General features: G+C 45.0%; 19 protein-coding genes and 1 pseudogene across 38 annotated transcripts; 10 read left to right on the top strand and 10 right to left on the bottom strand.

Moving 5' to 3' along the window:
- Nucleotides 1-2,265: 2,265 nt before the first annotated feature.
- On the bottom strand, nt 2,266-6,023 carry LOC117858649 (uncharacterized). The gene is made up of 2 exons (XM_034741755.2): nt 3,170-6,023; nt 2,266-3,025 (listed from the first exon to the last, which is right to left on the bottom strand). Exons 1-2 carry the CDS (start codon nt 5,928-5,930, stop codon nt 2,604-2,606), a joined length of 3,183 nt encoding a protein of 1,060 aa, XP_034597646.1. The 5' UTR covers nt 5,931-6,023; the 3' UTR covers nt 2,266-2,603.
- Nucleotides 6,024-8,589: 2,566 nt separating this feature from the next.
- Nucleotides 8,590-11,012, bottom strand: LOC117858650 (putative pentatricopeptide repeat-containing protein At3g15200). Its single transcript, XM_034741756.2, has 2 exons — nt 10,599-11,012; nt 8,590-10,440 (listed from the first exon to the last, which is right to left on the bottom strand). Exons 1-2 carry the CDS (start codon nt 10,900-10,902, stop codon nt 8,885-8,887), a joined length of 1,860 nt encoding a protein of 619 aa, XP_034597647.1. The 5' UTR covers nt 10,903-11,012; the 3' UTR covers nt 8,590-8,884.
- An 86-nt stretch (nt 11,013-11,098) lies between these two features.
- LOC117856182 (uncharacterized) lies at nt 11,099-11,503 on the top strand. The gene has a single exon (XM_034738606.1). The coding sequence runs from the start codon at nt 11,099-11,101 to the stop codon at nt 11,501-11,503; it is 405 nt and encodes a 134-aa protein (XP_034594497.1).
- Nucleotides 11,504-11,782: 279 nt separating this feature from the next.
- LOC117858652 (short-chain dehydrogenase TIC 32 B, chloroplastic) lies at nt 11,783-16,878 on the bottom strand. Of its 3 annotated transcripts, none has more exons than XM_034741759.2 (9): nt 16,553-16,878; nt 16,259-16,425; nt 13,595-13,826; nt 13,342-13,421; nt 13,107-13,260; nt 12,951-13,029; nt 12,491-12,575; nt 12,338-12,384; nt 11,783-12,192 (listed from the first exon to the last, which is right to left on the bottom strand). In XM_034741759.2, the coding sequence occupies exons 2-9, from the start codon at nt 16,374-16,376 to the stop codon at nt 12,025-12,027; spliced, it is 963 nt and encodes a 320-aa protein (XP_034597650.1). In that variant the 5' UTR covers nt 16,377-16,425; nt 16,553-16,878; the 3' UTR covers nt 11,783-12,024. The 3 variants fall into 3 exon arrangements, with proteins under 3 accessions (XP_034597650.1, XP_034597649.1, XP_072149747.1); XM_034741758.2 differs by having other exon boundaries at nt 16,259-16,431; nt 16,553-16,877; XM_072293646.1 differs by having other exon boundaries at nt 16,259-16,877.
- Nucleotides 16,879-23,670: 6,792 nt separating this feature from the next.
- Nucleotides 23,671-28,218, bottom strand: LOC117859217 (uncharacterized). Of its 2 annotated transcripts, none has more exons than XM_034742422.2 (11): nt 28,029-28,218; nt 27,143-27,227; nt 26,158-26,354; nt 25,569-25,651; nt 25,379-25,424; nt 25,223-25,279; nt 25,070-25,124; nt 24,889-24,989; nt 24,732-24,795; nt 24,489-24,622; nt 23,671-24,041 (listed from the first exon to the last, which is right to left on the bottom strand). In XM_034742422.2, the coding sequence occupies exons 1-11, from the start codon at nt 28,095-28,097 to the stop codon at nt 23,853-23,855; spliced, it is 1,080 nt and encodes a 359-aa protein (XP_034598313.1). In that variant the 5' UTR covers nt 28,098-28,218; the 3' UTR covers nt 23,671-23,852. The 2 variants fall into 2 exon arrangements, with proteins under 2 accessions (XP_034598313.1, XP_072150285.1); XM_072294184.1 differs by having other exon boundaries at nt 27,162-27,227; nt 28,029-28,098.
- A 512-nt stretch (nt 28,219-28,730) lies between these two features.
- On the top strand, nt 28,731-30,069 carry LOC140222768 (uncharacterized). Its single transcript, XM_072293905.1, has 2 exons — nt 28,731-28,799; nt 28,969-30,069. The coding sequence occupies exons 1-2, from the start codon at nt 28,731-28,733 to the stop codon at nt 29,374-29,376; spliced, it is 477 nt and encodes a 158-aa protein (XP_072150006.1). The 3' UTR covers nt 29,377-30,069.
- A 1,424-nt stretch (nt 30,070-31,493) lies between these two features.
- On the bottom strand, nt 31,494-36,015 carry LOC117856693 (glutathione hydrolase 3). 2 transcript variants are annotated; one of them, XM_034739064.2, is made up of 7 exons: nt 35,375-36,015; nt 33,284-33,802; nt 32,956-33,191; nt 32,572-32,839; nt 32,342-32,479; nt 31,965-32,250; nt 31,494-31,857 (listed from the first exon to the last, which is right to left on the bottom strand). In XM_034739064.2, exons 1-6 carry the CDS (start codon nt 35,864-35,866, stop codon nt 32,002-32,004), a joined length of 1,902 nt encoding a protein of 633 aa, XP_034594955.1. In that variant the 5' UTR covers nt 35,867-36,015; the 3' UTR covers nt 31,494-31,857; nt 31,965-32,001. The 2 variants fall into 2 exon arrangements, with proteins under 2 accessions (XP_034594955.1, XP_034594956.1); XM_034739065.2 differs by having other exon boundaries at nt 31,494-31,854.
- Nucleotides 36,016-37,130: 1,115 nt separating this feature from the next.
- On the bottom strand, nt 37,131-42,185 carry LOC117856694 (inner membrane protein ALBINO3, chloroplastic). 3 transcript variants are annotated; one of them, XR_004640645.2, is made up of 12 exons: nt 41,662-42,185; nt 40,851-40,961; nt 40,685-40,759; nt 40,501-40,561; nt 40,230-40,303; nt 40,048-40,152; nt 39,515-39,622; nt 39,323-39,426; nt 38,289-38,432; nt 38,084-38,213; nt 37,777-37,941; nt 37,131-37,522 (listed from the first exon to the last, which is right to left on the bottom strand). XR_004640645.2 is itself a non-coding variant. In XM_034739067.2 (12 exons), the coding sequence occupies exons 1-11, from the start codon at nt 42,013-42,015 to the stop codon at nt 37,837-37,839; spliced, it is 1,371 nt and encodes a 456-aa protein (XP_034594958.1). In that variant the 5' UTR covers nt 42,016-42,185; the 3' UTR covers nt 37,131-37,535; nt 37,798-37,836. The 3 variants fall into 3 exon arrangements, 2 of the variants coding, with proteins under 2 accessions (XP_034594958.1, XP_034594957.1); XM_034739067.2 differs by having other exon boundaries at nt 37,131-37,535; nt 37,798-37,941; XM_034739066.2 differs by having other exon boundaries at nt 37,798-37,941; nt 41,662-42,184.
- Nucleotides 42,186-47,721: 5,536 nt separating this feature from the next.
- Nucleotides 47,722-50,443, bottom strand: LOC117857597 (uncharacterized). Its single transcript, XM_034740349.2, has 2 exons — nt 50,269-50,443; nt 47,722-49,921 (listed from the first exon to the last, which is right to left on the bottom strand). Exon 2 carries the CDS (start codon nt 49,641-49,643, stop codon nt 48,030-48,032), a length of 1,614 nt encoding a protein of 537 aa, XP_034596240.1. The 5' UTR covers nt 49,644-49,921; nt 50,269-50,443; the 3' UTR covers nt 47,722-48,029.
- Nucleotides 50,444-53,650: 3,207 nt separating this feature from the next.
- LOC117855552 (very-long-chain (3R)-3-hydroxyacyl-CoA dehydratase PASTICCINO 2A) lies at nt 53,651-57,366 on the bottom strand. 2 transcript variants are annotated; one of them, XM_034737934.2, is made up of 9 exons: nt 57,206-57,366; nt 56,978-57,089; nt 56,054-56,072; nt 55,163-55,251; nt 54,789-54,842; nt 54,413-54,493; nt 54,200-54,281; nt 54,065-54,113; nt 53,651-53,960 (listed from the first exon to the last, which is right to left on the bottom strand). In XM_034737934.2, the coding sequence occupies exons 1-9, from the start codon at nt 57,274-57,276 to the stop codon at nt 53,885-53,887; spliced, it is 633 nt and encodes a 210-aa protein (XP_034593825.2). In that variant the 5' UTR covers nt 57,277-57,366; the 3' UTR covers nt 53,651-53,884. The 2 variants fall into 2 exon arrangements, with proteins under 2 accessions (XP_034593825.2, XP_034593826.2); XM_034737935.2 differs by having other exon boundaries at nt 54,413-54,483.
- A 1,125-nt stretch (nt 57,367-58,491) lies between these two features.
- On the bottom strand, nt 58,492-66,661 carry LOC117856181 (geranylgeranyl transferase type-1 subunit beta). The gene is made up of 19 exons (XM_034738605.2): nt 66,222-66,661; nt 64,985-65,060; nt 64,859-64,917; nt 64,629-64,768; nt 64,039-64,094; nt 63,885-63,961; nt 63,740-63,785; nt 63,451-63,575; nt 63,156-63,223; nt 62,983-63,070; nt 62,736-62,877; nt 61,630-61,780; nt 61,389-61,500; nt 60,143-60,250; nt 59,614-59,667; nt 59,373-59,443; nt 59,168-59,249; nt 58,976-59,072; nt 58,492-58,874 (listed from the first exon to the last, which is right to left on the bottom strand). The coding sequence occupies exons 1-19, from the start codon at nt 66,375-66,377 to the stop codon at nt 58,804-58,806; spliced, it is 1,779 nt and encodes a 592-aa protein (XP_034594496.1). The 5' UTR covers nt 66,378-66,661; the 3' UTR covers nt 58,492-58,803.
- A 6,287-nt stretch (nt 66,662-72,948) lies between these two features.
- LOC117857367 (very-long-chain enoyl-CoA reductase) lies at nt 72,949-76,801 on the top strand. Its single transcript, XM_034740003.2, has 4 exons — nt 72,949-73,137; nt 73,287-73,326; nt 75,647-76,401; nt 76,486-76,801. The coding sequence occupies exons 1-4, from the start codon at nt 73,069-73,071 to the stop codon at nt 76,552-76,554; spliced, it is 933 nt and encodes a 310-aa protein (XP_034595894.1). The 5' UTR covers nt 72,949-73,068; the 3' UTR covers nt 76,555-76,801.
- A 3,348-nt stretch (nt 76,802-80,149) lies between these two features.
- On the top strand, nt 80,150-85,429 carry LOC117858219 (uncharacterized). Of its 4 annotated transcripts, none has more exons than XM_034741248.2 (5): nt 80,150-80,387; nt 82,029-82,283; nt 82,561-82,637; nt 83,039-84,257; nt 84,569-85,429. In XM_034741248.2, the coding sequence occupies exons 2-5, from the start codon at nt 82,127-82,129 to the stop codon at nt 85,189-85,191; spliced, it is 2,076 nt and encodes a 691-aa protein (XP_034597139.1). In that variant the 5' UTR covers nt 80,150-80,387; nt 82,029-82,126; the 3' UTR covers nt 85,192-85,429. The 4 variants fall into 4 exon arrangements, with proteins under 4 accessions (XP_034597139.1, XP_034597136.1, XP_034597138.1 ...); XM_034741245.2 differs by having other exon boundaries at nt 80,152-80,387; nt 83,039-84,404; XM_034741247.2 differs by having other exon boundaries at nt 80,152-80,387; nt 82,015-82,283; nt 83,039-84,404.
- A 2,957-nt stretch (nt 85,430-88,386) lies between these two features.
- Nucleotides 88,387-89,930, top strand: LOC117854692 (metallothionein-like protein 2A). The gene is made up of 3 exons (XM_034736916.2): nt 88,387-88,547; nt 88,882-88,965; nt 89,484-89,930. The coding sequence occupies exons 1-3, from the start codon at nt 88,483-88,485 to the stop codon at nt 89,590-89,592; spliced, it is 258 nt and encodes an 85-aa protein (XP_034592807.1). The 5' UTR covers nt 88,387-88,482; the 3' UTR covers nt 89,593-89,930.
- A 130-nt stretch (nt 89,931-90,060) lies between these two features.
- On the top strand, nt 90,061-95,559 carry LOC140222948 (putative disease resistance protein RGA3; annotated as a pseudogene).
- Nucleotides 94,482-109,173, bottom strand: LOC117854690 (E3 ubiquitin-protein ligase PRT6). Of its 7 annotated transcripts, XR_011898349.1 has the most exons (20): nt 108,681-109,173; nt 106,944-108,032; nt 105,283-106,520; nt 105,065-105,205; nt 103,946-104,189; nt 103,113-103,877; nt 102,598-102,792; nt 101,795-102,441; nt 101,204-101,255; nt 100,478-101,129; nt 98,941-99,149; nt 98,311-98,846; nt 98,096-98,200; nt 97,936-98,002; nt 97,746-97,823; nt 97,129-97,197; nt 96,916-97,025; nt 96,061-96,147; nt 95,890-95,939; nt 94,482-95,568 (listed from the first exon to the last, which is right to left on the bottom strand). XR_011898349.1 is itself a non-coding variant. In XM_034736915.2 (18 exons), the coding sequence occupies exons 1-17, from the start codon at nt 108,753-108,755 to the stop codon at nt 96,945-96,947; spliced, it is 6,243 nt and encodes a 2,080-aa protein (XP_034592806.1). In that variant the 5' UTR covers nt 108,756-109,173; the 3' UTR covers nt 94,482-95,568; nt 96,916-96,944. The 7 variants fall into 7 exon arrangements, 2 of the variants coding, with proteins under 2 accessions (XP_034592806.1, XP_034592805.1); XR_011898347.1 differs by having other exon boundaries at nt 95,728-96,147; XR_011898348.1 differs by having other exon boundaries at nt 95,890-96,147.
- Nucleotides 109,174-113,508: 4,335 nt separating this feature from the next.
- LOC117857273 (triosephosphate isomerase, cytosolic) lies at nt 113,509-116,855 on the top strand. Its single transcript, XM_034739858.2, has 9 exons — nt 113,509-113,669; nt 114,438-114,513; nt 114,624-114,747; nt 115,066-115,150; nt 115,377-115,509; nt 115,968-116,062; nt 116,197-116,275; nt 116,365-116,447; nt 116,580-116,855. Exons 1-9 carry the CDS (start codon nt 113,631-113,633, stop codon nt 116,625-116,627), a joined length of 762 nt encoding a protein of 253 aa, XP_034595749.1. The 5' UTR covers nt 113,509-113,630; the 3' UTR covers nt 116,628-116,855.
- Nucleotides 116,856-118,046: 1,191 nt separating this feature from the next.
- LOC117857272 (uncharacterized) lies at nt 118,047-122,374 on the top strand. Its single transcript, XM_034739856.2, has 9 exons — nt 118,047-118,667; nt 118,795-118,911; nt 120,025-120,316; nt 120,406-120,850; nt 120,947-121,046; nt 121,145-121,204; nt 121,302-121,385; nt 121,513-121,620; nt 121,725-122,374. Exons 1-9 carry the CDS (start codon nt 118,458-118,460, stop codon nt 122,070-122,072), a joined length of 1,764 nt encoding a protein of 587 aa, XP_034595747.1. The 5' UTR covers nt 118,047-118,457; the 3' UTR covers nt 122,073-122,374.
- A 4,712-nt stretch (nt 122,375-127,086) lies between these two features.
- On the top strand, nt 127,087-131,070 carry LOC117856770 (factor of DNA methylation 1). Its single transcript, XM_034739157.2, has 7 exons — nt 127,087-127,342; nt 127,456-128,590; nt 129,080-129,261; nt 129,699-129,788; nt 129,876-130,154; nt 130,274-130,486; nt 130,576-131,070. The coding sequence occupies exons 2-7, from the start codon at nt 127,489-127,491 to the stop codon at nt 130,807-130,809; spliced, it is 2,100 nt and encodes a 699-aa protein (XP_034595048.1). The 5' UTR covers nt 127,087-127,342; nt 127,456-127,488; the 3' UTR covers nt 130,810-131,070.
- A 420-nt stretch (nt 131,071-131,490) lies between these two features.
- LOC117856771 (uncharacterized) lies at nt 131,491-135,051 on the top strand. 4 transcript variants are annotated; one of them, XM_034739160.2, is made up of 9 exons: nt 131,540-131,676; nt 131,871-132,012; nt 132,386-132,472; nt 132,553-133,277; nt 133,414-133,626; nt 133,730-134,096; nt 134,204-134,259; nt 134,363-134,427; nt 134,610-135,051. In XM_034739160.2, the coding sequence occupies exons 3-6, from the start codon at nt 132,436-132,438 to the stop codon at nt 133,958-133,960; spliced, it is 1,206 nt and encodes a 401-aa protein (XP_034595051.1). In that variant the 5' UTR covers nt 131,540-131,676; nt 131,871-132,012; nt 132,386-132,435; the 3' UTR covers nt 133,961-134,096; nt 134,204-134,259; nt 134,363-134,427; nt 134,610-135,051. The 4 variants fall into 4 exon arrangements, with proteins under 4 accessions (XP_072150261.1, XP_034595050.1, XP_034595049.1 ...); XM_072294160.1 differs by lacking the exon at nt 131,871-132,012 and having other exon boundaries at nt 131,491-131,691; XM_034739159.2 differs by lacking the exon at nt 131,871-132,012 and having other exon boundaries at nt 131,492-131,676.
- Nucleotides 135,052-135,105: the final 54 nt, after the last annotated feature.

Raw genomic sequence — 135,105 nt, 5'->3', positions numbered from 1 at the left:
ATTGGATCCGTGCAACCAAGTCTAACCTGAGCACTTTAACATATCTAACCCTATGCTTTGACCTAATGGTGAGCACTAATCCAGTGTCTTGCAAATCTTCCTTGCTAGCCCCAATAACCTTCCGTTAATCGCGATTAGGCCCTGCAACCTTGTTTAACCCATAGACTCCTCGTTACAGCTCCGTTTATATCCGTTGTTGTTGAGTTAGGTTCGTGATAACACAAATTACACGTTAGTGCTGATCTTTCCATCATGCATGTTTTTAAAATAAATTTCATATTAATCTAATTAATGCATGTTAAACATGTCTTCTTTAATTAAAATGTTTATTCAATTTGTTTTCTAAATAAAAGCTACATAAGTTATATCTTGAGTTTTCATAATTATATGTTAATTTGATTTAATATAAATATAAATGTGTTTTTATTTATATTTGGTTAGTTCAACCTAAATCATAAAGCTATGCGCTTAGATGTTTACATATACTTTATTTTCAAATTAAATTTTTAATTTGCATAAATTGTACTTGAATGTTTATAAATAAAATTTGACTAAGTTCTACATTGTCTTTTCATACATAACTATAACATGCTAAGGATGTTTCTCTAAAATATCTTTACATTGTTTTATTAAAATATATGAAGCACATAGGCTTTTCTCTTTCTTTTATAATTCAAATCTCTCGATAACTTTGTCTTTTCAACCATAGTTTCGTTCCCAGCATTTCTTGCATTCGCGTGACCTTAGATTTTTTAAAGCTTTCCAATGATTGATGTATTGTTCTTAGTTGTGATTGTTGTTTGCTTGGTATGCTTGTGCCGATGATTGATGCAAGTAGAAGGAACATTGTTCGAGAGCTTTGAGGAACAAGAGCTGAAGATAATCTGAGCAGCTATTCTTTGGAGAAAGGCACGTGTGTCCTTATACTTTTATCCCAAAAACTATATTTAATCACTTTTGCATTGCTCTGCATTTAATATTGATGGGTCCTATTAAGGTTTACCTAGTTTTTATGATCATTCCTTGTCAACCTGGGTTTTACCTTTTTTTTTTAGGTAGATATGCTTAGTTGCAATACCTTGGATTGTGATGGTTTTAATGAACTCAATGATTAAACTTGTTTTATTTATGATATACCTTTTATTAATACAAGATCATCATGCTTAATTGGAACATGGAGCGACCACTCAGGAAAATAGTACAACCACAAGAACTACGTGGCTCTAGTCTTAGCTAATTAATTATAGACTCTAGTTTGGGGTAATCTTACCAAAAGGGCAAGAAGGGAGGCGTTGATAGGGCATAGGCTGGCCCTCAGACTGATCTGCTTTATGATAATTTTGCAGTTTTGAGAGAGATTTATGCTCTGCTTTGACATGAAACTTTAGCGGGTTACACACTTTCGTTGAGAGATTAAGAACAAAAAGATTCTTTAAGTTCCCCCAGCTTGCTGGAAATGAACCCTCCAAGTTGCTATCGTACGCATAGAGAGTTTTCAACTGTGTAAGCTTTCCTTGTGATGAAGGTATGATACCTGACAAGCTAGCGTAGTAAATGCCTAACATGTCAGCGTAGTAAATGCCTAACACGGACATGTCTTCTAGGCGACCAATGCTATCTGCAATCATTCCGGATATGAAAGTATTTGCCAACGTAAGCAGTTCTAGACCAAGCAAATTACCTATGCTGGATGGAATAAATCCCGAAATCCAATTGTATCGTATATAGAGTAATTGGTGTGTTGTCGATAGATTTGCAATTGAGCTAGGAAGTTCGCCGATGAATGAATTATTGTCAAAAGCCAGTTGATGAAGCTGGCTAAAGTTTGCCAGCATGGTGATGAATTCCAATCCGTCCTTATCATTCGATCCTAACTTATTGCCACTTAAGGACAGGTAAATGAACCTTGGCAATCTCCCTAAAGTTGGAGGCAGCTTTACTAAAACTGTTCCGTGCAAGTTCAAGACCCGCGAGAGCAGAAAGGTTGGAGAAAGGCCCGCGAGCGCATCGCCACCATATGCAATGGTTTCTTTTATTTGAGCGATCGATAGGCAGTAAATGGGGTTTTGGTGCTTGCTAATCCCTACTTATATCATGACTAATCTTATATCTTGACTAATCCCGGTGACGGGTACTCCTTTCGTCCCAAAATAAACACACATCTCGCTTCTCGATGAGTCAAATATTTTTAAATTTGACTAAGAATATAGAAAATAGTATCAACATTTGCATCTTCAAATAAATGTATTAGGAAAGTATACCCAATGCTCAATCTAATGATATTTATTATACATTATAAATAGTAGTACATTTTTTTTATAAATTTTAGTTAAACTTAGAAGTTTGACTGCTAAAGAAGCAAGATGTGCGTTTATTTTAGGACAGAGGAGTCCGTGCATAATCTATACGCATCCATACACAACAATCCTCGGTAGATTAGATAAGGCTCTCGGATACACGCAGTGGCTGTCACATTCTTTGTATAAAGCCTTGCACCGGCTGTTTTTCTTTTCATTAAGGGGCGCTTTTTCCACTCTGTTAGTTGCAGAGTTGCTAGTCCGGTGCTCCTTGGTGCGTCAAGAGACCGTAGCTCCGTCCACCATTCAACTGTCTGCACTTCCAAGGCCGGTGGTGCCGACTGCAGGCCAAGTCTCTGTTGCACATTGAACCAGGAAGGCATCTCTGATCGCACGCATCTCAGCGGCAGCATCCCGCATCGCCGTCCGCTCCCTTGGCAGCTGCTTTGAGCAGGACACGCCAAGCCCGACCACTGAAGCCAAGCACCTCTCGCTTCTGCTTCTCACCGTGGCCGGGTCTTCCCCCTTTGCTTCTTCATGAAGCCAGATTGCCGGGTCGGCTACCTCCAAGGCTCTGTTGGGAAGAGCGGCCTCGGCGAACTTATGAAGGTCCAAGGAGCCTTTGAACATGTCGTCAGTAGGGCTCATACCGGTGAATATCTCAAGCAACAGTATGCCGAGGCTGTAAACATCTCCAAGAGTTGAGACGGCGCGACCCTCGCCGTACTCTGCAGTCAATTCAGATTTCAGACACTATTTGGTCAGTGGATTCATGGCAAGCTACTTACGAACGATTCATGCCGAGATAACTGGACTTGGCAAAATGGAAGTTAAGAACTGAACATAGCAATATCAGTGTTAGTTTCTGTTACCTGGAGCGACATATCCAATGGAACCTCTTAGTCCAGTGAAGCTAACCGAATTCAGCATAATTTTGCTAGTGTCATCAGGAAGGATTTTTGATATGCCGAAATCTCCAACCCGAGCACTCATACTTTCGGCAAGGAGGATGTTACTTGGTTTGAGATCACAATGGATAATAGGCGGTTGACACTGATTGTGAAGATAATCCAAAGCATCCATGATATCTACCACAATGTCCAGTCTCTGAGCTAAGCTGAGCGTATTGCTCAGACTCTGTATTTTGGATGCTGGATGCAGCCAACCATTTAGGTTACCATTGGGCATGAACTCAAAAACCAGTGCCTTGAATTCTTGGCCTTGGTGATCAATGCTTAAGCAACAGGTGATGATCTTTATGAGACATCGGTGGCGCACCCTTCGCAGTGCCTCACATTCAGCTACAAAACTTCTAGTAGAACCAGATTGACATACGTTGAATACCTTTACAGCTGCGGTAATTCCCTTGTCACGTAAAGTGCACTTATAAACTGCACCATAGCTTCCTTGTCCGAGCAGATTAACCTCCGAAAAATGGTCAGTCCCATTTGCTAATGCTTGATATGAAACCCTTTCGTGCTGTTCATCAATTACTGTGGGAATGAGTTGATTTTCCTTTCCTTGTCCGAGCCTCTTGTGGATCAAATGGATAAGAAAAACTACTAAACCTAAGAATAGAAGTGCGCAGATTGACGCTACGGTGACCATAACTGACCTTGACATTCGCCTTCTGTTCTTCCCCGCAGCAGCTGTGGAGCACGGAGCTAAGTGAAGTTGAGGGTTTCCGCCACAAAGCTCACCATTTCCATCAATTGACAAGTGAGTTGCATTTGCAAAAGGACCCCCTTTTGGCACTTCGCCTTGCAGATCATTGAATGACAAATCCAGTTTTGCCAACAATGTCAAATTCTGTAGAACTTTGGGGATGGAACCTGACAAGTTGTTGTGTGCTAGATACAGTTGTTGCAGGTTGCCAATGCTAGCAAGGGCATCAGGAATACTACCAGATAGCTTGTTCATTGTTAGGTTCAGTAATGCAAGACCTTTTAAGTTCTTCAGAGATTGAGGTATGCTTCCTTCTAATAAGTTGTTATCGAGCAGCAGCCGTACCAACGATATACAGTTCCCAACACTAGCTGGTATGGTGCCTGACAACTTGTTTCCAGACAGAATCAGTTCGTTAAGATTCACCATGGTACCAACCTCAGTTGGAAGTGGCCCGGATAATGAATTATATGATAAGTCTAAGTACCAGGAAAGTCGAGGAAGTTTTAAAACCTCTATAGGAATTGAACCATTGAGTCGATTTGTTGAGAGATCAAAGGCAAACACATTCTTTAAGTTCCCCAAGTTTGATGGAATTGGCCCCTCTAAGTTTCCATAGTATAAATAAAGAAGATTCAACTGTGTAAGATTTCCTAGTGATGAAGGTATGAGGCCTGACAAGCTAGTGTTGTAAAGGCCTAACACACCCAAGTTTCTTAGCTGACCAATGCTCTCTGGAATCTGTCCAGATACAAAAGTATTATTTCCCATCTCAAATACTGTAAGACCAACCAAATTTCCGATGTTTATTGGAATATTCCCAGAAATCATATTGTCTCCCAAATAAAGACCTTGCAGAGTTGATGACAGGTTTGTGACTGAATTAGGCAGTTGCCCGCTGAAAGAGTTGTTGCCGAGAACAAGAAGCTGAAGTTGGGAGCTGTTTGCCAGTGAAGTGATGAATTCCCACCCTTGACTGTCGTTTGCTTCTAGCCTGTTGTCACCCAAGAAAAGGCCAGTAAGACTTTGCAACTTCCCCAAAGCAGAAGGCACAAATCCAATAAAATCATTTTCTTGAAGGACTAGTTTTGTGAGAGCAGAAAGGTTGGCGAGCGAAGGTGGGATAGCTCCACTGAATCGGTTGCTAGAATAGTCAAGAGCTTCCATACCGGGGAACCTATCGCCGATATCAGCAGGGATGGTTCCAGACAGCATGTTGTCTCCTACCCACAAGCTTTTCAGTGAGGACAGATTGTACAGGGAGTGTGGAAGCACACCGGAGAGTCTGTTCTCATCGAGTGCAAGGACCTGCAGGCCGCCCATGCTGCCAAGTTCATGTGGGATCGGACCCTCGAGGTGGTTTTTTGTCAGATCAAGGTAGTTCAGGGATGACAGGTTACCTAGTGATCCTGGTATGGCACCCGTCAAGCTGTTGTTGCCCAGTGAGAACTTCTGAAGACTTGTTAGCTTGTCTCCAAGCTCAACAGGGATACGCCCATGGAACCGGTTACTGCTGAGATCTAACAGCAGTAAGCTGACACAGGAACTGAGGTTGGAAGGAAGCGTACCAGAGAACGCATTGTAGCTCAGATCAAGCGTCTGCAGACGCGCTAGGCGGCCGATGCTTGCTGGGACCTCCCCCTGGAACCAGTTGGAACTCAGGTTCAGGGTCCGCAGGAAAGTGAGGTTCCCAATGGCCGGGGAGAGGGCTCCGGCGAACCCATAGGAGGGCAGGCTCAGTGCCACCACCTGGCCGCCGGTGCACGCCACGCCCTCCCAGCCGCAGACGCCAGCGGTGCCATTCCAGGATGCAAGCATGCCGGAGCCGCTGCCGGCGAGCTCAGCCTTGAAAGCAAGCAGCGCGCTGGCCTCGTCGCTGGCACCGCCGTGCGCTCCCCAGGAGGCCGCTGCGATCATCACGGCGATGGTGGCAGGAAGCAAGCTCATGACGCGTATTGCCAATGCCATGGTAGAGCTGGGCTGGAGCGTATTGAAGAGCTTGCTGCCAGACAGAGCTTGCTTTTCTTGGTCAGCAGGGGAGCTACTTGCTGAATTGTTTAATCCTAAGGGATGCGTGCTAATGATTAACATGCACATGCATCGCATCTGATTCGTGATCTGGTGAGACGTCGCTGTCTGCTTCTGTTTTTGACTTTGACATCCGCCAGCGGCCTTCCAAAGTTCCAATGGACTCTTTAGTTCCCCAAAATCCCAAAAAAAATTCTTCGTCACATCAAACTTGCTGTACATGCATGGAGTACTAAATGTTGACGAAATTAAAAACTAATTGTACAGTTTTGTTGTACTTTGCGAGACGAATCTTTTAAGCCTAATTAGTCAATATTTGAACAATAATTCACAAATACAAACGAAATACTACAATTGCGATACAGTAATTTTGGTTGTCCAAAGTTGGGCAACTAAACAAGGCATGGTAGGAACGCAGGTAGGAATTTTTGACTTTGACATTGGGCTTGACCATTGTCGCCAATTTCAGGGGATTTTTTAAACTAGTGTAGGAACGTGTTCTAGCTATGGAGCATTACCATTTTCTATTACTAGTCTGAGACAAAACTTTGATTCAATTATGTTCACAAATTACCCAATTCTGCTGTAACAATTGCAGCCTGACATGCAAAGCTGATTTAGTAAGTAAAGTTTTTTTTCCTCCTGTTGGATAAGCAAACAGAGGTCTGTTGGGATTCTAAACTCATCAAACATACAGATGCCACCAGTCTAAACTGCGTGGTTTATTCATTTATTTTGGTCGATTTGCACCGTTTTTTATAGCTGAGCAGTGTGGCATAAATGAAAGCGCAGTTGATAGCTCAATTCTCTGTAAGAATTGAGGGATTAAAAGTATAGTCTGCAGGTATCATCCTCATGACCACCTATTTCCTAGAATATATTGCAACTTCAGAGTTGATCGGTACAATTCTCTTAAAAGGAAACGCATCATTCCTTCTCATGAACACAATTGTTTAAAGGATGTAAACAGAATTATTATCTTTACTCAAGTACTTTTCACATAAGAATTCCTGATTATCAAAATAAGGCAGTCAAAAGACGGTGAACAAACAGCAAAGAGAAGTGGCAGGTAGTCCAGAGGCAGCAAATTAGCAACAGAAAATAGCTTACCTGAGAACAATTCAGGATCTGCAGTGTGGAAGTGGCCAAACATTCAAACAAAACTCTTTCTGTACTATATATGAGTTTCTGCGTAGCCAGGCACTGTATGATCTATATATTTAACAGAAACAAACGGAGGTGCAAGTTAAGGCAAAAAATGGAGTAATAAGTCAACTGTACCATCAGTTCGGTTTGTAATGGTTTGCCATTCGAAACCAGAAGTACTTACAGTGTTTTCCAAATTCTATGTAAGATATGAAAACATCCTTTTATCCGTAGTTTACGGGTCCATATGTTGGCAGCAACTAGACAGCACACATAACAGATAAACAAACAAATATGCATATATTTCACATATCCCTCAGAGTAAAAGCTGTAAAACAGTACTTGAGATTGAACTAATCAGGCAAACACATGATTCTTTACGGATGATTGTCTCTAACCCAAGATGAGGCCATCACGGACACTGACAGGCAAGATTTTTTTTTCTTCGATCCGCTGACCGGTTAACCACCTATGTGCCCAGCATCAGCTGTTCAGAATATGGAAGCAAGATCTGTCAGTGAACTATTTATGAATATGGGACAGTCTTGATCAAGGAATCAGTTTTAGATTCTTCCCTGCCATACTTGGAGACTATCTCCTGTGGCAGCCCCATCTTTCTAAATATTGTATCCCTGTCCTTTACACTCATTTTTCCCCACCCCCACCCCTGCGCATCGAATGGATACCCACCAGGTTCTCAATACCCTTTTATAAACATCAAAATGGCAGTAGCAGCATCGTGATTTTATCAATACAATAAGCCTTGAAGATAATAGAGTTTGACATCAATTGACCATGACACATTAATAGAATCAAAGGTGGATCAACGGTTCATATAATGTTCTTTTGACGACATAATATACACATAGATCCACATGTCATATTCACTGCATAGGGGTAACAATACCAGCCACGAAACAGTGGACAGGGCCATTGCTGTCCCTAGTAAGAGGTTGGCCTCCAACCGGCTAGGTGACACCGTGACAGTGTTCTTCCATAAGCCATATCAGAGTTGAGAACTCACCACCTACGCTGAACTACTTAGCATGCAACTCCCTGCTGCGTCAGTTGGCCGTGTATAAGAGTCTAAAACTGGCAAAAGAAGGGTTCTGGTCGTGCCATGTCATCCTACTGCAATCATATGCATGGGTGTACTGCATGCCGTTGACTAACCATACTATATAGATGGTAAAAGACAAACACGGAAGCAGTTCAAGGTTTCAATCGATCAGCGGATGCCCATTCCAGATCATGTATATAACCGGCCAGAACCCGGAGATGGTTGGTGCTACGAGTACAAAACTGCAGGCTGGCAAGACATGTCCTAAGCTTTCTGGGTCTAGACATAGCTATTCTGCCTGGGCCATCCTTCATTTGGGCTTCTGAGCGGCTGAAGCTACCTGCTGCTGCATATGGTGGCAACAAGCCAACAACTAGACAGTAGACACAGCCATGCATAACAGATGAATAAACAAACATCTGTCATATTTCACATAACCTTCATAATACGAGCGGTGTAATACAGTACTTGCAATTGATCCGTATCAGACATAAAAAACATACCCTGGCATTGAAAGTCTGAGCAAAACTTTCTGGGATACATAATGCCAATACACTTTGCTGATGATTTATTGTAGCCCAAGGTGTGGCCATTGTGATCTGGAGACTGGTAGAAGAGATTCTTTTGACACATAATACGTGCCCAGCAATCCTCTGTTCAGGTTATAGAAGTAAGATCTGACAGCAAACTATTTATGAACATGGAATAGTCTAGATCGTGGATCCAGTTTTAGATTCTTCCCTGTCATATTTGCAGACTGATCTTCTGTGACAGCCCCATCTTTCTTCATATGTATAGCTTTCACCAGTATCTTGGTCCTTGGTTCAGAGATCAACCCTCTTGACTTCATTGTTGTGTAATATTGCAGAGCCTCATCAAGCTTTCCTTGGGAATGAAGACCATGAACCATAATAGTAAATGATCGTTGATCTGGGCCTGATCCATTCCTCTCCATCTCATCCCATATTTGGTGCACCCCCTTCTCATATTTCCAATCGACATAAAGGTTCAATATTAAGTTATATGTATCAGAATCCAATTTGCAACCGGTTCGCTCCATCCTCTGCATCAAAGCAATGACATCTTTCGGTTTCTCTGTTGTCTTCAGAATATAGGAGTATGTCCTATTGTTTGGAGAGCAGCCCTTTGCTTCCATTTCGTCCAAAAGCTCGTAAACTTTCTCCATCCTCTTTATATTGCATAAGTATTTTATCAAAGTATTGTAGGTAGCCACATCTGCTTGACAACGACGATCATTCATCTCACCAAAAATCTCAAGTGCTTCTGGAATCCTTTTCTTGAAGCACAACTGGTCAATGATACAGTTGCAGATCGCCACATCAGGATTAATGCCTTTCTCCCACATGCTGTTGAACAGCTTCACTGCGGAACCAATTCTGCCATCTTTGGTCAGTGCTTTTATGAATGTGCCATAGGTGAACAGGTCCCGTTCAACCTTGGATGCAATGATATCATTCCAAATCCTTTGAGCATCTCTCATGCTTCCCTTGACACACCAACCATTAAGTATGATGTTCCAGCTCTTTATGACATGTGGGAACTCATCTTTCTTCTCGCGGAACAGAACCTCTGCCTCCTCAACATGCTTGTATCGGCACAGCGACATCAGGAGTATCTGGAACCCAACCAAGTCGAGCTCAAACCCATAGTCCTTCCTCAAGTAGAACACCTCTATTGCCTCCTGCACCTTGTGCGCACCCGCATACCTGTTCAACAGCACGGCAAACATCCTGTTGGTTACCACGACCTCCCACCGCTCATTGGGAATCTCATCAAACAGCTGCCTCATGAGCCTGACCTTCTTCATCCGCCCGAGAATGTCCAGCATCTCAGTGTAGGCCCTCGACCCATGGGTGTACCCGGGCAGCCCCGCCGCCCAGTTGAAGAACGCCAGCGCGGCCTGCCAGTTGGACCGCTGCTTCTGGAGAACCTTGAGGACAACGTCCTCATCCATGTTTTCAGCAAACTGACGGAGAGCACCACCGAGATCAGCATTGTCGCTGCTACCGGTGGACTTGAGAATTCTCAGGATTTCACTGGCATGGACCTCGCTGGAACTTTCCGAAGCGCTGGCATGGCAAAATCTCAGCGATCCAAGCACGTGCCCACGTGGAAGGGCACTCTGGTGAAGGCATGGTGGCAAGCCCAGGAATGGCAACATCTCTGAGGCATTGTGTCGAACAGCTGGTGTGCATGACCCAAAAACGCCCAGCGTATGACGAACTGCAACGGGCATCCGCAGCGCAGTCAGTCCCCTTCTTGAGAAATAAAAAAAAAAAGGGAAAGAAAAACGAATCCCGATAGAGGATTGCATCGAGTGGTGGGCTCATTGGAGAGAAGAGCACTCGGGCAATGAGAGGAGCTGAGGGCGTGATACTTACGGGCGATGGGCTTTCTGAACATGCAGGCGGCGGCGAGGATGGCGGACGCCAGCCGTGGCTGCGGCATCGTGCTGAAGCAGTAGCAGCGCTGCTGTGGCGTGGTCCAACTGAACAGCACGGTGCAGTCGTGGGAGGTGGAGGCAGGGGCCTCGGGGGTCCGCGGAGTTGGGCGGCGCTTGCGCTTCCCGTCCCTTCCCTCCCTCCGTCCAAACACACCCTCGGAGATCGTCGGGGTGGATGATGGGCTGTGTGCGGAATGCGCCGGGCTGTGCTGTTCATAATGGAATGGGCTCGGCCATGGCATGCGCAGTCGCCGTGGCCCAGCCCATTATCCTCGTTGCGGAGCAGCTCCAACCTCCAACTCGAACGCCCGCCCTGCTACGCGCGAGTGCCACCGGTCACCTGCTCTGCTCTCCCGCCAAACCAAATCCTCTTCACCCAAACCATCAGCATCAGCTTCCGCTATAAACCTCCAGCAAAGCCTCGCGCAACCGGCGACCATGGCGTTCCCGTTCCCCTCCCTCGGCGGCCTCCTCGCGCGCCGCCCGCTGCTCGTGTACGCGGCCACGTGGACGGCGGTGGCGGTCACGGCCGTGGCCGTGGCGGCGTTCGCGCCGGAGCTCGCCTTCGTCTGGGCGGTCGGGCCCGGGACGCCGCTGTCCAGGGCGTGCCAGGGCGGCGACGGGTTCAGCGTCGGCCTGCCGCTTGACGGGCCTCCATGGGACGTCGTCTGCGTGCCCGCCGGCATGTTCGGCCGGGCCAAGCCCGACGTCGTCGTCCCGCTCGTCTTCGCCGTCGTCGTCGTCACTGGAGCAGTCTGGTTCACCACGGCCGTCGGGGTGTGGGAGGATGATGATGATCACGACGAGGAGCCGGCGTCGCCGGCTTCTGTGGAGCATGTGTAGCCTCTGATGATTCTCAATCAATTTATTCCATGAAACAGAAATATTTGTGGTGTAAATACATTTGAATCTTGGATCTTTCCTTCTAGTTTCCGATGTTTCAGTTGCAACACGGTATAGAAGTTCAGAATGTATCTGAATTCAGACACCAATACAAAGAATCGAGAGTTTCAGACAAGTGGCAAACACAAAGAGCACAAAGAATCCAGATATATGTCATCAGAATTCAGACACCAAAGCAATAAAAAGAAACAGAATGAATCTTCCAGGCAAACACAAATCTGAACTTCAAACCAGAACTGAACTGCACATATATTGGACGAATATTAACAAGAGCACACATGTTGATCTTTGTCACACCAGAATAATCTAGGAAAGCATGCATGGAGATTTATTCCTGAACACCATGAGCTCCACCATTGCTCAGGTTCCTATAACCACTGCTACACATTAACCAGTCATCACTAGTAACGCCACATGCCAATCAGAATCGGAACACCTCTCTGATCTAGCTCTTCTGGCTCTCATTGCGCAGACTTGATCAGCTCCTCGCTGAAGTCCCAGAGTTGCTTTGCCAACTCATCGTTTCTCGACAGTTTGCTCGTCTTCTCCACGTTGCAGTCAGCAAAGTACTTTCCTGTCACTCCCCTCAGCTGTGGGTTCAGTCCTACATAACAAGTAGTTGCTGCTCCCTGAAATTTTAAAAAAAAAATCAGAACAGTATTTACAAAATAATATTATATTCAAATACTTTCACCCAGTGACAATGTTCTTTAATGTCGTCGCTATGAAAAAGAGTTGGTAAGAAACATGAATTGAGAAGATCTGGTTCCAAACCTGGGGCACATTTTTCCACAGAATGTAAGTTGCAACTTGAAGCACCTCTGCAAGAGAAAACAAGGTGTTTTATAACATTGTTGGAAGATAATCATTCCTAGTTAATACCAGAACATAGATTCTCTGTTAAAAGAAAAAAGAGAGAGAGCATACTCATGAGAACAAAGGAGTGCCTCATCAAATTGGTCATGATCAATCCAGGATGAACACTGTTAACTGTGATGTTTGCTCCTTCTTCCTGTTTAGTAACATAGAAGTAATGATGCATCAGAACAGGATAATGCACGGGATGGCGCACAATTTGAGAATCAGGATTTGCGAGTTTTAATTGGTGTCCACTGGTTGAGAATCACTAAGCTGATACAGACCAAGATCAAAGGGAGATAGCCTAAATAATCTCTGTAAGTCATAACAATATCTAACACGGTCCCTAAAGATTTGAAGTTAAGCTCCCAAAGTTTGCACCAAAAACTGCAGTGGCCCCTTATTATTAGAATTTCGCAATAGTGCACAGGCAAAAGCATCAGGGCCATGATGGGCATATTTGTCCTCAGGTTTCTATCCTTCCCGAAATTAAAGTAAAAGGGACAATACTAGGAGGACAAAATAATACCTTGAGCCGTCTAGAGAGCTCCTTCGCATGCAGTAAGTTTGCCAGCTTAGATTGTCCGTAAGCCATTTTATCATTGTATCTGCCAATAAAAGATCATTACTTGCAGTTCTATCAACAGTCAATCCCCACAAAGACCAATAAATTAAAGGCACATACATTTTCTCATCGTTGAGTTTGTCGAAGTCAATTCCCTTTGGGTATGTATGGTGGTGGGCAACTGATGACAAGTTCACAATGCGACCCTCAATACCCGTAGACTTGGCAGTGGCTTTCATATTATCAAGGAGGAGATTGGTAAGCAGAAAGTGCCCTGATAAAACAAATGTCAGTGCCAGAAAATGGGACAAATATTTTAGCTGCTTTTAAATAAGACATGGCAGTAAGAGAATACCGAGATGATTGGTGGCGAATTGCATCTCGACTCCATCTTTAGACAGTTGAAAAGGGCAGAACATTACACCTGCGTTATTTCTGCAGAACAGAGAAGGAAAATGTAATTCTTAATTCAGTGTAATATAGACGAGGAAAATGCTAAAATAGGTGTGCAAGTAATATACATACAACACTGAAAATAAATTTAACGGAAGCACAGGAATTTTTCATGTCAAAGAAAGGAAAACATAACAAGAGCTGTAGAGGGTTACATCAAGATGTTCAGAGGAAGTTTCATCGAGTTGAACTGGTCAGCAAAAGCCCTGACAGACTTGAGGGAGCTGAGGTCAAGCTTCAGAACATCAATACGTGCCATTGGGTTCTTCTCCATGATGGTCTTCCTTGCTTCTGATGCAGCCTCAGTGTTTCTCGCGGCAATGATGACATGGGCTCCTCTAAGGGCGAAGACTCTTGATGTCTCCAGACCAATGCCACTAGCTCCTCCTGGGAAACACCAAACATTACAGATTTCAATAAAATTAGGGCAGCAAAAGATCTTTGACAAATCAAAAATGTGTGTTGGCTGCGGTTAACTAAACTTTACTAACTAAATTGATGGAGGTGAAAACTGCACTCTACTCCTACTGAGGAACGGTTGCAATTAGAAATATAACCTAGAGTAAATTCCAAGTTTCATGAATAAGAAACATAAACCCATCATGGATAAGAAATATTAAATATCCCAATTACAGATTTTCGGACTCCTGATCCAATTGGACGACACTTAATAAGGAATCACAAACACTGCATAGAAAGATATTTAACATTTTGAAGTAAAATAAAGGCGCTAGTGAGTTAAAGCCTAGTGCCAAGCGGCAACTTGGAGCCAAAATTGTAAAACAAAACCACCAACAAGGAAAGAAGAGCTAAAGCTGCTAAAATAACACTATCAAACAGAAAATGGTGCAAAGGCTAAAATCTCAATTCAGCCTCCCCCTTGATATAACCTGGGACCTCCTGAGCACTCTGACACCCTTGACCTACTCCAGAATTATTCTCATTCCATGCATCCCAATACAAATGAACGGAAGTGGCGTCAAAATTACTGCCATCGAAGCTTTAACATACATCCCTAATATACCAACTTTATATATATTAGCAATTTCATCAGTAAACAAATTGCCAATCAGCAGCACATTAACCGAAAATCTTAAAACTTCTAGGCAAGCTTCTATATAAGGCTGAACCTGACTGGGATTTATTCTCAATAAATGAAAATAGTCAACATGCAACAAACCATAGAATAGGGACAAATTTCCTAACTTTTTGTGAAGTTAAGGGAACAACTAAGCCCCCAAAGTAGTATAGTGAAATGAAAAGGATAGAAGATGATAGGCATCTAACTAAAAGGATCCTGCATTGTTGACCTCTTACACTTGCCATGGCTTAAGAGTTGCATGGAACAACATTGCTGCAAGAAATTATGTGCTAGAAAAGGAGAGATGGAAATGTACCCCCAATTCGCAAATTGTGATCTCATCAGGTGCAGGGTTGTTGGTGCCCGAAATTGTCTTCGTACATGGATAAGCAGTTATATCTAAAAACATGGTACTTAAGACTTAAGAACTCCACAAAGTATTACAATATTATATAGGTGAGATATTACCACCGGTAAGACACTGGTGATTCTAGTTTAACAAAAAAAATGTTAATTTACCATGAAAACAGAAGATTCATCGCAACAAAAGAAGGCAGTCATCAGTTGGAAAAAGAACAAACAGCATTACACTATAGACAATTGATTCAAGGCCACACAGAAATAATTGCCCCAAAGGACCACATGGGCCCAAACCCAATCACTCCTTTTCCACACAAAAAGGGAAGCAATATCCAGCTATATAATCAATGAGAAAAACTAAAAATGAAAATCCATTAGCCCACTGTAACCTAACCACAATATTGAGTAGGAAAACATCATATAATACAAACATTGAATTTGATGCACAAAGTCCTTTACGGCTTGCACGTGAGTTTCTTGTGTAATTTTCAGTAAGATCCAGGTCACTGTAACAAGGAAAAGTTTGTAGTCACAGTTCGCAGGAAAACTTAACGTACATCTCATCTAGGACTAATGCAGTCGTAAGAAAACTATTGCCCATGACACATGTTACCTGTCAATTCATACACAAAGATATCTTCTTTTTTTTTTGCGAGGATACATACACAAAGATATCACAAATCCAGCTCTGAACCCATCTAACTGCACGATGACCAAAAAAGGTTCTTTTTAAGAAAAACAACTACCAACACACACACAAAAAAAAAGAAACAATGCAAAGATTCCTCTGACATTACAAACAAATATAACCACGGAACAAATACTCAGCTTTGCAAAATCTTGGGGATTACATAGCATGGTATTTTCAGGAACGAGTTCACAGCATCAGTAGATTCAGTAGAAATCTAAAAATCAGTAGATTTAGTAGAAATCTAAGCAACAGCGTTAAGCAGGGCATCATAACGTCGCGCTTCAGCAACAGAATTTGCACAGGCAAGATTCAGAGACGAGGCTGCATATGCACGTACGTCTCATTAACAACGACCAGTACAGTTGTGAGAAAAAAACCAGTGACAACAACACGTAGCCAGCAATTAAATCAGGGTGCACATCTGGCATACCACACAATTTAGTAGTAGCAGGTAGAGATCTACCCACACTCCTTATCAGACACCCCCAAAAGGGAAAGATCGAGAACACAAACCATCCCGATTACCGAGAGTAACCGACGATTTTTTTTACCAAAGAACATCAGAGCAGCAGCAAGCATCAGCAATTCAACAACGCAAGGCTCGGCGAGTTCGCATCAGCATTGGTTAAGCACCATTGTGAAAGAGGAATCTTGTTCGAGGAATCTACAGGCTGATTAACGGATTACCTGTGATGACGACGGTGAGGCGGCTGGCGTCGACGCCGTCGGTGACCTGCTCCGCCGTGGACGCCGACCCGAACCCGCTGGCGCCCGCCTTGCCGGTGATGAGCGAGAGGATACCCATCGCCGCCGACTCGACCCCTCAACTCCAAGAACACAGGAACTGAACCCAACTGAAACTGAACCAAATTGCAACCAAAACAAACAAACCCAAGAAAAGAAGTAGAAGGTGAGCCAAGAAAGCAGCACGGCCAAGAAACCGCAAGAATCACGGAAATCTCGGCAATGCCGCCGGCGCACCTCGCGACTTTGTTTAATGCGCCGGGAAATGGAGCGGAGGGCGGAAACGGAGGCGGGCGTGCATGGGAAGAGGATGCAGGGGGGAGAGTGGGGAGTTTATTTATGGTTGGGGGGCGCGGGTAGAAGTTTGGTTGGGGAGTAGAAGCGCAACAACGCCAACGCGGGACGGGGCCGGAAGCTAGGGAGACGAAGAGGAAGACGCACGGACCACGGAGTAAGAGGCCGGAAAGGGATTGGAGCCGGATCGTGCTGGTGCGGGCTTGTGATCTGATGCTACGTATACGCACGCACGCTTGCCTACCTGGGGAATTCTTGGACACCATGGGACAGAGTTCTCTAGAAACAGAGAAGAAGATAAATCCTCTTCAGTTTTCACAAAACAAAGAAAAAGAAAGGAGTATGGAGTGCAGTGCAGACAGAGACGAGTCCGTCGTTTCATGGAGCCTTTTCTTCTTACAATTGTTCAGGGCACGTACAACGGGCGTCGTCGGGTCGTCTGCAAGGATGGCCACGTAGGTTCGGAGCCGATGTGGAACCAAGTTAATACGGAGAGAGAAGGTTGTCGTCGTCTCGCGAGGCGACGACGCCGGCTGATGGCCCGATGCAAAAAAACAAAAAAAAAAAGACGACCGAGCAAGAGTTGTACGCTAGTCTCCAACCGGCGACGGCACGAGCGGATCCAGTGCGGCGGCAGACGAATTGGACAGGGGAAGAAGGAGAGATGGTGAGAATCCACCTATGAAGCTTGCCCGCAGCCAGCTCGCTGCTGCCGCCCGCGCGAAGCTTGCGGCCACCGTCCAGCTCGGCCGCTCGCTGTACGTTGCGGCCCAGGAAGCTGGCTGTCGTCGTGCTGCCCAGGAGGCTTGCCGCCGCCGCCCAGTGCTCCTCCGCCCGTCCGCTCGCCACGGCCCAGGAAGTTACTTATGTTCAAATGCTCATGGATTTTAGTTCAGAGTTTATGACAATGTAAACTTGGTATAGGAAACGGATTAGTGGCAGGCAATTTCTTTTTGTTTAGTTGTACACGTATTGCATCATATAGAAATAAAGAAGTTGCACACGGATTAAAACCTCAATCGGTTGCAACTTGCAACCACTTTTGCATTGGGTTTTCCTCAGCAGAACAATGTAGTGCCTGGAGTACGTGTGTGCTGTTCTTTGTTTTGGTGACCACAGTGAAAGTTATACACGAATTCATGGCACTGTGTTTTTTTCCCTCCCCACTGGGAGTTGATCGATTTTGTTAGTGATTTTTGACAAAGACACATCACATTGGAGATAACTCAGCAAATTTCCTCCACATCCCATTTTGAGTGGGCAAAAATCAGACCTAGTCTCTTTCTTTTCTTTTTTTTGAAACGAGACCTAGTCTCTTTCGATGCTGATGGTAACACATCAAACTGATTCCTTGCTAATAATCCAAAGGGATTGGGTGGGATCGAACCTTGAGTGCCCTTGTTTCCGCTTTATTCCCCTTTTGTCGTCAGTGTTGTCGTCATCCTAATAAGAGTCTGTCATGGTGTGCAATTCAGTCACCCGTGTTGCATGGCATCGCCCTGCTTAATTTCTGCCATTTGTGTGAACACTAGATCACTACAATACGATGCAAGTGCCATCTTCATCGTGACCAACAACTAGACGTAGCCTCCCATGTCACCGTTTGGCCGAGTCCGCATCAGAAGAGGAGGAGATTTAAGGGGTTCCGGACGAGCTCTACGTCGGTCGGTTCCATTGGCATTGGGAAATGCAGTAGTGAAACCCTTGGGGTTTCAACTCCCAACAACCAGGCCGCCCGCTTCTGCTGTCCCTGCAGCAGTCCTGCACCAGCAGCTTGATCGATCTACACGTACGGCTCATTGGCCTCACCTGCTGTCCGGCTGCGTTGCGTCCCATGGATCTCTGTGGTTAGCCCGTCAATGGCGTTGCACTGGCATGGAAGAAGAATGCTTGATGGCAAACGGAACCACATGCTGGCTGCTGGATCCTCTTCATCGTCGTCTCATCGATCGAGAACTCTCATCTGGGACGTAAGGAACGCCAGCGCCGGTACAGATAAAAAGTTGCACTGCAGTGAGATTAGTAAGGTTCAGAAGAGCATGTACGGTCAAGTCCTCGGATTAAAGGGGTGGGTTCGATCAGATGACAACAACCTCCTGTAACGTTTAACTGTCCTTGCCTGTGCATGCAAGATCCTTTCAATCACCACCTACCACGCACCCGAATTATGTATTGCACTGTACGAGCTTCGGTTCTTGCATTGGCAAATGGAGAGGCAGATATGCAACACAAGGGGCAAGAACAAGGAAGCAGCCAGCAGAGATGTGCTCGATCATATCACTAGCTATGTAGCTATAGTAAGCTAGGCTTGCCTCCATATGCATTTGATTGCTTTCCACAGGGTAGTAGGCCAAGGCAATCAACCCGTTGCATGTGCAGCTGCAGCACAGCGAGGCCAGCTCATATGGGGGCTCACGTACGCCCCCCATATGAGCTGAACCAAACTGTCCTCTTCAGTAACTGTATCCTGCCTTGCAGAGGCACCAAAATGCAGCATAGGAATGCTACAAGCATGGATGGCCAGCCGAATCATTGGAGACGACGAGGGCGACGGACCGCCCTTGTTTACTTCACCCCCAACTCCCAACTTTGGCACTATGCAAAAAGAAGATTCCCCATCACATCAAACTTGCAGTACATGCATGGAGTACTAAATGTAGATGAAATTAAAAACTAATTGTACAGTTTTGTTGTACTTTGCGAGACGAATCTTTTGAGCCTAATTAGTCAATGTTTGGACAATAATTCACAAATACAAACGAAACGCTACAGTGTGCTACAGTGCCGTCACAGTAATTTTAGCATTTCCAATTTTAACAACTAAACAAGACCTGCCATCTGTTTGCTGGTGTCTTCGATCGTACACTTGAGCAGCATGCATGCCTCTGCATTGGTGTGGACTCGGCTGTCAGTCAAGGACGTGCGTGCAGCGCTGCTGTCAGTGCTGCTGGTTGGAGAAAGTGGCCTATCATATAGTAGTAACTGACTAACTGTTCATCTAACCATGCAAAGCATACATCTATAGTAGTAACTTAATCATTATAAAGTCTTTTTGTACCACCAAAAAGTTTTTGATGGGCAATGTTTGACCTTATTTTCCACCTTTTTAGTTAATGCAAAGGCAGGTCCAGCTCCTATCATCTTTTCCCAAGGAAACGATCGAAAAGGTGCTTTGTGTTTCCTGTGGCCTGGTCTAGAACGAAAATGTGAGCCGCTGGTCCGTCCAACTGCACGATGGAATCTCCTTTCGGGTCGTTGGATGGATGTCAGTTAGAATGCGCTGCAGCAAGATCGTACTCAGTACTAGGATTCCAAGAGGAAGAACCTCCTGTAAACTTTTGTTTGACGTATAATTAATCACTTAGAAAACGGTCATGTCGTCAGTTTGCCATCTCACCTCCTGTAAACTTTTGATGCAGCTTGCCGCTCGGTAGTCGGCACCTCATCATGAACGGGATAGATGCACACACTTGGCAAGGGACGCAAGCACACAAGGGCAAAGACTAGAGGGAAACAAACAGATAATGTAGCTAGGCTCGCTGGAGTTATCATTCCGTCAGGGACAGAGGCCTTTCCAGATGCAGAATGGTTCCACAGGGTTGGCCAGTGCATTGAACACCACACCACAACACAAAGGCTCCATTTCCATGTGCAGCTGCTGCTGCACAGCAAGGCTCAACGCCTCATCTCATCTCAGGCCTTGTTTAGTTGGCCAAATTGGGAGGTGCCAAATTACTGTGCTGGCACTGTAGCACACTGTAGCGTTTCGTTTGTATTTGTGAATTATTGTCCAAACATTGACTAATTAGGCTCAAAAGATTCGTCTCGTAAAGTACAACAAAACTGTGCAATTAGTTTTAAATTTCATCTACATTTAGTACTCCATGCATGTACCGTAAGTTTGATATGATGGGGAATCTTCTTTTTGCACAATACTAAAGTTGGAAGTTGGGAGTGAAGTAAACAAGAGCTCAGTATGCATGCAGTAGGGACCTCGGAGTCCATGTCAAGGCTCACTCCAGAACTCGCCAAATCGCCAGGCACTTGTCAAGTTGTCCTTTGGGAATGGTAGGTCAGGCAGGCTGTGTTGGTTACTTGGTTGCAGCAGATGAACTGTTCAGGCTCATGACTCCGGCCTTTGATCAGGGTTTACGTGACTTGTGCCCATCATGAAAAAGCTTTTTTTTTCCTCTTTCAACTAATGCGAGGCAGAGCTCCTGTCATCTTTCACAAGAAGAAAAGAAGAACCTTTTCCTTTCCTGTTGCCTAGAAAAGCGAGCCACTATTTCGGGTACAAGATCAGGCACAAGATAGAACTATTGCCTCCAGGATTAGATCACGAACCCGCAAAAATGTTGAAAAAACCCAGCTGCAAGAGGAGCTAATGTTGCAACTTTTTCCCGAATCGCCACTTCCTGTGGACATACTGCTTAGACCTTTGCATCCTCCCAAAGTCCCAAAATCTTTCTATAGTTCATTACTAGTAGCAGCTAATGTGATCCTCATCAGAGCAGGGGCAGGTGCTCATGCCAATGCCAGCCATGGTGTCACTGTTGCAAGCAATAATGAGCCACCTATGACTGTGGATACTTGTGGACAATCTTAACATTGACCTCACCTAGATCTCGAACAACTACTAAATGGCTGAGAAATTTGGTGAGGATCGAGACGAACCTGAGTTTGGCTCACAGAACAGGAACATGCACCACTTGGACTTCTCTTGAGAGCGAAGGTACTTGCCATAAGAATGTTGTTCCAAAGACATTCACTTGAGCTGTGGCTTTTGGAAAAGTAGTTGTAAGCTGTGGGCTGTAAAAAATTAGCTGTGAGTTGTGGGCTGTGAAAAAATCATTTGGTGAAACAGCTGTGGCTTTTGGGAAATACTTACAAGCGGACCCACATGTCATTCATAGTCCACCCTACTCAACCCTCTCCCTCTTTCACTGACGAGCCCCTTCTTCTTCCTCCTGCTGCCATGAGCTCGTCGCCGGCCCAAATCCACCACCTCCCCGTCCCCGCCGCCATGGCTCCCCCACCAACCCCTCGCCGCATCACCGTGCTCCTCCTCGGCTTCCTTTGCTCCGCCGCCTCGCCGTCGCGTGGTACGTCCCGGCGGACAACCACCTCCTCGCGTGCGGCGCGGAGGCCCTAGCCCTCCTCCCCGATGGCCGCCACTTCGTCCCGGACTCCGGCTGCGCTTCCACCCGCCTCCGCTCCCCCTCCACGACCCCCACCTCCGCCGCTCGGCCCGGCTCCCCGTCGCCGCCTTCCCCTCTCTATGCCTCCGCGCGGGTCGCCGCCACCGCTGGCCGGCCGGGAGAGGAGGGCGGCCGCGGCTGGGAGAGGAGGAGGAGGGCTGTCGCCGCCGTCGGGAGAGGAGGAGGAGGGCCACCGCCGCAGGCTGGGAGAGGAGGAGGGGCGGCGCCACCGCTGGGGAGAGGAGGGCCGCCGCCGCCGGCCCACCGTCGCCCAGGAGAGGAGGAGGCGTCGAGGAGGACGGAGGAAAAAAATCGAACCGGTACGCTCATACGGATGGCATGGCGGGTAATTTCGTGGAAGTGTTGCCCCTCATAGCCGGTAAAAATAGGGGGGAGTGGCTGTGAGATTTGTATAGAGGAAAAAATAGGTTTTCTTTGAAGTCAAGTGTATGGGGTTACTCCTTTGGTTGGCTTTCAGTTTTTCTTGAAAGCCAAAGCACTTTGAAAGTCTAATCAAAGGGACCCTCAGATAGGCAGTTTACACCATCTGCAATGAGTATTAGCCTCAATTACGAGAATACGTGTACTCAATTATACTCCCTCCATTCACTTTTAATAGGTATATTTTCAAATCTGAAAAATTCGCTTTTGAGTCCAACTATCCATCTACTTAATGGTTATCTTGAATCTGATGTGTGACTCTTCATTCTTCCAACCGAGATCGGCTACATAGGCATCAAGAAGTCTATGCCTTAATGAATCGCAAGAACTAGTATGATTAAATAGATGATAAGTAGTATCGTTGATTTGTTGTCCTTGTCACTATGCTAAGAAGAGAACGGAGGGAGTACAAAGAACGGAGAGTCATACAACTTTTGTCCAGTAGCACAAGCAAAGCACTAAACAGGTAGATGGATGAAAAAAATGAGTGGATGAATAATTAAGGTTGGATCCTCCTAGAGAATGGAGCTAGATGAGATTCAGAGCTGTCAGCGGAGCTATCAAAACAAGCCGTTTCGCCAAGAAAATCTGGCTGGAGATTACGCTAAAAATACTTCGCCTTTGGGGATTGGATAATAGTAGAATGTCGAAGCTGAGGTGACCTGTCGAACCTGCACAAAGCGCACTGAATCTCGGGCGTGCATTTAGTGTGTGAGCGAGATTAGGTCAGGCACTCAGGCTGATCCCTAAAAGAGGGGCATGTGGGCCATCGGTACAGGAGTGAATTGAATCAACCTCTCCTTCCAGTAGTACTCCAACCATACCAGTCGTCTTATTCTTTTGAATCCAACATCTTTGGAGGAAAAATTATCACCATGTAGTATCAGAGATTAACCAAGAAATTGTACAGTATATACTGAACATGTAAACACTGTAAATTAAGTAATCGCATGAAGCATTCCACACTGAATGTAAACCTCATAACGCAAGAACCAGTAGCGCAAACACGAATGGAGAATTGAAGATGCCACCTTACCGTTGCGGCCCATTATCCAGAGAATGTGAATGGTGCAATGTATGAAACAATTTGTTGCTTCCCTTGGTACCAAGGTACACGCTGGGCAGCCAGCATCCTGATCAGACAATGATAATCATATGTCCTGCTAACCGTTGATGGAGATTTGTCATTTGTGCCTCCAGATCTTGACAGGCAATTAGAATAAACCCAACGCCGTCCAAAACAAATACAAAGCCAATGTTGTTTTTTTTCCGGCACATCACAAAGCAAAGTGGCACTAAACAAACCTTCTGGACTGACATAAAAAAAACCCCATCTTGATTTGCAGTCCAACATTGTGGGGATTTTGGGATTGATCATTGATGGTCGATGGGCACTGCAAATGAGTAAATACCCGAGAAACGAAGTCAGAAATGCACATGCTCTCCTTCATTACCTTTTGTTCCTCGTCCTATATAGACAGCTGAACAAACGTAGCAGTTTATACAGAACATGTTCTTTGCACAAACACAAAAGCTACTATATTTACTACACTGCTTGCACGAAAAACAGAAGAAAATGAACAAAACAACAACACAAGATGTCTTCACTCTTCGTGCGTTCTCCGGTGACTAGGCCGCCTCAGGCTCTCCCAGGTTGAGACGAGCAGGTTTAGGATGTAGTAGTAGACAGTCATGGCACAGGTCATCACGAAGTTCCAGCAAGAGGAAGGCCAGTACCATGGATACAGCAGCCGGAAGAACAGGCTTATCACATGCCTAGGGTAGCGACCAATCTGTAGCCAAGCAACAATCCCGTAAGCAACCAGGAAGGCATCTTATTATCATTTTACCAAATTATTGTGGAGAATGAAGAAATGAAGGAGGTGGTTCAATCTTAACAGTTTTATTGGCAACAGGGGAGACAATAACATAGAGTATGCAAGCCATGATTGGTTGATTGCTAGAGAACTCTGCCTATTCATCTATGATGATCCTAGCCTCAATCACAAGGTAACTAAATTTGTTTGGTATCACAAAAACACAGCATATCATCTAGACATCTACTTCAGCATTTTTGGTACATATGCAGACACTGTACTGGTACAGACAAAGGTATCACCAACATAGATGTATCAAATAACATCATATCATGCAGCATTACTTTCAAGGTACATTGCCAAAAGAACCACAGTACAGTGAATGCACAACTGTATTAAGATTGGAGAAAGAGTGGTACTCACAGGGAAAAGCAAATCCAGTGTATTCCAGGCTGCATGCCGCACCGCTCGTGTTGGGTATGTAGGACCACCAGGAGAAGTGAAGCTGTAGAGGCAGGCCTTTAATCTGGTGCTTGTACTCAACCTCAGTTCCAACCCTGCATGAATTAATTCATTGATTAAATAAAATTTGACCTTGCAGCAGCAGAATGGAGTCATAAAATTAGAGCATGCCTGACTTCTTAGGAAACTTATTCATGGCAGTACCTTGAAGTATGCTCATGCGGGAGAGGTAGTGCAGTAGCACTGGCTCAATTTTTAGCTTTTGAAGCTGCAGTAAAGAACAAAGCAGTAAGTTTCAGATGACGATACAACTCGCCTTCAGATGAACAAAATAGCACATCTGTTTCACAAAGAGATCAACCTGATCTGTGAGATCAATTACAAAGTAATCTGCTGGACCACCAACCAAGAAAGAATTTGGAAAAGTGGGAAAATGCTCTAGGAAACGAGAGAGCAAATGATCTGCATATCGAACATAGCAACAATTTAGTACCATACATAAAGCATTTTTGGCCTTAAAAAGATGCTGAAAGGAAACCTACCCTGATCATAGAAGAACATGAATCTAGAGAGCAGAAGGAAAAGGTCTCTACCAGCCTATGGAATAACAATTGTTAGGAGAAATGCGATAAAGTAGCCTTGACATTGTTAGGAGAGAAGAGGTACAGTAGAACTCAATGAAGAGAGAGAATAACCTGTAATGATATTTTATTAAGTCGGTCAGGGACTAGAGCAACATCTTCAAGGAGATACTGTTTAACAAAAAAAGAAAAGAAATGTAAGTGGTGTAAATACACATGGAGAGTAATTTTGAAATGAGACAAATCACGAGGAACCAAACCAACACTTACATGATACAAGGAGAGAAAATGTCTTGTATTTGTCTGTATGTCAATCCTATGGGAAAAATATTATTAGGTAATGACAGTTTCAGGGGGAAAAAAGGACAACCATGATATGTCCTCAACTACAACAGAAAACATATGAAGTAAAAAAAACATTAATAATAAGTAATGATGACTTTAATATTTGCAATCATACCAAAAAACATTTGTAGCACCTTGAACAAGAGCAGAGCTGTATCTTAGTGGTATTTCCTTTCCATCAAGAGGGGCTTCAAACAACTGCACAATGAACTTGTGATTACTAAAATAAGGTAAAGATGGTAGTGACAACAATTTTGAGAATACTATCTTGTCAGAAAGACAGAATAATCAATCGAGAGCAAGTCAGAATTTATCCCATCCTGAAATTAACTAGTTTGAATGATTGTTGGTGTTAATACGTCAACCTAAACTGTAGTCTAGTTACTTCAGTGTACACTTGGTAATGAATATGGTATCCTTTCTTTGGCCTTGAATAAACTTAAATATGTTACACATAGCATATAGTATTTTGAGGAACATAGATATTTCTATACTTGTGGGTTATGCGCATTAATGTATAGCAAGCACTAAAATTGTAAAAGAATGTGCCCTAATAAGTTACTGAAAGCAATACTTTTTCTTAAACCTTAAATGACTACTTTAAAGACATCAACCAAAAAAAGAAAACATGGTTTCTTTGTAATGGAATTTGACATGTACATTACATCCTATGACTATTTGTTAATTTGAGTAGCACAGCATACCCATTTGTGGAGAAGAAGGGAAAATATGTTGGACGCGAAGGACTGGCTCCAGAGTTGCACTATCAACTCAAGTATACGCCTCCCGCTTTCAGGCACTCTAACAAAATGATTAGCAAGAATTTCATAGAAGCACAGCCAACCATCTTCTCGTTCATCTAATGGAGCAATGCCATCATCATTCTCGCTCATAATCGCATCTGTTCAAAGTATAATGCAGTAACTTCTTATATAAGATTGAATATATTATTTCGCTAAAAATAGATCTAGTAAACTGCGTAGGAATTGTGCTTCAGTCTAAAAGAATAAATTCAGCAGTAACGTAGCCCTGATCATCTTGAATAATTTATCATAAGATGAAGTTGCAACCCAATAGAAAGGAATTATACAACAAAAAGAAAATCATTGTAGCCTAATGATTCATGGAATTCCAAATGCAAAAATACATTTCTGCTGTTCCAAATGAGAAATCGATTAGATTTCTTCCAACAACTGCTCATTCTATGTGCACTCTTATATTTATTTACTGATTAACATGTTTATAGAAACCATGGTGCAAACAATCTGAGGTCAACCACAGTAGCATCATATAAACTTAGCTAATGATAAAGGGTGTCACTTTCTGAGCCAAGTCCAAGCAACCAACGTGAGAACATCAGACAGGTGCAAAAAACTTCCTAACCCATCAAAAGAGCTACATTTGTCATGGAATGAAGCGCAGCTATCTCAATATAATTATTTGGAAATCCCAAATTAATGGCATGACATCTGGTCAAAAAAATCCGTTTCATTGTTTCCTTTTAACAACCTCATGGTCGTACTTGCAAACTGTATTATGCAGTAGCTAAATCTTTGCATTACTTCATCCACTACATGAAAAACAAGGAGGGTGCAGTAATTCCAATAACTGTATCAATATCAATCCCCTTTACTATTGGAAAGAAACGAGTAACGAAACTAGCAGCAGAAACTACAAAAGATATGGCACCTCGGGCACGATCATCCACCTTCAATGCAATATCTGCGAATAATTGCTGCAGTATCTGGGGACGCTGTGAGTTGGAGACCAGAGCCTGCATTCAAGCAGCAAAAATATGGTGACACAGGTGCACATCATGTTCTTAACCACTCAAACTCGGAGCACACATATGTGCTACAAATGTGTCATCCTTTCTATTGGAATTAGTATTTCTTAATTGCAGATATTGGCATCAGAGGATAACATTGTTGCTTTTTTGCCAATAAAATCATCATACAGCATAACAATCTATGCTATACAGATGGCTGCAACAGAAGAGAAGTCCTGATTTTTAAGGTAAGTTCAAGAAATTGACTAACATAGCTGTCGGTTTTTGAAAGGATAACCATCTATGCTATGCAGATGGCTGCAACAAAAGAGAAATCATGATTTTAAAGCTAACTTCGAAAAATTGACTTAACATAGCTGTCGTGATGTACAACTTGTGGTACTCAGCGAGAGTAGCACAAGAAGGAGGTCAGCACTCAGCAGGTCCATGTTCCTTTCCTCCTGTCTCGCCGCTGCCGCCGAACACAGCACGGCCTCACCACGGTGCATCCGCACGGGACCCTAACCGCCGCGCATCTCGCCTATCCCCACAGGCTACAGGCACCCCCGCTCCCCCTCCCCGCCACTCCTCTTCCTCCCGCCACCGCCCATGGATCCTCGTGAAGCCGCGAAAGCCCACGGTACGCGAGCCATTAAGCCTCAATCACCCGCGCCGAGCAAAAAATGACGGAAATTTCAGCGACCCTAACAGCCCCGGGGCACGAAACGGACATCGCAACAAATCAGAGCAGCGAGCGCCCCCCGAGCCCCGCGCAGGGATTTCCAAAAGGCGAGCCCCGGTCGGTACCTTCTGCAGCTTGCGCTCGATCTCGAGGGAGAGCGCCTCGAGGCGGTCGGAGGAGCCCCGGCTCCGCATGGCCGCGGCCGCCGGAGGTGATCGCCGGAGGGCGGGGAGGGGACGCGGTGGGCGGTGGCGCGGTCCTGCGAATTAAGCGGTGGAACTGGTCCAAAAAAAAAAACTGGATGGATATGGATAGCGGAAAGTGGACACGCACGGGACGGGGAGGCCCGGATCTGCTGCTGCTGCTGTCACGCTCGGGGACACGTGCCAGCCGTCGGATCCGCGGCGCCGGGTTGCTCTCGCCTTGCTGTCGGTCGCCGGTGATCGACTGATGAGCCGAACCATCCAGAACGGGGGCAGCCTCCGTCTGATGAGTGAGTTTTTCAAATTTGAACGAATTTGGGCGAGAATTTAGAGTCTGTTTGGGACATCCGCACGAAAATGTGATATGCAGTTTAGTGATTCTTGCCTCGCCCACAGGTTGGAGTTGGATTGCGCGAGGAGAAGCGCATCCGGCGACAAACCACTAATGAAATGAAATGAAATTTCGATTCGCTTTCTTTCAAGTAAAAAAAATGTTGAATCGCTTTTGGTTACTAGAGTCTGTGGCCCGTGGGCCGTACCATATACATGGCAAGAACGCGGCGGCCCGCGGTCCATGGATGACATCCGTTAGGCCCATACGTAAGATTGGGCGGCCCTATCTACATGGTTGATGCAGCTGGAACAGGCCTTGGGCCACGAGCCCACGAATGCATCTCCCTCCTGGACCACATTGTGTGGCCCAGTAAAAAATTCATAAAAAAGAAGTTCAGAGTATAAGAACACAGTCCCCATACTTTTGGGAAAGAGAGATCAAACTTGGAACCGACTCCATCGAGTTCGAACTAGTAGAATCATCAAAATTCTGTCATCTTTGGCTCATCTTTGGACAAGGGCAATGTAGTACTGCGTCCTTCGTCGGCGCCCGCCTCCGCTGCTCGCGGACCACTGCGTCCTCGACTCCCCCGACGGGCTCCTCCTCCTGCAGCGCGACGCGGACACCGCCGTCCGCCTCCTCCACCCCTTCACCGGCGACCTCCACGAGCTCCCGCCGCTGACGTCCCTGACCCCGCAGCTCGACCGCCGCACGGACCACCGGCCGCTGCTCGACGCCGACGAGCACAAGGTGCAGTCATTCCGCCGGATCTCCGCGGCCGTCTCCGTTGCCCCGACGGCGGGTACCGTCACGGTCTTGCTCGCGCTCGAGCACATCTGCCGCTTCGCCCACGCGTCCACCGGCGACCGGAGGTGGACGCTCACGAGCTGGAGCGAGAACCGCGTGGCCATGAGGAATCAAGCATTCTGCGCCTAGACCCGCCGCCGCCACTCGTTGACGACGGCGTGGAACTACTACCGCCGCGGACCATCGCCACGGTGCCATCCAACCTGATGATCTTGCCGCAGCTGGTGGAGTGTGACTCGGAGATCCTGGTGGCACCGACACATCTCCGTTCACACCTCGTGGTTGCCAGAGGCTCACTCACCGACCTCCTCTCTGGAGAGCCAGCCGCGCCAATGGCGAGCATCGGCGAGCACTGCCTCCTCTTCGGCATGCGCAGTCTGGCCGTCTCCTCCGGGGGACTGCCTTCGGTCGCCGGCAACTTCATTGTTCTCTGTGACCGCATACCAGATCGCCTGATGCAGTACAACCTCGGCGACGACACCTTGTCGCCGGCGTGCGACGGGGACATCGTTAAGAGCCCCCCGCCCAGTCCCCGCAGCATTGTCCACCACCTCGTCGCCTGCTGCTACCGCTACTTCTGGAACAAAGGCCTGATATATTGCTCCAGAACAAAGCCTTCATGGGGGACGAAACGCAAGTGGCGGTTGGGGGGCTTGAGCTCTCATCAGTCTTTGGTTGCTTGAAGCAGGAATACAAATGCTTCCTTGCTGCCATTTAGAAATTACAAAGTCTGTTCTGGAATCAAGGAAATTGACATGTTGATTCAGTTTACTTCTGATGTAGTACTGTGCTGTGTTTATAAATTGAGCATATGTATTTATTTTCACCAAAGAAACACAAAAATATTGGCTCCACATTGTGCTTGTTTCCTAGGACAATGTTGTATGACACCTCTGTCTTGCATCTAATTTCGAACAATCGAGCTCGAACAAGAATCGCCAAAATTCTTCATAACAACATCGGTGTGATTGACAACTGATACCCCATCTGGGCTCCTTTCATCGGTGCTTCATTCAGCCATGCCAACTTCACCAAGTGACCAAGAATACACGGTGTGCCACTGTCAACTGTCTGCTGTTCAAATCATCAGAAATCTGGGCATGGATGGACCAAAAGGAGCTAGCATTCAGTATCGTTGAGGGGTTGTTTGGATACGAGGTGCTAAACTTTAACAGTGTCACATCAGATGTTCGGATGCTAATTAGAAGAACTAAACATGAGCTAATTATAAAACTAATTGCAGAACTCCGTGCTAATTCGTGAAACGAATCTATTAAGCCTAATTAATTCATCATTAACAAATGGTTACTGTAGCACCACATTGTCAAATTATGGACTAATTAGGCTTAATAGATTCATCTCGCGAATTACACTCCATCTGTGCAATTAGTTTTGTAATTACTCTATATTTAATACTACTAATTAGCATCCAAACATCCAATGTGACGAGTGTTAAACTTTAACACCATGGAGCCAAAAAGGCCCTCAGGAAAAAAGGAAAAAGGAAACCATGCAGGGTGATCTGAATGATCACAAAATCATAACTACTCATCATAGCACTACTCATCATGCCTGGGCTAGCAGCCACCGTCGCCGGCCGCGATTGTCCCGGGGTGCTCGAGTCACTTCTTCGCTGAAGGGAGAGGGTGGCGGGGGAAGAAACGAATGAAATGCTCACCCCACTGCTCTCTGCAGCGATGGATCCACGGGCAGTTCTTCTGGTTGTTTGATTGATCACGAACCAAATCCATTCGATTGTCAGGTCCGGCAGACGGAGAAACAAACGTTTCATGGGATAGCTCAGATCCACCTCTCATGGCGCCATGGCGGAGGTAGCAGCCACCGTCGCAGCATCGGGACAGGTGCGCGGTTGCGGCGCAGGGTCCCACGAATAGAGACGACGGCCGCGCAGGCTGCCGTGTCCCGGAAGGCGACGACGCCACCGTGCCCGCCTGCGTGTGCTCACGCGCCCCCGGCTTCTCGCTCGGCGCCGATGGGCGCGACGATCTGCGCGCGCGTATTGCTGCCGGATGAGTGAGGAGTCGAGAGCTCGTGCTAGGGCTGCAGGGCCTGTTCGAGGGGTGGTTCTCTGCGCTTCCGGATGGAACAGGACGTGAGGAGGGCGGCGGCGGCGGCGGCGGGCGCCGGTGGACCGGCGGGCATCGAGCTGGCCCGAACGAATCAGGGGTCCTTTCAAAAATTATGCGTTCCGGAATTTTGCAAATGTACCCTCAATCGGATCGCGATTCAAATAAGGGGCATTTCGTAAATAATTAATCCTACAATTTACAAAAGGACCCCAATTTGGATCGTGACTATTAATCGCGATCCAAACAGGGGGTATTTTGAAAACAAATCCTGGGCGGCGCCGGAGCAGCTGACGAGGCCACGCTGCCGCCGGCCATCGGCGCTAACCCCGCGCAAGCCTTCGTCGATACTCTCTCGCCTACGCCTCGCCGTTCCCCCTGCTCCCCGCGCGCGCCGCTCGAATCCAAGCTCCTACGGATGTGCTGCCGGCGCGGCGGCAGCGGCGGCTCGGGGGGTCGGGAGCTGGAGGCGGCTAGCCTGGGCCATCTCTTGCTCTTTCGTTGCTTCAGAGGAGAGACGCTGCTGCGAAGAGATCGGCATTAACAGCGACTCAGAACCAGAACCAGCCTGTTGATCCTGATGACAGGATTCGTGTGAATAGACAAGAACAATGCACGATGCGGACGTACATGGAGGAGATCGACGGAACCAGCAGCTAGCACGGTCTCACAACCCCGCAGGGCTGCCGTCCTTCCTGGGGTCGCTGACGGCGGTGAGCCTCCCGCGGAACACGCCGCCGCCCGACGCGGGCGGCTCCGCCAGCTGGTGCACGATGAACTGGCACACAGCCCCCGAGTCCGTGCTCCGCAGCCGGTGCCCCCTCTGCTCCAGGAACGCCTTCGCCCCGTCGCTCAGCGCGATCACCTCGCCGTCGACCGCCGTCTCGTCCTCGTACGTCACCACGTTCGGGATCAGCTGTGCAGGAAGAACGCACAACGCTCAGGAACACACGATTGCATTTGTCACTCTCTCGTCGGAGCAGGGATCAAGATTCAAGAGGCTGTACCTTGTGGTAGACCCTGGGCTGCTGGACGGCGGCGAGAGGATCCATGCCGACGATGAAGTGGTTCAGGAAGACCTGGGTCACCGTGGCGATGATGTTCGTGCCGCCGCTGCCGCCCACGACGCCGGCGAGCTGACCGTTCTGCAGCGACACCACATGAGGTCCACAGCTTTCAGTATGGCATCGAGACGTGTCGGTGTCGGGATGTGTCCAAGCTAGATGGCACGCGATACCTTGAGAATGATCAGTGGTGTCATGGAGGACAGGGGCCGTTTGCCCGGCGCGATGAAGTTGGCCGGCGCCGGTGGGAGATGGTCAGGGGCGAGCTTCACGGCGGGGACGGAGAAGTCGTCCATCTCGTTGTTGAGCACGATGCCCGTCGACGGCGACAGGACCTTGCCGCCGAAGTAGTAGTTCACCGTCGTCGTCATCGCCACCGCGTTCCGGTCGCTGTCCACCACGCACAGGTGGCTCGTGCCGTGGTCATCCAGCTGCCTCCACCTGATCGCCGAGGCCATCAACCACAAGAGAATTGCATCAATCAGTGCTCTAAAGACCCTGGCAATCAGGACTCGGGAGATGTTGTGAAGGTGCAATTAAGAAGGACGCGTGCATACTTTGGGAGGTAGTAGCCGGGAGGGAACGTCGTGTTGTCGGCGATCCTCTGCCGGATCCTGTCGGCGAACGGCAGCGACAGCATCTCGGCGACGTCGCCGGTCACGTTCACGAAGTCGGGGTCGCCGAGGTCCATCCGGGTCGCCAGCATGTGCTTGATCGCTTCGATGAGCCGGTGGACGCCGAGGAACCCTTTCAAGAACTCGAGCGACTTGTACCCACCCAACACGTTCAGTATCTGCAACGACCCCAAGTGAGAAGAAATCTTGTAGACAACCAGTTGGAGGCCAAGATCAATTCGAGCTCTGCAAACAAGGGCACTGATCTGACCATCGCCATCCCGACAGTGCCGCTCGACGGCGGCGGCATGCCGAGGAAGGTGTACCCCATGGCGTCGGCGCGCATGGCGTCGCTCACCTCCACCCTGTACCCGCTCAGGTCCCCCGCCGTCACGATCCCGCCCGCCGCCCTGACGTCGCGGACGAACGCCTCCCCGACGGCGCCGCCGTAGAACGCCGCGGCGCCCTCCTCGGCGACGCGCTCCAGCGCCTCGGCCAGCGCCGGGTTGCGGCACGTCTCGCCGGCCGCCAGCACCCGCCCCGCCGGCGCGAACACGGCGCGCAGGCCGGGGTCGGCGAGTACGTCGGCCTCGCTGAGCTTGAGCGCGCGGGCCACGTACGCCACCACCTCGTAGCCGTCGCGGGCGAGGCGGATCGCCGGCGCGACGAGGTCCCGCCAGGGGAGCCGGCCGTACCGGGACCACGCCGCGTGGAGGCCCGCGAGCTCCCCCGGGACGCCCATGGCGAGCGCGCCCTTGTACTTCGTCGTCGGGTCCGCCGCGTACATGTCCTGGTGTTTGGCAAGCACAAGAGCAAGTTTTGCAGTTGCAGTAAGAACAAGTTGCGAAATTTCACTGCTGTTTGTTAAAATTTCGTTTCTTTCTCTTTTTTTTGGAATTTGTGAAAAATTTCAAACTGCTGAAAATTACTGAAAACGGTAATTTTACTGATAATTTCAAACAGAGCTTGTTCTTCAGTTGGAACAGCAAAATGATCGCAGTGGTCTAAAGCCGTCCGACAATATGATGGCAAACAAGACAGGCAACTGACTTGCCAATTGCCATCCTCCGATCTCTGAAATTCTGGTTGCTGGGCAGGGCAAATAATTTTGCAGAAAAGCTAGCACATGCGAAGCACTCCTGGAGATGTATAATAAAAAAATGCTAAAGCATTCCCCTGATCTCTGATCTCGCGTGCAACCTTCCATTCTGAATTTCTGATGGATTGCTTCAGACTGCGCTGCGCTGTTCGGATCTTGGGTCATGTTTAGTTCACTTCAAATTCCCAACTTTAACACTATGCAAAAAGAAGATTCCCCATCACATCAAACTTGTGATACATACATGGAGTACTGAATGTAGACGAAATCAAAAACTAATTGCACAGTTTTGTTGTACTTTGCGAGGCGAATCTTTTGAGCCTAATTAGTCAATATTTGAACAATAATTCACAAATACAAATGAAACGCTACAGTGTTGCTACAGTAATTTTGGTTGCCCAAAGTTGGGCAACTAAACAAGGTTTTGGACGTGCTTGGGACAGTTGAACCATGTGTGGTGTGGCTATAGTAGAAAAATTAAAAAAAAGGCAGATCACACTCGATGAGATCCTGATGGCCTACTGTCTGGATTAGTGCTCTGTTCGCTTCAGCTTATCAGCCGGCTTATCAGCTACCAAACATTAATTTTTCTCTCACAATAAATCAGCCGTTTCAGCTTTTCAGCCGGCTTATAAGTCCAGCCGAACATACCGTTGGTTTCAGATGAGATTTTGCGGCTAGTTTTTAAGTGATGGGATATAGGCTTTTATGAACTACTATTAACAATTCAATGATGCACTTATACCTGTATATACTAGATTATTATTTTCATGAGAAAATAAGTTTCCTCACCATCTTCTAAATACGTGGGAAAGCTATGTATAGGAAAAATATATAAAAATCGGAATAGCATCTATTAAATCTTAATGAAGTTTTTTTTGAAAAAAAAACAACCTGATACCTAGCTCTATTTGTCCATGATTAAGTTTCTTATAGTTTGATTCACTATGATTTTTAAAACTTTGCTTTTTAAGGCAATGCTGCGAAGCAAAAAAAAAACCTCATAGTAGTCATCTACCACTTGCGGGAGCACGGCTGGCCCACCAGACAGCGACGCGCGCACAACCAACCGTCCAACCCAATCGGACCCAACTAATGCTTGCCAGGTGTCACGCGGCCCCACATGTCATGGACTGGAGCAGTTCGAGCTCGCGGTCGCATCCTCTCCTTACCGGCGCGCTTGCTGCCGCTGCTGCTGATTGTAACAAGGACGAGTAGGACGGGGTCGTGATGCCGTGATGGTGATGGGGGGCTAGGACGTACCGGCGTGGCCGCGGCCGGCGCGGTCTCCCTGGCGTCGAAGGCAACGGCCTCGCCGGAGGCGGCGTCCCTGACGACGATGAAGGCGCCCCCGCCGACGCCGCTCGACATCGGGTGCACCACGCCGAGGCAGAGCGCGGCGGCCACGGCGGCGTCCACCGCGTGCCCGCCCGCCCGCAGCGCCGCCGCGCCCACCTCCGAGCACCGCGCGTCGTCCGCCGCCGCCGCGCCGACCCCGGATTCCACCTCGTGCCGGCTCCGCAACCGCGCGCCGGCGGCGACGGCCTTGGGACGACGGGCAGCAGCAGCGCCGGCGCCAGCGTCCCGGCCGGAGGAGCTCAGGAACAGCATCAGGACGCCGGCCAGGGCGAGGAGCGCCGCGGCGATGGCCAGCGCGGTCCACGTCCGGCTGCTCCGGCGGCCACGGGGAAGGTCCTGGGAGACCGTTCCGGTGGCCCCGAGCAGAGGGCCCTTCAGGCCGCCACGCGCGGCCATGGCCTGCTCACGCCTGGGAGATTCCGGCCGTTTTTCCTGGACAGGACGTGAGCGGGGGAGAGGGCAGGGATTGTGGGATTCTTGGATGGCGACTTGGCGAGAGGCGGAGCCGGAGAGCTCGGTCGTTTGTTCTTGGCGGGGGCGAGCTGCAAGCAATTATATAGACAGTCCGGCCAATGAGACGTCTCTGTTAGCGCCGATTTTTTATCTCTCCCTCTCACAGTCACACTCTCTGAAACGGCGCCGTTGAAGAAGAGGCTGATCAGTTTTTGTCCATAGTTCACCTCACCGATTAAATTAAACGCGCAATTTGTAAGTTGTATAAGAAGATGGATCGTGATGTGATCTTACCCCGTGCGATTAGCGCCTTTCAGCAGCGACAGACTGGCGCTAATAGAATAATAGGGCACATGCGAAGTAGTGTTAAGAACTGACCACAGGCTCTGTTTGCAAATTGCAACTCGAGAGGTGCACGTGCGGCTGGAGTAAGTTTTTATTTTACCTATAAGTAGTGTTTCAGAGCATCTTCTTCTTTTGCCTCCGAGAAGAGCTAATGCAGCCTGCAGGATAAAAACAGATGGAGAGCGAGTGGTGCCGCCTGCCCTGATGCGAGGAGCATCCGACCGTGGATGGATGAAACGAAAACGACCTGCAGCCGAACCTGCTCGGGCCTGCTCGATCGCCTTCCTTCCTTCATGGCATGACGTGATGCGAGGGACGAATGCGAATCATGAATTAGGCGTGCGGTGATGCTGGGATAACGTGTGTACAGTACATCCCACGGACGTGATGGAGTGCAGGCGCAATGCAAGTGGCCCATGCAAGTGGCCAATGCAAGTGGAATGCACTACAAATTTAAGGGCACCATGCGGGAAAACGATGCTATTATTTGTGCATCAAACGACATAAACAAATGCTCGAGTTGATGAAGCTGTCGTGCGACGGAGTTCAGGTGCGGCTGGATGGACTCGGTTACGACGGGACGGGAATGGAAGTCGTTGTTGCCTCGGTCAGGTCACGGTCCGGTCCGGGACGGGGTGACGGCACGGCACGGACTACGGTGAATCTTTCTTGCACGCCTCGCCGGCTCCTCCTATTCCCTTGAGCGCACCAACTCTTGGGGTCAGCCTTTCTTTCATTCAGCTACCTAATCGAGTCCATACTGTCGCTGCTATCGCGCGGCCAGAGATCAACACAACAACTACTTCACCAAAGCTCATTTCCACAAGTCCAGTTTTTTTTCCTCAAAATACAGTGCCAAAAGTTGTATTAAAACTCATTTAATTTGTATGACTGGATGGTTGTGAGCTTACGCAATATACCCCCCAAACAATGGTTTAATAGGTTACATGAGAAGAAAAGGAATGCATACCGATAGTCTGGACTATCCAGATTCGGCCCAATTTGGGAACCCAGCTTACAGCATACACAAGAGTATCTCTTATCTACTTCTACAGATCCTTTCTCTCTGCTTGTCCATATACTCGACTCCTGTTCTCCTGTCCATTACCCTCTCAAAGCCTAGCATATACTGAGCATATACGTGTGACCCCAGAAATGGCCTATTTGTCAGCACCTCAAATTTAGGCCTCCAAGAGACCATCAAAATTGTCTGCTGAGATCAACTGTGCCACTGAACTGGTCAACTGAATTAACCTGCAACAACGAACTATTATTAGATAAGACTTGGGGAGCCATCTTGCTCACTTTTCTAGCACCAAAAAAAAAATCAAAAGTACAACTGTCGGTTGTTTTTATATGATTTGGATGCGATCATTAAGTATTTAGTAAGAGCTCCAAGGAATTTTGAATTTACTGGAAAAAAGACCAGTAAGGAACTAGCTATCAATTTTGCAAAACGGGAAAGTTCAACCCTGGTTCTTTGTGACATGCTTCATTATGGGGACTACCTGAGGGTCAAGAGCAGTTACCAGTTGTAACAAAACTGACATCCAATTAGGTTGTAACGATTACTGCACCATGCGCTTCCTTTTCGATCTTTTGCCCTTCTTCCCTGAGTAACTCGGAAGTTTCTTGTCACTCCCAGTACTGGATGCTTTCTCCACAGGTCCTCCCTGTTGCAGGTTTACATGAGTAACACAGGAGGAACTTACATTTTTCAGGTGGTGTAATGGCAAGGAGGATTTTCCAATACAATTAGCCTCACAATGTCCTACTATGTAAAGATATATAAGTAACTGAAAAGGGTCAGAGTACCTCCTCTGTGGTCTCATCATCTGACTCTTCATCGTCTGAGTCATACGTTGATGCCGATGCTTTTGAATCTCCTGCAGCAAGTGCTTTGTTGAGTTTTCTCCTGTTCTCTTCTTCTTTTAGCTCCCTAAACCTGCTTGCCAGATTGTATGTGAAAAATGGAACCAAAACAGAAAAAGTCTAAGTATTAAAATGAAGTCCAGAGCACCTTTCCCCAGCTGGTTGAGCATTAGAGCGTTTTGCACGTCCCGCTGTAATTATTCCGCTACCTCCCTCACTGACTGCAGGCTTTGCTCCCCCCATTTTCCGTAACCACACCTGCTGGGCTGTGCTGAGGACATTGTTTGTAAACCTAATGAAAAAAATGGAAGTCAATACACGACGATAGCTGTGGATTCTATATACATACATATACTAAAGTTCCTAAATCTGGAGGCTCCTCATGCATCTTGGGCCCACGTGGGACCCACATATTGTTTAGGTGGGACCCATGTAGGACCCACACTCTTCAGGTGCGACCCACGTGAGACCCACATACAATTCAGTAGGACCCACACACTGTTTGGTGGGACCCACGGTAGTATTGAGTGGGTCCCATGACCTTTTCTTTAAAAATATATATATTAAATTTTAATCGCTGCAGTTACATTGTATTAAAAGTATAAAATATATTTAATTTTTACTATGTATAAAAACAATAACTAAACTTTGTATACTACATTCACTTATGGTAGTTCTACTACTTTTTGGACTTTGCTTTCAAATCATAAACATGCAAAATATGATTGAATCATTCATTCATTGCTAATTTTATTTTTATTTCTATCAAAACTAAGAATCAGTGTAACCTAGCACGTCAATCCGTTAGTCATATCTACTAACACCCAAAAGACAGTAAATTTCTATGAAAAAATTATACAGTGCTCGAATAACCATTATGATAAAAAAATGTTTCAATTTAACATTGGATGCGATCAATTTGATTTTAGATTATGTTTCTTTATTTGGTTCAATGCGATGCTGCTTTGAGCATAGTAAGATAACAATTCGCATTTCATCACTATTTCAGGTTAATCTCTTCCGTATAGGCACGCATCGCGCGCCAATCTAAATAGTTTAATTAATCTTTTAAGAATTAAGTGAATAGGGAAGGGGTCATGAAATTGTGGGAAGCAACCAGCGCTGTAACTTGAAATAAATACGAACACATATGAAACTAAAAAAGATGACTGATGCACATACCAATAAATGGACAATCCTGATGGCACTGATAAAGAGAAATATCCAATCATAAATGGAAGAAATTTCAAAACGAGCAGGCTGGTTTTCTGTGATGGGTCATCGCTCTGTAGCAGACCACAGATTGGAAGTTAAACCATAGCAGTGTACAATTGGCAATATGCACAATGAAAAAGTATATAGGGAAGCATTCACCTGGGGTGGCTTCATTATCTCCATAGAGACAAACTGAGAAGCAACAAGTAGCACAGGCAACACAAGATAACATATTGTGTCATGCCAACCTAATGGAGGATGACCGTCCTGCATAGTTTGTTTGTAAGGTTAGAACTAATTTTAGGATTTTAGCATATCTGCATGACCATTGCATTCAGGCTCTGAGATACGGGAATAATAAATTGATAGAATGTGATCCTATACTATCCAAACAAAAGTAGTTTGCTGCATGACACTATTTCTGTCACAGTATCAAAGAGGTAATGGAATCTGAATTAGGGAAATGCATATGTCAAAGCTTCCTGAGTTCCTGTTGCCTGAGTGCTATCCAATGTGTTCCCTATTTGGCTATGCAAATAAACATGCCACTGTTCCAACACATTCCTTTGACCTAAACCTGGCTAAATTTTGTGACATGGCATTATGATCAATCAAGTGCAATAGACCAGCCTTTTTCTCAGAACCAGGAATGAAATGACTAATTGGTATGTTAATAAGAGCAATTTCAATACCACAAATGGGAAGAGCCATGAAATTCCAGCACCACTTTGCCGAGCTGCAATTGTTGTAGGGCCTCCCAATGATGGAATCCAGAAAAATCCTTCTGTCAACAGCCCCTTCATGTCATATAAAAGACACTCAGTCCAAAAAGCCACTTAATCAAGCCAGCTTCAAGGAGTTGGACTTAACTTACCTCATTTGCTACATTTGAAAGGGCTTGGTAAAGACCAATCCAGACAGGTATTGTTGCCAATGTTGGAAAACATCCTGTCAGAGAAAGTGTAAGATCATGATACTATGTCATAAACGCATGGTTTTGTATGGCAGCAATGGATTCTATCAGAAAAACAATATGTAAAATACTCAAATGACATGATTCCTTTTCAGCAACCAAGTACAAAGTAAAATAGCAAAAAAAAAAAACTGTCAGAACAGTATGGTTTAGGAGGGAAAATTCAAGCAACCTGCTAACGGGTTGACTCCAGCTTGCCTATATAACCGAGCAGTCTCTAGCTGTATCCTTTCCTAATAAGAATTATATAGAAGCAGGAAATCAAAATACGCAAAGAATTAAGTCTGAAAACGTAAGGCTAAAAAAATTGTAAAAGAGCATAATCAATGATTCAAATTTGCAACAGCTATACAAACCTGGTTGCCTGCATATCTCTGCTGGATTGCCTTAATCTGCGGCTGCAAATTCTGCATCGCCAGAGTTGATTCCACCTGAAATAGACAAGTAACTCAGCAATCAATCCACGAATTTCGTAAGAACCAGACGTGGGGCGATTTTATTCAGATTGGTCAGAACATTCACCTGTTTTTTGGTTAGAGGCAACGTCGCAGCCTTAACAATGATGGTCAGCAGAATGATTGCAAACCCATAAGAGTACGGCACATGGACTGCTGACAGACCATCCTTGAGCACCTGTATGGTCAGGCTTAGATTGCATCAGCATTTCAATGCTTTCAGTATTGTGAACATTAATGTTCTAGTAAGTCCTAGTTAGTGAAAATAACAGTACAACACCACATAACACTTAAATTCTAGCATTTTGTGTCAAAAGCCTTAGGGGCTAAATGCCTACACATGCATGTGGAACTGCTTTCAGAAATCAGAATAATCACAGACCCGTATGGCACATGAACTGCTGACAGACCATCCTTCAGCACCTGAATGATGAGGCTCGGATAGCATCAGCATTCCAACGCTTTCAGTTCAATGAAACCTAGTATCCTAACTAGTGAATTGAGCATGGAACCACGTAAGTTTGAAATTCTAGCATTTCCTGTCAAAAGCCTTGCGCTAAATGCCTAAACAAGCATGTGGAACTGCACGGGCTTCCTGAACACCCATTTCCATGTCAAAGCAGCCCTAAACAATAAAACAACACCACAAACTGGTATGGGATTGGCAAGGTCCATAGACGACGAGAGCATGGAAGCGTAAAGAGCAGCGTACACACCCCCAGTCAACAGTCATCACTGTTACTAACTGTCCAGGCAGTTGCACTTCCATAACCCATACTGAAGTCATACCTCGGGCGCACTCAATTCTCCCAGAATCGCCGTCAACCGTGAGACTGGCAACAGGCGCAAAGGACCACCGCTGATTACGCAATCATTACCTTGAGCACGACCTCGAGGGCCTCGGAGATGAAGCCGAACCAGCCGCCGTTCTTCTGCACCGCCGTCACCGCCTCCCCGGCGTCCCCTCCTCCCGCCGCCGCGTCGGCCGCGACGACCGCGGCGTCGGCGAGCGTGTAGAGCGCGGCCTCGGCGCGCTCCAGCGCGGCCTGGAGGTGGGGTCCCGCGAGCGAGTCCAGCCCGTGGAGGCCCGCCCTCACCGCGCACGCCGCGGCGCGCCGGCGGCCCCCGCGCCGCAGCCGGAGCGGCGGGAGCAGGCTCGCGGCGCCGGCCCCGCCGGCGCGGGGCAGCGCGGGGAGCAGGGAGGAGGAGGAGGAGAGCAGCGCCTTGGCCATCGCGGAGGGGATGGCTCGGGGAGGATGAGGGGGTTTAGGGTTAGGGTTTCATGCACGGGGGAGGGGAAGCGCGTGGCCGGGAGAGGAGGTGCGGTGGCGGTGGAGGTGGAGGTGGAGGTGGGAAGGGAAGAGGAGCTGCTGAGGAGGTGGAGGTTGTCGTTGGAGGAGGAGAGGAGGTGGGGGACGTTTTATCCGCTTCGGTGCTCGTGGACTCGGCGCACCACAACTATCGGTTCGTTCAGAACTGATTTTTAGTTCAGTGGCATTGCTGTTCCTCTCTCCACTTTGCTCCCCACTCCATTTCTTCTTCTTTCTTTCTTTTTTATCACCGATGTAAATGCGGCAGCTTTATTTTTTCCCAAAACATTTCTTTCTGTGAAATAAATAAAGTCAAACCTTCTCAGTTAATCCGGTTCAATGTACTTCTTTAATCCCTCCAAAGTAGGGTGTTTGGATCCTCGGACTAAACTTTAGTCCTTGTCACATCGAATGTTTAGATACTAATTAGGAGTATTAAACATAGACTATTTACAAAACCCATTGCACAGATGGAGGCTAAACGGTGAGACAAATCTATTAAGCCTAATTAGTCCATGATTTGACAATGTGCTGCTACAGTAACCAGTTGCTAATGATGGATTAATTAGGCCTAATAGATTCGTCTCGCCGTTTAGCCTCCACCTGTGTAATTAGTTTTATAATTAACTCATATTTAGTCCTCCTAATTAGTCTAATCACCGTCCTACCAAACTTGCCTTTTAGCTTCAATGGTACCCTCTTATCATATAAAAGTCCTGATGCTTGGCGCCACTTCATCCACCCCGATTTGATTCTATGACTAACATCCTCATCAATATCCCTATCTCGTTGTAGTATTGATCCTAAATATTGAAATGTATCCTTTTTGGGCACTACTTGGCTTTCCAATCTGACATCTCCCACCTCATGTGTAGTAGTGCCAAAGTCACATTTTATTTTAGTTCTGCTGAGTTTAAAACCTTTTGACTCTAGGTCTCCCGCTACAACTGCAGTTTCCTATTTACTCTTACTCGACTTTCATCAACTAGCACTACATCATCCGTGAAGAGCATACACTAAGGGATATCCCCTTGAATGTCCCCTGTTACCTCATCCATCACCAAGTCAAATAGATAAGGGCTCAAAGCAAAACCTTGATGCAGTCCTATTCTAATCACAAAGTCATCTGTGTCGCCATCACTTGTTCAGGCTCTAGTTACAACATTGTTGTACATGTCATTAATAAGTTCAACGTACTTCGTTGGGACTTTATGTTTGTCCAAAGTCCACCACATAACATTCCTTGGTATTTTGTCACACGCTTTCTCCAAGTCAATGAAAACCATGTGTAGATTCTTCTTCTTCTCTCTATCCCGCTCCATAACTTGTCTTATTAAGAAAATAGCTTCCATGGTTGACCTTCCAAGCATGAAACCAAATCGGTTCATAGAGACCCATGTTATCTTTCTCAAATGATGCTCGATAACTCTCTCCCATAGCTTCATAGTATGGCTCAACAACTTAATTCATCGGTAATTAGTATAGCTTTGAATATCTCCCATATTCTTGTATATTGGTACCAGTATACTTCTCCTCCACTCTTCCGGCATCTTGTTCGACTGAAAAATATGGTTGAACAACTTGGTTAGCCATACTATGGCTATATTCCAAGGCATTTCCACACCTTAATTGGGATACCATCCGGACCCATTGCCTTACCACTTTTCATCCTTTTCAACGCCTCTCTCACCTTAGATTCTTGGATCTTCCGCACAAAATGCACGTTGGTGTCATCAAAAGAGTCATTCAACTGTAAGGTTGTGTTCTCATTCTTACCATTGAACAATTTGTCAAAATACTCTTGCCATCTATGTTTGATCTTATTCTCCTTTACCAAGATGTTCTCCATTTCATCCATAATGCACTTAACTTGGTTGAAGTCCCTCGTCTTTCTCTCATGAACCTTAGCCATCCTATAGATGTCGTTCTCTCCTTCCTTCGTACCTAATCGTTGGTAAAGATCCTCATACACCCTACCCTTTGCCACACTTACAGCTCGCTTTGCGATCTTCTTTGCCTCATTGTACTTCTCTATGTTGTCCACACTTCTATCATGGAACAAGTGCCTATAACATTCTTTCTTCTCCTTAATTGTCATTTGGACTTCCTCATTCCATCACCAAGTATCTTTATCTACGCTTCTACCCCCTGGTCACTCCAAGCACCTCCAAGGCCACCTTCTGAATGCAGTTTGCCATCTTCTCCCATATGTTGTTCGCGTCCTCTCCTTCCTTCCAAGGTTCCTTTTTTATTACTCTTTCCTTGAAGACCTCTGACATCTCCTCTTTCAGTTTCCACCACTTTATTCTTGCAATCTTAGCTTGTTTATCCCTGCGTACGCGCATCTGAAAACGAAAGTCCGTCACGACAAGCTTATGTTGAGAAACAACACATTCCCCTAGTACCACCTTGCACTCCAAGCATGCCTGCTTATCCTCTATTCTTGTGAGGATAACTACTAAAAGTCACTAAATGGGGTCATCTCTTCCTAAAGAAAGTGTTCGCTATCATCAAGTCAAAAGTTATTGCAAAGTCCAAGACTTCCTCTCCCTCCTGATTCCTACTACCATACCCAAAACCTCCATGAACCGTCTCGAATCCTGCACTTGTTGTACCTACATGCCCATTAAGATCTTCTTGCTATAAGGTACAGTTCTAACCAGACTATCTAAATCTTCCTAGAAAAATCTCTTAGTACTCTCATCGTGGCCTACTTGGGGGCATATGCACTAATTACGTTCAGGACCATATCACCAACGACAAGCCTAGTTAGGATAATCCTATCCCTTTGCCTTCTCACGTCCACCACTCTATCCTTGAGACTCTTAATCAAAACTCCCACTTTATTTCTATTTGCAAGTGTCCTTGTGTACCAAAGCTTGAAACCGGTATTGTCCACCTCCTTCGCCTTCTGGCCCTTCCATTTAGTCTCTTGAACGCATAAGATATTTACATGCCTCCTAGACACTACATCAACTAAGTCTCTTAACTTACCTATAAGAGACCCTACATTCCAACTACCTACACAAATCCTAGTTGGTTCGACTAGCTTCCTTGCCCTTCTCACCCGTCGAGAGAGATGTGAAGACACTCGGGCGCCGATGTAGCGCGCCACTAAGGAAATGACGACCCGATCCTTACTCACTTGACACCATACCCAAATCGTGACACGACACGTCACCAAGGGGGAGACGACCCGGCCCTTGCGCATTTAACACCATACCTGGGTTTCGATATGGCGCATCGCTAGAGTGTTACGCCCCAACAAATTTCTCTTGGGTTTCATCTCCATTAGAATGGCTAGGTTTAACGTTAGCTCGTCAAGCCTATCACAACCCTCGGGCTTGGGACCTGCTATGTTGAGACAACATAGGCGGAGTTATGCAATAGACACATGCGCAGTAAAAAAAATCAGCGCTATTACTTGTGGTTTTACTAGACAAGTTAAACCTCGCCTTCAAGGCTGTCGGGGATAGATCCCCAGTACCCGCAAGGAAGGAAGAAGACGGACTCCTACTAGGATTGCTCTGTAATCCTACTAGGACTCATACCATGTAATCCTATTAGGACTCATACCTTGTAACGGATTAGTAATCCGGCCCCCTGAAGTATATAAATGAGGGCAGGGGTACTTAGATCGGTAGACCAACAGAGGCGAAGACCTCAGAGAACCACAATAGAGGACGAAATCCTCAATACCAAACAACACCCAAGCGCAGGGCGTAATATACAACACCCAAAACAGGACGTAGGGTATTACGCTACTCTGGCGATCCGAATCTGTATAAATATGTGTCTTGTGTCCTCACTTTTACCATTGAGTTCCAGGTCCAGCGATTCCCCACCAACCAATCTATTACCTCGGGATACCCCTCGGTAGGTTGCCGAGTATAAAACACCGACAAAGGCTTCAACTTACCATTAGTCAAAATATATACACGTTTATTATGCTTTTACATAAATAGTTTCTACTCAAAATTGAAGTTTTTAAAGACTTCCTCACCTTCCATTGATGAACACGGGAAGTACATCTTTGCTTTTATTCTCATATTGATTAGTGCCAAACATTTTATAAGACTCCTCTTAGGACGTGTTTGGTGGAAATTTGGCTTTTAAAAACCACCTTTATAGGGTGCTGGAAAAGCTAGTTTTGTAAAAGTTGTATTTATGCATTAATGAAGTGTATACTACATATAGTACCCATCAAAATAGCATTATCTAAAATTTAGCAAAAAGCACATCCAAACCTGCTTTTGGCTTATATATAAATAAAGCTTTCGTTTCTCAAAAGCCAATTTAAAAAGCTAGTTGTTTGTTTCAACTTATAGCTTTTGGCTAGAAGCCAAAAGCTAAAAGCTAAAAGCTAAAAGAAATATGGCCTTAGTATTAAGGTGACTTTTCAAAAGTAATATTTTTCGAACACGCAAAAGCTTTGCATGTCAATTTTATACGAGAAAAGACCGCAGACGGATGGAGTACAAAGCGTTAAGGCTACCGCTAACATGCCGCTAAATTGAGGCTATTTTACACAGGATCAAAAGTACGCTTAAAGCTAGTTACAAGAATCTTCTTACAAGGCATGACTAGTAGAATTAATAAGAAACATATCGTGGCAAATTGGATTCCGTAGCGCATGGAGCGTGTCACAGCAAAAAAAAAAAAAAAAGCTTTCAATTCATCCACAAATATTAACTAAAGAGGGGGATTGTTATGAACTTGATACAGTAAACAGTTAATGATTACTTCAAATCATCAAATGTTTAACTGGAAAACCAAAATGTTTCAGGATGCCGAAAGACTCGGGTACTCTCAAAGCGACACGCATCTCCCTTCTGAGTCCTGAAGAATCTAATACTAATTGGCGCTGAGCAGAAAGGCATCTGTCTTTGCCAGGTTACACTTGCTCAGAATCTTGCTTCAGAGGTCGTAGGAGCTACAGTAGTTTGCTGCTGGCACTTGATAGTTCTTACTTTCAGCTCTGGCCTCTGGGCACAAAATCCAGTCCCAGAATCGGTGCCAACTCGGAGTTTCTGAATTCAGCAAAAGATGGTCGAATCTGACGCGCCGACTGGAAGCACAAACTAGGCCCGTTTCAGGCTCTCGATCTGCCATTCTGCCACCCGGGCATCCACTCGCCTCCGCGGAAGCTCCTGGCCACAGAGAACCACCAGCTGCGAGCATATTCGCCGTTGCTTTCTCCATGCCGGCACAAATCTCCCATGGGAAGAGGATCATTACATGGCTCTCTACTGGCCACACGAAAGCCTGAAAAATATCCTGCTTCTCAAGTAGAGAGAGATCTTTCTGCAGCACAGGTTAAGGCATCACAATTCACAGCATTCAGGTTGTCCACAAAATTACAGGTCGGGCTTACCTGAAAAAGGACGAGACCTGTTAACTGTTTGCAAAAGCACAAGTCTCTCACCAGCAGTTCAGTACCATGGTAACCAAGATTCAGTCGAAATGATGATGCACATATATGAGTGCATCAATCATGAATACATCAACACATCAGATACTGATTTGGTTTCGGATGAAAGCGAGACAGCCACATTAAAACGGTTAAGGCAATGATTACAGACAATTTGTCGAAATCGACTGCGCGATTCCAAACCTCAGAATCATAGGTAGTAGACATCAACATTATTATGGCCAGATCATCTCAATATACACAGAATCTTAACTAGCCGCCTTTCAGATAGTCAAGGAGATCACCAATATAGTGATGGGTAACAGAGGTACAGAGGGGAATTAACGGAGGTAAACTTTTGCCTAAATCACCAACTTTTATGGGGGGAAACAGAAGTTCATCAACTTATAACTACATGTTTAGCAGCAAAAGATGATGGATTTGACTGATCCATGGCACGACCTGTTACATTCTGGTATCTCATGGCAAGATACCAGAAGATCTATAGGCTAACTGTTCCTCTCTTCTATGATAAAACAAGATCGTTGTCGCCAAGGTGCGGGGGCCTCATGCACACCTGAACTTCATGCTCCTCTGGTCCAACCCGGTGCTTTGGAACCATGATTTCTAGTCCAGTTCCTGTCTCATCATAATACGCCTCAATCTTTGCATCTTCTGGAATCCGGGTGGCCAGAGGTATCTCCCTCACAAACTCGCCGGGAGGGCAGTGCTCGGGGAAAGGGTCTGTCAGCTTGAATGTCCTGTCATGCCTCTTGATAACGGGCATACGGGCGGTGCTCACGCATGTTATCTTCACAATGCCATGAGTCAGCGTGTTCCTCCAAGTCACCCTGACACTGTGTGGGTCGGAGAAGAGCATGCTCACCACGATTAAGTAACCTTCATCATCCTCATATATCGTCTTGGCAGCAGTGACAGGCCCGCTTGCATGTTTTGCAACACCAGTGAACTCATGCATCCAAGATGGCTCGCCAGTATGAGCTTCTACCTCTTGCTCTCTGTCAGAACACGAATTGTTTGCCATCACACAGTCCTCCTCCACACCATGGCCAAAGAAATCCTTGCGCCGTTTGGCACATTTGGGTGAAAGGTCCATCCCATCATCTGATGATGGTGGAGTTGATAGGTTGAGACCTGAACCATTCAGTCCCTTCTTGTGACTATGAGATCCATGTGCGGCACTCTTTGATGCCGGTGGATGTGGCCTGTCAAGTTCAAAATCAGTGCTCGGAAGATTCCTCCATGACTCAAAGTCACTGGCTTCAGATGGTATTGAGAAATTAAGTTCCCTGCCTGTAAGTTCAGCCCACCTCTTCAATTCGGCTTCAGGAACTGCTGATAAATTTGGTGAGACCACAATTTCAATCCCATGAAGGCACTGCGGGTTTGACAGCCCTCGGTAATGCTTTCTCTGCATGCGGTGTGACCTTGCAAAGCCCTTGTCAGCACTGAATGGGAAAGAGGGCTCCCCATGCTTGGAATGCCCATTCATGAAACTCCGGAGCTGCATCTTGCCAAGGGCATTGTCAGGCCGCTCCTTGAAAACCCACATGTACATGTTCTCCATGTCGTGCTGCACCAGGAAGACATCGAGGCGGAGGTCAGACTTGTCGAAGCCCGAGATGCACCCGGACGCGTCTCGTGTCACCTTGCCCTTTGGCTTCTCCACAAGCGCAGGCCTGAAGTAGTGATTGAAGAAGAACCATGCACCCCAAATGCTGTCTCCTCGCTTAGCACACTTCCTCGCGCCGACACCGACAGTGGCACTGCCATTGCCAGTCGACTTTGGAAGTGTAAGCACAACCTCAGATTCATAGTTATGTGTTCCAAGAGTGACATCAAGTATCTCGAACGCGTCAAGGCTCCACGATGGAGGTGGCTGGGAGGGATCTGCAGAAAGCGGGAGGTTGATGTCTGGCGCACCAGGGCGCGCCGACTCACGCAGAGGAATGACGAAGGGTTCCCTGTCACCACCACTACCAACCCCATTGGTGGCACCGCCGCCACCGGAGGACCCAGTGGAGGCCGGGTGCGAGCCTGCAGGGTCCATGGAGAGGCGCGTGCAGGGGTGGCTGTTGCTGTTCTCCATGGAGAGGGAGGTGAGGAGGGGCTCCCCCATGGAGAGCTCCCTCCTCTCCTTCTCCTTCGTCCTTCCTATTGTTGCCTACTTCTCAGCTACCCCTTCTTCTTGCTCTGTCACCTCCTGCTGGCTGCTGCCCCTTCTCGCCTGATGCGCCAATCAAGGTTCACCACGACCATGGGAGGCCCACGGGTTTTCCGCAGCCTCGTCTCATCAAAGATGGAGCTCTCTATCACCAGCAGATCGGGATTTGTGGTGAGAAACCCCTTCTTCGGAATAAAATTGAGATCTCTCAGGCCAATCTGATAGGAACAACCCTGAAAACGGATGGAATTGAAAATTAATTTTCACCCTCGTCAAATTAACACTGACAACTGCATAGGAATCAACATCTAAACCGCGGAAACGAAACGAAAATTTCCTCTTTCCTATCGTTAGCAACTCGGAGTTTCTGCCACAAGAACTCGATAACTATTTTTACCAAATTGAAACAAAGGAACAAAATTTCTCCAAACCACACCAGATAAGATCTCGAAAGCCCCACTATCCAACCAAAAATTTTCATGGGAGTACAAAAAGAAAGGAGAGGAAATAATAGATGGGAAAACAGAGCAGTAGGTGGGTCGGGGGGAGGAAGAAGGGAAGCCCTTTGCCCTGATCTAACCTTGGGGGAGGAAGAACCTTCCGGAAGCCCCTTGTTTCCCCGGGGAGAAGCTCTCCTGCGGGGGCTGCGGCGTCTCCGCCCGAGCTCTCGCCGGCGACGGGGAGGGAGAGGGGTAGGCCGGAAGGGGAGGAGGAGGAGAAAGGGGAGGACAGGTAGGGAGGGCCCAGAGAAGAAGAGGCAACAGGGGTCCGGGGTGTCAACGGGTTTCGGGTCCCGCAAGTCCGTTGCGGGTCGCAACCTGCAACCGCGTTTCCGTTTCGTCCCTTCTCCTCCAATCCAAGGAACGGTGCAGGTGGCCCTGGCTGGATCCTCGCTAAAATCCACGGGAAAGTCATCAACCCCTCGTAGATGCGAGCATCCAACTTTGGACAACTAAAATTACTGTAGCAGCACTGTAGCGTTTCGTTTGTATTTGTGAATTATTGTCCAAATATTGACTAATTAGGCTCAAAAGATTCGTCTCGCAAAGTACAACAAAACTGTGCAATTAATTTTTGATTTCGTCTACATTCAGTACTCCATGCATGTACCGCAAGTTTGATGTGATGGAGAATCTTCTTTTTGCATAGTGCTAAAGTTGGGATTTTGAGGGAACCTAGGTAAACATGGCCTAGGTGAACTCAAATCATGATCTTTAGCCACATGACGTGTTATCATTATCTTAAGACAAATGACGTATCATCGTTATCATATTTCGGTGTTTGGATCTACTTAGAGAGCGTGAAAAACTTGAAATTGTTGCTATTGAATGTTAATAGTCTATGATGCTGTTAGCTAAATGTCAATTAGCCCCTCTTCCGAATGCTGGGATAGGTGGATAATAATGGCAGGTAATTCCTCGAAAATTTCAATGAACAATGTGGTCTTTCGCGATGAACAAGCTGGTAAGAGTTTGCCGTAGGATTGTTAACAATCTAGGCTTAAAAGCTAAAATTTAAAACGCTGACATATTTATATTAGGTAGAGCCTTTTAAACTTACCATCCGATGATCTAAACTTAGTTTATTTTCAGATTTATTCGGTTATTGTTAAGCCTACCTAGTTGATAATAATTGTAAAATATACTTATGCTACCATCTACATTTGGAATTATAATGTATGAACTGTAGCATCTTTTGCATTTGACCATCCCTTCCGCATCCGAATTCTAAGAATGTTGGACCTTCATTAGGTTTAATCTAACGGCAGCTCTTCTTAATTATTTGTTCCTCTTTTTTCTTCTCCCGCCATAAACCTGGAGAGTAGCCCATCCATCCTCCTTCTCTTATCTTTGCTGCCATATCCATCACTGCTTTGGACGCATTGGAGCGAGTTGTACTCATCCAATGATGGAGGCAGAAACTTAAAATTTACCTTGTTAATTAGAAGCGCTAATAGTGTTAAAATTTAGACAAAATTTGAATTTCTTAGTGGAAATTTGCATGGCTTGGGGAGGGGGGCCTATGCCTCCACCACTGTACTCATCCTGACCCACTCCAGTACTATCATCTGCCACCCTGTCAAATGACATCCGCACCGCCCCACTGCCTACCCACCAAATGCCTTGGTTGCGGACACGACTTCCTCTCCCATCCTTAACTTTAAAGCCAACATCTTCAAACCCGTAACTATTACCAAAAGAGAAAGATAAGATAGGATGGATCTACTAGGATCATGGAGACGAGGGTAAAGTTCATATTTCGCCAGCGATGATGAATCATTGGGTGAACATGGGGAAGGAAAAAAAAACTAAACTACGATATGGAGGAGGAATGGCATATCCGACCATGGAATAGCATTTTGGATAATATATAATAACCAGATTTGGTGTCCATTTTATTCTTGTTAGTGTGAGGATTATCACTTTTGAATCTTCAAGTCCGGCTACGGTTCTTATTGATGTAACCATTAACTTTCGAACCCTAACATGGTTCTCTATTAAATATTAATCGGTGTACAACTTCGGTGCAAAGCATGATAATGGTTATAAAACTGACATGGATCATAGTTTTGGTTGATATGCAGAACTGTGGGCGGTGCAGCTAGCAAACAGATTACAAAATGTTAAGAGTCCATGTCAGGCAGACTTGACTAATAAAAATCCACGTAGACGAAAACCACTACCACATCAGCCAAAAAAGTCGAGGCATACTATTTAGGCCCCGTTTGGTAGAGCTTCGGCTTATCATAAAACGGCTTCGGCTTCGGCTTCTTCAGTGGAGTGGCTTTTTTAGTGAAGCTGAAGCCGTTTTGCAAAACGTTTGGTAAAACGGCTTCTCAATGTCAATATATATAATTTTATGATCACTTAATGCTTGGAGAGAGAGGAGAAGCCGGTGAAGCCACTTTTTTCGGCTTCTCCTCTCTAGTGTAAGCCGTTTTGCGGCTTCTCCTCGGCTTTGGTGGTGAAGCCGTTTTGAAATTGACCCTTTGGTAGGGCTTCATCAAAAACCGGTGGAGAAGCACTTTGAGAAGCCCTACCAAACGGGGCCTTAGTACGTAAAGAACTTTCTTGTTGTGGATTAATTAACAAATAATGAAACCGGAGCAAGACATGAAAAAACAAAGACTAAACAAACTGGGCTTCTTCCTATAGTACAAAGTTATTACATCATAGTTAATTTCTTAATTAGGCAGAGATATCCAAAGTCCCAGCCGTTGGTTTCCTACACCTGCATCAGGCAGGTTTCCTGAATTCTTTAACAGTTGATGTAGCATGCGGTCAAGTAGATGTAGCCGTTAGTACCATCTCATTGGGCATTCATACGGCTGACATACAATTCAATTTTTCCCATTTTGTTTTCTTATTTTTCTGCGATTTAATCGCACTGGTAAACGATCTCCTCCGCCAAAATTCTTCATTTCATTTCGTATCCCAGCTGAACAACTAAGCCGGCAGCTCAACATGGCACACTTAGCTTGGAAGTGTAAACAGAACACAAGATTTGAGTGGTGGTTAGGATTACGATGCTCACGCACTGCCACTTGAAAAGCATGGACAGGTTGTGACACCAGACGTACGGGCAGGACGATCTGGAAAAGCATGCGCAATTTGCATAAATAAACTGGAGAGCAAGTACACCGGGCGAAAAAGAAGTAGAGGCATGCACCACGTTTACGATTTTCCGGCATGCAACTGGACGACGGGAAGGTAGAGAGAAAGTACTGATCGGAAGGGCACATCACATCGTACCTACCAGCTGAAGAAAGATCTCCTTTCATCGGTCATCTCAATCTCTGATCTCTCTGCCTACCCTTACTTATCAGCTATAGATCCTCTCTTTTTACTTTCCAGGTGAGTGAGTAGCCACTGCATGTCTAGTTTGCCTAAAACGAATGGTGACTGTATCCTCTCTTGCTTCTTTCTATTGAGGTATATTTTTTTAAAGAAACAAAAGGAAAATTAGGCCTAATTCAAAAGCTTTTTAGAAGCAGTGTCCCCTTTTATGATTTTATTTCTGTTTAACAATGGAAAAGCTAATTGATATTCCTTGATACAGCCATGCTCTTAATATTCTAACACTCTACGGTCCATAAGGTTCCTCTTTTTCAGAAGAACTAACATGAGGTGTTGAGTGCATCCTCGAGATACACTGGTTATTGTGGGGCTGGCGAAGCTCGTGCGGAGTAGTGTTAGCTAGGTTATGCGGTTTTCGCCTTCGACAAGGCCTTCTTCCGCTGGGAGAGCATGTAACAGTACATGTAGGGGAATCCTGAGAGCAAACAAAAAAAAAATGAAACAACAGTGCCATGTCAGATCCTACTTTGCTAAAATGAAGATCACAGAATGGATGTCGGAAATAGTGAGGCAGGGTACCTGGAATGTAGAGAAAGGTTAAAGGAACCCATATTAATAGTAGACTTCCCTGTAAAGTTGTTGCCAAAGTAAGTCAACCTCGTTGCCAGATGAGCAACATGGGCTCCTGGTTTCCTTTAGGTACTCAAAGTTTACCTTCATGTGAGGCATGGCAGTGAAGATTAAGCCAACCTCGCTGATAAGCCCAATAGGGTAGAGCACCGTGAAAGTGGTGTACCTTTAACAAGATGGGAATTGAAAATAACAAGATGCAATCCACGTCAAAGACAAATTTGCAGAAACAAAAGGAAATCAGTTTCTCTGAAGTTTTCAGTGTAATAGTGGGATGGATTCGGAACCTGTACCTACCTGAGCCATAGGAGCCAGAAAGGTGTAATTCCAAATGCCTCCCTCAAACCAAAGAATGAATATCTGATGACCTGCATTCAACTAGCAAATTTCTATAAACTATACTCTAAAATGAAGAAAATACCAATTTCTTACACCAAGATCATCATGAGGATTTCTTCAAAAAACAGATCATCATAAGAAACTTCACGACCTCTTTAATTTTACTTTCGGGAACGAACTAAGGGTAACAGTAGGTGATATGATGAACATTTCTTTCTTTTTTGGGAGGGAATAACGGGAGAACTAGAGCCCCACTTGGACACTTGATTAATTGACACAGGGGTCAAAGGAGTGTACGAAGTTATGCTTAACATTTGTTGCAAGTAGTATGTACCTCAGTGATGGACCAGCTTAAGGCCAAGGAAGTAATGAGGATGTGAGAATGTGTCTGCAAGACAAACATGCACATTGACAACACATTATTACTGAGAAACTAACCAAATAAGTCTTTACTTAGAAACTGGGGGTACAACAAACAATAAGTTAAATGAAGAAAAAATAGCATTATCTTATATTTTTCTAAGATGCACTTGTGATGTCTACCGGCGGTTGTCCTATGATTAGAAGTTAAACATAATTGACAGTTTACTAGTTTAGAAGTTGACCAAATAACTATGTTTCCTTTATTCAGCACGTCCTTTCAAATCCAACTTGTCTAATGTTTATGGAATTTGAAAAGATCAAGAGCTAATGATGAGCCGATGATACCTCAGGATAGGTCCACACGATGGCCCAGGTAACTAAGGTTCTTGCACAAACTTGGGTAGAAGTTGCAATGACTGGAGATCTCACAAACCCTTTGAGCAGTTCATGTATCATTGCAGAATAAATACAAGAGTTAAGAGGAAAGAAATATTGTTTTTAAACATAATTGAAACTGACATGGCAATTTCTGAAATTTAATACTTGCCATAGATGTGTTCAAAATTTAAGCTGCTCCTTGTATCATATATTAGAGCATAGATCGAAAGTATAAGCTATCGAGAAAAAGCAATAACAGTTTATGCACTCACAACTTTTTGTTGTGCAGCATTTGAAAGGATCTCTTTACATATGAACGAATCTAGTATATGGACCAACTGCTATGCAAAATATTTATTTATTTTACTTTTTTATCTAATATTTAAATATTAGTTCTAGGTGGCTTATTATTAAATAAAATACATAAAATGTTATTTTTTAAAGAATATGGTACATCATAGGACTGAAGTATTTCCTAGCTACTAACTTTTTTCACCAAGCGCCAGGTGCATGTTTTTTTTTGAAACAAAGGTGCATGGCTTTCAAGACTCAATAAAAAAGATCTATTTATGCCTCTTTCTTTATGAAGGAAAAGGTTAAAAACAATTAAATACATGCAGTAACGAGTTCTAAGTTATGTTTTTACATTATATTTAAATTTATGTTTTTTTATATCCCGACTTATGTCTGGCCAACTTATTTTCCATTGATGATATACTTTCACGCAGAATTTCTTTTAGAGGCGCTATGTTCATACAGAAAGCCAGTTAATAAAGATTGCACGAAATAACCACAATTAAGATTAACAAAGGATAGTGAAAAAAAGACATAAATGGGAGAAAAGGAAAAGCCTCTTACCTAGAATAGAATGAAGAATCTGTACTACCAGCGACACCATCACCAGTCAAACACAAATTATTTAGTACACATGTGCAAACAAATATAAAAAACTGAGATAATCCATAATTAGAAGGCTTCAAGGAACTCTACAAAGTTTCTAGGGCCACAAAAGTATAAAAGATAACAATGAAGTTGAAAGATTGATAGAAACCCTCTCTTTTTATTGTTAGTAAAGAAATGGATAAAATGCTTCAATGGGAATTGTTCTCCGAATATTGGCATAAATACACACATAGATTCTACGGATACTATTGAATATCTTCGTCCCGTACAAAAAATTTGTGCACCTGTTTTACCAACTCATGCTTGGTCATTTTTTTTCACATATTAACTGCAATATTTCCTTTCCCGAAAATATGTCCCGGTGCTTGGTAATGATTGAAACAAATACATTCCAATGACCACTCAGTTGGGCAATCTTGCAGTACCAAAGTATGTAATTGATCCAGTAAGCCTTATAGAGGGCTTTTCTTGGATCTGGTCTGTGTTTAATATTTAGTGTTTAAATCCATTTTTTATGTGCGCCTGTTGGAAGAATACATATGTTTATTGTTGGGTCGTCATAGCAGTATACTATACTATACTATACTATACTATACAAAGAAGTTTGTCGTTGGAATATATCTGTCCAAGTGTTACCCTGCACTAGCACATATTTCAAACATGTTACATCGACCATGTGCTAAAGATGGCTGGTACCATATTGGTAAGCTTGATACAATTTTTTTTAATTAAGACTAAAAATTACTGAATCTGTTTACCAAATCTGTGTGGGTTTTTATGTCAATGACGGCAGAGTTTCAAATTCTAGATTTTACTTGTCACCTTATCTAGGATCGCATCAAGGTGTTGGATAAATTATATGACTACACTATGATTTACCTCTGTTAGCATTGCAGTTTGTGAGAACAGCAGCGGCAGCTTGACAGCAGCATAGACAGTCTCATGCCCACCGCCTAACAGTGCCAAGGTTGCATAGTATAGCACCTGCGCCCTGTAAAATTCAAATCCAACAAGAGGCCCATGTCCAATCCAACAGACCTGCCACCAATCAAAATGCAAGAAGCGAAAAACAGATTTGGAGCTTGAACAAGCAGAGGAGCAACTGACCATCCGAAGAAGCTAACCCAGTTGTACACGGAGAGGTAGAGCCGCTGAGCCGCTGACCTGCTTTCCGCCATTGAAGAGTTGCAGGGAGGAAGACGCTCAGATGGCCATGGCTTTATTGTGGTGGCTGTGAACTAATAACATACATGAATTACATGCTTCAAATAACTATCAGCAAGTGGCAATTATGTTTGCTGCTACTGATCACCAGCCACCACCCCTGCTAAATCCAAACATGTGACTAGCAAAATTCTTCCGAATAGCGGGTGGTTATCCTGTATTCTGAAATAAAATAAAACGTGCATAGATGCCAAGCCAGGAAGAATCAGTTGAAAAGCATGTGGCAGTGTCCTTGCACTAAGACCCTGTTGACATCAGTGGTCACGTCCTAAATAAGGATGTTTTTTTGTCATCCAGCAACTCGATTTAGAACGCATTCTCAGTTCAGACTTCAGAGGTTAGCCTGCCACAATGAACAGTAGAAGCTCTGCGGACAATGCCATGCATAAGAGAGGTAAAACACACAGATGCTAGGTTGGTGATCAGAGAGCTCAAGCAATGGCAATGGATACATACAGACGATCGTAGCTGAAGCAGCGGCGATCAGAGATTTGCGCAGCAAGGCCTACATACCTGTCGTTGTCGACCGATTCCTGGGCATTACTGCATTAGGGCGGCGCTTCCGCTGACGCGGCCGCTGCAGAACGGTGGTATGAGGAGTAGAAGCGTAGAAGAGGTGGTCTGAGGCCTTAGTGTTAATGCAAGTGCAATTCAGAAGGTGTTTGATACGAGGTGCTAAACTTTAGCAGGGTTAATCGGATGTTCGGATGCTAATTAGGAGAACTAAACATGAGCTAATTACAAAACTAATTGCACAGATGAAGTCTAATTCGCGAGACGAATCTATTAAGGCTAATTAATCCATCATTAGCAAATGGTTACTGTAGCACCACATTGTCAAATCCTAAACTAATTAGGCTTAATAGATTCGTCTCGCGAATTAGATGCAATTATTTTTGTAATTAGACTATATTTAATACTACTAATTAGTATCAAACATCCGATGTGACATCTGCTAAATTAACATTCGATGTGACATTTGCTAAAATTTAGCAGGGTGTTTCCGAACACCCCCTCATATCCATTCAAGTGTCACCGTCTCAAGACATAAAAATGTTTACTGAAAAGGCAGTGATACTACTGGCACAAGAAGGAAAAAGTTCGTGGACACTGGACAACCAATCATGTATTGTTGTCCAAATCCGAGCAACACAGTACAACAGCACATCTAGCAAGATATATGAGGGATAAGCATTAATCCAAACATAGGCACCAAATCACATGGAAATTCACCCTGTTATGGGCGATTTTGGATCAACAATAATTTAAGCATGCAACAGCTGATACATCATTGGGACAACACGTACTGATCAGGCAATTCATGGCGAAGTTCCATTCCAACAATCCCCCTCCCCCCCCCCCCCCCCCCCCCCCCCCCCCCCCCCCCCCAATCACTAACTTCTACCGAAAGAGTTGGAAACTCGAGCCATTAGGCACATTCTGACATCACACGAGCCCTTCTACAAAGCTCTTGAGCAGCATCACGCAGTCTTGGCCTTCGACAGGGCCTTCTTGCGCTGCGAGAGCATGTAGCCGAACATGTGCGGGCTTCCTGCAGCCATCCAAAGTGAAACAATATGCTTTCTTGTAAGACCCTAATTGCTTCTGAGTGTTGGTATCAAAACGGGCAGCAATTGAGGAGGGAAGGGTTACCTGGAATGTAGATCACGAGGGCAAGAATAGATGTGTAGAGATAATCGTACGAGAAATTCCACTTGTTAGGCATCCTAAAGCTGTATTTCTCTGTCGCCTGAAAATTAGTCACCCATAAAAAAGAAACAGTTAAGAGAGATGGTTATAAGATGATGAATATGGAGCTGTTCATTTTTTAGTTGTTTCCATTACCTGCATGTAAGGCAATGCGGTGTATATGAGGCCTACTTCACTAGAGATACCAGTAGGATACAGGAGCATAAAGGTGCTGTACCTGCAAGCAATCAGTGCCACAAAAATGAAACGAAACACTTTTGAAGGAAAAAGGTATTGATAAAACTCCTCTCTAAATTTGGAGCGAATTGTGAGATGCCTTTTCTGAAGGAGAAGTACTAACCTAAGCCACAGGAGCCATGAAGGTGCAGATCCAAATGCCTCCTTCATCCCAAAGAAGGAGTATCTGATGATCTGCAGTAAACAACAGTTTCTCATAAGGTTACTTTGAAATGCAGAAAATGGTGAAAATAAGATGCTACTATTTAGGTTTTAGCATCATGTGCTTAAGCACTTCATTTTGAGTTGTGAGTTATAGGAATTTCGAGCGAGTATTTTGGAGAATCGCGTCAAGTAATAAGTACCTCAGTGATCGACCAGCTGATGACCAGTGTGGAAACAAGGATGTGGGACTGGGTCTGCAAAACAAGGTCCATATTGTCAAGAAACCAAGTGGGTGTTTACTTTCCATGAAACAAAATTGGAAAAAAGGGATGCAAAAGATAAGAGCACTATTGATCGTTTTCTAATATGCTTGCATATCAGCTCTATCAGGTTAGTCACCAGTACAATGCTCACTCATAGTTACACATTCCATTATATCAGACATAAAACCTACAGAATTGGCTAATGTCGAACTACTTGTCCTAAATGTCACAACATCATCAAGTACATGTGTTCTCTATTTCTAGCAAATGCTCTCAAACCTAGATAGACCATGTCATAATTCAAGGTCCCAGCAAAACAGCCATGCTTCGAAACAGGTATCTAACTTACTGTTCAAAGTTACAAATAGAAGCTGTGAAGTTCATGAACGAAATAATACATGTCTTTATATTTCTACAGAATGGATACATCATATAAGAAACACGAACACTTGCTAGTGGACATTACCTCGGGAAAACTCCACAACACACCCCATGTCAGGAACAACCTGGATCCAATTTGAGGAAGGGTTGCAGAGACTGGAGACCTCACCAGCCCTACAAGGCCGTGCAGAATCTGTCCCACCATTATTGTTGCAACAAGAGAAACATAGAGAGTTAAGTACCTCAAAATCTCCATGTTGCAAGAAATTAAGAAAAAGAACACTGAATATTGAACTATGGCACTAGAAGAAATTTCAGAGTTCATCTAGCACAGAAAAAGCATATCAGTGAAGTGGAATCACCGCGGTATTTTGCTACAGCCCTGAGTACATCTATGTTAGTATGCATAAAAGTTCGATGGATTTGAAGTTCTTTCTGCTCAGAACCACAAGAAGAGAATTTTGTTTGTATCCTTACCCAAACTTCGCAGCGGTAAAATCCTACTAGGGTAGACCCTGACTACAACTAATGAGCTGAACAAAAATTCGCAATTGTGCCAAGTTTATAGCTTTACTGTGTCAGAGCAAGAACTGAAGCGCACAATTATATGAAAATGAACACTAAATCATGAACTATGGCACTAGAAGAAATTTCATACAGAGTTCATCTAGCACAGCGAAACCAAATGGCAGAACATGAATCACCACAGTATTTTGCTACGGTCCTAAGTAACATCTCTGTTAACATACATATCATTTTGTTGATTTGCAGTTCTTTCTGCCTAGAACCCCAATATAATTTTGCTTGTATCCTTACCCCAAACTTCACAGCAGTAATCATGGTAGACCCAGACTAGAGACTACAACTAATGAGCTGAATAAAAATCTACAATTGCGCCAAGTTTATAGCTTTACTGTATCAGATCAAGAACTGAAGTGCATAATTAAATGAAAATGAACACTGAATCTTGAACTACGGTACTAGAAGAAATTTCACAGAGTTCATCTAGTCCATCAAAGCCAAATCACTGAAGTTGAATACCGCGGTGGTTTGCTACAGCCCCAAGTAACATCTCTTTTAACATACATATCAGTTTTTTTTATTTGCAGACTTGCAGTTCTTTCTGCCTACAACCCCAAGAAAATTTTGCCTATATGGCTGTATCCTTAGTTCCTTACCCAAACTTCACAGCAGTAATCATGGGTAGACCCAGACTACAACTAATGAGCTGAAAAAAAAATACCCAATTGCGCCAAGTTTACAGCTTTACCGTGACAAAGCAAGAACTGAAGTGCAACACTAAATGCAAATGGAGGAAGAAAAATGCAGACCTCCATGATGGCGGCGGTCTGCGCGAACTGCAGCGGGCGCTCGACGGCGGCGTAGACGGCCTCGTGCCCGCTCTCCCGCAGCGCCAGGACCGCGTAGTACAGCACCTGCGCCCTGCAAGACCCCGAGATCCAAGAAACGCCCCATATCAGACCAAGAAACGGCCAACGAAGCAAAGACGCGAAAGATCCATCAAGAACCCCAAGAACAGCAGGAGCAGGCGGCGGGGGTAAGGTAACGGACCATCCGAAGAAGACGACCCAGTTGTACACGGAGAGGTAGAGCCGCCGCAGCGCCGAGCCGACGCCCGCCATCGCCGGAGCCGCAGTGAGGAGTGGAGGAACAAGACGCCGCGACGGGGATGTCCTTGGCTGCTCCGACAGGGGTGCAGGTGCTCACCTCGCTATAGTAGCACGCCGCACGCACCAGAACGGGTGGCGTAAAATAAGCTTGGGCGTCTTGGCGGTGAGCTGCACGGACGACCGGACGGGGGAGTTCGATTCGATCTGGCAGCGGCGGGCCAACCACTGGTCGGATCGGATTGAATTTGGAATTGAATTGGGGATCGGATCGGGGCCGATGGAGGACAGGTGAGCCGGTGGGCAGCGGGGGAGTTATTGCCGCTGCAGCTGCGTAACTGCCCGCCCGCCGCCCGCGCCAATCCCGTCCGTGTGAACCAGCAATCCTCTGTCACACAGTGCAATGAACATGCCCTTTCTATTTTCTTCCTCTTTTCAGCAGCTCTCCAAGAAAAATTACATCTTTTTTTTATTATCCTCCATGAGCAGTCATCAATCTTTATATTCAATGTCATGGTAATTCTGTGATCAAAACAGTAGTTAATTTTATCCAGAGCTCCAGATGTTTCTTTTTTTACCGGAATTCTGAAAGAAAAGTGAAGAGTGCAAGTGTAACTGAAACATAAAGTAGTGATGAACTATGCTACATGAAGCTGTTCACGTCAGTACTCGAAAGTTATATAGTTATGCCAAACAGATGCAAAAGAAACATCGAACATTCGTGTAGCTTTCCAAGTGATAATAAAACCGTTCAGCTAACTCAACTGTCAACAATTAGCTCAACCAACTGGGACGATGACAGTTCGGTTAGCATGTCCATTGCACTCCTTTACAGCCAAACTATCACATATCTTTAGAACACCCAAAACTATTGTTATATGATCTGCCCATCCAAAGAAGCACACTGATAAAAAACAGACCAACTTACTCCATCTGTAAATTACTTCCTCGGCTTTCAGCTGTATAGCCTGTATATGGTACTACATTACAAGACTTGACTTTCAAAAACACTGTATAGACTAATCAGATTCGCTAGAAATGCAAATTTCTACAATGCAGCGGAGAGGATCCCCAGTTCAACGCAGAGGGGTTCGAGCCCTTCCTCTTCCAACAAGGCAAGGGCGGCCAGGCCGTAGTAAGAATGGTAGATGTCTGGGATCCGAATGTGCGGAAATTTTGTAAAGCCTCCATACTGTTGTGCCATCAAACAAAGACCAAGTAAGGAAAAAAAAAAAGAGCAAACTGACCAATCTGAGAATGCAACTTATAGTTGGCAGAAGTGGTCTTAGGTTATTACAGGTGACTGGCAGGTCAGCAAAAATTCCCGAAGAGCACAACGATCAATCAAATGGTAAGCGCCAATGATCTTCAGTACACCACCAACCCTGTCAAGTGAAATGGAAGCAAGAACGTTAGCCAGAGTTCTTGTTGCTTGTCAGGCAACTACACAGATGGGTGAAATATACTTGCCAAAAAGCATAGCAGGTATCACTGGGCTTGTTTCTTCTCCCTTGGAATCCTCCATCAGTCACTTGTCTCTGCACAATAATAGCACAATCACTTTGTAAGGTTCAACAGTGGTAAAGGCGATTAACCTTTCATCGCTTTCTTTTCCATTACTCGTTTTCAATTTCTTTCTCCACCATGGGTAAAAAAGGGCATATTTACACATAGTGGATAAGAAATATCTTATATTGCTATAAATCAGATAAGAGGGCAATTTTTGACAGATAATTGCAGAGATGTGATTGAGCCCAAGTTTAACCTGTAGACACCACTCAAGGAGCATGCGTATGTCAATAGAGGCAGAATCTCGTAAGTTAGATGCCAAATCTTCTTGCAGAAAGCCCATTAGATGAAGAGCTGCAACAGCACAAAAAGTTCCTCCACCTGACTCACTAACGCAAAGACAAATGATTAGAACCAAAAATCCATTGCAAAGTAGCAAGAAAATATTAAACAAACTCAGCTGCCACATAATCAAATGATAACTTCCAAATGTCAATGACAAACAAAGTAGGTAAAGCAAAAAAGGTCAAATGAAAATTCCTTACCATGAGATTCGGAGTCAGGAACCATGCCAAAGCCTCCATCATATGACTGCATATGATAGCAACAAGAATTAGGCATTGCAGCTGTATGTATGGCCTTTGCTATCTGAATGCAAAATGCGGTACGTTTTACATTTTCAAAATCAACCTGGCAGTTAAGAATGTATTCCTTTGCCTTTAACTTGTCCATTCCTGTCCAGTCACCTAGCATTGAGCAGATTGCAGCTGAAAAGACAGATCATATACGCTAAGTTACAACAAAAAGATTCAAACTAACGTGAACAAAGGGCAGTGATCCTCACCTGCACAGTACACAAAGCGCAGGTCCGTTTCTGCACCAATATGAATAGGCATGAAGCTACAAAAGGTGCTTGTCAAGTAAGCCAAGTATTAAGCAAGACATGTTGTTCATAAAACGAAGCCCTCCTAGCTGACTAACAACCAATCAAAAGCTCACTGATAAGCAAGATCATATGCACAGACAAGAACCACCTAGAATGCATGCATCACTCAGATCATAGCATCCTAATATTCTGTCGTGTGGCATCAACTAATGTGAAGTAATAAGAGTCAAGAGAACATAAATTGGGAGCAGAGAAAAAGTTTTTTTTTTGAGCGGATTGGCAGGGGGCTAGCCCCCTACCTATTTTTTTCAGGGCGCAGAGAAAAAGTTGAGTGCAGCATATGAAAAAGGTAGCAAACATATATATTCCTGAACCTCAAATACAATCAGGGATGTGAACCAACTGCAGGACATCACAAAAATCATAAAAGAGAATGTAGGTAGGTGAAGCTATTCTCTTGATAATGTGAGCAGATGTTGGAGCATAGATACTTCCAGGGCCAATGTACAAGTCTAGTAATCATGAGATGGGAGACTGAATCTACCTACCTTCCATCTGGTTGCTGGAGCTTTTTCATAGATGATAGAAGTGCCTTGCTATCAATATTTGCTAGATCATAGCCTACAATCTTCAGGATAGCGAGGGCAGAATAAGTGCTTGCAAGATGACTACCACTGTGGCAAGGTTCCTGTAACAGAGAATGCTTTTAAGATATTTTTTGGGGGAAAAAACTATCGAAACACAAATGTGAAAATCTAGAAGCATTTGCCACCCATACCTTCACATTAGGCAAAGGAAACTTAGTTGATCCAGAACCACAGAATCCATAAAACAGCCCTAGAAACATATGAATTGTTACATAATGACCATATTGCAGCTGGAAATAATTATCAAGGAAACTTACCATTGTCCTCATCACCATGTGCCTCAGGATGAACTTGAAAAGACAAAACCCATTTGGCTATTTCATCCTTGTTAACCTAAAGCAAAAAAAAGCAGATACACAACTTCTCAATTAATCAGTTTATCACATTACTTCTTACTGAAGAATCAAGGTATCGAAAGAGTACTGTAGGCTACATTTCACTCCTTCAGCTGACTATGCTGAATCTGAGGTTATCATACTTCACATAAGCAATCAAAATTGACTAGGATAGACTTAGTCAGTAACCATATAGGCAGCAACCAACTGCACAAAGCATTCAGGCAACTGATGCTGCCTAAACAGAGACAGGGAAAATTTAGACTACAAGATCGGCATTAAGGGCAATCGCGGCTTGCGCCGCTTTGCTGCTATAGAGTCAACATCACATGGGCTCCATTTGTCCAACATGTATTTCCCATGAATCAAATCACGGTGAACATAGTTCTGACATGTACATGTCAAGAAGAGGTAAACAGTATCCTCTAGTGATCTAGTCTCAGTCACTTGTAACTTGTAAGGCCATAACCACCACGAATAGACTAATTAACTAACAGGTCAGATGATAACATCACTCATAGAAGCCTTCGGAAACATTGAGAAGTCCACCCGGCCATCCATCCGTCCATATAAGTGGTATTCCGCTATCTCCATACTTGCAACCTCCTGCATTTATCGCTATCTTCATATTTGCAACCTCCTACATTTATCATTACGAATGCTACTTGTGCTACCAGTATGAATTCTTCAACTAATTTATTTAATACTACTTGTACCCATTGTCCCAATTTAATGACATTTAATAAAATTGCAAAGAGATCTATAATTCTTTCATCTTTCTTTCTGTCACAAGCTTTGGATGTTCCTCTTCTACCTCCTTGTCCTAGGTACCACCTTCTAACCAGCCTACCATCTAAAAGCTACTTTCCAAGAAAATTATTAATTGCTCGGGAGGAGAATGTTATACAGCCATATCCTCATTTCCAAAGGCACAGATCTGCTGCCGCCTGGATCTATGTTACGGAGTATTTTGCATATAAGCTACACTAACTGCGATCAAAACAACCGCCGGACGCCCTACCAAGTACAATCAAGATCCAATTTTTTGCAAGCAGGCGCATCCACTGGAAGAATAAAATTACGAAACATATAAACTTTCGCGTAAATGTTCAAGCGGAACGATAGAAGGCGCGTCGCGGCGGAGCAGGCGGGATCTTACCCGGTCGAGCTCCCGAAGGAGCGAGAGGCCGCCAACGGCGAAGTAACCGAGTGTGAGGTGGTTGACCTCCTGCGAGGCGTAGTCGTCGGGGAGCTCGGTGGCCATGGCATCGAAAAACGCCACGTGGTGCGCGCGCGCAAAATCCCGCATCCCCATCTCCGGCTCCTCGTCGCCGCCGCCGCCGGCGCTGCTTCCAAGATCCTGTTTGACCAACGTCCTCGCTTCTCCAGACCCCCGCTGGAGTCGGAGCCGCCGCGGCCGGATCCGCTGCCTGACTGCCTCGGTCCGCGATGGACCGATGGTGCCAAGAACCGGGGACCAGCGCCCGGCCGTGCGCGAACTGTTTCGTTAGGACTTGAACTCACCGCTTCACCGGTCGAACTTGAGTGGTAATTGGGTTGGGTTGAATTCAGGGAAATTTTGCATGCTTCCTAATCCTAACTCACTCAGAGTTTGAAGCAAACATGAGTATAATTTGGATTATTATGCTTCGAGTTTGAAGCGGACACAAACAAACTAGCGGAAGCGTCTTTTCCTACGCTACGTATTTATTCATCAGAAAATCGAATACGCGCCCGGCCTTTGTGTTGAATCCACCCTCAGGTATTTTTAAGAGATTGCCGGTAAAGACTCATTTTCTACATCAAATATTTTCAGATTATATGTGATCCATATGAGGCATAGAGGTGCATCATTGTGCATCATTGTATGTCTAGTTGACAACAAAAGTCTAATAAAAGTGTACGAGGTCCATACGATTTAGAGGAATTAATCACTTGAATATTAGTTACTAAAGTAGCAAAACTAACCGCAGACCTGCTTGGCGGCCACGATTGTTGGCTGCTGAAGGCAATAAGCTGAACCAAAACAACTCAGGGCCTGTTTAGTTATGGATGCTTATTTATAAGTTGCTTATTTGCTTATTGTAGTTGCTTATTTATAAGTCTTAGGTGTTTGGTTTGGGTTGCTTATTTGCAATAAATGAGACTGCTATTGACACATTTGCCCCTGTCATCCTATTTCCCTCTACCCCTAGTAATTACCAGCTCCTAGTCCTTGGCACATTTGCCCCTGCCTTCACCACCATGTTCGACCGTGTCGAAGCCGGCCTCAAGGCGTCTGGCTCCGACGAGTTCAACAAGCACAACGACCGCCAGATGCTCGACTTCACCTGCGCCACCCTGTTCGGCGGTGCGCCACCGTCCACCCGCTCGCGAGCAAGGCCATCAAGCCGTGGCCGCTCGAGGACTTGCTCCTCCATACCTTCCGCTTCCCTCCGTTCCTCGTGCGCCGCGACTACGCCGAGCTCACGGCGTACTTCACCGACGTCGCCGCCGGAGTCCTCGAGGATGCCGAGAAGTCCTGGCACCATCCCGCGTGATGAGCTCCTCCACAACCTCGTCTTCCTCGGCCCGAGCGGCGGCAGGTGGGAGCGGCGGCGGGTGGGAGCGGCGGCGGGCGGCGGGCGCGAGCGGCGGCGGGTGGGAGCAGCGGCGGCGGGTGCGCGCGGGAGCGGCGGCGGGCGCGAGCGGGAGCGGCGGCGGCGGGCAGGAGGGGCGGCGGGCGGCGGGCGGCGGGCACGAGCGGCGGCGGGTGGCGGGCGGGAGCGAGCGGCGGCGGCGGGCGGCGGCGGGGAGGGACCGGCGGGCAGACACCAGGCGCGGCGGCGGGGTGGGAGCGTCGGGCCGGGGGAGAGAAGGAGAGAGAGAAGGGGATCTGGGGAAAGGAGAAAAGTGGGAGGAGAGAGAGAAAAGTGGGAAGGGTAGGGGGTAAAGAGCACCTCATAAGCAAAATAAGCAGCTCTTCACTTGCTTATTTGCTTATGCATAAGCAACTTATAAGCAACTCTATAAGCAAGAGTGTTTGGGTTATAAGCAACTTATTTGCTTATTTTTAAGTTGCTTATGAATAAGCAACCATAACCAAACAGGCCCTGATTCTCCTGTCTAAGGGTGTGTTTAGATGACTTCTAAACTTGTTTGATCGCAGTACGCCATGGTACTTTCTTAGACCTTTGTTTGTTTTGTAATCTGAGGCTTTGGAATCCCATGCAATTGCGAGCTTCTTAACTAGAATTATAATACATTTCTTTTTATACCGGAGTATGTGGGGAGACTTGTTGGTGTTTTAGTTAGACCCGAGCATTTTGAGCCCAGCCCGACCTGACCTGAGCCTGGTGGGTTTTGGCCTACCCATGCTAGCTACCGGGCCGAACGTGGTCAACGAAAATCAAGCTCGAAGAAAAAGTCGGGCCAACTCAAAACCGCCCAATCAATTAATTCCATTTATTTTTTGAAAAAAAGAAAAGGAAGCTCGAGCCTAGCTCGAAAATTTAACATGATAATGCCCATGAGGCTATGTGGACATAAATTTTCGGCTCGAAATAAACACTTTTTTCAGTCCAGACTGAGCCTGACCTTTCGTGCAGCCTTTCCCGCCTGGAGCACGGCGAACGAACGAATCATTTGCCACAAAGTGCCTCGCAACCGAAAGCTTAGAGCAACTCTAGCAAGGATCCTACACAAAGCCCCTACTCAAGAAGTAAGGACCGAGGGCAAAAAAACCCACTTCAGCAGGGTCTCTACTCGGGTCCCTAGAGTAGGAAAACACCCAAATCCCCCACTCCAGCCCCTTCTCCCACGGGTGGGTAGGGAGGCCCCTACTCGGTCGTTTCTTCAGTTTGACCCGCATACCTTCATTTTCGTTTCCCCCGCTCGCTTCTACCTCGAGCGCCGCCAGCCTCCAACCTCCACCACGGGCTCCGGCCAGCCCCCTCTGGCCTCTACAACAACGGATCTGTTGCCACCGCATCCAATTTACTTGTCAGCAGATCGATTCCACCCCCATGCGCACCCCAATAGCCCTCTGCCCTCACACATTGTTGGAGCTCGGGGTCCTCCCTCCGCTGCCGGTGACACGACGTCGCCCAGCTGCAAGCGCTGCTCATCGCGCAGCTGCAAGAGCAGCCCGTCGTGCAGCTGCAACTTGTCGTCGGGCCCCGAGCGCTTCTACCCCACGCACTGCCGGTCATCCCTTTGCCGTCAATAACCCGGCCTCGAGCGTTGCTTGATTCTTCCCCACGGGCTGCCAGCCTTGAGCTCCTCATCCATCCCACGCGACACTGGTGCCGAGCCCCTCACAAGCCGACCCTGATTTGTCCCAAGGTAGTTTTTCTCTCTCTCTTTTTCTTCTATTTTTCAGTACCATTTGTATGTATGGATGAAAACTTCTATTAACGAGCATATGTGAATTTGAACTGTGAACGCATGAGCTTCTGAATGTGAATGCAATTTGTCCATAAATTTTATTTGCAATGCACCTCATCTCTTCTGATATATCTTAGCAATAGACCAATAGCAATTATGTATTATTTGTTCAGTTTTTTCCCATCTATAAGTTTAGTAGAACCATGCTACTCTGTGTCAGGCAGAAACGAGTACTTTAGTTTCCTTTGTAGCCACTGAAGTGACTGAACTGAACATCCCAACCAAAAATTATTGGTCAGTTGTTGAACGTACCTGCTAGGTTCAGTTTGGTGAGATTGAAATGGAAGTAGCCATAACTGCACTTTCAGTTTATCTCCACCATGAGCATCATTTCTGTTGAGCTTAAGAGTAGTACATGCACCCATTCAGTTTTGCTTATTCAATGCATAACTTCTTCTCATCACCTGAGAAAGACAGCCAGTACTTGTTGGCAGTAACAAAATATTTACTCCTATTGTCAATTTACCTACTATGTTTTCCTGTTGCATATACCATTGAATAATTGAGTGCTTTGTTCAGTAAGTGCCTTGTCAAGTTATAATTCTTAAATTTGCTGAAACTAATGACATTTTCGGATCTGCAATTTTCAAAGAATTGTGAAGATAGTGTTATCCGACGATGATGATCTCATAGATCAATTTTGGGAGGAAGAGGATGAATATGAGTCCGAATCTGAGTCTGACCATGATGACAATGATGACCTCATTGCAATTCTTATGCTTGCCGACATAGACCATGAGAGGCGCAAGAGGAAGCGTCGAGGTTTAGTCTCTGGATGCTAGGTAGTTCTTAGGGACATATCTAGTGGCAATTTGCGCATAGTGGCTGATTATTTCCCAGGCCCTCCAGTATACAATGTCAAATTCTTTCGAAGGAGGTTTAGGATGTCGAAAGACCTTTTCTTACGCATAGTGGAGGGTGTAAAGGCACACGATGACTACTTCAAACAAAAACCAAAATGCATTAGGTCTTCTTGGTGCAGCTGCATTACAAAAGGTGTTTGGATCATTCCGCATGCTTGCATATGATGTTCCAGCTGATTCAATGGATGAAGTTGTGAGGATTGCAGAGAGCACCATGGTAGAGGCTTTTCACCACTTGTGCGGGCTGTGGTTGAGGTGTTTGGGGAGTAGTACTTGAGGCCACCTACTATTGAGGACATTGTAAGGTTGATGGCTATGAACACTAAGAGGGGATAGCCTGACATGCTTGGTTACATCGACTGTATGCATTGGAGATGGAAGAATTGCCCAACGGCATGGAAAGGGCAATATTTAGGACATGTGGATGGGCCAACGATGATCCTTGAAGTTGTTGCATCTAAAGATTTGTGGATTTGACATACCTTCTTTGGTCTTTCGAGCTCTCTAAATGATATCAATGTCTTACAAAGGTCACCAATATTTCAGAGGCTAAAATTAGGGACATCACCACCTGTGAGTGCATGATCAATGGTAACAAGTACACCATGGGATACTACCTTATAGATGGGATCTACCCTACTTGGGCAACTTTTGTGAAGAGCTATAACAATCCTCAAGGGAACAAGAGAGTACAGTTTACAAAAGCTCAAGAAGCGGTGAGAAAGGATGTGGAGAGAGCATTTGGTGTCCTTCAAGCACGATTTGCCATGGTGAGGGGTCCTACTAGATTTTGGGATAAGGACACTCTATGGTACATAATGATCATTAAGAATGAGCGAGACGAAGAAGTGGATTACGACTATAATCAAGATGGTGGTGAAGTGCTGAGGCCAGAGGAATACCAACATCGCCATCCACTTGTAATTGAGGACTTCCTAATGATACATCTTGAGATTGAGGACAAGGAGACTCATGTGAAGCTACGAGATGATCTCGTGGAACATTTGTGGGCACGTCATGGTGCTAGCTAGTGTGATCCTAATTTTTTGTGCACCATGTTGCGAGATGATCCTAATTCTATATAACTATGTGTTTTTATGTTTGGAAAAAATAAATTTGAATTTCAATCGTGGTGTTTGAAATTATGAATTTAAATATGGTTCATTTGTATTCATTATAAATATTTTATTTGAATCGTTGTTGTATAAAATAAAGATTATGTGTAGAGTGTGTATGGAAATAGAAGAGAAAAATAAGTAGGGGTCGAGAAGTAGAGGCCCTTGAAGTTGTGTGCAAAAAGTAGGCTTCAGAAAAGTAGTAAGGGGGTGTTTGGAAGGCAGGGGCTAAATTTTAGCCCCTGTCACATCGTATGTTTGGACACTAATTAGGAGTATTAAACGTAGTGTAATTACAAAACTAATTGCACAACCCCTAGGCTAAATCGTGAGACGAATCTATTAAGCCTAATTAGTCCATGATTTGACAATGTGGTGCTACAGTAACCATTCGCTAATGATGGATTAATTAGGCTTAATAGATTCGTCTCGCGATTTAGCCTAGGGGTTCTGCTATTAGTTTTATAATTAGCTCATGTTTAATCCTCCTAATTAGCATCCGAACATCCGACGTGACAGGGCTAAAGTTTAGCCCTTAGTATCCAAACATCCCCTAAGAGTCCCTACTCAGAAAGTAGAGGTTCTGGAGTAGAGATTATTGTTGAAGTTGCTCTTAGCATGGACTGACGGGCAGGACCAAATTTTAGCTCGCATGAAGCGTTGGTCGTCTATGCTGGCCCTCCACTCACACCCTCGGAGTGCTTTGTGAACCAGCCAGATCAGAGCCCTGGCTTGCCAAGGACTCGGGTCAAGCGTGCGTCGGAGACTGATTATGGCATCATTAATTAATTTACCATGTCATCGTATATGCTGAGTATAAAATTTGAACTGGGATTAGTCTAAGTACAGCAGACGTGCAGGTGTGTTGGTGCCCCATCCGGCACCAAGGACCGCGGCCGGCCGGCAAGGACACGGGATCGATGGAGCGGCACGGCAAGAGCGTGCGCGCGCGGGGTCAGTCGAGGTTGGAAGACCGTTGGGCCGCCCGCTCTACTCCCCAACCAACCAACTTGCCAAGCAGCAGCAGTCAGTCTCCCTCCCTGCGGGCCTCTTTACTCCGCTCGCCGCCGATGATGCCCTGCTCCCGTGCACGTGCACCCGGTCCACCATGCACCGGCTGACAATGATGCATTGCATGCTCTTCCGTACTCCTAGTTCCGTTCCAACAAAAACATCAGTCTACGGTTCAACTACAACGGTGTTGCACGATTCGACCGATCTTTTTACGAGGCGAATGCTAGCATTTGACCTGGATCATCAGCAGAGCAGCTTGAATTTGAGCAACAAGTTCACTGTTCACAAGCTTCGCAACTTGTAGACCGAGTTTTATACAACTGTACACTGCTCAGGGACGCCCATGGACCTGGTCCACACCAAGAAGTTGAGCCACATAACTCCGGTGGGTCCAACGCCCCCCACCTGCACGCGGGCCCACCCAGCCCCCGCGCCCCGCCGCGCAGCGGGATCAAATACGCCACCTCCCTCCGTCCACTCCCCCTCGCCGCCCCGTCTGTCTCCACCTCCTCTCCACACCTCCTCCTCGGCCACACCGCCACGCCTTGCCTCGCTACTGCTGCTGCTTCCACCAGCGGGAGTGGGCGGGATGAAGGTCACCGTCGTGTCCCGGAGCGGCCGGGAGGTCGTCAAGGGCGGCATCGACCTCAAGGACTCGGTACGTGCTCCCGCCGCCGGCTCTTGATTCCGGCCGGGGGTTGGGTTCCTTTGCCCTGCCTTCCTGGGGGGAGGTTTTGTTTCCTCGTTGGGGTTTAAGATCTCGCGGAAAGGTTTGAATTTTGATTGCCTTCTCGGCCCCGTTTGCAGGCCAAGGTCGCGGATCTGCAGGAGGCCATCCATGCCAGGAGTAAGTGGACTCGCTTGCTAAAATCTAACCTCTTGCTCGCGCTTTCTGCAGTTTCTGTATTCCATTTATGCGTTGCTGTGTTTCATTATGACTTGTGAGGAACAACTCTGTGTGTTCTGGAGTTATGAACGAACTTGAGCTGCTTGCTGTGTGCCAGTGTCGTTGCCAAGTAAGAATCTGTGGGCACTTCCTGCTCTAGTTGCGGCTAGTAATCTTTGCAGGGGTCACGTACAAGTACCTTTTATGCTCTTCCAATAGACCAATAGTTTAGTGCTGCTGTGTTGATTCTTGAAAATATGGGAAGGAAATGATCAAGTTAGCTGCTTTGCTAACAATTCAATCTGTAGCCTAATAGCCTTCTATTCTAGAGGCTTCATGTTACTATAAACCGCATCATTGCCTTTAAAAAAAAATCCTGTGCGTTCAATTTGCAAACTGTTTTTTTAGCAAATTCTAAGCTTCAGTGATTGCCTGATCTGATGCCCAGTTAAGTGCAGATGCTTCTGTGAGATGGCAGGTTTATCCTGCTCTCTGTAATTTTCTGTGTTTTGGGCACAATAGTGCTTAGGGGTGACTTGGTATGCAGTTTGTGTGTTAATCTTTCATTCCAGTCTTGCAAGGAAACAGGAAAAGTGAGGGAAGCTGTAGTGGATCCATGATGCTTTGCACTAGCATTCATAGGGTTGAAGAGGCTAACTTAGCAAACAACTCGTTCAATACTATGCTGCAGCCATATCCAGCTTGTGATTCAATCCACACGACCACATGTCAACAACTCTAGTTAACCTTGGATCTTTTTAAGTGCTTGCTCTCCTTAGTTGCCCAGTTTGGTATGGATTCTTTTTGGGATTTTGGTTCTACAGGTCGTTAGGATCTGTTTAGGTAGGAGGGAGTTGGCCATCAGCATCAACTCACAACCTTTGGCTTTTATTTTTCTTCTCTAAAAAATTGCACACACTTTTGTAACTCGTGAGCTGTGGAAAAAGAAATCTTAAGGGACAAATTAGATGGGAAGAAGTGTAGCTGAGCCGTATTGTTGAAGTTGGTTTTGGGACATGTTCTTGGGTTTTCAACTGTATTTGGAAATAGCTTCCGTACTGCATTCTATCAACGTTCATAATGTTCAGCACTGTTTAATTCAAAGTATGTAAGCATAGCTGTTTATGTCAAAAACACATTTAATAGGAAAAGTATGTACTCTGCAGTTTGCACAAATGCTCTCCTTAATATGGTTGTTCCTCTGGGGTTAATGTAACCTTCTTGCTATTGGTTGACAGAACCAGAAAGTATTTTTAAGATCTACATTCCTTCTTTATACGTTGTTTTCTGTTTTTTCAAGCCCAAGTGCTGTCAGGATTATAATTTCTGTATGTTAAATTGTTAACCTTCTGGAGCATTGTCGATGAGCATAGCCATGTTTACTTCTTGAAATATCACATCTTAGCCTCAGATGTGATAAAAGTTTAAGATGCATCTTGTGTCCTTATGGTTTTATTGTCACATTTATAGGCACCACCTTCTCAGTTGTACACTCTGCATAGTGTAGTAGATCTGCATGTTAGTCTATTTACTTACCATAATATTATCCTGAGGGTGGTGTGCACAAGCACTTATTGTTCATGTTGGACCACTAAAGAAGGTTTCCTGGCATGCACCATGTGGTTGGGTGAGACTAGAGTATATCATCATGTGTGGTTATGCAGTGCAGTTTAAATGCTTCAAATGCTACTAACATGGATTGCTGAGCTGCAATATGGCAACTTGCAGTGGTGTGATTATCTGCCCTCAACTTCTAAACCTGAATCATAGGGCTAATTTACTTCCAGATTTGGTTGAATGTGTCGGAATAACAAACACTTCCTAAACTGGCATGCAAATTTGCAGCTTGTATACATATTCTAAAGTAGCTTCATGATGCTCTACCAAAGGTATATGAACCAGAAAAGGTGACTGAGAAGGGAGAACTGGTATCTTTCTAAGTGGGTCTAGTAAGCATTACAAGATTTCTAAAATTAGGAGTCAGGTTACTGCAAAGCTAAGTAAGTGTAGTTTGTTTTATTGGATGCAACCGGATACTGTTTTAACTTCAAGCTTGTACCACTCATTGGTAATATTGAGAATAATGTTATAGTTTGCATCTACTAAAATGTTCTGTGTCAATCTGGTTGGATGAAAGTATGAAACTGTGTCTGGGTTGGATGAAAATATTTGATCATGTATTAGTCTCGTTTTGCTGTCTCCTGGCACACATTCCTCCTAATGTACAGTTTTTCTCTTTATGATGTACGGTTTGCTAACTGCTTGTCTCTGCACAATGCAGCTAAGAAGTATTATCCTGCTAGACAGCGGCTCACCCTCCCTCTTCAACCTGGAAAAGGTGGAAAGCCAGTTGTCCTCAATCCAAAAGCCAGCCTATCAGAATACTGTGAGAAGGGTTCCGGGTCACTGACTGTAGTCTTCAAAGATTTAGGCCCACAAGTCTACTACAGCACACTCTTCTTCTTTGAGTACTTGGGTCCTCTTATCATCTACCCCATGTTCTATTATCTGCCTGTCTACAAATTCTTCGGGTACGAGGGGGAACGGGTCATCCACCCTGTCCAGACCTATGCCATGTACTACTGGTGCTTCCACTACTTCAAGAGGATCATGGAGACATTCTTCGTGCACCGTTTCAGCCACGCGACATCACCTCTGTCAAACGTCTTCAGGAACTGTGCCTACTACTGGACTTTCGGCGCTTACATCGCTTACTACTGCAACCACCCGCTCTACACCCCAGTGAGTGAACTGCAGATGAAGATTGGGTTTGGCTTCGGGATCATCTGCCAGATTGCAAACTTCTACTGCCACATCCTGCTGAGAAACCTCAGAAGCCCAAGTGGTAGCGGTGGTTACCAGATCCCTCGTGGTTTCTTGTTCAACATTGTGACCTGCGCCAACTACACCACCGAGATCTACCAGTGGGTTGGGTTCAACATTGCCACTCAGACTGTAGCAGGCTACATCTTCCTCGTGGTGGCTGCAAGCATCATGACCAACTGGGCGCTAGGCAAGCACAGCCGCTTGAAGAAGGCAAGTTGTGCTTCCCCTGATATAGCTTTACTGACCAATTACTACGCATGTTTCATATCTTTACTGACAATGCTTCTTCTGCAGCTGTTTGATGGCAAGGACGGGAGGCCGAAGTATCCTCGCCGCTGGGTGATTCTCCCTCCATTCCTGTGAAGAGGTGATGATTGCGATTGCTGCTGGCCTGTCACGAATGCAATACCTACTGCGTTCCAGTGTTCAGAAGAAGTTCCAAGTCATGAATACCATGCAAACATTTGTACTAAATCACGCCTTGTACCAGTGGAACTTCGATTCCGGAGTCTGAAATTTCTAATCCGAAAGATGGATGCTAAATTTTTCTTCGATATTCTGTTGTGTTCCTGTCGATATAGTAATACATTGGAAGGTTCATCTGATGTTAGCTTCTTTTCGCCCCCATTTGTCCAAGCAGAAGTAAATGCAAACATAACTTCATTTTGATGCTTGCCATTGCTGTCCTATGATCCTGCATATCTCATCTGAAACTTGCATATCCTGATGCTTGACATTGTTGCCGTCAATTTGATTGCACGGCATACAGGGCAGCTTCATGGCGAATGATTTCTTGCTGATTTTTGCGGTTCCGGTGATGTTGGATTCCTAGATGGCACAGCTATCATGTTGAGTACCAACGACATCTACTTTTGAGCTTGCCATCCTCGTCACCAAGACCAAGCACATAGAATTCTTTCGCAACTGCACATGTGGACGTTCTGCAGGCCCCATTTAGTTTTGCTTCAAGTATGGGCCTCCATGTCCATGGGGTCAATTACTACCAGATCTCACCATGATGAATGAATTGTGTGTCACACAGCTCTCTTTTCAAGGAAAAAATGTTTATTTTTGTGACATTAAGCATTCTTTTACGACATTGTTTTGGTACAGATCAATATTAGAATTATATTATGTTCTATGAAGGAATCCCCTATCCCCATACAAACGAATTGCGTAAGACCTAAGACGTTTGGTGGCAGTACACCAATTAGACCGGAAACTTTCTTGCTGACCATCACTTTCGTTCACGGCGTGCTCCCTTGTAGCCGGTCTCTTGCGACCACTGACCCGTACTGCTTGTATTGTCAGCTACGGCTGCAAAGCGACAAGGTAGGAGAGCAGTGACCAGTCAATTGCAGTGTCGTCTCTAACGGCAGCCTTTCAGCTCCGACATCTGTACTGGAAGTTTTCCATGCTCCATTTGACGCTTCAGGTCATCTCAAAGAATCCACAGCCACAAGATCTTAGGATTTTTTTTTTCTTTTCTTATTTTTTGTTTTTCTTTAGGTTATCGGATGATGAAGGATTGTCGGAGTTTGACCGGGTTGACCGGTTGATCCGGTCATTTGCTCTGAAACTTCTTTGTGATCGGTACACTGAAAAGGTCAGCTTGAGCAAGATATGACCCTAGAATGTCTGTAGCGATTCCAAGGTTGACTTTATCACATTATATTTCCGTTATGCTCCATCACTGGTAGTAGCAGTCGGAGCCCAAAAAAGATGCTCAAGCATCAGCATGCCCATTACAAGTTAGTCATGGGTAAGTGAGAACTCTTTATGACATCACTAGCTGTGGCAGCGATCTCGAAGCTGACTTCACACGAGAATTTCACATGAGAATTGAGAGTTAGACACATACTTGGTTCACGCCTTTCATGGTCGTTGGGAGTTCAGTTGTTGTGCAAAAAGGACTGAAGCTTTCTCATCCGTTTCACAAAACACAAGTAGGGATTCCACAAGAATTTTTGGATGATTTCACTAGAAGTTGGTTGATGAAGGTACCTTGTTTTTTATTTTTTGCGAGGTAATCGTACCTTGATTTCATGTTAACCCTGTTTTATTTTTTTATTTTTGCAAGGTAATTGTACCTCAATTTCATATTTGACATGAAATTTTTGCGGAAGATATATAGGGCCAAGCTGCAAATTGACAAATTCTAGAGAGCCCGGAATATAATGCAATTTATATGGAGGAAGCATGGGATATTGAAAAGGTCAGCACAAGACTGCCCAACTTCATCCTTTCCTACCATTTTCTTTTATCTCTTTTATTTCATGATGAAGACCTACCTTTGACACTCCAATGATAGCTTCGCAGCCAATAAGAATCAGCCAAAAATCATGCCAAGTCTGATTGGCACTGCTGCAGGCATTGACTAGGTATTTTTACCCTTCACTTCTTCTTCTGAAATCATTACTCGCTGATTTTTTAATTGGGAAAAAAATCTCTTGGGAGGGGTCAAATTCACACAAACATTTTCCTCTGGCCCACCACGATGCCAACGAGTAGTACGCACGGTGAAGTCTACGAAAAGGGGTCTGAATTCAAGGAGGAACATGAGGCTTTGGAACACAAAAGCAAATGGTTTTATCACTCCAAAAGCCAGGCAATAAAGCCCGTTTGGCTGGACGACAACGCGGTTCTATGTACTTTCACCATACCTTGCCTTGCTTTATGCGTTTGTTGGTGTCCTTAGTTTGCTCGCTATGCAGTTGACAATGATAGCCACCATCCCATATATCATCGTCTTTTGGATTTAGTTCTCAGGACAAGCGTAAGTTTAATCACCTAAGCTAAGATGATGCTAGAGCAAATAGATACAGAAAGAGACAAATTTCAATCATAGACCCTCATGAGTTCTTGTTTAAAAAGAAGAATTCGTGAGTTCAGATTAATTTCTATTATAACTTGTTAGATAATTTTAAAAGAAACTATATAAAGTTATTTCCTTTCGATTTCTATGCATAATTCATGCACGTATACGTGAACAAGCCGGAACATATGCTGACATGCAGTTTAGTGACCTTAAGATGATGCTATTATTCAAGGGATTGAAAATAACCTTTTTCATGGGGATAAAAGAACACTTCTTATATTAGATTCTGATCAGACGGTGGGTTCTCTTTCTTCTTCATCTAGCTCGTCCGCTGTGTCTTCTTCTCCCCCCGCCATTGCCTCCTGCCTTAAGCGGTACACCACAATCGTCACCCTCCACGGAGCGAAGGCCTCTCCACTTGCCGCCCCTAGCACCACGTGTGCAAGGCTCCTGTACCCTCACCTCACCGTTGGAAACGCTCTCTACAATCCTGTCAGTGTTTAAATTCGGCAAGGGTTGCTTAAGGTAGTGTTTTGGTTAACTCAAAGGTAAACGCAGATACACGATTTAGACAGGTTCGAGTCGCTAGATTGCGTAATACTCTACGTCATGTGTATTGGTTGGATTGAATTGCTTTGGAGGGGGTCCCCACTTCATCTTATATTGCTGGGAGTAGGGTTACAAGTCGGTTGGTTACAATTACAACGAGTATTTTACTAATCCTCGACTAGTTCCTGTCTTTCCATGTAGACTACGTCATCCTACGTCATGATCTTCATGTCAAATGCGTTTCGGTATCTAATCTCATATTTAAGATTGTCAAATATTCTGTTGGATCCATAGACGAGTAAGACACACCGCCACTATTCCTAATCACGATCTTCTTCCCACGGCTGATTTATAAAAATCATTCATACGATGATATACGATGTCAAATCACCATACGATATCAAATCACCATTAACGTACAAAGAAGATCAAACCGAAAAGAATCCATATTTTCACCGCCGAATTTGTCACAATTATTCTAGAGAGAATAACACAGGATTAACCTATATAACAGAAACAACAACAAAATAAACTAATCCTCGTAAAAAGAAATAAAAACCTAACTGTCCAAGCGGCGGAAGTTTTCAACTACCAACACCCGCCATCCAGGCATCCGGGCAGGGGCCGCCACGGACCAGAATTTAACGGAAACCCCCCTCTCATTTCCTCTTCCTCGCTTCCCGGATCCATCCGTTTCTTTCCATACTCAATTCATTCCCGTTTCGTTCCTCACCAACTCCTCCCTTCCAGAATCCAGAGTCTCCGATCCTCGGTTCAAAACCTACCAGATTTGCGTCTGCAGGCGGCGCCGTCGTCGTATGAACCCAAGGTCAGTTTCGGAGGAGAAAAAGCGAATCTTTGGGCCCTTTTTTGCTGCGTGTTTCGCGAATTCTGGGTGGCTGGGTTCCATGGCGGCGCTGCTTTGCGTGCGCGTTTAATCTGTTCGTGGAAAGGCGTCCATACGTTTCTGCTGGTTTCATCGACCAACAGGAGTCGGAGTGCTGCGAACGCTGTCAGCTCACGAGTCTGGAGGTGATTTTGTTTTTCCATCCGTGTTCTTCAGGACGCGTTTTTATTCATCCGTGCTTTGGTTGCGTTTCGTTCCGCGCTGATTTTGCTGGGAAGAGAAGAGATGCCTTTTCTCTTCGTCGTTTTTGTTTGGATCGTAGAGAGCATGTTTAGAGATGTCACGTTTAGGCACTGCCGACTGAAATTTGTTTACTGCTTTTCATTTCTGTTTGTATGCCCATCAGGATTATTCCCTGCTGCTTATGAATTATGATTGTTTTCGAGTCCTAAGCCTGACGGGTCAGTAACCACTAATTCATAAATCTTGTCACGTTTTTTGGATCCTGTTGGAGACATGGGGCTGAAAGGTGATTTATTTTTATTTTTTTTACCTTTTCATGGTTCGAGGTACATGTGGATTGTAGAGTCATGTATTTGCTCCTCTGAAGTATTTTCTCGCTCTTGGAAAGCATTGAGAAATCATCCTGGTGCCTTTTTTTTCTCCCCCTTGAACTTGTTGAAGATGGATTTCTGGCACTTCATGATTTGATTGATTGAGGAAGTGGTGATTATATTAGGCTATTAGCCAGTACAGTTACAAAAGGTTGCCCTTTAATTCACAGCGGGAAATTTCCCTTAGACGTTGAAAGAAATTATGTAGCTTAGCACTGTTTCAATGGACTTAGTTCTTTATTTGAAGGGTTGTGATGCTATAGTATAGGTTCACATTTCTGCTTTGCTTTCTTTTGCCCCTCAATTTTCAATTGTTAGTAATGTTTAGGTAGACATTTTTATTGTTAACTCATGAGAAATTTACCCACTTCCGTTTGTTGTTTCTTGTGCGTGTTCATTTTCCCCTTTTTGTTGTACTGAGGATGTTTGTCCATGAATTTTAGTATACTGTTAAAAAAGGACTTACAATCACTATTTTCTTCTTTATCTCGGTGGCATATACCTTTCATTCCTCTATAATCACCTAGTTATTCATTAGCAATGGAGACGCTAATCTGAGTATTCATTAGCAAGGGATACACTAACTAACACGGATATGGAAAGATATCTTATATTTGGTCTGTCTTAATAAATGCCTCCATTGCAGTTGGTGGATTTCTGCCTGCGTGTTTCTGGGAAGAGGAGTGTTGCGTCAGCATCTTTCGTTCATTAGTCTAGGAAAAGGTCGAAAAGCCCTGTTAAGATGGCTTTATTTGCACGTTCATAGATTATGGTGCAAATGATTTTTTTATGCTACTTTGTGCATTTTGTCAGCATTATTATCTTACTTTAGCTTGTTAATTTTGTGGGTTTGGTACTTTGGTTGGAGACCATCTTTTCCTGTATTAAATTTGTCTGGTGCATATACGCCTTTCAATATGGTCTGGAGGCAATGATTTATTCAGGTTGGAAAGGCATTAGGTGTGTTATCTGCGAGGTTGTTAATCAGCGGACAGTCTGTTCATGACAGGTGGGCAAGTTGAGCAAAGCTGAAGGCCTGTCCCTTATTTTGCAAGGGTGGTGCTCATAAGGAACCACCCCTCTTCTTTGCTGGCGAGCAAACACCAAATGGCCCAGCTGTTGCACCACCAGGATTCCGCGTTCTATGGCAAGGAATTACATGGGTGCCGATGGGGCATTCTTCAGTTCTTTGGATTTCGGGGTCGCCTGCGGTCCATGAAGATGCTAGCTGACAAGAAACATGGTCAGCGGAAAAGCAGTGGTGGTAAGTTCTCGAGTCCTTCATTGTTTGATACTTGTGAAATGGACTTGGATATTAGCATAAGGTAGTGGAGTGCAATTGAGAATTCATATATTGGAAGCTGTTTATGTTTGATCATCAAGACAACCTGTACAGATAATGATGCAATGTAAATATAACTGGTTACTATTTCGCTTTTTCAGTGCTGGTATTTTTTTGTCATTATGTGGACTTAACCAAAACTGTACTTTGAATTCGTGTGAACAAATAATAATTATAGAAATTATGCTCATCAATGTAGGAGGTAGACGCAGAAGCTGCTATGCGCCATTGAAAAACGAAGACAGTGGCACCATGGATGATGAGAAAAATACTGAAGTATGTTGAATAACCCATCCTTACTTTAAAATCGTTTTTTCCTTGAATAATACTTATTTTTATTTTTCTATGATCTCCTGGTCTGTCATCAATAAACCATCTTCACTTCCTATTTGCTGCTTGATGGTTAAGCACTTAAAAATGCATTGCCGCGCCCTCCGTTTTTTCCCTTTTAGTTCAAATGAGTACTATTTTTTCTGAAACTGTCTGCTTACTATTTCTACACATTTATTGCGGAGCTGTAAGGTTGGCATTAGTATACACATATATTCTTTGGATACATGCATGTAGTGTTTAATACAAGCAGTATATAGAAGTGCCTTCTAAAACTACACAGTCCTAAACAGACAACTGAACCATTTGAAGTTTAACTTAATTTATTCCTTTCATTTCTATTCCAGATTAGAAAAAAACAGAAGGCCTCAAAAAAGAATTCTGGTAAAGCTAGTTTGAGGTCCTTTATTCTAAAGAAATTATATGGAAAGGAAGGTCAGAAAGAAAAGATGCTTCCTGTTGCACCAAAGCTATTGCGCACCATTTCGATACACTATTTGGAAAGCAACGAATATGTTATTGATGGTGAATCCGCTTCCAGTGGTGATGGCTCTTCACATAGTACTAAATTGTCACTACAAAATGCTACCGACACAAACTTGCGCCATTCTACATCTAGCATCCCAGATGGTTGTGTTAGTGATTTAAGTTCTTCACTGCTCCTAAAAAGAGATGACAGTCGTGTGAAGCGAAAGAGCCACCGTAGCATTTCGATGGATGGAGTTCTTCATAAGGTCCCTTATGGAAAGAAGGTGTGCGGAGATATAATCAGTGAAGGTCTCCCCCGATCAGCCTCTGCCACGTATGATAGGGATGGTCTGAAACCTTATATTGGTACTGCTGCAAAGAGGCATGTAAATCAAGGTTTTCGGCGTTCACGTTCACTCAATGAATCTTTGGAAGATTACTCTCGTTTACTTGATGCCATTTCAAGTAGTGAATCCAAAAGAATACTGACTAGCTCTAAGTCTACTCGGGATCATTCTCTGGACGCCCCTGGTGTCATGACTTCATTGCAAAGAGCTTCTGAAGTTGAACTCGGATCACAAGGTTTGGGTAGACTAGATGAAAATCCTGTAACTGCAGAAGATGCCTTGGCACCGCATGTTCAAGAGAAAACTGATGCTGATGGAGATGCTGAAGTTACTATGGATGACAGTTCTGGTGATGTAGTTGCTGGTGACCCTGAAAAACCTGCTTTTCTTGAAGAACACATGAATGAGGAAAAGGGTGATGTTGCTGTTTCAGCTCAAGAAGATTCTTATATTGTTCCTTCACCTTCAGAAGTCGTTGATACTTCAGAAGAACAGGCAGCAACCTGTGATAATAATGATCAGGTTCCCTCATCAGCTGAATTCGAGTTGTGTGCTGCCCATTCAATGTCAGAAGAAGTTGGCATCCTAGAAGAGCATGTAGAAACCTGTCATGATGCTCAGATCCACTCTTCAGTACAAGCAGATTCATGCACTACTCTTCTTTCAGAGTACACCAACATTGCAGAAGAACAAACACCAACTTCTCAAGACAACCAAATGCACGCGTTCCAGATTCAAAAATCAATAAAAGGTACTTCTTGTGTTCCTGATCCCAGTCACGAATTCGAAGCTGACATAAGTCTAAGTTGCAAGCAAGAATCTGAAAGTCCAATATCTGTTCTTGACGTGGCCTTCTCAGATGATCCTGCTAGTCCGATGAAATATACACTGCTGGATGGTGAGATTTATATTTAGTATTCATGGCCCAGTTATTAAACTAGTGTAAAAAATCACCAGTGACAGTAACACTTCTAGATCTTGAATTTACTTTTGCGCTACTCTTGTTGCAAGCACTAGTTACAATTCTTTTATTTACATTTTCTTTGTTTTTGCCTCTTGCAGATACATCACTGAAGCCAAGAATTCTCCATTTAAATGATGCTGATGTTTCAGTTGACACTGATATTGTGCAAGAAAGTGACTTTGGCAACCTGAATGGCTTCGAAGTAGATCCAATCCACGAAGCAGAGTTCAACTATGTGAAGGATATATTCAAGAAGTCGAGCTTCAGCAATGAAATACTACTTGATGAATGGTACGCACAGAATATCGGAGCTCTCCAAGAAGAGGATTGCCAACACTACGAAGCTGCTGCAGCAGCATGTGACTTCACTGATATGTCTACTGATCAGTTGCTTCTGTTTGATTTGACAAACGAAGCGTTGCTCGACATCTACAAGAAATATTCTGTTTCCAAGTCCAGATTCTCCTGGTTCTCATCTTCCGGTAGACCAAAACCCGTGGGACACCGTGGCCTCAAGGAGTTGTGGTCTAGAGTGAGCTGTCGTATAGATGAACGACCATGGTCAAGCATCGAAGTCGACAGTATTTTGTCGAAGGACCTAGCAAAGAGCGACCACTGGATGAATTTTGAGAAAGATGCTGATGATATGGGGAACAAGGTGGCAGACTTTGTGTTTGACAAGCTTCTGACAGAGCTCGTTCTTCAGCTTGCAGAGTTTTGAGTCTAGCTAGTTATTTTTTGTCCCGTTACATTTTTGGGGGGGTTAGGAATTCTATATTGAGCAAAGGCTTGGAATCATTCTGATGTACATACTACAGATTCTTTTTTCATCGGTGGAGGAAAACATAATCTGGGGATTGGGGAGTACTGTTGTTAGGTGTTAGGAATTCAATTCATGTGCTAGAAAGTTTTGCATGCTGGTTACTATAAATGAATGGAGGAAATGTTTTTAAGTACTATTTGTATGTATAATCTTGATAAATATGATTATTTGTCACTTTGTCAGGTAGGCAAAGGCAAAAAGAAATGGCAGTTCGTGAATCGGTTCTAAAAAAAAAAGCGCTTACAAAGCTCTACTCTGCTCAAACCACTGGTGATTTTGTGGCTGCATATTGCTGAGTTTGCTTCCACTGATCGGATCCATTCTCCTGAGATCGTCTGATACTCTGATGCCATGAACGTGACGCCAAAGAGACTTGAGCCATGTGGGCTTTTCTGGGCTGATATACTGAGCCGGTCCATGACGATGGTTCAAACTTCAAAGCCTGATGGGCCCTAGTCATCAGACTGCGATTGTTCCTGCTCGGGGCGGGGTGCTCCTGGATTAGGCCCAGATAATAAGCTTGGAGATCCCCAAAGGTAAAAACCCCGATGCTCTAGCTTTTCTTTTTCTTTTATTTTTTTTTAAAAAAAGGCGTTGCGGTAGTGGTGTACACATATCGCTGGTTTTGCTGCAGTAAGTCTGTGTATGTAGTTGGGTGACTCACCGTACATTCATACGTGGTATGATCTGAAGCGAAGAGAAGCATCCCGGGAGATCCACCTCTCTGATGAAGTCTGAACACTTGGCCAGTCTGAACTCGAAACCTGTTTGACAAACGAGTCCTTTCCGTATCTCGAACTTTCTTCAGTTATCCTGTGCACATCTCCAGATCTCTCTCCAATTCTCCGAATTTCGTAGGAAACAATGAACAAAAGGTATAATTCAAAATTTTTATTCTCTTCCACGCATGAGTGCATGACATTGACACCAGATATTTTCTGCACCATGCATCAGGATGGTTCCAGAGCCTTCAATCATGGTGCCCAAGAAGGTGCAGTACCTGACGCCCACACACGCACTGCAGAGACGGCACACATGGGACATGATCTACTCGTAGAAGCGTTAGAAGACTTTTTCGCCACCTCCTGTACGAAACGATTCGTAGCGAAAATCTTATCCACGAGCAGGCCCGTTTGACATGATTTCTTCCTCCTTTGCTGAAACACAGCACAGCACAAACAGAGAAAAGATAGCAAATGGATGGATAAGAGGTAAAGCCCGTGATGGGAATATGGTAGGCACATGCCTACCCAGCAGCACGGTGCAGTAGCAGCCGAATGGCAATGGCCGGCCTGTTGCTTTTTTTTCCTTTTTGTTCCTTTTCAAGACAGTGACGTTTCATTCGTGGGGCACCAAAAATTTGTGACCAAACTGAGAATCATATGATCAATTGTTGTAGGAGAGGAGAGCACTGGTGTAAGCGTTTCTTTTCGTTTGTTTTTTGGTCTTCTACGAGACCACACAAATACACAATGCATGCAAATGCAATGCAATGCAACCGTTGTTGTTTTTACGAGGCCAGGAAAAAAAATTCCCAGCAAGTCACTGATGCGTGCATGGTAGGGCAGGACTGGTTTTTAACCTGTTGCCACCCGACAGCGACATGCTTGCGTGCAGTTCAGGGCATGTGCATGCACGCCACCTCAAGAAGGCTCTAGTCTAATCAAACATTTTTTACAGCTACACACACAGTGCCGTAAAAAAAGTATAATCTGCTGCTATTACTCTAATGGTCATGTAATTTTACTGCGAGACACAGGCGGGGGTGGCGTCCCTGTCCAAAAATAAAGGGGCCCGGCCACGTCGTGCACCGAGCAGAGATATTTTATGGACCTCAAGTTTACACGCGTTTTTCCTTCAAAAAAAAAAGTTTACACGCGTTTCATCCCAACTGAATGGGATGGATGCAAAGTGAATTTGGAGCTTCTCCAGCTTTTCGGCCTTTGGGCCGGTAACTGCGTGACACAGAAAGGTTTGTTGTTCCCTGGCCTGCTTTACTGATTCGTGTCACTGTCCTCACCAACAACACTGATGATATTATCCGATCCGCATATTTGTATTTGTATCGTGTAAGGATCCAAACATTGCAGCTCTTGTGGCATGCCATTCACACCGTTTTTAAAAAAGGGAACTGAGAAGGAAACTGCTTTGTTAGATGAACGAATACCATAAAAAAAAGCACAGTGAGGAAGACTGTAAATCTTGTTTTCCTGAAAAAAAAAACAGAAACATAACATGATGTGGCGTGACACGCTATTTCTCGGGTGTGTAATGGTAAGCTCACAAGAAATAGCAAAAGGTAAGGAGCCTTTTTCATAGATGCTGCTGCACATGAGCATGCGTACGTTATCCATCCATGCACACTGGCCTTATCGTGCTGCCGGTTTTTCGGGTCCATTTTGCCAATGCCGACTCCTCCTCCCCGAGGTGGATAGGACCAGCCCAAAACATCACCAGTCGGTATTCCGATTCTTCTCTTTCGTGAAAGCACCTGGTGCTTCGATCGGCCGCACCACCAACATCGTCGTTTTGAAAGCAACAATTCGCACCGTTCTCTTCTTCTCTTGAACGGACGGCAAGAGTTTTGCCGAATTTTTATTAGAGGAGGGAAAGATTTCTGGCACAAGAATGGTTTTTGTTGCCATAACCACCGAGAAATAAACATCTCTTGAGAAATCACCATCATGCTAAGAAACACATGGCATTCACCAGTCACAAACAATGAGATCAATGGGTCATCAACAAGTCAATTTCGCATTTATTTATTTATCTACTGGTAACTTTCACGAATGGCTAAGCTGTGTTAACTGCAGGGAGAAGACGAATCTATTCTTTCTACTCTGCCAGTAAAAATGCAACGCTAGAGGCCACACCGAAATTCTGGATCATACCGTACGTGTGCTCCGAACCGCCTTTGTCGGCGTCCCACGGACGGCCGGCCATCCGCCACCGAGAGCCGTGCACTCAATCGACAACCGGACCCGCAGGCCGAGGCGGCGGCCCCACGTCACGGGCGGGTCAGGACGGCCCGCGCCGCGTGGACGGCCAGATGGCCGCCCGCCGGGCCTTTAAATGCGGCCTCCCCGTCGGGGCAGGGGGAAGGCATACTGCATCTCGTTGTTGTTCAGTGACTCATTGCCAAGAACGCCGCTCTCTGCTTGTGTTCGTCTCTGAATCGATCTCGCGAGGATGTCGTGCTGCGGAGGCAACTGCGGGTGCGGGTCCGGCTGCAAGTGCGGCAGCGGCTGCGGAGGGTAAGCCCCACGACGCCACGCTCCTCAGATCTCTGATAGTCTGATGCGTGTCTATCATGTGTCAATACCCATATGAATGCATGTATTCGGTTGTTCTTGTGTTCTTGCTGGACCTTTGTGGATGGATCTTTGAGTATAGGATATGTAGAGCTGGGAGATCAAGCTCCCCTTTTTTATTTTAGAAAAAAAACAGAGAGGTTTTCTCATGTTGCTGCGCATGTGAATTCCTGTCTGATGAACTTCGTTTCTCTGAAACGATGTGCATGCTGTAGTTGTGCTCCTTCAACAAGGGAAATTTCTGATGATGCTGATCTGCCGCTTGCATGATCTGCAGGTGCAAGATGTTCCCGGACATGGCTGAGCAGGGCACCACCACCACCCAGACCGTCATCACGGGCGTTGCGCCTTCCAACAAGGGGTATGTTCATCCATCCCTTTTCCCATCTACTGATCTACATCATGCTCATAGATCATTCCGGTGTTGTGTTGATCTGAATGATCCACCATCCACACCTTTGCTAATAATAGCAGTCAGTTTCTGTGGTGCAGAATTACTAGCTGTACTATTTTTACTGTCTTTTGCCTTGTGTTGTGGGGGTAGATCGATCGATCGTGTAGGGAGCAGTACCAACTTCTGTTAGCATGCGTAGCTGTGGTATTTGTCCGCATAGTGGTAGTACAAATTTCAGTCGCCATCAGCAACGAGCAGGGAGCAGTAAGCTACGACGAAAGCAGTTTTTGGCAATCATGAAACAAACAAACTGCTGGCCCAAAAACAGAAAGAAAAAAAAAAGAACTTTAATTTGTCCTGAACTGAGAAGTCTGGGACGTCATGCACTCGTATGTAGCTGCTGGTAGCGAACATGCCAAAAATGCTCTGTATGCATGTATGAGCCAGGCCACTGACTCTGTCATATCTTGGCTTTCTCTGCGCAGGCACGCCGACGGCGGGTTCGAGGGCGGCGCGGCGTCCGCCGGAGCCGAGAACGGCGGGTGCCAGTGCGGCCCCAACTGCACCTGCAACCCCTGCACCTGCGGCAAGTGATGAGCTCATGGCGCGGCCCCTGGCCGGTGGAGGCGATCGGAAGGACACCCTAGTATAGCAGTGTTGTGTCCTAAGTGTGTGTGTGGCATGCTTAATAACAGTGTTGCGCATGCTGCTAGTAATCGTACTGATGGAGAAGAATAATGGTACTGAGATGCGAGTCGCCGTCGTCGCCGTGTCCTTCCTCGCAGGCAGGTCGCTTGTGGGGCTCATCTGTAGCAGTGTCAGTGTGTGTAGCAAGCAGGCAATGCTCTGCTCCGTGTTGTATGTGCTGCCTGCTTACTGTCTTCAGTGTCTCGTGTAACCATCCATCTATATGCATCTACCATCTTTGTGTACTCTCGATGTCGTGTGACTTGATTTTTTTTTGCCCCCCTTTCACTGGGAGCTTTTCTTGCAACGGCGAAAATGTCTTCTTGCAAGGGAGAGGAAGCGGATAGTTAATAAATTGCCACATTGGTGAAAAAGAAAAATCGATTCATCATCTCAATCGCAGACCTTCGGCCTATCGCCTATTCGATCAGCATGTGTTTGTACGGTCCTGGACTCCTGGTTTTGGTTTGATTTGAGGGCCACCAAGGTTGGGCTGTTCATCATAGTTTGCTGGACCCGGGGGCGGTCCGGGCGGCGTGACACGAACAGAGAGAGAGAGAGGGCCCGGCCTGTGTTGTACTAACGTGTCGCTGGGCTGGGCTGTGCGCCTGGGCCCGATAAACATGTGGAGCCCCTGGATGGCAGGCTTCTTCTCCGGCGGTGGGCGGCGCTGCCGGCCGACGAGCTGTGGCTATCGCCGCGGCCGGTAGTCGGCGTCGCCAACCAATCAATGCAGTGGACAACCGCAGCGCGCGCTTCTCATGCAGGTCTCTCTGTGTATCTGCGAAAAAGCCTACAAATCTAATGGAAGTTTCGGGCTGATTTGTTTCTGGTGATGTTAGTAGACGGCCTGTTTTGATCGCTCTCTCTCTGTACGTAGATTGGCGAAAACGATGGAGCAGCTATCGCAAATTCTTCTCTCTCGATTTTTTTTTATAAACAAGAAACTTAGTCTACGGAGAGTTGGAGACCAACGATTGAACGCATATGGACTGTTCGAGGAAATGCACGAATGTCTGCCGTCAAACAAATATTTTCTGGTGGCGACTCTTTCCCTCCCGTCAGCAAGTCTGCAACAATAGTCCTTTGTTTTTTGAGATATATGTTCTTACCTGTGTTGAAAAGATTGGAAGCAAATGGGAATGCCCAAGACATTAGGTGTCTATGATTAGGTCGGGTCTTTACAGTGATGGGAACTTATAACAGCTCACTTGTGCATTGGCCTCTCCAATTCCATCAAACTGCACTCCCTCTATTTCAACATCTCCTACCCTTTCCAATCTCGAATGAGCTGCGGTTAACTGAGATATATCATATACAATCTGAAGCTTGAGGGCAAGTGAGATCCGGTGACAATCCATAGGTCTAGCTGTTTGAGCAGTATGGGTGCATTTTTGGATGCTCTCACTTCAAAATTCCTGGCAAAGCTTAGTCAGATTATCCAGGATGAAGTTGCAATGACATTGAGTGTGAAAAGGGATATCAAGAGGCTCAAGAAAAATCTGGAACATTTTGGCGCTGTTGGTGAGGATGCTGAAGCAAGATAGGGGGGCAGAGTCATGGTGGAAGAACATGACTGACGTTATGTTTGATGTGGATGATGTCATAGATCACTTCATGGTTCACTCACAGAAGCTATTGCTGCCACCTAGAATGGAATGTTGCAACCAGTCCCTTTTGTCCTTTATCGCGAAACTTTCATTTGATCACAGGGTTGCTAAAAGAATCAAGGATATAAACAGAAAGCTAGATGAAATTCAAAAGAACAGAAACATGTTCATCAGCTTGGAGAGGACCAGTAGTCAACAGTATCAAGTACCTGTTGTGGATAGAAGTCAGACATCACCCATAGATGAACTAGAGGTTTTTGGAAGAGATATCAGACAGGCGACTGATGACATGGTCAAAATGATTCTTAGTAATTTTCATGAAGACAAATCAACTGTTTTTGGTATTCAAGGGATGGGAGGCATTGGTAAGACAACATTAGCTCAGAAGATATATAATGAGCAGAGGATAAGGGAGAAATTCCAAGTTCATATATGGTTGTGCGTTTCTCAGAGCTACACAGAGATTGGTTTGCCAAGGCAGGCAATACGAATGGCTGGAGCAACATGTGGTCAGCTTGAGACCAAGACCGAACTTCTTTTCCATCTGATGGACACTATCAGAGGAAAGAGTGTATTTCTTGTTTTAGATGATGCGTGGAAATCTGATGTCTGGATTGATCTTCTCCGATCGCCTTTCAAGAGATGCTCGAATGCAAATATCCTTGTCACCACAAGAAACCTGGATGTTTTGGCAGGAATGCACGCAACATATACTCACCAAGTAAACAAAATGAATGATTATGATGGCCTGGAACTTCTAATGAAGAAGTCTTTCCGACCATATATGTGCAACTAAATGAATTTAGTGATGTTGGGTGTCAAATAGTAAGAAAATGTGATGGTCTTCCTCTAGCCATCGCGGTTGTTGCGGGTGTTCTATCTACTAAAAGAACAAGGGCAGAATGGGAGAGCATCCGAGATAGCAACTGGTCTATCCACGGACTTCCCAAAGAACTAGGAGGCCCCCTATATATGAGTTATAGCAACTTAACCCCTCAACTTAAGAGTGTGCTTTGTTGCCTCCAAATTTTGCAATCGAGCGTAATGCTGTTGCTTACTGGTGGGTTGCTGAAGGTTTTGTGAGGAAAGATCACAAGTGCTCGATTCATGCAATTGCTGAAGAATACTATTATGAGCTAATTACGAGGAATCTTCTGCAACCAAAACCAGAATTCGTGGACAAAGGTATTTCAACAATGCACGATCTATTGAGGTCACTTGGGCAGTATTTGACAAGGTATCATTCCTTATTCATGAATGCAGAAAATAATGAAGTTCCGCCTAATCTGCGGTGCTTAAGTATCAGCAGTTCTGTAGAAGAAATACCTGCTATAGGAGAGTATAAATGCATGAGGAGCCTCCTAATTTTCAATAACAAGAACTTCAAGTCAGTTAACACGAATATTTTCCGAAAGCTTGAGCACATCCGTGTCTTAGTTCTAAGTGGATCGGGCATCCTAATCATTCCAGAGTCAGTGGGAAACCTGGTGTTGTTGAGGTTGCTAGATCTAAGTTATACAGAGATCAGCAAACTTCCAGATTCGATTGGAAGGCTTACCAGCCTTGAATCTCTCTCATTGCGTGGTTGCCATAAGTTGGATAGTCTGACAGTTTGTTTAATGAGACTATCACAGATAAGTTTTCTTAAACTTGAAAAGACTGCTATTGATCATGTTCCAAAAGGAATTGCCAGTTCCAGCAGCTCTACTACCTCAGAGGTGTCTTTGAAAGTGAGACTGGGTTCAGATTGGATGAATTAAAATGTCTCACCAATATCCAACGCCTCTGGGTTGAGAAGCTTGAAAAGGCAATACCAAGCCAGAGAACTGGGGTTGTGCTGCACAGTGGGCATGAATATTCATGATAAAACTCATTACCAAGCCAGTGAGATTGAGAAAATTCAGCAAGTCTATGAGATGCTTATTCCATCACCAAGCCTATTATACATTTTCTTTGTTGGGTTCCCTGGTGTAAGGTTCCCAGAATGGCTATGTTCAGAGCCAGAGTATAAGCTTCCAAATTTGTCTCACATGCAGCTCAATGAGTGCATATCATGTTTACAACTACCACCAGTAGGCCAGATGCCAGAACTACTAGTTCTTCAGATTAGAGGTGCAGGTGCAGTAGTGACTATGGGTGCAGAATTCCTGGGGAGAGGTGTGACTAAAGCAGCAGCTGTTTTCCCAAAGCTCGAATTGCTTCACATCATTCGCATGCGCAATTTGGAAAGTTGGTCCCTCAAAACAAGAAGCTTGTGTAATAACATGGAGACCAAATCTCAACAGCTCGTTCTGATGCCTTGCCTTAAGCGCCTGTTGCTCCTTGATTGTCCTAAACTAAGAGCTCTCCCTGAAGATTTGCATAGAGCTGTTAATTTAAAAAGGATTCACATTGAAGGTGCTCACAAGCTTCAACAAGTTGTAAACCTTCCTGAAGTTTTGTGGCTCACGGTCAAGAACAATAAATCTTTGAGGAGAATCTCCAATCTTCACTGAAGTGCTTGTACATGGTTGACTGCCTGAACGGACAGCAGTTCAGGAATTGTCTCCTGAAAGAAGAACAAGACATCTGAGTACATGTTGCAACAGTTGGTGCGGATGGCCGAGATATATTTCCAGATGAATCTCTCTATCATTAGAAAGGTGAGCAAACTAGCTTAGTAAAGTGTATGGCTTCATTTCTAATGTGATATACTGATATGTTGTTATCAACATTTAGGCTTTGCTACTGTTTCAGCAATTTCTCAGCTTATATTCTCCTTTTGTGATTGGCAATGTTCTTTACTGATACTCTGAAACGTCATTCGTCCTTGTAAATTGTTCCGGTATCATGGTTACTAGCCGTCCATCAACACCAGACATTGTTCATGTGATCAGCAGGTCCGCCGACGGTGGATTGCAGTGTGCACCTTGGACTGTGGTATGATGTCTGGCTATGGGCCAAAATCCTCGACAATTTGATATGCTCTTCAGAATGGCACAGTACCTGGTGGCTGGTGCAAAACACCTTGGACCGTTGGAAGCTGAAGTAGTGGGCAACCACCGCAACTGCAAGTCCGCAAGGCACAACTGGGCGGCAAAGTTTTGAAGCCAAGCCATTCAACAGTAGACTTGCACCCGAACGGAATAAAATTTGAACACATTACCATCCATTGTCGCCAAAGATGGATGCTGCGCAAAAAGGAACTGATATAACTGTAGCAATAGTTTTCTACTGCGAACTTTTATTTGGTTAGTTTGGAACAACTTTTGTTTTGTTCTTATAGTACATTATTCATAAAGAAAACACGTATAATGCTCACTCCAGTTCCAAATAAGCAGTACCCAGTCTTCAAAACACAACTTTGACCAAGTCAAATCTCTTGCGTGTTCGATACAAAAAAATTGTAGTCGAATCGGAAATTTTGTTGATTGATAGCTGTAAATCACCTCTTCAGTGGCGCCTTCTGTCTTTTTTGCAGTGTGCTTATATGATCGCTTAAGGCGTTTTTGTATTGTTTGAGCGTGCTGAATCTCCTGCCCTCGCTTTTCAATGTCTTGTTTGAGGAATTTGAGCTGAATGTAATGTTCATAAAATTGTGGAGGCCTGCTCACTGAGCACAGTAGGCATGTGCAATCAGAACACAATCGGAGACTCCCCCAACCAGGTGATACTGATGCCTCTCCTCAAGCGTCTGTCGCTACTGCATTGTCCAAAATTGAGGGCACTCCCTCAAGATCTGCACAGGGCTGCAAACTTGTCGAAGGTGCGCATAGCCTACATGAGATTTGTGGACCTTCCCGCTGTTGTGTGGCTCAAGGTGAAGCACAACCGAAGCCTTACGAGGATCGCCAATCTTTCCAAGCTTGAGGATTTGTTCGTGCAGGACTGTCCAGCCCTGGACCAGGCAGAGAATCTAGGCAAGCTGAAACGTCTGGAGATGGTTGGCTGCGCCAAAGCAGAGCAATTCAGGAGGTGCCTCCTCGAAGAAGAACCAAGCAACATGGTCCATCGCCGGATGTTCAGCCTCTATCTTCAAGCTGAACGAAGTTGGTTGATGAGTACTCCCGCAGATGACTTTTGTATACACCTGGTACAGCCACTGTGTTTCCAAGGCTTGAAGCCTTGGACTCGTCGAGTTTTTTTTAATTACCGTTACACCTTTTATGCGATATGCGGACTTGAATACTCATTTCTTTCATGCGACTTCTCATTGCTTTTCTACCCAACCTTCGAAGCAAAGCACACCGTACGTAGGTTGCAACAAGGGACGCTCCCAAGCTGAGTGTTAGTGCTGCAACGAAACAATGTGTTAGTGCCTATGCAGAGCACTCTGACCTCGCTTCAACACAAGAACTTGCATGAAAAAAGAAACAAGAACTCGAAAGATTCAGCAGACAAATGACAAAGCAACATGGTACACAAAAGCACATGATGACCAAATGGCACTTGCCTGCCTTTTTCATACTAACTACACCGATCCAATGTAATACACTGTACAGACAGATCAAGCAGTCGATCGTCAAATATTCCAGGTCGCCACTAGGCCTACCTATCATCCACTTTGGGAAGCACCGGCCATGAACAATGAAAAGAAGCATGAAAACAACCGTACATTCAGCAAGAGAGGACGGCAGGGCCCCCAAGCACGACCGGTGGCAAAGCCTGCAGGATCCACGCCATCCGGAAGATCGACAAGTAATCAGAAGCGAAAACAATGGCACAGGCATGTCACAGCATTTTGCACTTAAACGCCCATTAGCAAAAGAAGCTTGTAGATGTAAACCTTGGGAGAGGTAACACTTGTTACCGCTGGAAAATATGAACACCAAGTTGCACTAGAGTTCCCAAAAATATGCACATCCACAAGACCCTGACAAGGCAGCAAATGATAAATTAACAATAACCCTAGTATCACACTGCAATGTAAAATTTGTCCTGCTAAAGGTGTGAGCGGTGATGATTCGACAGAGATTATCATGTACTCCCTCTTCCCAAAAAAAAAGTCATTCTAGGGTTCAAGATTTGTCCCAAAAAACAAGTCATTCTACCCTATTTGGTATGTGCATATGCATAATGCTGTCCATTTGTGCTAAATATGGCTAATAAATAGGGGTAAACAAGGTCATTTTACCTCCTTATTAGTATGTCTTAAACTTCCTATAATGACTTTTTTTTTTGGGACGGAGGGAGTACTGCTGTTGCAGTTCAAGACAATTGCAAAGCTTCTCTAAGGCCAAGGGTAAGCAATGCCCTATGTCACCACTTAATTGTTATCTAATCCACTCTCTTATTGGCCCCCTCTCATTCCATTGGCAAGCTCTTTCATAGAACTGTACATGACAAAACTTGTTTGTGGCTGGGTGACCTGCCAGCAGCATAATTGCTCTGGTGGGTCTAATACACATGTTAAGATTACTCCGTCTTCTTTCTATATTCAATGTTTAGATTTGTGCACGCCTACTAAGAGAAGTAAATAGTGACCACATACCATAGTACAAATATGCCCTTGCTAACTAATCAAATTCCGTTTGTCACCTAAACCAACCATTATGACCAATGAACAAGCATTTGGGAAAACAAAGCTGCCAATCCTTCCATTCTCTAAATCCAACATGCCAAACATAAACATAATCCAAACCTTTCAACATTGTTCCATGGAAATTGCATTTAATCAGATCCAGATCCATAAAAGCTGATAGTCGTTTGCCGAAGGACTTCAGAAGTTCGATCAAGGCTATGAGATGCCACCTATCACATAAAAAAGGGCATGCATCCCATTTATAAAAAATGGTGCAAATTCCTAATAGCATTAAGTCGAGAAAGCAAAGAGGAAAGGGTGTCAGCCTATTACCAGATAGGTCAAGGCTGTGTATCTTTCTTGACTTAGATACAAAGGCTTTCCTCTCTGCATTTCATGATCCTGCATTCAAACAGAAAGCCAGAAGGGAAGGGGAATAAGCTCACATCTAGACATGTAAAAAAAAATCCCCCTTTACCTCATTGCAAAATTTTGTATGTAGGCATTTGTCTAATGACCTTGCAGTATGAATGCAACTATGCAAGGACAAATCTCAACTACCCCCACTTAACAGTGCATTTGCCTTGCAAGCTAGGCATAAACTACCACCCATATTAACCTTAAATAATCAATGTTTATCCACAGAAAACAGAAAGTGAAGAGGATCAATACGCCATCAGACCTACAGCAGTATGTCTGATGTATCAAAAGATTCAGATGATTAGGCACAGCATTGATCTATAAAAGGTCTCAGATGATTAGGCACGGCATCAAGCCATCATAAATCACTTTGTATTGCTATTGTAAGAGATGCTTCATGGAGAAGCACGAGGATAACATCAAAAAGAAAAAAGCTCCCATTTGAGACCTGGGAGGAAAATTTAGTGGGGATCGTAACAAACAGGCTTAAGTCCATAAACAACAACAAAGCATACGAAATTATTCAATACCTCCTCCCCAAACGTGTCAAGGTAAGGAGATGGCCAAAAGGCAAGACGAGCAGATCGCTGCAACAGGATCGTTGTTTTCTGCACAGCACATCCGTCAAAATAGGAAAGGAGCTTGGTCTCAGAAAGAACAAAGGAAAGTACACTGGCCATAATAATTTGGTGTGATGGCAAATAATAAGCTAATACATACCCTCACTAAAAGAAATATGCCAACACCGGCACCACATTGTGATGCATGATTCAGGCATTTACCAGTCCTACAAAGAATAAACAATAATTAGGATTTAGCATTAATTACAGTAGAACCAAAACAAGGCTACTTGGAACTGTAAAAAGCAAAGTGCTATCACCTGCAGCATGGTTTCCAGCTAGGTGAACATAGTTTGCCACAAAGCAAACACAATGCCGGTTCATCAGGCACTGAGCCACAATCGGGGCATTGCATCTTGATATATCTGATCCAAAAAATGACAAGCCATTAGCTCCAGAAATGTGGGAAAAGCTTAGCCCATCAAGGCACAGCCCATGCAAAACATCATCTCAGCTTAGAAGATTCAGACCAAACCTTTCAAGGAGAACTTGGTAGACAGGTGGTAGTTGCATCAGCCTAAATGGAACTGCAGGGGTAGAAAAGAGAGAGCCTCTATATTTGCGAGAACTGTAATCTTCACAGAAATGTTGAGACCATTTTAAGGCCAGCACATGTACAGATTCATCTCGGAGAATCAGGTCCAGTGACTGAATCTGGAACAGCTTTTCCAATTCGCTTATTCCATTTAGCTCCATTGCCAGTGAAGAACTTCCATCTTGTGTGCTATTGCTCAGGTAAAGATGTGATCCTTCCCAAATATTGGAATTGTCATATAAGGGTGATGTGGCAGACGATCTTAGCAGCTCCCAAAGCAATGCACATCTCCGAAGATAAGGATACGTCAATCTACGGACCATATCTTTTGGATGACAATACGGGTCGATATATTTGGATACAAAATACTCTCTGGCAATATCATATCCTGACATTGTCTTGCAAACATCATTAAGAAGGCAGTCACTGAAGCTAGATCGGTCAAAAGTTTCCGATCCGTAGCATGTTATCAGGGCCTACAGGAAAATTCATGTAATAACATGCTTTAAATCAAATAAAACTAACATATAAACTGCAAATCTCAAGAGAAAGCAACACCAAACAGCATACCTGAATGGCACAAACAACATAAAACAGATGGACAAAAGGGATGAAGAATTCAGCAGATGATACAAACTGAACAGGTAGACAGAAAAGTGTTGACATCAAAGAAGAAAATGGATCTTGAGCAAGGACTGGATCAGCACACTGTTTCCAAAATTGGACGTCAGGGAAGAGGGGACCCTCCTCACCTGGATCAACCATAGGTGGCAAAGAGCCTGTTGAAGATGAAAAAGGTGAGAATTGATACCTAAATATATATTCCATACTCCCTCCATTCCAAATTGGCATTTCTAGGTTCATAGTTTTTGCTATGCATCTAGATACATATTAAAACATATTAAAAGCTATGAATCTAGAAATGCCAAAACGACCTACAATTTGGAACGGAGGGAGTAAGTGATTTGGAGACATGATGTGCACAAGAGATAGAATAATTCAAGTTCCATCCAGGCCAGCAACACAAATTTTAGAAATGCAATTCGCAAGTTGCCGGGCTATGATCATTAGAACCAAATACTACCTCTTGATATTTTTCTTGTACATCAGACATCTAATGTTAGCATATTATGATGACCAAATCAGTTCTACAAGAAAATTGACTTTCGTTTAGGTCAACTTCTACTTTGACATGTAATGGAGCCTTCTTGAAAGGCACAGAACCTACAACAACTGGTCCGCGCCCTTTTGATTTAGTTTCTTTAACGAGCACTGGATAATGAATGCTTAGGTCTTTGCAAAGAAAAAATCAATTTCTTTACTCAGGCACTTTGTTGAAAGGCACAGAACCTACAACAACTGGTCCGCGCCCTTTTGATTTAGTTTCTTTAACGAGCACTGGATAATGAATGCTTAGGTCTTTGCAAAGAAAAAATCAATTTCTTTACTCAGGCACTTTGTTACTAATACATCAAGTTGGAAGGTTTATTTATTACTTCAAAATCAATGCAAGTATATCTAGACAAGAATTCTTCACTATGCAAGTACTATCAACTCAAAATTCAGTTAGATACAAATTATAAAACTAACAATCACCAATACAAAGATGCAGGATATACAACACTTAGGGCTTTCAAGAGGAAAGCAAAATAGGATCATAAATAAGATAAAAACTTAAAATGGTTCATAGCATATAAATCAGGACAATAATAAAGCAAAGGCAATAGTGACACTCCACAAAAAATTGTACATCTGATCTAAGACAGAAACAATAACAATTAATCAGCACAACATAGTCAGCACAACAGAGAAAACAACAAGATAATAGTAGCACTGCCAAAAAAAAAAAGAATCAACCCGTTCTACAAACACTAACAATTAAGAACCAACATATCAATCATCAAATCACTAACATATAAGAATCCATGAATTTGAATATATTGTATTAATTGTAAATATTGTAAATTCCAAACTGAATGAAATAGAAAAGTCATGATTTGTGATAGAACTGGGATTAATAGGACACTTCAAAACAAAGGAAAAGAGTACCATCTAACATGCAGGTAAATACATTAAAAAAAGTAATGGGAAAGGGTGCACTATATACCTTTTCGCTTAGTAGCATTAAGAACGTCTTTATAACCAGAAATGCAAGAGCAAATAGACCCCGCTAATAGTTGGATACCTTCAAACCTTAAAAGAACCTCAAGACGATTCAAATTTCGTGCAGAGTGAGCAACACGGAATAATAGGGACAATATGAATCCACTTGATGAATTCAGTTCACCACGCAAAGATTCCAAGCAGGACTTTGACTCAGCAGACTGGTTTAACATCCTACCACGAGAAGCAATTTCTGTAGATACCACAGAGTACCTTAGTGTATCCCAGAGAAACAAGGATGGATTGAGCCTTTTCCTTTCAGATGCTGAAAAACCGCTGGGACCACGATGATAGTAAAGCATGGCTAATCTTCGAAGAGAAGGTTCTAGGGATGACTCTGTAGTATCATTAAGCTTCCCTGATAAAGCTTTTAGAAACTTGCTTTGTCCAACAGTTTTTCCAGCACTTTCAAGAAGTGATAGTGCTCGAGGAAACTGTAAGTGACTTGTATTTAGATGTGACGTAGTTGTAATAACAACTTCACGGGTCAAGGTTTCAACAAATGGTTTCCCCTTCAATGTTTTACTAGAGAAATCAGTTGATGCTGGAAGAATGGAATTCGCAAATCTGCGACATACTGGACAAAGCAACTCTCCCTGCACATAGCAATGTGTAAGCACAGGATCAACAAAAACAAAAAAAAGACAAGTTTCAAACACAATATACATACCAGATCAGGATCGACAATATGACCACCTTCAAAACCAAGTCTCCGGACATATCTGTAAGGGAAAATAAGTTACAAATTTCTGCAAGCATCAATCAACAGGAGGTGTGCAGCCAGTGTTATATATTAATTCAAGTAGGCTCCTAAACAGCAAGTTGTATAGAGTACTGAAAGATCATTGAAGAATAAATCCAAAATCTACCATAGGAGAAGATTCTAGTTCATGATTTGCCATCAAACAAGTCCAATTTCCATACCATCATGATTTTAAAATTAAAAGAAAAATCACACCAAGCCATCCGGCAATGGCATGCAGTGAAGAAATTTAGAATACAGATGCTGGCGCGAAACCTGACTTGCTCGATGGCAAATCATAGACTGGAACTTATTTGATGGCCAAATAATTAATTGCCCATAAATTAAATGCATCATCCAAAGGTTATAAGTCAACCATCGTGTGCATCTGTACTCATATAACTGATGGATCACCATTCAAACACAACACCTACCCAAAGGGCACAAGTGTAAAATATTTATTTCCTGCCTATAGTTACAGTTGAACAAAAGGGATTTGAAGGAGAAAACCCAGCATACCTTTGTTTCAAGGAGAACAAATACCGATCATGGCATTCCTGATGTACAGCATGTCCACAAGAAGAAATGTGGATGCCATCACAATGAAGCGGACCAAACTTGTTTCTTGTACTAACAGAGGCAGAAGATTTGGAAGCTACATCATAGAGTGAAGAATGGCGGTGTTTTGCTGATAGACAACTAACATATGTTCCCAGCACAGAACGCTTGGGGCTTCTGGTTTTCTTGGAATCAACTGTGATACTTGAAGCAGATGATGGCGACGTTTGCTCAGCATTCTGAATGTGTGCATTACTGGATCCAAATACATCATTTAAAATAGAGTTGTAAATATCAGCCTCAATTGCCTCAAGCGAGACAGTGTCATCTGCATTGCCATTGCAATGTCCACTTGGGAAAGACGATATATATCGAATTAGTGGATGCTGCTCATTTGAAAAATCAAGAAAGGCATCAACTTCCATGCTGTCTAAATCAAAAGATGGCTCTACTGTCGTGTCATCGACAAGTTCCTCGGAAGTTGAAGAACCAGAGACCAAGGAATCAGTTGAATCTTCCTTCTTGACTGATCCAGACGTCTTGTTTGCTTGAGTTGGATTATCCCAGGATGGATGACCCATCTCAACAAAAGTTGCAAGCCGAGATTTCTGAATTGTAGGACACATAAGAAAGCTTAAGTCACATCAACATGCTATTCAAACACTAGTCAGAAAACATTACACGCCAAAATGATGCAGAAAGGACAGTTGCTACTTTAAGACCTATCAGGTATCACCAGATAATGTCAAGTCAACAATGATTACCTGAAGAAGAATCAAATAGCATAGAGGGCTTTTGGAGTCCGAGTCCCGGCACAAGGAGCAAACTGGTAGTGACTCCTCAGAGACCGCACCAGTTGAACTGGACACATCTGTCTCTAACATTGGAACATCATGCCCCTCGTTTTCTGATGACTTCATACTTTCAGCAAATTTGGACTGCTCTGCCCTCATCTTCGCCTAAAATAAATAGGGTCCAATAGAAGAAAATTGTGCTTAATGCCTTAATGTAACTTAGAAAAAGGTCAAAACCACTAACTTCACAACCTAAGCATGTGCAAAATAAGTGTAGACATTACAAGCCGTAAAAACAAAATTAACACCAAACCAAGGAAACTGCAGAACTAGTACATATACAAAGAAAATTGATAAAGTTGTCTATTTTTGGTAAGCTCATTCAACAAAGACAACTCGCATTCAAATAAGGCTGGTAATTGGTTATCTGAGACATGTCTAATGTGTAACTAAATATATATGAATTTTGTAATTAAACATCTTACCATAATTGCAGCTTGGTGTTGACGTGCTTTTGCTTTCTTTTCCATGGGATCTGATGAAGTTCCTAGGCTTTCTTTGATACTGGAACTGTCTGGTGTAGATGGGACTACATGTGGCGCCATTTGTCTTAATGTAAACATGCACTTCTTACTTAACTTGGCAAATTTCTTCAATAAGCTCTCAATTAGGGATGGAATATTACAGTACTTGGATCCAGAAAAGGTGGCATCATTCTCTTCTTTGTATTTGTGCATTAGCAACACAAGTAGGGTTAACATGCTTTCTTTCTTTACATTGTCAGACTCCGGGGAAACTACTTCAGTAGAGTAAGTCAATATGGGAAAAGCCTCTTCTGTGTACGATGACAGAACAACCCATGATTCATCATCATGCTGCACCACATCCATGCCATACTGGTCGGCATGTACTTGTCTTTCTGATTCACAAATATCAAGTGCCAACCAAAGCAGATGTAAACCCGTCACGAGAACATTATCAGGGGCGCGTGATGCTGATGATGCTTCACTGTAAACAGCATAAAAGAGAACAGCACGAACAATCTGAAGGACAGCCTTTGAGGTTGCAACGTTAGAAATACTTCTCAGTGGGCTAAAAACGTGAGTCCACCGAGGTAGCTGAGCATTAAGAGCAGAAGTTTTGCAGAAACGGTAATATCTCTCCTCCGCAATTTGCAATTCCCTAGAATTCCAGCGGGGGTGATACAAGTCCAATTCGTTCCAGCACGATTTGCGAAGTACATACTTACCCTGCGATAAAGTTTTACATTAATCTTGCATTTTAAGGGAATGTGTTACATAAACCGAAGGACTAATACCTGCTTCATGCCGCATGGATTAGAATAAACTGCCAGTGAATCCAGAACATTTTGAAGTTGGTCACTTGATGAAAGATCGCGAGGAAGAGACTTCACAATCTGGCTATGAGTGGCATCTCCAATAGCTAACTTATAAATCAATTCCCTCTTCAAGTTGTCTGCTGTGGAAAGCCCACAAAAACGGCGTTCTTTAACCAATTGTATAAGAAAAGTTAGCATTTCCTGCATTAGAACTGACTCATACCTGAAAGCAACATACTGTCAGAACCTACATGTGGCATAAAATAATTCTTAAATTTTGTGAGAAAATTTTCAGTAAGAAATTAGTCTGAATAACTGTGAAAACAGTGAAGGGACGATAGAGAAGGCAAAAGGCAAGCATGCAAACAATATTTCCCTAGGCCATGACTGGATCTCATGGATTATGGAGCTCAAATTGAACAAAGCTAGTTTTGACCAAATACTTAAAACTTTGTTGTCTTTGATAAATTTGGATAGAACTAAATGCTCTCTCCTTTCTTTTTATGAATCACACTTTTTTACTTCTTGGTTCTTGCGGTATCGGACACATGACTTTGACTGCTACTTCCCTAACTTCGTCAATTGATACTAATAACGTTATAATTTTGTGAAAGCGTTTTGATATAGTGTGGTTTTAAACAAATTGGCAATTGAACTTTAGAAAGTCTGATGGCACAGATTCTATGACTTCATACAAGAAGGGAGTAGCTGCTATAAATGGACCTATAATATTGGGCTTTCACAGAAACTGGGACTTATTTATAACAGAACGGAGTGAATGGCACCTTACTTTCTTGCCAAGCAAAGGCACAAAGAAATGAAAATGGCTATTTTTTTTCCTTATTTGTGATGACAGATAAAATCTACTGATGGGAACCAAAAGATGAGCAATACGTAGTCAGAGAAGTAATGCTGGAAGGTGGGAAGAATCATTTTAACTTTTGTCACCATTGTAACTTTTATTGGTAGATACCGGTGGAAACAAAAAAGTGACTGCGCCAAACCCACAAAGCTACATATATAGGTAAGGTAGTGCAAGAAATTGAAGAAGCAATACTAGAAAGAAACAGAAGTTGACAAGCATATATTAGGGCTTACTCATTCTGTTCCGCAAGATCCAAAGATGTATAACTGGACAAACCAAATCGCTCTTGAATTGTTCGTACAAAGAACTCTGGAGAAGATAGTGCAGCACAGCATTGAAGAAGAAACAGATCTGACTCCAGACCTTGTTCAAGCCTGGAAATAGGGGTAACAAGATAACCTTAGCACCATTATTTGAACAGTGAATCAACATGAGATCAGTATGAAATTACCATTGCACAGAGCGGTACCACTCAGCACTCAGTATAGCTGCATCACCATTCTTACGCCACATTCCAGCACGCACTTGTGCACAAAATACTCTGACTCTCAGTGGATGCTCCATCACAATCGAAGCAAACCCATAAGGCTCACAACCTCTAAGTACCTGAGAAAAGAACTCACAGGATTGCACAACTGAATGTTCATCTGGCCTGGCATCCTCTCCAAAACATTTCTTCATCGCCTTCCGCAACAGCAATGAAAGCATACGGTGCAAAGGGATATGGAAAGAAGTTTCTTGTGAACTGACGTCAAAGATAACATGAGGCCAACCTCTTGTGTTGAGTATTCCTAGTTCCTCGATTCTTGAATCAGGATGAGCGTGCAAAAGGCTACCGTCAGTCAGAGTATAAGTAATGGCATTCTCAGGGTGCAACTCTATATCTGTAGTGTTGCTGCTGTCATGCATCTTCCCTTTGCCTGTCCTGTTACTAGCTGAAGGTATCTCTTCTTGGTCAATCTGCATCCTGTCGCAATTACCATGAACAGGAGAACTAGATACATCACGATAATCTGCAGTACCATCTGGTTGTGATCCTTCATTTATCTTGACACCCATCACGCCTATATTTGTATTTGAACTGGTTCCCTTATCAGAAGTCCGATCTTCAGGCGAAGCCATAAAATTACGAGAATCGCTGCTGCTAGGATCAAGGGATGACAGCTTGCTCCTCAGAGCTATGTCAGGTTCCAACCAACTTTCAATAGCTTTCAGGCATTGAAGAATTAACCAGGCAGCAGGTGACGGCAAACCACAACTCAAAGAACTGTCTCGGATGCTTAAATTGGATACTGAGCTCTCCTGGGAGACCCTTCCAACTTTTGCATGCCGTTGATTTTCAGCACTCTCCATGCCGTTTATCGCAGAGGAGCAAACAGTAACATCAGTTGATTCATGTTGATCAGGAGGAGAAAATGCACCCTTTATCAGAAGGTTCTGGACAATTCCAAAATAGTGCCCCAGCACGAAAGGTGCAGATAGATGTTCATTTTCATCTTCAGCATGAATACTTGTCACTCTCTTCTGAGGATCCATACCTTGCACAAGTGATAAGAGCTTAATCCATGACCTTGTTAGATCAGGCCTCTCATAAGCAACATACTTAGAAACTTCCTCATGACTCAAGACATAGCGTGTATCATCCAATAATCGAACAGAAGCGTCAAATAAGTTTCCCCATTTGTTTGTCTGCAAATAACAAGGTGAAAAGGGTCTCCCGTAACCATATGAAAGTAAAGTGGCATTGTATGTGTATGCACTGAGTTGATATATACAATGGCATAAGACTACCAGTCAATCAGTATTATCTATAAATATTTTCGCACTTCAATGCCACTTCTCAAAAAAAAATTAACAGAAACCAACAAGGGTATTGTCCAGAAATGTTTATCATTCATCCATTCCCAGATATCAAAGTGGCAATTCTACTAGTCTTTTTTTTCTGTGCAATTTAAGATACTAGGCATCCAGATGACATATCGTTATAACAACATTGATAGACTCCTGGCGTAAGGTCTTATGGTCAGCCTAACATTTACATCCATTATACCAGAAAATAGTTCAGCATAAACATCAAACTCTTCAAATCATAAAAAGAAGACATGAGCATACCTGTAAACGACCATCCTCACCAATGCAAGAAAGAAACAGATCTGTCAAGCATCCAAGAAGAACACCCAACAAATTAACCTCATGCACAAGCCTTGTAGTTAGTGTAGGTACTGTGAATATTTGCACAGAGAAAGTTGGCATCAGTGGATACTCCTCCAGTAGCGAATCATTGCACCCTTTGATAACTTCACCAAATGTGACAGGGTAGTAGCGTATAAAAACCTTGGCAAACTCATACTTAAAAGCAGGATCGCTGATAAGTTTCAATAGCAACTCATGCAATTTTTTAGCAACCTTCTTGTCAAGCAACCTTTCTGACCTTATTAATGCATCCAACAGATCTTGGCACTCACGGATCCTTAGGGACAGAAAACTAAGAAGGCTTTCACTGCAAGTGCAGAACTGAAGCATCATGTTAGTAATTGACATTGTCAACTCTTCAGCAACCCTCTTGCATGAGCTACTACCATCACCCTTTGCAGGGGGTGGTTCCACCAGGCATATCCACTCCTTCCAGAACTGCAAAAGCACATCCAGCACAGGTCCTACAGAATGTGCAAGCTCCTCTGGAAGAGGCTTAATCTGCTCGGCCCCTTTATGCTTTGAGCAGAACCCTTCACGCTTCCAGGCGGTAGCATCTCCACAGTCACAACATCCACCCCCTGTATACATGATGGAGTAATCATGATCCTTGTGATTGCCATTCTGGAAGCATGGGACACAAATTGCACACGTGGGGTCATTTTCACAGGTCCGGCAGCGATACGCAAGATCACTCTGTCCCCAGACTGACCCACAAACAGCACGATCTCCTGCAGAGGAACGATCCAGGTCTTGAAGCATCGCTTCTGGCTCATGGTTGAACATCAACCACTGCAACCAAGACAAACTCTCACTGTACGCATCGCCACTGCTGCTGCTACTTGATTCCTTCTTTGAGGGCTTTCGGGCCTCCAGAATATCAGTACCTACTGACAAGATCAGCCTCACTATATCAGGTATCTGCTCTTTGTGCTTCTCTATGTACATGAGTAAGCCTTCTTGGTGTTCTTGCAGTTGCTCTTCGGGTACTCCATAGAGAATGAGCTTCTGCAGGGTGAGGGCAATGCCAAATAATTAGCAAATTACAAAAGACCCTGCTGGATCATTTAAATTTATCATGAAGTGAAACTCATATCACTGCAACTGCAACAAGACAACTGATTATCTTCAACACAGTCGAGAAACACACCCAGTTCTGAAGGAATCTCCCATCCCTATCTTAGGGATCAACTAAAAAATAGACAAATTCTTCAAAGGTACTAATAAGGAAATAGAACTAGAGTGAAGTTACGCGGAGTATGAAAAATTGACACATTTTTAAAAGGCCTGTTCTCAAATTCTCCCAATATGCGTCACCCTAAAAAACAGGACCTACCCCCAAACTCCCTACACCAGTCAGTTCCTGTCACAGGCTCACAGCAAACACACCAATCATCGCACCATCGAAGGGAATCGCAAATCGCAAGCACCACCACCACCGCCAACGGACAGCAACGAGTCCCACGGCGCCCATCGACCGGTAAAATCTCAAATCACCCGCCGAACCGATTCCAACCAATCACGAGACCAGGAACCAGAGGGGCGACGGCACCCGGCAAGCAGCCACCGCCGCACGGGGTCGATGATGGGGTGAGGATCACACACGAGGGAGGGAGGGAGGGAAGGAAGGGGGCCCCAGGCGGACACGCGACGCACCTGCTCGATGCGCTGCTCCGGCGACATCTCCGGCGGCGCGGCGGCCGCCCCCTCCCCGGCGTCGATCCCGGCCATGGCCCGCAACCAGTGGGTGCAGCTCCAGTGGCCCGATCGCCCGCCCCCGCGCCCCAGCCTCTCGCCCGAATCGGCCAACCGGGAACCCGGCGCCGCCCGCCAAAACCCCACCTCCCGAATCACACCGTCAACTCCTGCGCGGCAGATCCCGCGCCGCGAAGCCTCCCGCGGAGACCTCGAACCGATTCGGCCTGCTGCCCTGCTCGTCCGGCGATTCGCGAGAAGCGAAGAAAGAAAATCCTCAACCCTAGCCCCGATGGGGGTTATTTATAACTTCACCCGAGAGGCTCGAGACGATTCGTGTAAGCTGGTGTTTTTCCTTTCTGTTTTTTTTTCTTTCTTTCTTCCACCTCTCTCCTGCCTATTGCGTGACGGGGTGGTGCAGGGCTAATGGCGGATGGCGGCTTCGTGGTGGATTGGATTGCCGTGCTTATCGTCGCGGCAAGCTGAGAGAGAGAGAGGGAGGGGTGGTTCGACCGCTGGGCGGTGGGTCCCACGCGCGGGTTCGTTCGGTGTGCGGTCACTGAAAGCGGGGCCCGCTAGCAGCGATCGTGATGTGCGGGCGTGTGGCTCACTGCGCCGCGAGCCTGCGACTGGGGGAAAAGGGGCACTGCGGTAACTTTAGCCAAAAATGGCGCGCCCGGCCCGGCCCGTCGGAAGAATTTTAGGGAAAAAAGAGATACGACAGGAAATTTGGCAAAAAGTTTTTTAGACGCGGCTGAATTTTATTTTTTTAGACGAAGCCCACAGATTAATTTAGAGAATATGAAATAAAAGAACAACAATTACAAGTCATCAGAATCAACCATTAGCCCACACCCACACGACAACCATAAACCACCACAAGGAAGAAACTGCAGCCACTACACTTGCAGTTGACAGCCAACTCACACAAAACAGGTAACTAACTTAGGGAAAGGGTAACAACGATGATGCCTCCAGCAAGGAAACAACATCCGCAAGCACTGTCAACGCCGACCGAAAGCTGGCACAAGGTCTTTCAACCCAAACTCCTCTTAAGATGGAAGAGAAGGCATCACGACAAATGTCCCCGACAAGAAATAAACCTCATTAAGAAGTTGAGTAGAGCGTCAGCCTAAAAAGCACATTCCAGACCATCTCACGCGAGGTTGACGTGGCAACACAAATTACTTTGCCAACATTTATAGTGCAGTTTTCAATGTTTAGCCAACCTAGTTGCGTTTCCGAATCAAGTTCAAATCGGATCTATCATTATATAGTTGCGCCAACGATTTTATCCACCGTGGAACAAGTTGCAACAGTAAAAAAAAGAACAGGTCGGGGTTTAAGCAAATTTTATGCTAGACGATGAATCGAGAACCTTAATTTTGACACTTAAGTTTGATGGTTGTTCCAAATTATAGGTCATTTTGACTTTTCTAGTTTTATAGATATTATTATGCATCTAGATATAGTGTATATAGTGTACGTATACATGTGGAGTAAGCTACGTTGATCAAGCTCAGTCCGTGTATTTATTACCATACCACTCGCGGTCGTCAAATTTCCGGATGCAACATCATCCCCAAACCTTACTCATGGATGCGTGAGATCTTTGAACGATTGTAGAATGTCAGATAAGATGTGTGGCAGACAGAATCACCAGACGTCAACGGGAGAGGCGCGAGAGCTCTACCGTCACCAATCAAAGGACGCGATGAACCTTCGTTGGCCGGACATGTGGTCTGTTCCTCGGTGAAGAAAAATAGCCTAGCAGCTGATGAAAAAATGGTCGGTGACTCGTGTAGGCCTGAGTGCCCGACTCTGACTGACATGAAAAAGGAAGAAACACGACGTCGTGTCTGAAAATCCTGAGATCTCTGAAACATCGCCTGTTTCATGACTAGCAGCAACCAGAGAGATCGCACTGCGTGCCACGGAGGGCGATGACTCGTCCCGGCATGGAGAACCTTCTCCTTAAGGCTTCATTCAGGTCACGGTCGATGATATTAACCTTTCTGTAAATAACATGTGGATGTGGACCACCGGGTGACCTTAGTTTGGTGGAAGGCTGGTATAGCTGCTCACGTGATAACTAAGGCCCGTTTGAATAAGCACCTATCCCATCGGGTATTTTGGATGCTAATTAGAAGTATTAAATGTAGGCTAATTACAAAACTAATTGCACGGATGGAGTCTAATTCACGAGACGAATCTATTAAGCCTAATTAGTCCATGATTTGACAATGTGGTGCTACAGTAACCATTTGCTAATGATGGATTAATTAGGCTTAATAGATTCGTCTCGCAAATTAGCACAGGGGTTCTGCAGTTAGTTTTATAATTAGCTCATGTTTAGTACTCCTAATTAGCATCCGAACATCCGATGTGACGCTGCTAAAGTTTAGCACCTAGTATCCAAACACCCCCTAAGGACAACCACCACGGCATCACTCATCAAAACACCCCGCAACCGCCACGGCATCACTCATCGCATGATGGTCAAAAGCCAGTAAAAAAGAAGAAGCAACTTTTGATTATAGGCGTGTTTAATGGACGAAAGTTAACCTCTTTATGCATTAGCCTATCCAAACTTTAGCCCATCTTCAAAAAATTGCAAAAGCATTAACGGGTGGGGAGAAGCTAATGGGTGTTAATAGCTTGTGAAAAAACAAAAAGGGAGAGAGAAAGGGAGGAGGTGAGTAGATAAAAGGGCAAAAGTGACTTTTCATGAACTTTAGCTCCATCCATTAGCCATGTCTTCGAACGGGAGTACTAATGGATGAAAATACTAAACTTTAGCAATAACACATCCAAACAGACCCTACTGCAACCATGCGAATTACATTGCATAACTAGTGTTGACAGGATGGTTTAATGGAAAAAAAAGCGGTAAGCAAAACCCATTGAATCTTGGAAGTGATGAAATACCGGTAGTTATTGATGGAGCTACCAATTAATAAAGCATATATAAAAACATGCTATTCACGTGGTAACTAATTAAGGACGGAGCTACGCAGCCGGTCTTGCCAACCTTGACGAAAAGCTAGCTGCTACTAACTCCTTTCCTGCGGACAACAAAACAATGACAAGAGGATTGCTCACCCGCGTCCAGTCGTCTTTAAAATTTCGTGGTTACGGTAGGACGGCGAGGCACACGTCCTATCATATCATCAGTTTTTAAGACCAATTGCCATTGAGTTCTAGAAGGAAACGTCGACAAAGCTAAGAGATGCCTAAATCATGGTAGCGAGTGCGGATGTAACCATCATCATAACGAACGCTACCTGGAAAGAAAGGCGAAGGCGCCAATGGCAAAGAGAGTTGGTGGTCAGCGATGAGTTGTTGTGCTCACTCCTGCTATTTCTTCTACAAGTTTTAAAGCACGCAGCCCCTCTCTTTATTTTCCTATCAACCAGTTGACCATTGCGTAGCAAAGATGTTAATCATTCATTATTAGTTTGACCAATCTCAATGCATAGTTTCATAGCACACCATTAATTTTTTTTATTTATTTGACTATTAATCTTTTCTACAAATAGTTATGCAAATAGATGAATTTATAAGTTAAATCTACATTTTTTTTATAATAGGCATTGTGGTACTTACTTTGCTTTATTAAACTAATTCATTAAATAAATATTGTTGTTCAAAGTTTGTTTAAAAAGTCAATGATGCTATAATCTTTTTTATATAAGTTTGAAGTGAGATAAAAAAATATTATAAAGAAATCGATGTGATATATAGCAGCAAGATGGTGTAGGCCCATGTGCCGTAGAAATTTGTACCGCGTTGAACCGAATTCTATGTCAAATCGTCCATCTTGTAGTCTTAGGAGGGGTGTGATTTATAAATCTCGCACCTTCACCGTGAGAATTTTACAAATTTTGCCGGGCAACTTTCTCGATTAAAATAGAAACTTACTCCGTACTTCATCAATCATACTTAATATTAACGAATCATTTTGCTGGGTCTCTAAAACGGGCCGAATCTGCTGAGATGGGACCTGCCGACCTGTGGCCCGTTCCGGAGCGAGTGGGCCTATATTGAAGGCGAGGAACCAAAAGGAGGAGGAGGAGGAGGAGGCAGCACGGGCAAAAGCCGGAAAGCGGAATCACCGAGGCGGAGATGCGCATCGATTCAGCAGCAGCCACGTATGACGCACGCACGAGCGCGATGCCATGCCATCCGCATCCGCCGCTGCTTCGCCGCCCCTTGTTCCGCGCTGCTGTGCCAGGTGCCCACAATACCACCCGCAACCGTGGGATCGTCTGCAGCCGCGTCCCCTGTGGCCAACCTAGCTAAGGCCACCGCCAGAATTCGTTTATGCGCGCAGCAGATGAGCATACGAACATGACGTTTTTTTACTTTCTTTTTTTTGAAATAAAACGTTTCTACTTTATACTAACCTCTTACAAGCTTTAACAATGTGCTAAACTATAGTTTGGTTTAATTTATTCCAAGCTGCATAGGAACTTGGAGAACTTTTGATATGTTTGCCTTATATAAAAAAGATGGTGGCGAATTAGGATACTTCCAGCTATTTTTAGAGATATTGTAACATCAGCTTGGAGCTTGAGGCAATCATACGAGCCATCCATAAGCAAAGATTCGAGTAAGCTTCCTTGGTACACGTAACAATTTAGCTTTTGCCTAAAGATACCAAGACATTTTTTTAGGGGGAAAAAGCTCTAGAAAAACTCGATGGTGGCTGCGGGGTCCACATGTCATCGTGAGTCCTGGCCGGCCGGCCTCATGTGATCACATCAGAGGCCACACACCTCGCCCCGCCTTATATTATCCATCCATCCTGTCTCTTCCGGTCTTCCTCCACAAGAAGCAAAATCCAACCTAGAAGCTCCCCAAGTCCCCATCCAGCCATCCTCTTCCTTCCGAACCCAACACCTCGTCGAGATGGGCCGCAAGTTCTTCGTCGGTGGCAACTGGAAATGCGTAATCGCTCTTCCCCTCCTACCTGCCTGTTTTTCTCGTCGTGGATCGGGTGGGAAGCTTTTGGATTTCTTTTCTGATCCCTTTTCGCGTTCTGTTTGCGGTTGAGCTAGTGATTTTGGGGGATTCGAGGGCGGAAATTGCTAGTGAATTCTACCCATCTCGATTTAGATCGACGTATGGATATTTTTTTTTGTTCTGTCTTGTTTGGGAAGACTGGATGTGTTGCTCCAGGTGCTATCTCTTAAGATCCGGCCAGGAATACAACTGATTTAGTCATTCTCGTACGGAATCAGACAACGTGATGTTGATGGTCTTTGTATGTTTGGACCTAGCTGAAAAGTGCCTGCGTGATTCTTGCAACCCGCCTGTGCTTCGTGCTCAGAACAAACCGTTAAAACCTTGTGTGATGCATGTTTCCAGGAGCGGTTAGAAGTTCGATCTGCCAACTTCTGGAGATCCATATTCATCTGCCACGCAGATCAGCCCCCAATTTACATACTATTCCTCACTGTATCGTTATAAGATCGTGCAATGCTTGTTATAGATATAGCGACTTGAACCTTTATTGTTTTTGTGATGGAGCTCGTAAATTATGGATTTTCTTGTGATGAAACTCGGTAAATTTGAGCTTAGATTGGAGCTTCTTTTGCAAATCGGTTGGTAGTGAAAGAGCCTGTTGCTTTGCCAAATTTCTCATACAAATGACATGCATATCTAGTGAATTGCTTGTTAACTGATTATTGACATGGTCGATCTTCATGCTTGCAGAATGGAACCGCCGATCAGGTTGACAAGATTGTCAAAACTCTGAATGAAGGGCAGGTTCCCCCTCCAGATGTTGTTGGTATGGACTCTTCCCTTTTAGGGGTGACCTTGAACATCGCAGATTTGTGGTACTTCTGAGAAATTTTACTTGTATGATGTACTTAGCTATTTGGAATTGTTGCATTGCAGAGGTTGTTGTCAGCCCTCCTTATGTGTTCCTTCCTGTGGTCAAGAGTCAGCTCCGCCCAGAGTTCCAAGTTGCTGCTCAGAACTGCTGGGTGAAGAAGGGAGGTGCTTTCACTGGTGAAGTCAGGTTAGTCTCTAATTCTCTCCTGGCTGTCCACCCCATATGTTGTATAGCCCTTGTGAGGAAGGATTAATGTTGAATCTGAAATGCAAATTCATGCAGCGTTTACACAAGCACAAGGCTCATGTTCCTTTGACCATTAATGCATGGAGTCTTTTGAATTCACCTTTCAGGCTTTCACTCAATTTTAGTTATTTTCATACTGCTGATGCCATGTTAAGCAGTTTGCATATATAACCTTATTAAGCTGTTTGTACATTGCGCTTCGGTGCATTCCTCATTCAATTTTTGTGTTGGTTGATAAGCAAGCCATTATTGATGCAGTGCTGAGATGCTCGTCAACCTTGGCGTTCCCTGGGTCATTCTTGGACACTCTGAAAGGAGAGCTCTGTTGGGAGAATCAAATGAGGTATGCTCCAGTTCAAATTCAGCATGTCTTTCGTGTCATTTGCATTGTGGTTGTGCTGTTATGCATATTGCCAATCGGACTATGTTACAGTTACTGAGCTGAGACTTGTTCAGTTATTCTTCTTTAATCCTTCCCTTAGACATGAATCTGCGATATATTTGATTATTGATGCACCTGTTCTAAGAATGTTCACATCTAATGGTTCAATCTTCTGCTTGGATGCCAGTTTGTTGGAGACAAAGTCGCCTATGCACTCTCTCAGGGACTAAAGGTCATTGCATGTGTTGGTGAGACCCTTGAGCAGAGGGAAGCTGGATCGACCATGGATGTTGTTGCTGCACAAACAAAAGCAATTGCTGGTACTTCACATTTACATTCAGTCCTGTGATTGTGCATACTCTCTTTTTTATGTATTCACTGTTAGTGTTTTTCATGTGGATTGTTGATTGATTATATCCAAATACTTTTATGTCTATCTCCCAGGCATATAGAACTTCAAAATTATAAAAAAGGTAGCCATACATCTTATGATAAACACTTCGTTTCTAATCTTGTTTTACGCTAATTAGATCCCGGCGTTCAGTTTGGTTAGAAAATGTACTCTTCTAGTTCAGGCATTACTGTTTTTCTCTAGCAGCTGTAGTTCAGAAATTGGTTCCTGTGCCCCCCTGTTGATTGGAAGGATTACGTGTTTATTTTTGCCTGGATTGTTTATTTCATGTTAACTTTGTGCCTTATCTTCAATTTGCCAAGTTAAAAATATTGGTGCCATGTGGAAATTCAGGCTGAAAGGATGTAATGCTTGTTTGTTTTACAGAGAAGATCAAGGACTGGAGCAACGTGGTTGTTGCCTACGAGCCAGTCTGGGCCATTGGAACTGGTAAAGTTGCCACCCCTGATCAGGCTCAGGAAGTAAGTCTCTCTTAACTCTCACAACTCTCTACTGGTTCATACATTTTTCAACATTGGGCTATGCTCTTGCAATTATAAATATCTTCATCTACTACAACGTCGCACAAACACTCAGATTTGCATTATCTTTGCAGGTGCACGCATCCCTGAGAGATTGGCTAAAGATCAACGTCAGCCCTGAGGTGTCCGAATCTACCAGGATCATCTACGGAGGTATACACTTCTCGAGCAGTTGCCTTACAAATGTGCACCAGCTGCTAAATCTTTTTGGTACATGATTATTTGTGCTCTTCTTCCTACAGGCTCTGTGACTGCTGCAAACTGCAAAGAGCTGGCAGCAAAGCCCGATGTTGACGGTTTCCTCGTCGGTGGTGCTTCTTTGAAGGTAACGAAAAATCCTGGAAGACAGCTGATGTCCTGTTAATTTGTAAACCAAAGACTGCAACAAAATGATGGTGTCTGGCCTTATCAACATCCTCTGTTACTGACTGTTTCTTATCCCCTATCTTGTCTGCAGCCTGAGTTCATCGACATCATCAACTCGGCCACCGTGAAGTCCGCCTAAGATGTGTCCCCGACCCTTCCACCCCTGACGCGGAGATCCGCTGAACAGGAACAGAATTGTTTTCTGTGCTATGTAGCTTTTTCTGAGGCCACAGCTTGAGCTTGCTAATAATGTTTACTACCTCTGGACATATCAATAATGGTTTTTTTTTGTTAGCCCCCTTTTGTGGTGAGTCACATTACACCAGATTCGATGCTGTTTTTCTACATGGACCTTTAGGTTGCTGAATCGTTAGGCTTGTTTTGATTGCATTATCCTAATGTTGTTGGGTGGATGCCGGCTATCCAGCCAAATGCTCTGGCCACGTTAGTAGTGACTCCGTTTGGAACTTTGCATTATCTGTGTCTTTTGTGTTTAATGAGGGCGGATTAGCCGGGCCTGTGAATGCAACGGGTCAGCTAATCTTTGCACGGAGGCAGCAAAGCAGTTGTATGGCACGCTCATCGTTTCACTAAGGCCACGCTCATCGTTTCACCAGCCTTAAAGGTTAGTTTCAGTGGGGTTTTATGGTATTAAATTCTAGGTTTCATGGGCATTAAATCTGTTATATCAGCAATTTTGCTGACTTGGCAATTTGTCAATCTAATTATGAGGAGAGATGGCAATGAGAGATGAAAGGGGAGTTTTATCCTCATGAAACCGTCCAAATCTGTTATATCAGCCGTTTTGCTGACTTGGCAATCTAATTATGAGGAGAGATGAAAGGGGAGTTTTATCCTTATGAAACTAGAATGTTATAGTTTCATCGCTCGCAGGTTATCTATGAAACTGTGTTCTGAAAGTGATAATTTGATTTCATTGATGACATAACAGTATTGGTATGAAACCCTACACTGTCCTAGGACTAGGATTCTTTTCCACGCCTGCGATGATTGGGACGCAGCGTCAGAATTGTACCATGATGGAATGATGCGTTCATTATTGGCCGATCAAACAAAACATTTTGTAGGCACATCTAAGGGGATTAGCGATGCTGCCCTAGCCAATGCACTTTCGGAGAAATGAAAGAGTATCTGTACCTTGAGCTGATTGGCAGGATCAGATTAGGGTGATGATGCATGAAGCCTTACATTTGACGGGGGAAGTGCTAGCTTTTTTGAATTTTTGAACCTATACTATGTTTTGCAATCTTTTCCACAATACAATTCAACAATCTGAAAAGGAAACTGACCCTGGGAATTGTTGGGTTAAAAAAAAAGAAAGAAAGAGTGCCGGTCACTTCAGAATTATCATGTTTTTAACGAATGAAATAGGAAACCAAACCATATTATTCAAGGTTCAAATTTTGCCTAAAATATTGGTACAGTAAAATATTGGTACAGTAAGACCAGTCTCGATGGGAAGTTTTATGGCATTAAATTTAATATCACATCAGCAAAATTGCTGACTTGGTAAGATAATTAATAGAGGAAGTTTCATCAAACGAGGAAGGAGTTCTAGTAAAATTTATATAGCACAGTTACGTAGTTCAGGTAAATGTGCAATGAAATTGTGCTGTGACTGGCCTAACAAATCGAGAGAGAAAATGTGAGAGGAGAGGAGAGACCCCTCATCAAAGTCTCCTCGGTAACAGATCCCGTCACGGGCATAAATTCTCAGCCCCTCGGTAAGCAAGCAAACTCCTCCCCGAGCGAGCGTTGGCGTCAACCGCTGGTGAATTTAAGCCGGTCATGCGTCGCATGGGCCAGAGATTTCCGTTGCCCGCACGGGAAGCGTGACGCGCGCGACGCCGACGCCGACGCGTCCCCCCGGCTTCACCGCCACCGTTGCCTACCGCGCGCGCCTCCATCCCACCAGCCTCCTCCTTTTTCTTGACGGGGAGACGCATAAATGAGCTCGCCGACGCCATTACGCCCCACCGCCGCCGCCGGCGGCGCCAGGAGTTACCCCACCTCGCTCCAGCACCGGCGGCGGGGGAGGCCGGGCGCGGGCGCCGCGGGTTTAAGAAGGCCGCGGGTGCGCCGGTGCAAGATGAAGCTCATGTACTTCCTCATGGACCGGGAGGAGCAGCGCGAGAAGCGCCTCGAGCTCGAGTTCGAGGTCGGTCAGGCCGGCTGCTGCAGAGCACTGACACTGACATGCGCGTGCACGCGCGATGGATGATCGGCGAGCGCCGCCGCTCGACGTTTCAGAGCTGATGAACGCTGTGGGCCTTTGCTGTGTGCAGGTGTCGGAGCTGGAGACGGTGCTGGAGAAGGAGCAGCGGCTGGGCAGGGTCCTCCAGTGCTCGCTGCAGGGGCGCGTCGTCTGCCATTGCTGCCTCTCCACACTCGTTCCCACCAATGTGAGTACCTCTCTGCTCACCTTCCGATCGTCCGATCATCTCTGTTTGATGGGCTGCTAAATGTTCAGTTCCGTCAGTCTAAGTATCTGACACTCAGTGTAAGCTCATGGATTATTGCCATCCCCCATCCGTAGATTGAACTGATGTCCGCACGAGTACCATTCGAGCAAATTCTGCCTTGCAGCTTCCGATATGTTCTTCTTTCATGTTACCTTATTACCGTTGGTAGCTTACATTATCTGTAAACGATACTACAATAGGATACACTTGATAGTTCAGATTATGTAGCAATACTACAATAGGGCACACTTTGCATATGTCTGGAGCTGTGCTTAAAAAGTTGAAGCTGTTCAGTCTGAAGTCTGGACGACGACGAACAAGCATGATTGCCAGCGTACCATCACTGCAGCCGCAGCAGCAGAGGAATTGCCATCATAGCATGCATTTCACTTCACCGCAGCATCTGAACTGAAAGATCACACACGTGACGCTGTCACCCTCGTACAGATGTCTGCAAATCCTGCACCCAATAAGATCACCTACGGTAACATCACGCACGCAGTAGTAGTAACAGTAACAGAGAGCACGGCCATTTTCCTGATCTCCATTCCACGGGCCCAAGATCTCATCAGGGTCCCCGTACCCCGGGTGTGAGAGCAACGCCAGGTGCGGGTACAGTATGTCCTTTGGATTCCTGCCTCCGTTCCTGTCTCATCCGATGTCACCTGGCTCTGACCTCTGAACGAAGGACGCGGAAGTACTGTGTCCGATCTGGAGCGTCGCCGTTTCGAGTCGCCTGCGGACAATCGCTGCCTCCTACCTCTTATCTACCAGATCTGCTGGTTTCCTTGGATCCTGCATTATTGTACCTCCATTAGCTGACCAATGATCAGTGCCTTCCATGGCATGGTATCAGTACGATCGATCTCACGAAGTATTTAACCATGTCAGCATCAGCTGTAAAATTCTTCTTCTGTCGGTAACTCTGTGCTTCTGTGTGCTCATCATGCCAATGGCTGGAAGCCTGGAACCTGACCAAAATGCCTGTCTGCTGAACGTGTTCGCTGACTGACATGAATTTTTCACTTGCTTTGTTCGCACTGGTGTATGTAGGTTAGGGGCCTGCTTGGGGAGCTGGCGATGGTGGAGGACGAGATATTCTACCTGGAGAAGAAGGTCGAGGACCTGCGGCTGCGCCTGCGCCGGGAGCAGAGGTGGACGGACCAGTGCATCCAGCAGCAGCAGCAGCAGAGCTGGCCGCAGAGCCGCCAGCCCCGGCACTCCGTGTCCAGGAGAGAGCTCCAGCTCCAGGGTGCCCAGCAGCTGCCGAAGCTGCCCTGCCCAAGCAGCGACGAAGCTCTCGAATGCGAGAGCAAGGCTTCTGTTGGATCCGCCTCCGCCAAAGGTATGAAATGTTCAGCAAAAACACGTGCGAGTTCAGAGTTCATATGTTCTTTTTTTGTTGCTGCTTGATCATCATGATATTTTAATTAGGAGATGAAATGGAGCATGTCACTGCAAGGAGAAGCAGCCACTGCAAGCCGTCGGAGACGACGCCGACGCCTCCGGAGAGGAAGGTCTGCCTGAGCAGCCCGAACAAGCTGTCGGAGGAGCTGATCAGGCTGATGGTGACCATCTTCCAAAAGCTGAACAAGGCGGGGGACGCGGGGGAGCTGGAGCTGGGCGGCGCGTCGAAGCTCAACATCTCCTGCATCGGGCCTCGGAGCCTCGTCCCCAGGGTCGCCGTGACCGGCGCCGCCGCCGCGATGAGCCCGCTCAAGAACCGGAGGGCGTCGGCGACGGCGAAGGCCGGACATGGCGCGGATAAGGAGACTGCCGCTGCCGGTGCCGGGTGCCACAGGAGGTTCGTCGAGTTCACGAGGGCGTCCGTCGACGTCAGCCGCATATCGCTGTGCCTCGTCGACATCAAGAACCTGAGGTGAGGCTTCCCGTTTGGGCGTGTTGTTGTTCAACGGTCAGGGGAAGCTTCAGGTCTGAATGATAGCGTTTGTTTTGCGTGTGCGTTCTCTTACAGGGGATTGATGCAAAAGCTTTGCACCGCCGATCCGAGCCTTCTGACGAACAAGCAGAAGCTGGCGTTCTGGATCAACATCTACAACTTCTGCGTGATGCATGTACTGTAAGCTGCCCTTTAATTGCATCTCCAGGCATAGAACAATTGCTCGAAAGCAACAATGCTGATTCAGGACAGGTTATTCCGGCATGATTTCAGGCGTTTCTTCAGCACGGTTTACCTCCATCCCCGGAAAAGCTTGTTGCGCTGCTGAATCAGGTGTAGCGTTTCTTTCCACATTGCTGACAAAAAATTTGATGATTCAGATCGAATTCCGTCATCTTTACGCACATTGCTAACAGAAACTGGCATTCAGGCTTCAGTGAACGTCGGAGGAACAGTGCTGAATGTCCTGTCGATCGAGCACCTCATCCTGAGGCACTCTCCCGAAGGCAAGCAGGTATGCAAGATTAGGTTTACACCATCCAACCATAAACTTTCTTGCAGGAATAGGATGCTACTACATCATTTCCCTTCATTAAATTCTTAACAACAAGGTTATCTGATATTCTGATGATGATGATAAGGGGATCATGGACGAAGGACAGAGGGATCTTCTGCACTTGTACGGCCTCGGGTACCCTGAACCCAACGTCGTCTTCGCGCTGTGCAGAGGCAGCCGCTCCTCGCCGGCGGTGCGTATGCCGATCAGTCACTGCCAGAGCTCCTCCTACATACTGGCATTTTTTTTTCTCTGCTCCACAGACTGACACTGACCTCACGTGCGCGGCCGCTGCAGCTGCGCGTGTACACGGCGGAGGACGTGTCGAACGAGCTGGAGCGCGCCAAGGTGGAGTACCTGGAGGCGGCGGTGCGCGTCGCCGGCGGCCGGAGGCAGCGCGCCGTCGTGGTGCCCAAGCTGCTGCACTGGCACATGCGGGACTTCGCCGACGACGACGCGTCCCTGCTGGAGTGGGTGCACAGCCAGCTGCCCCGGGCGTCGGGCCCGCTCCGGCGGGCCATCAGGGAGGTCCTGGGCGCTAGCGGCGGCGGCAGGGGCACGGTGGGGACTCCGGCGCCGGCGGCCAAGATGGTGGAGGTCGAGCCGTACGACGCCGAGTTCTGCTACCTGCTGCCCGTCTGGTGAGCGAGCGTCCGTGCATTGGTCGTCTCGGTCGATCGCTCGAAGGCTCGAAGCCGCTGCGTGCTAATTTTTTGCCGTGTTCTCTGGTCGAGGTGTGATTTGCACCAGCATCTGGTCAGTGAAAGGTGACAGTGTTGTCAAGCCGTGAACTACTACCGTGTGGCACAATGTAAATTGTTGGGGTTGAGCCGTTGGAGTTTGGTCCCGTAGAGTTTCGGAAAAAAAAAAGAGTTTGGTCCCGTACAGGGAAAAAATCAATAAAAAGGAACACAATAGTACCTTATTAATAAAATATTTTCATTTCAGTATGAAATATCTTTAGATTTTTTTATGGTCTCGCTAGCTCCTGAACGTCTGACGCACCGATTTAACCATTAAATAAATAAAAAAACGTCTGCACCCTACTCCCGTCGCGATCCAAAAGCAAAAGCAGAAGAAAACCTTCCAGCGTCCGAGTGAGGTCCATGAGCTACCCAACGGCGAGCTGCCCAACGGCAGTGGAGCGTATTGCTGCTCCGGTTGCGAGCTGCTCCCGCAAATATTTGTTCCTACGTATATTGCAATATCAAATCATTACGAGGCCAACATGTACCCCCAAAATCAACTGCTAAAATACTCTCCGTTGCAAACCAAAACACGTACTCCTTCTGTCCCAAATTACTATTCGTTTTAACTTTTCTACGTACATAACTTTTATTATGTACGTAGATATAATCTTAAAGGTTACATATTTAGAAAAGTCAAAACGAATAGTAATTTGGGACGGAGGGTGTAAGACCCAACTTCTAAAGACACATATTGCAGTAAAAACCTTCACAATTATCTTCTGCAATATTGAAAATTTGCTAAAATCAACACCCAAAGCCAACTTGAAAGACTCAAATCATCCTTACAACATCGAAACATGTAAAATTCCATGCGCCTCAAATCACCTTTTGCAGCAACAAAAATATATCTACTGCGACATCAAAAGTTCCTAAAACTAACATGCAAAACCAACTGCTAAAACAAAGTCTCAAATCACTGCCGCGGCATTAAAACATGTAAAGTCCAACATTTCAAAACACCTTGTGCGAAGCGCACCGTGTGGAGGTTCTCTTCCTCCCACTTGGACAGCCCGTCGGTGTAGCTTTGTAATAGCATGGATGGTGTCGGGGCTGCAGGTGTCATAGATGTTGGTAAGCATGACCTTTACGAACAACATCTTAGGAAAGAGGAAGGGTGGTAGGACGTGGAGCTCGTCGTGAAAGATGAAGATGTGGTTGTGGGCATATACTGGGTCGAGCTAATGCAGGAGTGCGAAGCCCACCTAGATAAGGATGAACTCCATGTCACGACCCAAGCACAGGGTGCATATCAGGAAGTCATGTGTTAGCACAAAGATGAGGGAGACGGCAAGCCACTCGTTTGGGAGGGAGTTATTAAAGTGGAGCACGCCATGAAGAGGCTAGCCACGGGTAATGAGCTCTGGAGTGTGTAGGGGTCGTATGGAGGTATAGTGTGAAGAGGTGGCAGGACTCTATAGTGCTCGAAACGGTTTATCGGACCTCAAAACTAGTGCCCTAAACTAAAATAGGTAAAATTTATGTCTGGCATTCTCAAAGTTGAGTTAAGCCCTGTTTGGAGGGGGGGCCTAAAGTTTAGCCCGCCTCTTTTAGCCCCATTTTAGGCTAAAGGAGGGGTGCTAAACTTTAGCCCCCCTTTTCCTTTAGCCCCTTAAGGGGTGCTAAAATGGGCTAATGGGTGTTAAAAGTGGTTCCAAGGACCATCTTTCCCTGGTTGCCCTCCCGCACCCCCCTCTCTCTCCTCCGCACTGCACTCGCCTCCACCTCGCCGGCCAAGCCGCCTCCGGCCGGCCCCGCCGCCTCTGCCGCCCAACCTCGCCCCCGCCGCCCTCCTCTTGCCTCCGCCTCCGCCTCCGCCTCGGCCGAGTTCTTTGGCGGCGCCCCTGACGCTGGATCCGGGGCGGCCGGCTGCGTGCTCATGGCCTCCGGCCTAGCGCCGTGGCACGCGGAAGAGCTCGCGGCTACCGGCTTAGCGAGAGGTCCGGCGCTCGTCGGAGCTCGTGCTGCTGCATGGGGCTCTGCCATTGCTCGCCCACCGCAGCTCGGTTGTGCCGCGCGGGGCTCTGCCTTAGGCTTTCGTCGGACCTCGAGCCACCATCGGAGCATGCAGAGGGGAGGCGGGGTGGAGTGGAGTGAAGCGACCTTCTGGTGTGCGGGGAGTCGAGCGCGACGCAGGGAGGAAGGAGGCTGGGACGCGGCCGCCAGCTCCCGGCGCGGGGAGTAACGTGAGCTTGGGCACGCGGGCACAGCCACCGGCTGCCGATGCAGGGAGGGAGGGGAGCTTGGCCGCGTGGCCACTGGCTCCCAGCGGGGGAGGGAGGGCAGCTAGGGGCGCGGAGGCCGGGTGGGCGCAGGGCCGCCGGCGTGCGAGGAGGCTGGCGCGGCTGGGGGAGGTGGGGAGAAGAGCGAGAGAAGGGGAAGAGAGAGAAGAAGAGATAGGAGGAAGGAAGGAAGTGGGGGTAAATGAGTCTTTTGTAAACCTAGGTGCTAAAGTTTAGCCTAATTTTCAAACAGCCCAAGGGGGCTAAACTTTAACCCTCCATTTAAGGGGGCTAAACTTTAGCATGGCTTAAAGTTTAGCCCAGGGACTAAGGTAGAGTAAGCCTGGTGCAAGAAAAAAAAGACCAAGAGAGCAAGGATCCGGCATGCCATAAAGCCTCTCTTCGTAAAACCAATCACAAAAATGTTGTACTCTCTTTTGCCTAAGGAAGATGACTCGAGCAGACAACTGACTCCTTTTCCGGTTCTGATCTGCAAAATTTGATAATGTACCATGGGAATTGGGATAAATCCTCTGTTCTACTACATGTACCCGAGAACCGTCCGAACGCCGTCCGAACGAACTAACAATTTTGACTCGATAAGAAATTCGAAAATTGGTGATTTGTAATTTCTCTTGACAATCTTGCTCCCACATTTCAATCCTTGAGTATTTCCCAACCATCCGACTCAATACCCATTCTTCTCATGTGTTACGGGGCCATATGTTGCAGTGCAAAATGGCAGCAATGTGAACCGTTCGATGGTTCTGTAGCGTCGGATGTCGGTTGAGGGTATTTTCATTCTTTCTATATCTAAATCAAGGATCTTGACCCTTGATTTATGCCCCGACTGTTGTAGATATTGCAACAATCAAAACCCTAAGAGCTCGAGTACGCTCCTCTTGTACCGTCCCATGCGCCGCCGCCCGCCGCTCCTTTTTATCATCGCCATGCCTATCGTCCTCAACCCCAACATGACTGCAGACCGCGCTTTCTCCTTCATCTTGGTCGGGCCACTACAATGCTCCCACACACCGCCGCCCCTTCCTATCATTTGCGTAGAACCAACCATGCTTCTCTGGCGGATAGAGCACCCTCCTCTTGTAGCATTCCACATACTGCCACCCCCTTTTTTTTAATCATCGCCATGCCTATTGTCCTCAACCTGACATGGCCGCACACCTCTCCCTCTTCCTTTTGCCTTACTTATTGCGACAATGGACCTTTGCTATCTATGACGAACCAGCATACTGCCCTGCACCGCTCTTCGACGATAAGTCGATAAGACATGCTAGATAGATCTGTAGCTAACCATTCCTTGTGTCACTGCTCCACCACAGTTGCCACCCCAACGTCCATGGAATCCCCAAGGTTCTCTCTAATCCTTGAGACATTGTTGACTCGAGTCTAGTTCATGGGTGCCATAATGATAATCTCATTGAAGGATCATGGAGTGGAAGATGCCGCAACAACCGTTCAAGATGAACCAACTTGTGGGAAAGGATATAAGAGTAAGAAAAACCACTGAATTTCTTTCTATTTTTAATTTTGCTTGCAAAATTGTTAAGATCATTTCTTTTCATCGATCTAGATTCAAGCACCAACCTATGCACTTAAAACATGGATTATTTATATGTTTGTGCTGATTTTAATTTGAATTTACTGAAGAAATTACGATTGGTATGCATTAAGCTGAATTAACCGTTACCTTTTTATCTTGTAAAGAATAATAGCAATATTTTGAAATGACAGTTGTGTAGTAAACAATTTTATTTAATATTGCCTTTTATGTTGTCCAGAGTAATAATAATATGTATGAATTAATAATTGGTTTGTATTTGATTTACCTTGTATCATACAGAGATATGACAGTTGGTTTGATACAATTGTATTTAGTTATTACTCTTTTTCATGTACCGAGTAATAGTAGCATATATACTTAGGAATTGACAGTTGGTTTATAGACAGTCTTATTTAATTATTACCTTTTGTCATGTACAAAATAATAATAGTATAATATAGACATGACAGTTGGTTCCTATAGAATCTTGTTTAACTATTACTATCTTTGTATACAAGCTTATTTACTTATTACCTGTGTCATGCATATATACAGAAAGATTATTTACTCGTGCCAGTAGGGTATGTGCAGTGTGCTGTTTTTTTTATTAAATTTACCAAATGACACCTAGTTTGTTTACAAGCCTATTTAACTATTACTCTTTACGCTATAAGCGTGAATTCCATCCAACTAGAGAAGGGAGAAAATCTACATGCGTTGCCTTTTAACCATATGTTAAATGGGAAGATCAAATGAAATCTTTTGCTGTACCTCTGCTGTAAATTTTCTCCAAATCTTAGTATCAAACTCTTCTGTCAACGAATTATACGCTCTATGAAAAAAGGGGAAACTTTTTATTCCATCATTAATGCATTAACCAAATTAACTATTTTCCTAGAAATTTCAATATTTCCTTTAGATGGAGGTGGGTGGGATTTCAACAGTGAAACGAGAAAAAAAAGGAAAAACATCTTGAGATGACCTAAAGTTAATGAGCCGGATGAACTCGGGCCCACGTAACGCTTCCCAAAGGAGTCAAAGTGTCAGAGTCCCTGACACGTGGTCCCGGCCACCGTCGACGGGCTGAAATGGACCCCACATATCATCGTCCCACCCCGTACCAGTGGCATCTCTCCCGTGCGCCGCCCCCAAAACCCCAGGACTGGAATGGAATGCAGGTGTTAATCCTTGCCCAGTAAAGCTGTTGCCTTTCTCGCCGATTTCCGCCATGCCACCATAAATCCAGCGAGGGCGGCGTCGTTGCGTTCAATCGTGGTGCGTGAGAACGCGATTTCGCCCGGGCTTTATATAGGGCGGGGGTTTCTCCCCCCAATTTCATCCAGTTTCGCTGCCATTTGGAGCGATCGTGCTCCAGTTCGGGGGAAGGTGAGTCCTTTCGGTTCCTCTTTCGTAGTATGTTTGGATCGAAGAACATTTGGGGAGAAAAATCGCGTCGTTCCTGTAAAATTTCGATCAATAACCGCTGTATTTGCGTTCAGGAATCGTCTCTGTTGAATCCCTGAGCTCCGGGGATGGATCTTGACATGGACGACTACATCGACCCCTACGAGGAGGCCGAGGCCGAGGCCGCCGCGGAGGCCGCCGGATTAGCGGACCCCAAATCCGAGGACTCCGACGACGACTCCGAGGACGACTCGGACGCGGAGAGCGACTACGAGGAGCAATCCTTCCGCCTCCTCACATCCGGCAAGCACCGGGTGCGCAACCCGGACGGCACCTTCCGCTGCCCCTTCTGCCCCGGCAAGAAGAAGCAGGGGTACAAGATCAAGGACCTCCTCCAGCACGCCGACGGCATCGGCGTCTCCAGCAAGCACTGCCGCCACGGCCGCGAGCGCGCGTCTCACCGCGCCTTCGCCCGCTTTGTCCGCACCGATCCGTCCTTCGCGGAAGACCTTGTCGGTATCACTGGCATCCTCGGTGCCATTAAGCCCGCCCCTGCTAACGCCAATGGCAGTGGAAGTGCCACCGCGGAGGCGAAAGCCAATGTTGGTCCTACGGGATCCAGTTCTGCGCCGGCGGAGAACGTGGGGCCGCCACGGGAGGTTGAGAGGTATGCTTGGCCATGGGCTTGTGTTCTTGCAGCCGGTGCAGGGTTCAATGCTGAGGAGTTTGCTGGTAGAGTAGCCATGTTTAGTTTTGTTGAGGTTGTGCCTTTGTTTATCGATGAGATAGAAGGCATGGAAACCTTTGCAATCGTGAGGTTTACCAATGATTGGAGTGGATTTAATGATGCGCTTACGCTAGAGAACCATTTTAGTGTGAATAAGCTGGGGAAGAAGGAATTTGAGACTAGGAATAGTGGTCTAGGTGCTGCAGAGGGGGAGGGTGGCGAAGGTGAGGTAAAGGTTTATGGGTGGGTTGCCCGAGAGGGGGATTACAATGGAGGGACTGTGGTGGGAAGGTTCTTGAGGAAGCGTACCATCCTGAAAACAATAGATGAGGTCTCCAAAACTGAGTTAGAGAAGTCAGGGGAGATGGTTGCAAGACTGGCATCTCAGATAGAGGAAAAGAACCGATACTTGCAGGATTTGGAGACAAAGAAGAATGCAACAGAACTCTCGATCTCACGGCTTGAGGAGGACAACAGGAAGCTACACGAGGCGTACAATGAAGGTAATCTGTACAATTTTGCTTCCTTTCTTTCGGCTCTACTTGATGGTTTAGATGGTGACATTTCTAGTCATGGCTGTGAAACAGAAACTTATTTGTAACAGAGCAGATCTCAGATGTTAATTCTATCTTGTACCATTGCATATTATTAGATATTTTGCATGTAAGTCCTGAAGTTAGTTTTGTAATAGTCTTATATTGGACATGGGTTACATAGAGAAATGATGTTGTGGGTTGGTTAGATGAATGCAGGGTTTTTCTGATAGTAATGCCATTCTGCATGAAATTACTCGATTCCTTTTTTAACATTATATTTATCTGTAAAACTACGAATTACCTGATGAGATGAACAATGCTTACACGTATGAACAAACCTCCTCCAATTGTTAACTTTGATTACTTAGCTTTAATTTCTTTGCTTTACAAATTTAACAAAGCAATTTTTCTCTTTTATAAATTAACTCATCCATAATTTTGTATCCTCTTTTTCAGAAATGCGAAATCTTCATCGCAGGGCTCGTGAAAATGCTCTGCGAATTTTCCAAGAAAATGACAACTTGAGGCAAGAATTAGAAAATAAGAGGAGAGAACTGAATTCACGAGCTAAGCAACTTGAAAAGCTGTCAGCTGAGAATGCTAACGACTGGAAGACACTCGATGATGAGAAGCAGAAGGTAAGCAAAACAACTATACGAATGAAGCACTAGGCTATGCTCATGTAAGCTCTGCTGAAATATCATGCTTATGGTGCACTAATCTGGACTAACAGGGTGGCAACCATTCTTTTGGTTAAGTGATTGAGATTACTTTGAAAACAAGGATTTACTGTTGCTGTTTTATATTTCCATTTCAAACTTGTACAGGTTGTTTAAAATTATATATCATCAGTACTTTCACTTTGACAAGGGATGTATTGTTATGAAGTATTTTATCATCTAAGTTCTATGACATTCACAGAATACCGGTTCTCTTTCTACATCCTAAGTGCATGCACCAAAGCTTGCTAGGCTCATAAACTAATGATGACAGTTAGAGCATATTGGTATGATAGCATGATTGCATACAGCAATATCTTATATAATTACTTAAAGTTTCTTTTGAAATTGTGCAGGCGAAAGATGATAATAGTGAACTTGAGTTAGCCAGTATAGAGCAGCAGAGGGCTGACTTCGATGTTCTGAAGCTATTGGATGACCAGAAGGTTTGCCCCTTTCTTACTTATATGTTGCTTTCTAGATGGTCACTGTAGGTTCTGGTGATGAGAATTAATACATTTTAATAACATCAGAGGGAAAAGGAAGATGTATTCGCAAGGATGCTCCAACTGGAAAAGGAACTGCATGAGAAGCAGCAACTTGAGCTCGAAGTTGCACGGTTGAATGGTACACTCCAAGTAATGAAACATTTGGAGGGAGATGATGATGGTGATATTCATGAGAAGATGGAGAAGCTGAGTGAAAGATTAGAGCGTGAGAAGAAACGGCTGGAAGATTTGAGTGGAGATCTTGTGAGGAAAGAGCGTGAAAGTAACGACGAGCTACAACAAGCCCGGAAAGAATTGATTATGGTACCGCTCTTTTTCTATGTACTATATGTTTAGCAATTAAAATGCACCTGATGTGTTCTCTATCAGTTGATGCTCATAAGGTTTTTTCTCACTGATCAAATGGTTATCACAATGATCAGGGCTTGGAGGATGAGCTAAATGGGCGGGCAGCTATTGGGATAAAAAGAATGGGAGAACTTGATGAAAAACCATTTCAAAATGCATGTAGGAGGAAATTTGGAAACGATGATTACCAGGTCAAAGCAGCAGAGTTGATCACAAATTGGCAGGAGGAACTGAAGAAGCCATCCTGGCATCCTTTTAAGGTTGTTCAGGTTAATGGAGAAGATAAGGTATTTACCGTGTTCTATCTGACTGTTGTGTTATCTTTATAGAGGCTAGTATTGGAACTAATAGTTGTCCTCGTCCTTGTTCATTGCAGGAAGTTCTAGATGATGATGATGCAAAACTGAAGTTCCTGTGGATTGAGTATGGTGATGACGTGTGCAATGCGGTGAAGACCGCGCTGATGGAGATAAATGAATACAACCCCAGTGGTCGGTATGTTGTGCCCGAGCTGTGGAACTTCAGGAAAGGCCGGAAGGCGACGACGAAGGAGGTGCTCAAGTACCTTTTCGGGCAGATGGAGACGACAACCAAGCGCAGGAGGGGCTGATGAGGTGCCCTAGGCCGCCTGACTGCAAAGCCAATAAGTAGTCGTGCATGCGCGCCATTGGTGCCATTGTGGGGGCCCTGTGCTGCTCGATCCCCTCCTGACATAGGAGATGTATCCTCTGTGTTAATGTTCCATTGCGTAACGACATTACAAGCGTATGTGATGTGTGGAAGCATGTGGTTGTGCTGTTGCCGCTTCAGGCCCTAAAAACTGATGTGATCGGTGAACTGAATAATACCAACCCGTGGCTTTCGTGCCCTACTTAGGTGTCTGTATATTGTGCAGGTGTACATATGCAGTAGTGCAAGTGATAGCCTGCTTGGCCTTTATCTTGTGTGCTATCATCTGACCTTTCATGCGTAATCGGTTAATCATGCTGCATATTTTCAGCATTTGTACCGTAATTTAGGTACTTGGTGTTGGTTTGATGATACTTACATTCATTTGTTCAGAAAAATCTATGCAAACAGCATTTCCCACTGACTGGCTGAATTAGTGCACTCATATGAGTAAATAATCCATTTTAAATTGGTTATCCTAGAAAATGTTCCCACGAGGCCACGATCACAAATATATTCAGTAAGTTGTTTTAGATTGATGACACAATAACTATAGTAGGCAACTGAAATAATAATAATAATATATATATTTTTCCCTTTTAAGAGTGTTATTGTGGTTGCGGGAGGACAGGAGGCAAGAAAGACAATAAAAGCCCCCTCACTCTTCATCAGTGCCCTCTTCCTCCGCCGCCGTAGCACTCTTCCTCCGCCGCCGTAGCCATGGCCCCCGCCGGCGGAGGGGACGAGACTGGAGAATCCGGCGGGCCACCCATGAACCGTGGCGTTGATCGAAGTGCTGCTGGTGGTGGTAAGAGAAGCCACGGTTTGCCTTTTCTTTTACCTCATCGCATTTTCTTCTTGTTCTTTTTTCTTTTTTTTGTTTTTCTTTTTGGTTTACGAGGGAGCCTGCCTTGAGGGATCTGCTAGTACTACTCCCCTGCAGTTTAGTTTATCTACTACCTCTCGATACCAAGTCTGATCTATGATGCATTTCGATACCAGGTTACTAATCGTTCGTTTCATTTCCCCACAAAGTTGCGACCTTTGGATGAGGGTCGCATACTCTTTCGATTGGAGGCACAAGCCTTTTGGTCCCCAAGCGCATCAATCTGACTATCTGAGTCGTGGGAACTTGTAGGCATAGGTATATTGACGCGAAACAGTTTCTTACGAATAACTGCACTTGAATTAAGGCAAATGTAAAGTGAAATCAACTATGACATTTAGTCAATCAAGAGTGCAAAGTTTCTGAAGGCTGCCACCATATGTCAACTCTAAATTACTTGGATCATCAGTTTTGTCGACACATCTTATTGCTTAGATTTTTGGGAAAAAAATCATTGTGTTCAGTTATCTCGTTTCCTCGTTCCTTTAACTATTTTTGTGTGTTCAACTGTGATGTGTAATATCCACAGGTTGGCAGGAACATTTTGTGATGTATACTCGCATTGCTTTACCTGTCGCAGGCTATCTTGCTTACACTTGCTGAAGCGTTCTTTGTTTTTCGGTGGCAGCAGGTCAGAATCTTGGGGCAGAATCTGGAAGCAGGAAGAGGAATGCAGCAGTTATGTCCAAAGATTTGACGAGTCTGGTTGGCAATGGAGGTATGTGTTACTGAAAACATGCTTCAATCTTTCACTCTTTTCTTCATACCATGGTTTTAATTTTTTTCACCCATGGGCAGAGCATTCAAAGGTAGCGTGCGAGGATTCTCAGAGGATTTTAATGGAGGTCGAAGACCTGAGGGCTCAACTAGATGTGGATGTGAAAGAGCTTGGATACTGTGAGGCGAATCAGAAGCTGAGAGTTGAGCTGGCTCAGAAGGCGAAAGAGATGCAGTGCTTGAGAAAGCAGAATGAGGGAATGAGAAAGCAGGATGAGGATCTGCAGGCCAAGAATGATGGCATGATGAAGCAGAATAAGGACCTGCAAGCCAAGAATGATGTCCTGGTGAAGGAGAATGAGGAGCTGAGATCCAATATAGATGGTATTAGCAAGCAGAATTTGGAGCTGCAAATCAAGAATGGCGGCCTAACGAAGTGGAATGAGGAGCTGCTAGCAAAGAATGGCAGCCTGACAAAGCAGAATGAGGAGCTGAAGGCCAAGGATGTCGACTTGGTGAAGCAGAATGAGGAGGTGCAAGCCAATAATGATAGGATGAGGAAGCGGAATGGGGAACTGCATGCCGAGAATGCTGGCCTAACAAAGCGGAATGAGGGTCTGCAAGTCAAGAATGAGGGCCTGACGGAGAGTAATGAGAAGCTGCAAGCAAAGAATGACAGGCTAACGAAGTGGATTGGGGAGCTGGAAGACAAGAATGACGACCTGGAAGATTTGAACGGAACTCTTGTGAGCAAAGAGCGTCAAAGTAACGATGAGCTACTGCAAGCCCGAAAAGAGCTTACTATGGTACTGCTCCATTATTTTATTTTATATGTGTTGTATGTTTAGCAATTACCATGCACCTAACGTGTTCTCCATCAGTTGATGTTCATAAGATGTTTTCCATTGATGAAATGATTGTTGTGAGCATCGTGATGCTCAGGGTTTGGAGGACGAGTTAAATGGCCGGCCAGCTATTGGGACCAAAAGAATGGGAGAACTTGACGAGAAGCCATTTCAAAATGCATGTAAGAGAAAATATGGAAACGTCGATTACCAGACCAAAGCTGCAAAGCTGGTTGAAAGTTGGCAGGGTGAACTGAAGAAGCCATCCTGGCATCCTTTTGTGGCTGTTCAGGTTAATGGAGAGCATAAGGTATTTGCTGTTTTTTTCTATCCAGCTAAGGTATTATATATCTTTGTCGTTTATAGAGGTTAGTATTTGTCCAGAAATCATAACCAATCCTCGTTTGTTGCAGGAAGTTTTAGACGAAGATGATGCAAAACTGAAGCTCCTGCGGTTTGAGTACGGCGATGATGTGTGCAATGCGGTGAAGACTGCGCTGATGGAGATAAACGAGTACAACCCCAGTGAGCGGCACGTGGTGCCTGTGTTCTGGAACTTCAGGAAAGGCCGGAAGGCGACGATGAAGGAGGTTCTCTACCTGTACGGACAAATGGAGATGATAACCAAGCGCAGGAGGGGCTGAAGAGGCACCCTGATCGGTGTGACCACCAAGCCAATAATCCCTGTTGGTGCCGTTGTGGGAGCCCTGCGCTGCTCATTCCCTCTTGACATAGGAGATGCATCCTCTGCGTCACTGGCAGAGCTTCATTGTGGCCAAGGTGGGCCATGCCCCCCCTAACCTCCTAAATTTCTTAAAGGAACAGCTAATTTAACTACTTAAACACTCTATGTATACTAATCTCCTCTGTTATTGGCCCCCTCTCAGTTTCTCTGCATGCTCCGCCACTGCTCTGCGTTCCATTGCGTAACGACATTACAAGCGTATGTGATATGCTCATGTGGTGCTGTTGCCGCTTCCGTCCTAAACACTGATGTGATTGGTTAACTGAATGATACTAACCCGTGGCTTTCGTGCTCCTATCAGCTAGGTGTCTGTATCTTTTGCAGGTGTACATATGTGGTAGTGCAAAGTCCTGGCATGCGTGATCGGTTAGTCATGCTACCTATTTTCAGCATCTGTACCTTTTTCAGCTACTTGGTGTTGGTTTCATGATTCCTGTATTATTTTGTTCAGAAAAAATCAATGCAATAACATTTCCCACTGACTGGCTGAATTACTGCGCTCTTGCGTTGTTTGAGGTGTCCCATTTGATGTGGTGATGGTTTTGCAGGAGCAAACTCTACTCTGAAGCATACTGATGTGAGTGGAGCATTTGGTTGACTGAACTGGATACCTGCGTTTCCCTGCAAAATCACCATCTAAACACTCTTCTGGCTCTGAAGATGGAGGAGATGAAATGGCTCGAGGGACATACCTTCCGAGGAAGATGAATGAGGGGATGTAATATTGTGAACTGTAACTAGGAACTCGATGTTGCATCCAAACATTTCATTGTAGGCAGTGTCTCCTTTCTCGTGTGAGTGAATAATCCATTTCGAGTTGGTTATCCTATAAAATATTCCCACAACAACAAATATATTCAGTCGTAGTTTTAGAGTTTAGCACAATGATTATGGGGGTAGACAAGATGTCTATGGTGCCTCTAATATTTTCGTGTAAAATGTGCACACTTAATGCTTATGTTATTATCCTACTGCCCACCACTGGAAGCAGATCCCCTGCAGTACCTCTCTCCACACGTTAGCGATTCCAGCAGAAGTATTGTA

This window comes from Setaria viridis, chromosome 5 (genome assembly GCF_005286985.2).
Source record: "Setaria viridis chromosome 5, Setaria_viridis_v4.0, whole genome shotgun sequence".
Taxonomy (NCBI): Eukaryota; Viridiplantae; Streptophyta; class Magnoliopsida; order Poales; family Poaceae; genus Setaria; species Setaria viridis.
The sequence above is the reverse complement of the archived record's forward strand: the minus strand, read 5'-3'. Positions and strand labels throughout refer to the sequence as shown.

Coding starts and splice junctions, on each gene's coding strand:
- LOC117856770 (XM_034739157.2), top strand. CDS start 127,489: ATGGATCTTGACATGGACGACTACATCGACCCCTACGAGGAGGCCGAG. Junction 129,262..129,698: donor TCGATGATGAGAAGCAGAAG/GTAAGCAAAACA, acceptor GAAATTGTGCAG/GCGAAAGATGATAATAGTGA. Junction 130,487..130,575: donor AGGTTAATGGAGAAGATAAG/GTATTTACCGTG, acceptor TGTTCATTGCAG/GAAGTTCTAGATGATGATGA.
- LOC117855552 (XM_034737934.2), bottom strand. CDS start 57,276: ATGGCGGAAAGCAGGTCAGCGGCTCAGCGGCTCTACCTCTCCGTGTAC. Junction 54,494..54,788: donor TAAGCTGGTCCATCACTGAG/GTACATACTACT, acceptor GAAATTTGCTAG/TTGAATGCAGGTCATCAGAT. Junction 54,282..54,412: donor TTCTGGCTCCTATGGCTCAG/GTAGGTACAGGT, acceptor ATCTTGTTAAAG/GTACACCACTTTCACGGTGC.
- LOC117856181 (XM_034738605.2), bottom strand. CDS start 66,377: ATGGGGATGCGGGATTTTGCGCGCGCGCACCACGTGGCGTTTTTCGAT. Junction 59,668..60,142: donor TGTTGTGGAGTTTTCCCGAG/GTAATGTCCACT, acceptor CTTGTTTTGCAG/ACCCAGTCCCACATCCTTGT. Junction 58,875..58,975: donor CCTCGTGATCTACATTCCAG/GTAACCCTTCCC, acceptor GGATGGCTGCAG/GAAGCCCGCACATGTTCGGC.
- LOC117857367 (XM_034740003.2), top strand. CDS start 73,069: ATGAAGGTCACCGTCGTGTCCCGGAGCGGCCGGGAGGTCGTCAAGGGC. Junction 73,327..75,646: donor GGAGGCCATCCATGCCAGGA/GTAAGTGGACTC, acceptor TGCACAATGCAG/CTAAGAAGTATTATCCTGCT. Junction 76,402..76,485: donor AGCACAGCCGCTTGAAGAAG/GCAAGTTGTGCT, acceptor CTTCTTCTGCAG/CTGTTTGATGGCAAGGACGG.
- LOC117859217 (XM_034742422.2), bottom strand. CDS start 28,097: ATGCGGAGCCGGGGCTCCTCCGACCGCCTCGAGGCGCTCTCCCTCGAG. Junction 24,990..25,069: donor CATGTTCTTCTATGATCAGG/GTAGGTTTCCTT, acceptor TTCGATATGCAG/ATCATTTGCTCTCTCGTTTC. Junction 24,042..24,488: donor CACTGGATTTGCTTTTCCCT/GTGAGTACCACT, acceptor GCTTGGCTACAG/ATTGGTCGCTACCCTAGGCA.
- LOC117856694 (XM_034739067.2), bottom strand. CDS start 42,015: ATGGCCAAGGCGCTGCTCTCCTCCTCCTCCTCCCTGCTCCCCGCGCTG. Junction 40,760..40,850: donor TGCCTCTAACCAAAAAACAG/GTGAATGTTCTG, acceptor TGTCTATTTCAG/GTGGAATCAACTCTGGCGAT. Junction 40,304..40,500: donor TGGAGTCAACCCGTTAGCAG/GTTGCTTGAATT, acceptor TTTCTCTGACAG/GATGTTTTCCAACATTGGCA.
- LOC117858219 (XM_034741245.2), top strand. CDS start 82,127: ATGGCCCAGCTGTTGCACCACCAGGATTCCGCGTTCTATGGCAAGGAA. Junction 82,638..83,038: donor ATGATGAGAAAAATACTGAA/GTATGTTGAATA, acceptor TTTCTATTCCAG/ATTAGAAAAAAACAGAAGGC. Junction 84,405..84,568: donor GAAATATACACTGCTGGATG/GTGAGATTTATA, acceptor TGCCTCTTGCAG/ATACATCACTGAAGCCAAGA.
- LOC117858649 (XM_034741755.2), bottom strand. CDS start 5,930: ATGGCATTGGCAATACGCGTCATGAGCTTGCTTCCTGCCACCATCGCC. Junction 3,026..3,169: donor CATTGGATATGTCGCTCCAG/GTAACAGAAACT, acceptor AATTGACTGCAG/AGTACGGCGAGGGTCGCGCC.
- LOC117856693 (XM_034739064.2), bottom strand. CDS start 35,866: ATGGCCGCGCGTGGCGGCCTGAAGGGCCCTCTGCTCGGGGCCACCGGA. Junction 32,840..32,955: donor CCCGGCTACTACCTCCCAAA/GTATGCACGCGT, acceptor CTCGGCGATCAG/GTGGAGGCAGCTGGATGACC. Junction 32,251..32,341: donor AGCCCAGGGTCTACCACAAG/GTACAGCCTCTT, acceptor CTTCCTGCACAG/CTGATCCCGAACGTGGTGAC.
- LOC117854692 (XM_034736916.2), top strand. CDS start 88,483: ATGTCGTGCTGCGGAGGCAACTGCGGGTGCGGGTCCGGCTGCAAGTGC. Junction 88,548..88,881: donor TGCGGCAGCGGCTGCGGAGG/GTAAGCCCCACG, acceptor CATGATCTGCAG/GTGCAAGATGTTCCCGGACA. Junction 88,966..89,483: donor GTTGCGCCTTCCAACAAGGG/GTATGTTCATCC, acceptor TTCTCTGCGCAG/GCACGCCGACGGCGGGTTCG.
- LOC117857597 (XM_034740349.2), bottom strand. CDS start 49,643: ATGGGGGAGCCCCTCCTCACCTCCCTCTCCATGGAGAACAGCAACAGC.
- LOC117856182 (XM_034738606.1), top strand. CDS start 11,099: ATGGCGTTCCCGTTCCCCTCCCTCGGCGGCCTCCTCGCGCGCCGCCCG.
- LOC140222768 (XM_072293905.1), top strand. CDS start 28,731: ATGGTTGATGCAGCTGGAACAGGCCTTGGGCCACGAGCCCACGAATGC. Junction 28,800..28,968: donor TCTCCCTCCTGGACCACATT/GTGTGGCCCAGT, acceptor AGGGCAATGTAG/TACTGCGTCCTTCGTCGGCG.
- LOC117858650 (XM_034741756.2), bottom strand. CDS start 10,902: ATGCCATGGCCGAGCCCATTCCATTATGAACAGCACAGCCCGGCGCAT. Junction 10,441..10,598: donor GTTCAGAAAGCCCATCGCCC/GTAAGTATCACG, acceptor TGCCCGTTGCAG/TTCGTCATACGCTGGGCGTT.
- LOC117854690 (XM_034736915.2), bottom strand. CDS start 108,755: ATGGCCGGGATCGACGCCGGGGAGGGGGCGGCCGCCGCGCCGCCGGAG. Junction 105,206..105,282: donor TGGTACCGCTCTGTGCAATG/GTAATTTCATAC, acceptor CCCTATTTCCAG/GCTTGAACAAGGTCTGGAGT. Junction 102,442..102,597: donor GCTATTTGATTCTTCTTCAG/GTAATCATTGTT, acceptor CCTACAATTCAG/AAATCTCGGCTTGCAACTTT.
- LOC117857272 (XM_034739856.2), top strand. CDS start 118,458: ATGAGCTCGCCGACGCCATTACGCCCCACCGCCGCCGCCGGCGGCGCC. Junction 120,851..120,946: donor GTCGACATCAAGAACCTGAG/GTGAGGCTTCCC, acceptor GTTCTCTTACAG/GGGATTGATGCAAAAGCTTT. Junction 121,205..121,301: donor TTGTTGCGCTGCTGAATCAG/GTGTAGCGTTTC, acceptor ACTGGCATTCAG/GCTTCAGTGAACGTCGGAGG.
- LOC117856771 (XM_072294160.1), top strand. CDS start 131,589: ATGGCCCCCGCCGGCGGAGGGGACGAGACTGGAGAATCCGGCGGGCCA. Junction 133,278..133,413: donor CCCGAAAAGAGCTTACTATG/GTACTGCTCCAT, acceptor CGTGATGCTCAG/GGTTTGGAGGACGAGTTAAA. Junction 133,627..133,729: donor AGGTTAATGGAGAGCATAAG/GTATTTGCTGTT, acceptor CGTTTGTTGCAG/GAAGTTTTAGACGAAGATGA.
- LOC117858652 (XM_034741759.2), bottom strand. CDS start 16,376: ATGGGTATCCTCTCGCTCATCACCGGCAAGGCGGGCGCCAGCGGGTTC. Junction 13,030..13,106: donor AAACTCAACGATGAGAAAAT/GTATGTGCCTTT, acceptor TTTTATTGGCAG/ATACAATGATAAAATGGCTT. Junction 12,193..12,337: donor TGTGGAAAAATGTGCCCCAG/GTTTGGAACCAG, acceptor TTAAAATTTCAG/GGAGCAGCAACTACTTGTTA.
- LOC117857273 (XM_034739858.2), top strand. CDS start 113,631: ATGGGCCGCAAGTTCTTCGTCGGTGGCAACTGGAAATGC. Junction 114,514..114,623: donor TCCCCCTCCAGATGTTGTTG/GTATGGACTCTT, acceptor GTTGCATTGCAG/AGGTTGTTGTCAGCCCTCCT. Junction 116,276..116,364: donor TACCAGGATCATCTACGGAG/GTATACACTTCT, acceptor TTCTTCCTACAG/GCTCTGTGACTGCTGCAAAC.